Raw genomic sequence first — 116016 nt, 5'->3', positions numbered from 1 at the left:
ACATGTTATCTTTCACCGTCTGCATGGCGCAGGAGGGACATGCTGTTGAGACATGTCAGTTATCCGGGGGAGGGGGGGCAGCCAATCAGATTATTTCATGTTTTTTCCGCCTCTGCAGGTCTTTAACCCAGTTTAACTGTCAGACAGTAAAAAATAAACAGAAAACAGCAGACTGACTTTCCACTGCTTTTAATGAAATCATTCTTCAGGTTTTAATTCTGGATTGCCTTTTCTTTTTAGTTTTAAATTTACAAAGTAGCTTTTTTTTTCTCTCTGCAGCAATAATGGAACCAAGTTCCCTCCATAGTGGCCTCCTTCCTTCGGCTGAGCCTCTGTAAACCTGAAGGAGAACTGGGAGGTCTGCATCATGGAGGTCCTGCTTGGACCAGATAAAGGAAGAAGCTTCAAAATAAGAGTCAGTTTTATTTATTTACAGAAACGCTTTTTATGGATTCATTCTGAGCCAAGCACAGGGTTTTACCATCAAAAAATACAAGGCAGGTGCCTAGGGCCCCAAGTTACTGGGGGGCCCATAAAACTCCTTTAAGGTATATGGTTCATACAACTATTCCTTATTTGTGCACATTAATTATGTGTTTCTTAAATGTTTTTTTGCTAAAATGCCATCAGAACGCTGATAATATTAAAGGAATAGTACACCCAAAACATGATTAGCCTTCATTTTCTACTCACCCCCATGCGGCAGACCAAACCAGATGAAAGTGCGCATTCAGCTCGGCAAAGAACTCATGCTCTTCCTCAACACTGAAGTCCTCAGACGTTTTTCTTTCGTTGTTTCTTTCTTTGCACAGGTAAACAGCACATTTCTTCTTCTACGCTTGCATTATCGGCAGAGCAGACGCTGAATGCGCACTTTCATCTGGTTTGGTCAGCCGGCTTCCGTAGCGTCATGAACGCGCATGTGCGCGCTTTCAGGAAATCCTATACACTACTGTTTATGCTCTAAAAACATTCTAAATGACTTCGTTTCGAGTAAATTCTGGATGCTACCAACTCAGGACACTTGGAATACATTGGACGAGCAGTAAGGAGGAATATTGACACGTTTTTTTGTGGACTTTTATGGACCTTTCTGCCTCGGGCGCCATAGACCTCCATTATTTGAATGTCAGCAGACAGCAAGAAGCCTCCCAGATCTCCAGATGCATTTGAGATATCAAAAAAGTACTCCAGAGTGTTGTTCAGCATGGGGGTGAGTAGAAAATGAAGGCTAATCATGTTTTGGGTGTACTATTCCTTTAAGTGTGTCTCAGCCCCCCCCCCTTCAGTGTCCACCATATTGGATCAGTCCATTTGCTGCACATGTTCAGAAAGGTCCAAACAGACAGCAGCAAACCATTTGAAAACAAACCATGCAAAGAGCAGTGTTGCCAACTTAGCGCTTTAGTCGCTATATTTAGCCACTTTTCAGACCCCTCTAGCACTTTGATTTCTAAAAAGCTCCTAGCGCCAAATCTAGAGACTTTTTTCCGCTACTGGAGACTTTGGAGACAACATCTAAAAGCAGCGAACTCTGCTCTCCAGAGCGAGTAGATTGGTAACCCCGCCTCCTGCTCTCCTCTATCTTGTCTGCTGTCATGATTCATGCAGCTATTATTTCATCCAAATGAAAAATGGAGAACAGATAAGCAGATCATGGCTTGTCTACAGTGAAAAGAAGGACTGGGTTATTTACTTTGGCCTTTTTGGAAACACAGGAAGGAGCAATCAGCTAAGTGAGCTTAGTGCTTGGAAAAAATCTTTCATTCCTTTAGAGACAGCATGAAAAGTCAGCTGAGTACAAAACATAGAGAGGAAAACAAGAAGAAAAGGGACAAGAAGAGAGGGACACAACCTAGAACAGATAATGGATGTCTATTCTATTAACATTTCTATATCTGGAGAATGGGGCTGTTTATGTGTTGTCTTCTCCATTCAGAGGGCCTCACATTTCCTAAATCCGCTCCTGACTGGGAGGTCTGCATCATGGAGGTCCTGGTTGGACCAGATGAAGGAAGAAGCTTCAAAATAAAAGTCAGTTTTATTTATTTACAGGAAACGCTTTCTATGGCTCCTAACAGCAGAGGGTGGATCCTAAGTAATTTTTTCTTAAAATAAGTGCATTTGTTCTTTGATTGAGGACATTTTGCCAATGGAAGACAATTTATACTTAAAATAAGAAAACACAATTTTATTGTCTTATTTCAAGTTCATATCATCTAATTATCTTATTTTAAGAGTAAAAATACTCATTTCGTTTGCAAACTATCTCATTTAACTACTCAAATTAAGGATAAATGCACTTAATCTAAGAAAATTTTACTTGTTTCTGAATCGTTTTTCTACTGTGGTGCTCGCTGCTGGCTGGGGGGGGGCGGCGTCCTGCAGGTTCAGTCAGGAAGCAGCAGGTGTGTCCGTGCAGACGGAGGTCTGGGCTGAATTATTGATCAGCGGTGTGTGTGTGTGTGTGTGTGTGACTGATTAAAGATGGATGCTGATGGATCAGCAGAAACCTTCTGATGAGGCAGAGCTTCATCAGATAAGGAGAGATAAAGTGTTTTTAAAGTGTGGAGGCCAAAGGAGCTGCGGCCCGGTTCTGAGTCCTGTCCCAGTCCGGTGGATGGTTCTGAATTCACGAACAGCAGGACTAGAGCCTTAGAGGAGAACCTAGCAGGTGAAGCGTGGACCAATGAGAACCTTTACAACCTTGTTACCATGGTTACTGATTGGAATCATTTGGTTCATATTCAGAGTGTTTGATTTTAACAGCATCATTTCCATTTCACTTCCTGCAGGTTAAGGTTCAACCAAACCTTTTCAGGGAGGTTATTTAAGGCTTTATATGTGAGAAGGAGGATTTTAAATTCTATTCTGGATTTAACAGGAAGCCATTGAAGAGAAGCCAGGATAGGAGAGATATGATCTCTCTTTTTCATTTTCATCAGAACTCTGGCTGCAGCATTTTGGATCAGCTGAAGGCTTTTAACTACAGTTTGTGGACTTCCTGATAGGAAAGAATTACAATAGTCCAGCCTTGAAGTAACAAATGCATGGACTAGTTGATACTCAGGTTACTGCTTTCCAAAAAAGGTGAAAAAAACTATTCACTGGACTTTGTTTCCAAGTTTGAAGACATTTCTCTTCCCATCCAGGAAGCTTTTTCAATTCAAAATGTCAGAAATAGCGTTGAGTTCTATGCAGACTATTTACTTTTGGAGGTTTACTAAACAAAAACAAGGCCTCGTTGGGCTGCTGTTTAAAGCCTTCTAACATTTTGAATTAAAAAACTTTCCTGGATGGGAAGAGAAACGTCTTCAAACTTGTCCAGCGGATCGTTTTTTTTTTTTTACTTTTTATGAATGACTATGACCTGGATTGTTTTCAGCAAATTTCATTCGTGCCTCTCGATTCTTGATATGGGTAAATTAAGTTAAATGTGGGATTGTAAATGTCTTATTTACAGGCTATTTATCAATGTGTGACTTGGTCTCATAATATCATTTATGCCTATAAACTTGAGTTGCATCTCTCAGGTTAAAACAATCTTGTTTAACATTTATATATTAAGAACAAGAACATTTTGCAATCCTTATATTTATTTTCACTGACTTCCATTTAAAAAAATCATTCATCTAAGCATAAGGAGGGACCTGCTTGACTCTATGGAGTCCAGGTAAAGTTTGGTGGAAGGAAGATCATATAGTGGGGCTGTTTTACATGAGCTGCAGGCTCCTTGCTGTCCTTAATGTTCCGGTGAGACTTTCATTAAAACCTCAACTGGTTTCCAGAGAGTTCTGGGCAGAACCCCCAACAGAACCTCTTTGGGTTGAGTTAGAGCAGAGACGGTGAGGCCAGGTGGCGTGGGACAGATGGTCTGCTGCCGAGCGCGGCAAAGACAACCGTGGATCGTTTGCAGACCCAGTTAGCCAGTAGAACCCACACATCCACGTGGAGAAGTTAAAAACTTAGCTAAGATTTGGACCTTCTTCCTGTTCTGCTCCAGCAAGTTAACAAACTGGGGAAAAATGTTTCCATGGCGACACTGACATCAAACATGACAAGTCGGAAAACAAAGTTTTAGCTTCGAATAATTTACCGATTACAGCAGAACCAATCGGGCTGGAAAAAAAACAGAAACGGTTCGCGTTTAAACCCGGAAACGTATCCGAACAGAACTCTGTCTAAACGGGCCGGTCCAGATCGGGCAGAGAGAGGTTCTGTAGACTGGATCTGGTTTAGGAACCGGGTCCAGGTGAGGAAAGTGCCATGTTTGTCCAGGTTTGGGTTACATCTCATCCGCGTGTGCAGGTTTGCCCGTGTCGGGACCTCTCCTCTGATCCTTCACAGTCTGCCCGGCGACAGCAGCCGTCCCGTTCTCTGATTGGCTCCTTCCAGGGACCTCATCCTCAGCTGAGCTCTCCGGGGTTCTGATCCGCTCTAGGAGTGCAGCGGAAGGCCCTGATTGGCTGAGCTCAGCCAGAGGGGAAGAGGAGTCCGATCGTGAAGCAGGACCGTCGCCGTCGTCTGTTGGGCTGGAAAAGTTCGGGTCCGTCAGGATGTTTCTGGATAAAACTGCAGAAAAAAAAAGAAGAATAAATCCTCGACGTTCTGACCCGTCTGCTGGGGTCTCGTTTAGATCGACAAGGAACACGGACCTCCTGTGGTTCTGTAGTCGTCGTCGGCTGACAGGCGGCGGCTGAACGGACTGAAACTGGGCAGGATGATCAGACTGAGGGACACCAAGATGATCTGAGGAGACAAGAGGAACTCAATCCCTGAAGCTTCTCTCAAACCGACCCGCTAGAACCAGACCTTCCTGGTTTATCGTTACAGTAGAACCCAGAGGCTCCCAGTGCTCCTTACCAGTAAGCAGGTGCTGGTCTGGGCTCCTTTACTGGCCGTCTGCTTGATCAGCGAGCGGAGCTGCTGCAGCTGAGCCAGCAGGGACCTGAGGGAGGAACGGAGCGGTGATACCAGCTAAAGGTTCTGCAGGGTTCAGAACCACAGATCACAGTTCCTCCAGAGGAACCAGAGAAAACAGGATGAAACCGAACGTGTCGGATCATCAGCCTGCAGGCAGCAACCGTCGAACCGAGGCTCATGATCTCACATCGAGACGAAGACTCTTTACCAGGAAAGAGCCGAACATTCGATTATTCATCTTCTGTTCTGCTCTAAATAAAAGTAATGAATGCTGTGAATTCACTTCTGCTGTTAGCTCTAAGATGCAGACTTCTGTACGACGGTTTCTCTATGTTGCCTATGTCTACGTTTTCTGTCCCTTTCAAATAAACTAAATAAATAAACCATCTGCCAGTTGCAATTAAATCATCTTCTAGTTCTTCAAATCAAACTAAATTAGTGTTGGTAAATATTTGGAGTGAATTTAGTTTCATTATTGTTGCTAAAGGAAATGTTTGGTAAATGGAAATGAAAAAAAATGCAATCTGGAAACAAAACTTTATAAAAAAAAACTTCCTGATAAAAAAAAAAAAAAAAGGGGTAAATTAGCTAGGGATGCGCGATATAATTGGCCCCCTATCGGTATCGGCCTTAAAACGGAACATCGGACATCGGCCACCCCACCGATATTTAACCCGATATTTTATCAGCTTCTGAGTTTCTAAAGTCTAAAAAGAAAAAAAGAAAATACTACTTCTTCTTCCTCAAAAACTTCTTTTTTACAGACTTAAAAACTTCTAAAGACGAGGGAAAAAATATTGATACATTAAAATATCCCAATATCTTCCTATGCTGATATATTGCCATTTAAAAACACCATATCAATCTCTTTTACTAATGAAATATTGCTATATGTCATCGTTACGCTACGAAATCCCCCGAAAATCCACGAAATGTTGCCATATTTTTATATGTTGATATATTGACGCGGTATCGATCTATTTTACTAACAAAATCTCACAAGAATTTGCAAAATATCACGAAAGTTTGTAACTTTTCGTGAAATTTCACCAGATTTTGAAAGTAAAATAGATCGATACCGCGTTTTTAAAAATCTATTTGATATCAGCATATGAAAATATATTTGAGTTTATTATTTTTCAAAGTGTCAGAAATGGATAACAAAACTGCTATTTTCAATGACTACTTATTTTTGTCCAGCTTTAACATCGGTATCGATATCGGTTATCGGCTGCATGAGTTTTAAAATATCGGCATATCGGATATCGGCCAAAATCCCAATATCGTGCATCCCTAAAATTAGCTGTTTTCTTAGATTCTATTTGATCAAATTATTACAATATTTTTAATTCATATATTTCTAATATCTTTTTTTCCCTTTTAAATCCCTCTTTTTCGGGGTGCTACTGTGGCGTGGAGATGGAGGACATGATGTTGCAGCTTTGGGTCCCGGCGTTCTGTCAGACCAGCATACGCATACTCCTTTATCCCTTTAGTTTTATATAAAAAATAAACTTTAAACTACCTAAATGGGCGTGTATCCCTTTAATCATGTACAAAAAACTATTAAATTAGGTAGTGAAATAGTTTAAAGTTTATTTTGATACAAAACCAAAGAGATAAACACAAATCTGACGTCTTGCGTAATAACTATAGGTATGCTGGTCTGAAGGAACACCGGCCCGCCAAACTTTGCCAAATTTCCCTCCTTCTCTTTAATCCCACTTTTCTGAGTGGGTTCTGTCAAAAAAGGCCACATGTACAAAAAAAAACATGTAATAAATAAATAATAAATCTCTTTTTCAGATCGTTTTACAATTTTTTTTTTTTTTGGATTGGGCTTAAAGTGACTCTGAAAGAGTTAAAAATTGGTTAAATACGGTTGTCCTTTAATAACCAACGCCTTTTACAGTTGCTTTTTGTATCTATGCTTCTTTTTCTATGTCTGCTTCTGTCTCCTTGAACCCCAGTGGGCCTCAGCAGATGGCCGCTCACACTGAGCCTGGTTCTGCTGGAGGTTTCTTCCTGTTCAAAGGGAGTTTTTCCTCTCCACTGTCGCTACAAGCATGCTTAGTGTGAGGGATTGCTGAAGAGTCAATGAGTTGATGCAATCAGCTGGTTTTCCTTAGATAGAAAACTTTGAATCAATCTGACTGGATGATCTGGTGAACTGGAAAGTGACATGAGATGACATGATGTGAATTGGAGCTATAGAAATAAACTACATTGAAGTCAGTTTAACAGCAATGAATGTGTTCTGAATGCAGCAGCTCTATATAAATATATATATATATATATATATATAAATATATATATATATATATATATATATATATATATATATATATATATATATATATATATATATATATATATATATATATATATATATATATATATATATATATATATATATATATAACCTTAAATAACAATTCATTGTTCCCCATTAGGAAGCAATTTGTCAATAAAAACATCTGCAGTCTGGAATGCTAAAGACCTGCAGGTGAATATTTAAAACCTGTAGAAAACTGAAGGCTGCATCTTTCCCTTCGTATTTTTATGATGTACTGCTACTTTACAAAGAACCAAGGCATTTTAAATGAAAATACAACAGATCCAAACAGCAAAAGATTCATTGAATTTTGCCAAAGCTTTGCTGTTTTAATTTCCTCTGCTCAGCCTGTTATAAGATTCTGAGGTCAGAAAGGAAACCTCCTGTTTATGCCTTTACTAAAGGTCTGGCTGTGTATAAGTGGATGATTGTCTCCCTCTAGTGGTCAGGAGAACCTCCATTATGCGGCACGTTTTTTTTCCTTTGTATATGTTTGGGGTTTGTGTGTTAGGATTGCTTTTTGTGTTTGCTGATCTAATGTTTGACTTTGCAGGACCCTTTAAATTTGCTGTAAAATCAAATATTTACTCAACCTTTGCACTCCTGGGCCACCGTACCGTTTATCCGGAGGTGTCAAGTAAAGTACAAATGCTTTTTTCACTCACTTAAGTAGAAACATTAGCTATCTATGCTTTACTGGAGTAATCATTTTTTTAGACAACATTTTACTTCAACTCCTTACATTTAAAAAAAAAATAGATGAAAATTGTTAGTTTTGTTTTATTTAAAGGTATGTTGGAGGATTTTCGTGAATTTTTGAAAACATCCGCCCACTTCCTTTAAAAAAAAAAAAAATCAAATGCACAACCTATTCCCGCTCTCGGGAGGGAACGCCCATAAAAGTGCATGAGCCCATTTCTCCTCCAGGAGGTGCGGGACGCAATGATAAGATGGACGCTCCATTGGATCTCATCTCAATGGATCTCTTAATTATAATAAGTTTACCCGCACATAAGACTACTGTTACATTAAAAAAATCATGACCTGCTTGTATGTGTGTGTGTGTTTGTAGTCCAAGGGAAATGTGGGCATGTTTGTGGGGTAAATAAGGATCTGTGGCCACCGTATATCTACTAATGATGCAAATGACAAAATAAATAAACCTATTTTATACCAATATAGTGGTAGATAACTTTTACCAGCATTTCTCCAAATAACCTAATTTTAACTGTCGAGTAGAAACAATGGGAAGCCCGACCTGTGCTTTCAGTGCACGCCATCGCGTGAAAGAATCTACCAAAAACACTCTAGTCTTGTTTCTCTCTTCTTCTCTTATGACCTCCGTCCATTTTCAAAGAACTGTGGTGAGAAAGGTGAATTTCAGGCCCCGTCCACACGAAGTCAAACCCTGGCCTAAACGCACAAATTTTTCACCAAACCAGCCTCTCATCCATACGAAGCCGGCGTTTCGGGGGTCTGTAAACGATCTTTTTTTTATTAAGCCTTCAGAGTGGGAAGATTTTGAAACGCCGTTTTCGCGTTTCCATCTTTAAGCTCTAACCGCATTTTTTTTTTTTTACACGCATGCGTCATAGCGTCGCCTCTAAACACGCATGCGCGACACAGTATCACAACAACAATGGCGCCGTACTGTGTTGAATGGTTGCTGCTCATGCTACTCACCCTGCTGTCGGGCTTACAACAGAATCTTCTTCTTCTGGAATATCTCCAGGAAGAACAGAGCAATATCGACCACATAGTTCAGCACCTGAATTTGACTGAACCACCAAAATGGACCCGCAGGGCAACCATGTGTAAATATTAGTGCGCATGCCCAACATTTCGTCGCCTATTTTTGCTTTGGCACCACAGCGCCACTTACAGGCCTGGCATACATTTTGCAGCGTTTTCATGCATTCGTGTGGGCGATCACATTTATTTTTATGTCTCCGTCTTTACGGCAAACGTTTTGGAAAATATTAGCGTGTTCGTTTTGACTTTGTGTGGACGGGGCCTCAATGACCGTCTGAAACTGTAGCTTACCACATAAAAGTGCGCACGCGGAGAAAAAGATGTGTGGACGAGCACGTAGGACGGCCTTACGTACACCAGAATGATTGACAGGACTACTTATTTAGATGATCCACCCGGGAAAAGAACATCCTCCACTCTACCTTTAAAGTCGTAGGGAAGCGGCTAAAGTGAATGTGATTGGTTGATTATCAAGGGGGCGGGCTTGTTGTGGTGGAAGATGCGCAACCGTTTTGGTTGTGACCGGTTTGTCGGAAGCATCATGCTAACCAGTTAGCATCTTAGTGCTAGCAGGTTCCCAATGGGAAATTCCATTGGGACCAAGAAGCACTAAATTGGTGACTTAGAAACGACGCTGTCAAGGAACGCTATGGACAGCGGAAACATGCAAGAGGAGGAGAGTTTAGTGTCGGAGGTCGTGGATGAGTCTCCTCCGTCATCCATTTTTTATTTAGAGGAGGAAAGCGGGGACGAAGATGTTGTGGAAGAGGACGCCAGGGCGGCAGAAGCTTGGTTTGGTGTAGAAGGCTTCCAGCCGTACATGTTTGAGCCGTTGCCTCGCAACGCTGCCAGTTCTGTTAGCTCTACGCCTGCCGAAGACACAGACGTCCATCCCCGTGAACACTGGGACGCAACTCAATGGGAAAGGAAAGTATTCTGGTTTCAACCGTTAAATTAGCTGCGACACATGAATTAAAATGCTGTGACCGAAAACATTTGATTGACAGATGACCGTCGATATATGATTGGCCGAATTTAGGTGTTCAGGCTGACGTAGAACTAACTGGCCTGCAGAAGATAACGAAAAACACAGATTTTAAGACAGGATTTTTTTTCTCTAAATTTTGGGACAATATCATCTGATAAAGAGAACATTTATATACATGTTTAAGCCAGAATGATTTGAAATTTAAATATGATTTACCTACAACTTTAAGCTAATTTTCATTATTGCCTGTTGGTATTCAAAAAAAGAAAACATAAAAATAATTAATTTCATCAAAACAATTAATTTCTTTGTGGTTGGATTCGGTGCTGCCCCAACTTGTTTCTCACCACATACCAAAATAAATAGTTTTTCAAGATGATGCGAAGTTAAATGTGATGCTGTTACCATTAGTTATAAAACTAAGAAAATGACGTCTAAGGAAGTTATCATCCGGAATAGTAGAACGATGTTCCTTCAGTAGGGTAGTGCAGTAAAGCTGTTGGCCTTAACTGTTTTTTCCTGCATTAATTTTAATTTTATACTTCAAGTAGTTTTAAAAATTGTACTTTTACACTTTTACTGTAATAAGAAGCTGAAGTTGATCTTAAAACAGTAGGATTTCTACTTCTACTGGAGTAATAAACATGAAGACTTTTGAAACCTCTGATTTTATCCTGTTGTAACAAAAACATTGTTAGATATTATCTGAAACTGCAGGTTTCTAGAGGTGTTGAAAACAGCTTCTGGACTTGCAGATAATTCACAGACAGCGTGAGATGCAGATTAATCTGGATTATTTTAATTTCTGACAGGCGAGATGTTTTGATGCCCTGCATGCTTTGATCGCCTGGTCAGCCTGACTCCCCGTCACTAAGGGGTAGTCCTGTTTTTCAGTTCAATTTGCATGTTTTCTAAGCCATAACGAGGCGTATGTGGGGCTACTCTATAAACCTGGAACTCAATGCTAATCCAAACATTTTGAATTAAAAAAGCTTCCTGGATGGGAAGCAAAATGTCTTCAAACTTGGAAACAAAGTCTAGTTTTTGGATTGACTCTGACCGGGATGGTTGAGCGTCTTCACCAGCAGTGTGACAGAAAACTTCCAGTGATGATTAATCTTCCAAAGACGACCTGAGACTGATGCGTCTGTCTGCTGCAGGAGTTTCCCTGCTGATCCAGAAGCTGCTATGACCTTTATTCAAGGTCGTTTCCCACAACAGTAAAACCTTCAGCTGATATCTGCAACCGTTTGTCTGTTAAAATACGATAAAATCCTGTTGTTTACGTCTTTCTACGGGTCATTTATCGTGTTATTAAAGTGATTAACAGAGTGATCGTTCAGAGCGCTGAGATTAGCCTCAGCTACAGAGCATTAGATGCTGTTAGGATTGGTGTCATGAGTTTGATGTTGAAAAGCTTTGATCTCCAAAGTATTTCATATGCCCGTTTTTTTTTTTCTGTTTATTTATATTTTTTCTTCATTACTTTCATCCTCGCCAAGTATGTCCTCAAGAACATACTTTAGAACAACGTTAGCTCGCCTGCAGCAGCCGGGGCTAATGTAGCTCGCCTGCAGCAGCCAGCGCTAATGTTAGCCCATCTGCAGCAGCCAGGGCTAACGTTAGCTCGCCTGCAGCAGCCAGGGCTAACATTAGCTCGCCTGCAGCAGCCAGGGCTAACGTTAGCTCGCCTGCAGCAGCCAGGGCTAACGTTAGCTCGTCTGCAGCAGCCAGGGCTAACGTTAGCTCGCCTGCAGCAGCCAGGGCTAACATTAGCTCGCCTGCAGCAGCCAGGGCTAACATTAGCTCGCCTGCAGCAGCCAGGGCTAACTTTAGCTCGCCTGCAGCAGCCAGGGCTAACGTTAGCTCGCCTGCAGCAGCCAGGGATAACATTAGCTCGCCTGCAGCAGCCAGGGCTAACATTAGCTCGCCTGCAGCAGCCAGGGCTAACGTTAGCTCGCCTGCAGCAGCCAGGGCTAACGTTAGCTCGCCTGCAGCAGCCAGGGCTAACATTAGCTCGCCTGCAGCAGCCAGGGCTAACGTTAGCTCGCCTGCAGCAGCCTTCTCTCTGCATGGCCGTGTGTGAAGGCCCGCTGGCTCTGAGGGCTTTTTTTGTTCTATTTTGCGAAATTTTTATTTTATTCGTGTTTTATTCGTATTTTATTATTATCTAGAGACTATTAATAGGTGAAATACAGCTCCAGCCGAGCTGAGCGTGTGGTGATGTCATCAGTACGCTTCTGTTCCAATTGATCCAGATTTATTCTGCGTGCTCCCGTTCTCACCAAGTCCAGACTTTCCTGTGTTCTTATCAAGAACAGACTTGGCGAGGACAGGAGTCGGTACTCGCATTCTAGTGAATTGAGAAACGGCCACAGTCTCTCTTTGACGGCATCGTTGCCATAGTCACTTAGTTCTACTGAAACCTAGAAGGGTTCGCTCACATGTCTTGATTTTCCATCTCTGAGCTGTTTTTTTCTGGGTTCCTGTAAAGGTTCAGGCTCAGCGCGCTTTGGGTCACCGGGTCGAACGTGAGGAATGGATCAGAACCAGGTGAATAATCAGATTTCTTACATGTTGTGCTTCTCTAAGTGCTCCACGGTCCTCTGCAGCTCCTTGTTCTGGGCCGAGCACGCCGCCACCCTGAAGACACACAGATCCAGCTGAAATGACCCGGCCCACTGACACCGACTCACTGGGCTGATGACGTACTGGGTCAGGCCAGCAGGGGGCAGTGCTGTTCTACCTGCTCTCCAGGCCGTCAATGTACTCCTTCCTCCTCTTCCGGCTGTCCTGAGCCGACTGCTTGTTCCGGATCTTCCTGCGAACCTTCTTCAGGATCCGTTCCTCGGCCTGTGAGGAAAAGCGTTGGAGAATCAGGCGAAGCCGTCTGTGTTTTTGGCAGAAGGATCCGAACGCGGCGCGGTTTGACCTTAGTGAGAGGAAGGTTGCTGGGCAGAGAAACTCCCTCCTCCGTCAGCAGCTTCTGCTCCTCCTCCGTCAGCCGCAGGTTGGGAAACAGCTGCACCAAAACAGGAAGAGTGAGTCCAGGATCAGAGCTGCACCCCGATCCCCTTTACTCACAGGAAGGCGTACCTGGTGTCCACCTGAGAAGGGGGTGGAGCTTATGTTGGCGGAGCTGAGGCAGCCTGAGGATGACGACGATGATGAGAGCGCCGGCAGCTCGTTGACGACGCACGAGTCAGAAAACAGCAGCTGGGAGCTCCATTCATCTGGAACAGGAGGGGGGGGCAGGAGGACATCATCATCATCATCATCATCATCATCATCTGTTCAGAACCGCCTCTGACACACGACAGACTAACCCAGCTCTATGGAGATGATGTTCTCCTGGCCGGGTTCTGCCCTGGCTCCGCCCACAGAGCCGAGGTCATAGACCACCTGATAGACTGTTGCCGGTGCCGGCTGGCTGGTCGCCGTGGTTACAGCTGTCACTAGGGCAACGGGGGCCTCCTCTGAGATACCGCTGTCGCTCTCCGATGACGGGTCGGACGGCGCGTTGCAGAACACCTCGTTCGGGTCGACCGCTAGCATGACGTCTTCTGATTCGCTGTCGTTTCTGGTCACCTGACAGGAAACAGAGGAAATCATGTCCAACCCAGACCTGACGGTTCTTCAGTGCCGACCTGATCCAGGTAGAGACCACCTGATCTAAGGATGGTTACACCTGTCCTGACACTTACACAGTCCGGGTCCACAGCCCAGTTCTGCAGAACTTTCTCTGAGCCACCGAAGTCCAGTCCGGAGCAGCTTGGAGCGATGAGCTGCCATCCGGCCAGCGGCCCGGTTTCAGGAACCACCTCCCCGCTCTCAGCATCCATCAGCTGGGAAACACAACATAAAGAAATAAAATTTAGCAGATTTGGAGAATTCTGTTCAGCAGGGGGGGATTTACCACTAGCGTCCGCCATATTGGATCAGTCCATTTGCTGCACATGTTCAGAAAGGTCCAAACAGACAGCAGCAAACCATTTGAAAACAAACCATGCAAAGAGCAGTGTTGCCAACTTAGCGCTTTAGTCGCTATATTTAGCCACTTTTCAGACCCCTCTAGCACTTTGATTTCTAAAAAGCTCCTAGCGCCAAATCTAGAGACTTTTTTCTGCTACTGGAGACTTTGGAGACAACATCTAAAAGCAGCGAACTCTGCTCTCCAGAGCGAGTAGATTGGTAACCCCGCCTCCTGCTCTCCTCTATCTTGTCTGCTGTCATGATTCATGCAGCTATTATTTCATCCAAATGAAAAATGGAGAACAGATAAGCAGATCATGGCTTGTCTACAGTGAAAAGAAGGACTGGGTTATTTACTTTGGCCTTTTTGGAAACACAGGAAGGAGCAATCAGCTAAGTGAGCTTAGTGCTTGGAAAAAATCTTTCATTCCTTTAGAGACAGCATGAAAAGTCAGCTGAGTACAAAACATAGAGAGGAAAACAAGAAGAAAAGGGACAAGAAGAGAGGGACACAACCTAGAACAGATAATGGATGTCTATTCTATTAACATTTCTCTATCTGGATAATGGGTCTGTTTGATGTGTCTTCTTAATTCAGAGGGCCCCCTGCCTGTCTTTGCCTAGGGCCCCACATTTCCTAAATCCGCCCCTGCTAATCATCATCAGAATCAGAGAACGGGCGCCGCTCCTGATGCTGTTCTGTCGGTTTGGAAATGGCCACCAAACAGAATCAGGTGTCTGGAGCTGCTGTTGGCTGCAGGTGGAGGCGGGCCAGGTGAGCAAACGGATCCGATGACCTCAGCGCTCCAGGACATCCTGCTGAACACGCCCACAAACTCAAACAGTTCTTCCCGTTTTCCCATCCCGTCTGTGGAACCGGAAAGACCCGTTCTCTGCTGCATTCACAGCAACTGACAAACACTCTGCAGGAAGAACCAGCAGAACCTGCAGCCGCCGACTGAAGCTCCGCCTCTGAAAGGGGCTCCAAACTGGGAACGCTGGGTGGAGGTTCCTTCTTCCACAGACGACTGCACAAAAATCTAAAAACTCCGGCTTTAACCCTTTTTTAGGGCAAGTTACCGTTTTTCATCACTTGCATACTCTTTAAAATGGATCCCCACCCGTCCCTCAGTGAGAACTAGAAGCACTAGATCTATATCCATCCATTCAGCAGAGATCCTGCTACATGGCTGCACATCTGATTTTGACATTTAGCCAATTTGATGAGGCCTTCAATAATAGATTACCTGGAAATTAAGTTGGAAAAATATTTTAAGTCGAGAAGAAAAGATAAAAATCTGAATGAAAAGTTAAAAAGTTAATAAGTCTAGTTAACACTTATATTTAGGTTTTTTATTGGTTTATGTATGTACTTTTTGAAATCTTAATTTGAATTAATTTAAATCAATTTTATTTTTATTTTTATATATATATATATATTTTTGTTTTGTTTTATATACTAGTGTGCAATGAGGTTGACCGGCTTTTCATTATGCAAACAGTCAACATGTGTTTGTATGTTCTTATTGGAAATGAATAAAAACATTGTTCAAAAAAAAAAAACAGTTATATTTAGGTTTATAAACTAAATGATGTCAGAGCCAGTATCAGCATTAATGCCTCTAAAGTCATGTTAGACCAAAAAAAATGTGTTTATTTCGCTCCCAGAGAGTTTTTCATGAATTTCTTATAGAAGCTTTTTTGTTATTTTTCTTAATATATTCAGGAAAGTTGGCGTTTCTTGTTTTTACATTTATATTTATTTTTACCATCAAATTATATAATTATTTTTTTTTATGTTACCAATAAATACCATAAAACTCTGTTTCCATGTATGGTTAATACAACTATTCCTTATTATTTGTGCACATTAATTATTTTTTTGATACCAACAGTCCAACATGGAAAGAATTTTATTGGAAAATAATTGTTAGATATTTCAAAACTCCGTACATTATTTCCAAATTTGATCAAACTAAATCAAACTTGTGCTGGAGACACTAGTTGGAGATCAGACTCATGTCTTTTGGGATTGCCCAAAGATTAAGAAATTTAGGAAATTTCAAATATCTTGCATGCTGATATTGATTGGAATCCCCGGATCTTCGTTCTGGGAATTCCACCAAATAATTTAAGTAAAGAAGAGCAATAATTATTTGGTATCCTTGTTCTCGTAGCCAAAAAAACAATCACAATATGTTGGTATAAACCTTCACCCCCTACTGTGAATCGATGGAAAGAGAAACTAGTGAATAGGATGGAGAAAATAACAGCAAAGTTAAAAAGATGGAACCCTTTGAAGACATATTTCCAGTTATTACGGTAGTAAGATAAATGTAAACACACAGATACATATTTTATAGGCGTATTTAACATATATCTCTGTTATGATAAAAATAAAAGTCACTTGAGAAAGATCTTTCCTTTGTCTCATCCTCCAAGTAAAAAAAATTAAATAAAATAAAAAAATAAATAATAATGATAAAGAAGAAAAAGAAAAAGGAAAAAAAAACATGGATCTTCAGCTCGCCGACCTGTTTGGTTGTTGTTACCCATTTTTTTTTTATGGTTGTATTGAAATTGTTGTTTCTAATTGTAGGAATCATTGATATTAAATATTAATCTGATAAAATAAAGTCTTTGTTAAAAAAAAAAAAAAAACTTATGTTTTTGATAAAAATCCTTTCACTAAAATGCCATCAGAATATGAATGGTGTCTCAGTGTCTCCAAACTGGGTTCTGGGAGCAGGTCCAGTTCAGGACCAGAACCAGGATCAGTGAAGGTCTAACAGCTTCTTATCTCTCTGCTTTTTGTAGAGATAAACAGGATCTCAGTGTCAGCTGATCCATCAGAACCTTCTGAATCCTCCAGAAAAATCAGAAATCCCAGAACCGAACCGAAAGCAGCGAAAAGGTTCTGGATCTCAGAACCTTCCAGGCAGAACTCAGCAGAATAAATCCGGATCAGAGCATGCAGAAAAGTTTCACCCACCAGACCCAGACCCAGAACCAGAACCAGAAGCAGGCTGATACTCACACAGAACTTCTCTGTTCGGAGCTGATTCCGTTTTTTAATAAACTGGGTTCATCATCGGAACAATAAGGCACTTAAAGCCCACCGACTCTCTGCAGAGGATCCGCTCAGACTTCAGGAAACCAGCAGCTGCTACAGGCAGCTTTACAGCCTTCCGCCTCACTGGCTCCCCCTGCTGGTCGGAGTCGGCACCCGGTATGGCAGGACGTTTTACATTTATTGGCTTGACAGAATATGTAATCCAGATAAATGCACTTCTTCCTCGTCATCTATCTATCTATCTATCTATCTATCTATCTATCTATCTATCTATCTATCTATCTATATATATATATATATATATATATATATATATATATATATATATATATATATATATATATATATATATATATATATATATATATATATATATATATATATATATATATATATATATATATATATATATAAAGTATCCTCTGGGATTCTTAAAGTATGTCTGATTCTGAACTTCCAGATAATTCAATTCAGTTTTTTTCTATAGCTCATCTCAGGTCACTTTCCAGTTCACCAGATCATCCAGTCAGATTGATTCAAAGTTTTCTATCTAAGGAAAACCAGCTGATTGCATCGACTCATTGACTCTTCAACAATCCCTCACACTAAGCATGCTTGTAGCGACAGTGGAGAGGAAAAGCTCCCTTTGAACAGGAAGAAACCCATTTGACATCACTGCTGGTAAAAGTTATCTACCACTATATTGTAACTTTCCAGGAAAAATATGTTTATTTATTTTGTCACTTGCATCGTTAGTAGTATCTGGCCACAGATATTTATTTACCCCACAAACATGTCCAAATTTCCCTCCACAAACACACACACACACACAGGTCATGATTTTTTTAATGTAACAGTATTCTTATGTGTGGGTAAACTTATTATAATTAAGAGATCCATATAGATGATATCCAATGGAGCGTCCATCTTATCATTGCGTCCCGCACCTCCTGGAGGAGAAATGGGCTCATGCACTTTATATATATATATATATATATATATATATATATATATATATATATATATATATATATATATATATATATATATGTATACTTTACAGATTGATAAAATACTCTGTACTTTACAGATTGATTCAAAGTTTTCTATCTAAGGAAAACCAGCTGATTGCATCGACTCATTGACTCTTCAGCAATCCCTCACACTAAGCATGCTTCTAGCGACAGTGGAGAGGAAAAACTCCCTTTGAACAGGAAGAAACCTCCAGCAGAACCAGGCTCAGTGTGAGCGGCCATCTGCTGAGGCCCACTGGGGTTCAAGGAGACAGAAGCAGACATAGAAAAAGCAGCATAGATACAAAAGGCAACTGTCAACCAGCTCCACAGGCGGCCCCGTCCAGGAAACACACAGCCAGGCAGACGAGCTCCATCTACGTTTATTAAAAATAAGCAAATACAGTAGAAAAATATAGAGTTTAAAAAACGGTTGTTTGATCTAACACCATAATTTAAATAAAGTTTACAGTAAAATATCCTAAAATGAAATAACAAAAATAGGTCAATACAATTCTAAATACTGTAATTTGTTAAAATTTAATTTGCGACTCTGAAACTCCAAATATTTTTGGAATGAACAACGTATACAAAAATAATAAAAATAAAACGTAGGTAAATTTCATAGAAGAAAACGGAAGTTGATTTCGAATAAAAATAAATATAAAAATATGTGCAATAACCTGTTTCTCTATATCTGACCCCCAGTAAAATAACTATATATATAAACATCCATCTATATTAATACCCATGTAAAAACCCTGTAAAATAACCCTGTATAATGATCCTACTATAAAAATATTTTAAAAATCTGCCATATAGGGACGCACTGTATATTCTGTATATATCCCATGAAACTTTGTTCTTCCTTTGGCTCATTCTTTGTCTTCTTTGTAACGAGTACATCTCTCCGCTGTAATTTCCCTCTGGGATTATTAAAGTATGTCTGATTCTGATTCAATAAAGTCAGTCAATCAATGAAGAAATCAATTAATCAATCAAAAAATAGATTAAAACGAAAACCAGAACAGAATAAGGACACAAATTAATAAACTGCCTGTAATTAAAAATGACAAAAAATAAGAACTTTTCCGTTTTTATTCTGTATCCACAGATTAAAAAAAATAAATAAATAAAAAAAACTTCCCACACACTGTAATGCTTTATGTCAAGGATATAGCTGTGACCTTCATCAGATATGCATTATACGCTGAAATTAGCCGTCAAATTATTAGTGGCACAGAGGTTTAATCTAGAACATAAAAGTGCCCAAAGTCCAAATTACATATTTCATAAAGCCCTGAGGTTCAAAACCATTTGACATATTCACAATGAATTAATAATAAAAAACCAGAACAAGAGTTTAAACATACATTTTTTATAAATAAAAGTAAAATCTGTAAAGACTCTGAGATCAACGTGTAAAGTATTTATCCCACTTTAGTTTAAAAAACAACAATGGAAGAGGATTAGAGAAAAAATAACTGATTTTGTAATTTTATTTCAGTTTTTATCTAAGAATTTTGACTTTAATCTCAGAATTGTGCATCTTAATGTAGATGGGCATCATGAAGGCAGAGATGTGGAGCACTCAGCTTCACTGACAAACATGTGAGTTGTTTGGGAGAAACAGGAACACATTGGTGGAAAATGACGGAATTAGGCGACTTTTTACGTGCCTGAGGCTATTTCATTAATGGAAGAGCAGAGGGTGATTAAAACCATAGAGCTAGTTTACTTTCTACCGATATTAAACTGAAATAATATTTAGAAATCAGTTATTATTATTATTCTTTTTTTATCAGTGGCCCTAATCCTCCTCCGTAACAACAGTGAAAAAAATGTGTGGATTCTTTTTTCTTTTAAAAACAAAAAAAAATGTTGTAGCGTAAATTCCCCCCTAGATGGCAGTGCTGCGCGATAAACGAACTCCTGCCCACAGAAGAAGAAGAAGCACCAGAAGAACAGATCACCTGCGCCCCCTGCTGGATGCCAGCAGAGATGACAACGAAACGGAATAAATGGAGGCAACAAACTACACATGAGACGTTATTTTTGCGCAACTAAGTTGTCAACAGGTAACAGCAACTCACCTGTCCACACGCGACACGCCACTTCATCCGTGTAACTCGCCTAGGCGCGCGCCGGAACAAAGCTGACAGAGTTAGCAACAGTTGGTTTAGGCTGAGAGTAGCTGTTGTTAGCTCTGAGCTAGCAGAGTTCAAACGGCGGCTGTTAGCTGCTGCTAACAGTCTGTTCATTTTAAACGGTTGCCCATTAGCAGGGCTATCCGAGTGCAGCCTTCTGAAGCTGCAGCTCTCCGTTATGTCGAGCAGTCCTGATGGTCTCTGTGGGTCACTGGGTTCGGTTCGGTTCGTCTGCTCCTGTTTGGTAGCGGATTATAAGTCTGTGAGCCCCAAACAAAAACAAACCGAAACGATTAATTCTGACCCATATTCAGACCTGGATTAGTTTACCATTCAGAATAATGTGCAGAAGAACTCAAAGTTTTTTCTCTTTTCTCAGCCAACATCAGTGATTAAACCCGAAGCTAACGGTGAGCTAACAGCTAGCATTCCAGTCCAACATCCAGAACCGATCAGGTTCGGTTCTTTTCTTTAAGAAAATTCAGTTCAGAGCTCAGCTCCTCAATAACTAAATCGTACTCTACTTACATGAACAAGTTTTTACTTTATTTAAAACTAGTTTGAAGTGAAATAAGGTTGTAAATAGGTCATGACGTCATTATGTCGTGTTGATATGTTTAATAATGTATAATAATAACTGGCAACCGGCGCTTTGGAGCCGATTTGTTGTAACTGTGTCAGAGAGAAGAGCTGGGACTCTTCCGCTGCTGCTACTTCATCAATTATTTACTTGTTAATTTAAAAGCCAAATGAATTCACTTCTAACAGTCTGGGTGGTGTAAATATTTGCCTTTAAATAGGAAAATATGTGCTAATGATAATGATTTAAACTGAGGTGCAGGATGTTTCATAAAACATCTAGTTTTTGTTTAAAAAAGTTACAGAAATGGGAAACCTTAACCTGAGCTGCAGATTATTAAAGGAAGACACAACTTTCCTGACTCTTCAGACAAAGGACGCCTCAGACCGCAGCAACCTGTTGATTATTTATCCATTAATGTCTCAAATAGTTTTTAATTGATTGTAATAAACTAACATTTCTTAATAAACAAATATGTGCACTATAGAAAAAAAAATATGCATGAATTTTAATGAACTGCAACTGGAAAAGCCTAAAAATATACATAAGAAATAATTCAAAGCTATTATGCCTTTAATGCCCAAAGGGGGTATTTTATGTTAAAAAAATGTTTATATTTGAGTTTTATTTTCTAATGGCTTCTAGAAGTGCAATTAAATTCTATTCAGTTTATTTCTATAGCTCCAATTCACATCATGTCATCTCAGGTCAGTTTCCAGTTCACCAGATCATCCAGTCAGATTGATTCAAAGTTTTCTATCTAAGGAAAACCAGCTGATTGCATCGACTCATTGACTCTTCAGCAATCCCTCACACTAAGCATGCTTGTAGCGACAGTGGAGAGGAAAAAAATCCCGTTTAACAGGAAGAAACCTCCAGCAGAACCAGGCTCAGTGTGAGCGGCCATCTGCTGAGGCCCACTGGGGTTCATTCTTTAATTCTTTTAGTGAACGGCCTGTTTTAGAGACTGTATATTTTACTTTAGGTAACAATTCCATCCATCCATTATCTGTCACCCTTATCCCTATCTCCGGCTGTCTGCGGGCGAGAGGTGGGATCCATGATGGACAGGTTGCCAGTCCATCGCATGGCAACACAGATACAAACAGGACAAACATTCAAACACACACTAAGGAGGATTTATAGAAGCCAATTAACCTAATAGTCATGTTTTTGGACTGCTGGAGGAAGCCGGAGTACCCGGAGAGAACCCACACAGAAAGACTGTGAATCAAACCCGGAACCTTCTTGCTTGCTAGGCAACAGTGATACCCGCTGCTCCACCGAGCAGCCCCGTCTGCAGAGTTGAATCAGCTGCTAAATCAGTTGAGGACTGCTTCAATTATTGATTATTGTTTCAGTGTGAAGTAGAGTGATGGTTAATGAGGACTGGAAGCGTTTCACATGTTGCCAAACTGTATTGATGCTGTGTTGATCCTGTCTGACTGAATACTGACACCTGCTGGTCCTTTAAAGACACTACAGGCAGCTTATTTGACAGACTGAACTGAATTGATTTATTGACCTAATAGTGCAATGATGTGATTTAGGTTATATTTTATTATTTCATGTCTATATTTAAATTGAAAATATCTTATATATTTTTAGATGCAGCCAATAAATAATGTAAACATATAATGTGAACATTTAGGGGACAATGTGAATGAGGATGCTTGTGGACTAAATCCTATTTTTAAAATAATAAGTACAGTAATAACATTAAATAAACTAAGAGTAAATTTGAAATGATCTTTAATTCAGATCATAATCAAAGATCGTACCGCGTATGCGCGGCTTTAGAGCGATTAGCAGACATGCTTTGATATCATGTGATGTTTTGTTCGATTTGTTAATGTTTTTTGTTTTTGCTCATATTAAGACTCGTGTAATGATGATGTCACCACTGGCCTGAAAATATCCAGCATCGTTTGATCTCTATCGGGTAATCCTGCTCCCGCAGGCCTTCCTGGTGACCTGTATGACCTCTGGGCCGTGTTTCTCTGTTTCAGTGGCGGTGGGCGGAGCCTCTCAGCAGCCGTTATGGAGGACACACAGGAAGATCTTTCTCCCGCCCCCTCTGGCCAGAACAGCCCTTCCGTCTCCATCAGCTCGTCCCCTTCCCAGTCCCTTCCCTCCACCCCTTCCTCTTCATGTGGACCCCCCCAGACAGCCACGCCCCCTCTGTGCGTCATCAGCGAGGGCGTCAGCGAGCTGAGCCTGGTGATAGACCCTGAGGTGGCCCAGCGAGCGTGTCGGGAGGTCCTACAGAAGGTGAAGCTGGGGCAGGTGGACGCCGAGCCCGACCAGCGACAAAACGGGCCGGCGACGGACAAGGCCTCCCACGCTCCTCCCACGCCCGCCATCAAGACGCCACAGATCCGCGAGGAGGATGACGACCCGACGGGCCCAGCGCCCGGCTCGGTGAAGAGCGCGCGGCGTCGGCAGAGACACAACCCCTCCAAACAGTCGTGGCTGCTGCGCCTTTTCGAGTCTAAGCTGTTTGACGTTTCCATGGCGATCTCCTACCTGCACAGCTCCAAGGAGCCCGGCGTGCAGGCGTACATCGGGAACCGGCTCTTCAGCTTCCCGCACGAGGACGTGGACTTCTACCTGCCGCAGCTCCTCAACATGTACATCCACATGGACGAGGACGTCGGCGACGCCATCAAGCCTTACTTGGTGGGTGTGGCCTCCTGTTCTCTGTTTATGTCGGTTGCCATGGTGAAAACCACTGTAAGGTTATTGTAGAGGAGCAGGGAAACTTTTAGAACAGCTGAAGGTCGCCATCTAGTGGAGAGAAAGATGTCCATTTATCAGCATCAAGTCGTTTTGATTGAAGTTTCTCTCTGTGTTTGTGTGTGGGGGTTATTTCACCCTGCGTTTGGTTCTGCAGGTGCACCGCTGCAGGCAGAGCATCTCTTTCAGCCTGCAGTGCGCCTGGCTGCTGGGAGCGTACTCCTCCGACATGCACATCTCCACACAGCGCCACTCCAGAGGAACCAAACTCAGGAAGCTCATCCTGTCAGATGAACTCAAACCCTCCGGGCCCCGAGCCAGAAGGGAGCTGACTCTGACCCCGTTCTGCCCCGCGGCGTCCCCCGGGGGCCTTACGACGGAACACGCCCTGTCTCCGTCCAAACGGACCCATCAGCGCTCCAAATCTGACGCCACGGTCAGCATCAGTCTGAGCAGCAACCTAAAGAGGACGGCTAGCAACCCGAAGGTGGAGAGCAGCCAGGACGAGGTGAGACGTGATGTCACTGTCTGAGGCGACGTCATCCAATCAGCTTAGAGTCAAAGAAAGTTCACCTGGATCCCGTCTGCTGCTCACCTGGTTTTAGTTTAAGCTGCTTTTAATCAGGGAGGCTGTAGACGTCCCAGAGAACACGACAGAGCATTAAAGGAATAGTACACCCAAAACATGATTAGCCTTCATTTTCTACTCACCCCCATGCTGAACAACACTCTGGAGTACTTTTTTGATATCTCAAATGCATCTGGAGATCTGGGAGGCTTCTTGCTGTCTGCTGACATTCAAATAATGGAGGTCTATGGCGCCCGAGACAGAAAGGTCCATAAAAGTCCACAAAAACGTGTCAATATTCCTCCATACTGCTCGTCCAATGTAATCCAAGTGTCCTGAGTGGGTAGCATCCAGAATTTACTGGAAACGAAGTCATTTAGAATGTTTTTAGAGCCTAAACAGTAGTGTATAGGATTTCCTAATAGCGCCCCCATGCGCGCTCACGATTCTACGGAAGCCGGCAGACCAAACCGGATGAAAGTGCGCATTCAGCTCGGCAAAGAACTCATGCTCTTCCTCAACACTGAAGTCCTCAGACATTTTTCTTTCGTTGTTTCTTTCTTTGCACAGGTAAACAGCACATTTCTTCTTCTACGCTTGCATTATCGGCAGAGCTGACGCTGAATGCGCACTTTCTTCCGGTTTGGTCTGCCGGCTTCCGTAGAATCGTGAGCGCGCATGGGGGCGCTATTAGGAAATCCTATACACTACTGTTTAGGCTCTAAAACGTTCTAAATGACTTCGTTTCCAGTAAATTCTGGATGCTACCCACTCAGGACACTTGGATTACATTGGACGAGCAGTATGGAGGAATATTGACACGTTTTTGTGGACTTTTATGGACCTTTCTGCCTCGGGCGCCATAGACCTCCATTATTTGAATGTCAGCAGACAGCAAGAAGCCTCCCAGATCTCCAGATGCATTTGAGATATCAAAAAAGTACTCCAGAGTGTTGTTCAGCATGGGGGTGAGTAGAAAATGAAGGCTAATCATGTTTTGGGTGTACTATTCCTTTAAGATCTATCTGTAGATTTTATCCCTGCACGGCGTCTTGCAGGCTGTAATTCATCAATAGTGCAACTGATTTTCATACTGCTGACAGTTTTAATGATGAGCATCAGACAGGAAGTGATTCTTGCTGACAGGAAACTTAACTTCTTCATTCTGTTGGGTTTAAAAACAGAAAGTTTTCCGTTAGAATGAAGGAGAAACCTGCTGAGTCATCATTCATCCATCATTCATGAAAAAATGTTGCACGCATCAAAGGATCATTATTTACACCTGAAACTAAAACGTTTGCCGTGATTTAATGAATTTAGCGTTAACTAGTTAAGAAATAAAAGCAATTTTCGTCGCCATCACTGAGTCTGGGAGCGGCCATTTTTGCCCAAATATAGTAACCCCTCCCTCCTGCCATCTTCCAGCAGTGACGTCACGGTGCGGTAAGCCTAGCGCCATTCTCCCCGCTTTCCAAGCTAAATCAATGGGGACTACTAGACACATCTGCAATCAACAACAATTATTGAAGATTTCCAGAGGACTTCACCATTGAAATTCACCAGAGCTATAGTGAAACTGACAATGCCCACGTGCATGGCAGCTGGATGCTGGAATACATCGGGTAAAAGTGAAAAAAAGAGTTATTCCACCTTTCTGATTCCTGATCCTCCACGGACGGGTTGGTCGTTAGATCGCCAACTTGAAGAGGGAGGATTTGCCATCGAACTTCTGGCCAGAGAAAAAACCCGTAATATGTAGCCAACATTTGGAAGAAGAATGTTTTCAAGATGACTTGGATAATAGCGCGTTGTGACAAACACCAGATACAGCACTGGGACTTGATCAACAGCCGATACCGCACCGTGACAATGTCACTAACCAGTAGGTGGCAGTAGTGTTCTTTGACAAACATGGATGCCTCCAGTAAAGCACATTCACATGAAAATTACTCTGAATTAAAAACACTGATCATTTATTGAACAGGATGGAATCATTTCAGATTTAAAGAACTTTCAGAAGTTTGAATTCTGAATATGACCCGACTATTATTTTTATTTTGTTTATTGATTAACACTAAATCCATGAAATCACTGCAAACATACACTATATTGCCAAAAGTATTTGCTCACCTGCCTTGACTCACATATGAGCTTAAGTGACATCCCGTTCCTAATCCATAGGGTTCAATATGACGTCGGTCCACCCTTTGCAGCTAGAACAGCTTCAACTCTTCTGGGAAGGCTGTCCACAAGGTTTAGGAGTGTGTTTATGGGAATTTTGGACCATTCTTCCAGAAGCGCATTTGTGAGGTCGCACACTGATGTTGGACGAGAAGGCCTGGCTCTCAGTCTCCGCTCTAATTCATCCCAAAGGTGTTCTATCGGGTTGAGGTCAGGACTCTGTGCAGGCCAGTCAAGTTCATCCACACCAGACTCTGTCATCCATGTCTTTATGGACCTTGCTTTGTGCACTGGTGCACAGTCATGTTGGAAGAGGAAGGGGCCAGCTCCAAACTGTTCCCACAAAGTTGGGAGCATGGAATTGTCCAAAATGTCTTGGTATGCTGAAGCATTCAGAGTTCCTTTCACTGGAACTAAGGGGCCAAGCCCAGCTCCTGAAAAACAACCCCACACCATAATCCCCCCTCCACCAAACTTTACACTTGGCACAATGCAGTCAGACAAGTACCGTTCTCCTGGCAACCGCCAAACCCAGACCCGTCCATCAGATTGCCAGATGGAGAAGCGCGATTCGTCACTCCAGAGAACGCGTCTCCACTGCTCTAGAGTCCAGTGGCGGCGTGCTTTACACCACCGCATCCGACGCTTTGCATTGCACTTGGTGATGTATGGCTTGGATGCAGCTGCTCGACCATGGAAACCCATTCCATGAAGCTCTCTGCGCACTGTTCTTGAGCTAATCTGAAGGCCACATGAAGTTTGGAGGTCTGTAGTGATTGACTCTGCAGAAAGTTGGCGACCTCTTCGCACTATGCGCTTCAGCATCCGCTGACCCCGCTCCGTCAGTTTACGTGGCCTACCACTTCGTGGCTGAGTTGCTGTCGTTCCCAAACACTTCCATTTTCTTATAATACAGCTGACAGTTGACTGTGGAATATTTAGGAGCGAGGAAATTTCACGACTGGATTTGTTGCACAGGTGGCATCCTATCACAGTTCCACGCTGGAATTCACTGAGCTCCTGAGAGCGACCCATTCTTTCACAAATGTTTGTAAAAACAGTCTGCATGCCTAGGTGCTTGAATTTATACACCTGTGGCCATGGAAGTGATTGGAACACCTGATTCCAATAATTTGGATGGGTGAGCAAATACTTTTGGCAATATAGTGTATTAGTTTTAGGTATAAATAATGATACCTTCCTGACTATACTTATAAATCTGATTATAAATACCTTTCCTTATCATTCACTTTAAAAGTAAATAATGTTTCCATTATGGATGCACGATATAATCGGCCCCCTATCGGTATCGGCCTTAAAACTGAATATCGGACATCGGCCACCCCACCGATATTTAACCCGATATTTGATCAGCTTCTGAGTTTCTAAAGTCTCTTAAAAAAATTTAAAAAAATACTTCTTCTTCTTCCTCAAAAACTTCTTTTTTACAGACTTAAAAACTTCTAAAGACGAGGGAAAAAATATTGATACATTAAAATATCCCAATATCTTCATATGCTGATATATTGCCATTTAAAAACACCATATCAATCTCTTTTACTAATGAAATATTGCTATATGTCATCGTTATGCTACGAAATCCCCCAAAAATATTTTTATATGTTGATATATTGACGCGGTATCGATCTATTTTACTAACAAAATCTGACAAGAATTTGCAAAATATCACGAGAGTTTGTAACCGAACGATGAAATTTCACGAGATTTTGAAAGTAAAATAGATCGATACCGCGTTTATAAAAATCTATTTGATATCAGCATATGAAAATATATTTGAGTATATTATTTTTCAAAGTGTCAGAAATGGATAACAAAACTGCTATTTTCAATGACTACTTATTTTTGTCCAGCTTTAACATCGGTATCGATATCGGTTATCGGCTACATGAGTTTTAAAATATCGGCATATCGGCCAAAATCCCAATATCGTGCATTCCTAGTTTCCATTTCTGTTTTCTTTATACCCGACATTTAAATCTATCTTTAAGCATCATCTCTCCTCTCCATTCATTAACTGCTGCTTCTGTGTTTCCCTTTTTCGTTTAGTTTAGTGCGACTCTTGGTTTATAAGCTGTAGCTAAAATGTTTAGAAACTGTTAATAGGAGGAAACTTAACTGTAAATAAGCTGTTTGGTCGGTGATGAAAGTGAGAAAGTGAAAAGATTCTAAAAAATAAATAGAAATGTAAAAAATCTGACCCTTTTTATATGTGTGATAAGAAACGGTATTTATTATCAGATTAATAAATGGTGGCTTTTCAATCTGAATTTAACAATAAGCTTTGAGGATAATTTTGAATCAATTTGTAATATTTATTAGGGATGCAGGATATCGGGATTTTGGCCGATATCCGATATTTTAAAACTCATGTAGCCGATAACCGATATCGATACCGATGTTAAAGCTGGAAAAAAATAAGTAGTCATTGAAAATAGCAGTTTTATTTTCCATTTCTGACACTTTGAAAAATAATATACATATACTTGATATGGTGTTTTTAAATAGCAATATATCAGCATATGAAGATATTGGGATATTTTAATGTATCGATATTTTTTCCGTCGTCTTTAGAAGTTTTTAAGTCTGTAAAAAAGAAGTTTTTGAGGAAGAAGAAGAAGTATTTTTTTTTTTTTAGACTTTAGAAACTCAGAAGCTGATCAAATATCGGGTTAAATATCGGTGGGGGGGCCGCTGTCCGATATTCAGTTTTAAGGCCGATACCGATAGGGGGCCGATTATATCGTGCATCCATAATGGAAACATTATTTACTTTTAAAGTGAGTGATAATGAAAGGTATTTATAATCAGATTTATAAGTATAGTCAGGAAGGAATCATTATTTATACCTAAAACTAATATGTTTGCAGTGATTTCATGGATTTAGTGTTAATCAATAAACAAAATAAAAATGTCTGGTCATATTCAGAATCCAAACTTCTTGAAGTTCTTTAAATCTGAAATGATTCCATCCTGTTCAATAAATGATCAGTGTTTTTAATTGAGAGTAATTTTCATGTGAATGTGCTTTACTGGAGGCATCCATGTTTGTCAAAGAACACTACTGCCACCTACTGGTTAGTGACATTGTCACGGTGCGGTATCGGCTGTTGATCAAGTCCCAGTGCTGTATCTGGTGTTTGTCACAACGCGCTATTATCCAAGTCATCTTGAAAACATTCTTCTTCCAAATGTTGGCTACATATTACGGGTTTTTTCTCTGGCCAGAAGTTCGATGGCAAATCCTCCCTCTTCAAGTTGGCGATCCAACGACCAACCCGTCCGTGGAGGATCAGGAATCAGAAAGGTGGAATAACTCTTTTTTTCATTTTTACCCGATGTATTCCAGCATCCAGCTGCCATGCACGTGGGCATTGTCAGTTTCACTATAGCTCTGGTGAATTTCAATGGTGAAGTCCTCTGGAAATCTTCAATAATTGTTGTTGATTGCAGATGTGTCTAGTAGTTCCCATTGATTTAGCTTGGAAAGCGGGGAGAATGGCGCTAGGCTTACCGCACCGTGACGTCACTGCTGGAAGATGGCAGGAGGGAGGGGCTACTATATTTGGGGGAAAATGGCCGCTCCCAGACTCTGTGATCACCCCGAAAATTGCTTTTATTATCGGGTTAAATATCGGTGGGGTGGCCAATGTCCGATATTCAGTTTTAAGGCCGATACCGATAGGGGGCCGATTATATCGTGCATCCCTAATATTTAATAATTAATTTATATTAAAACATCCAATTACAAAAGGCTTTTCTAACCGTTAGATTTAAACGTTTAATCTGAAGCTGCTCTGGTCGTCTTTACGTTGTGTTTCCCGTAGGAATGGTACAGTCTGCGACTTTTATCGGTTTATTTGTCGCGTTCTTGATCAACATCCGACCTCTGGTCACTTTGGTTTACTGTTGGTAAATAAACAAAGCGATGCTTTTATTGACAAATGGAGCGAAATAAATGATAAAACAGAGAAATAAGCCAAGAGGGACTGATTAGTGAAGTAGGTAACTTTAGAACCCGGAACATTGCTGGAACTTTCTGCGTGTTTAAACGTCTAACCTGACAGGAACCAATCAGCAGCTTCTTCCTCTGACCCTCAGGACAGCGCTTCCAGCTCCGACAGTCTGGAGTTGGATTCTGGTCCCGTAAGTTCAGCCCGTACGTCTTCCAAACTCAAAGGGAATTGTGGGAAATGAGTTCTGTCGTGGAGTCTGGGCTGCTGGTTCTGGTCCGGTCCATAGAAGTTTAGCTGCTCCTCTGTGGACTCGGACGGTGTGATTGTCTTTCTGTCGTCTGTTGAAGGTTTTGGGTTAACCAATCAGAATTGGACCTGTCTTTATGTCTGCTCCTGCTGATCGGTTCTGGGTCTGTGTGTCAGGTTTCCTCCCTGGTTCTGATCCAGATAGTTCAGCTGATGGCTGTCAGGACATCAGCTCTAACATTTAAACCTGACCCACAGACAGCAGCCGCTCTGTTCCGTCTGTCCTGACCCCTCCCGGCCCAGGCTCCGCCCCCCTGTGTCACCTGATCTCCTTTGCTTCCTGCAGCCGGTGCGCCTGGCTCCTCAGAGGGAGTTCATGAAATCCCTGATGGGGATCGGGAAGCGGCTGGCCACGCTGCCCACCAAAGAGCAGAAGACCCAGCGGCTGATCTCCGAGCTGTCGCTGCTCAACCACAAGCTCCCGGCTCGGGTCTGGCTGCCCACCGCCGCCTTCGACCACCACGTGGTCCGGGTGCCGCACACGCAGGCCGTCGTGCTCAACTCCAAAGACAAGGTGAGACGACCCGTCCTCCGCTCGCTGCCATTGGGCCTGGTGAGTCTAATCCGTTCCTGCTCTCTGCTCAGGCTCCGTACCTGATCTACGTGGAGGTTCTGGAATGTGAGAACTTCGAGACGTCCAACGTTCCGATGAGGATCCCGGAGAACCGGATCAGGAGCACGCGTTCAGTGGAGAACCTGCCGGACTGCGGCATGATGGTGGAGCAGCGAGCCGGAAGCCTCTCTGTCGTCCCGAACTACGACAACAACGACGAAGCCTGGTCTGTGGACGACATCGGAGAGCTCCAGGTGGAGGTAAGACTCCACCCTCACAGGAAGTGATGTCACGTTTATGTCACAAAGCAGCGACTGTCGCAGGACGAACAGTAAACGTTTGATCCTGTCAGGACCAGAATATTTCAGTTCTGGACCCAAAAAAGAAGTTTTTTTTTAACTGAAATAAAAGCGCGTGGGCCGAGGACACAGCCCTGAGGGCGCCATGCGTCCAGCTCTGGTTTAACAGACATGTTGCCCCCACCCCCAGCTCCCAGAGGGCCACGCCAACAGCTGCGACAACATCAGCCAGTTCTCAGTGGACAGCATCACCAGCCTCGACAGCAAGGAGCCCGTCTTCATCGCCGCTGGAGACATCAGGTACCACGGAAACCAGAACCGAGGTTCAGATCGGAAGCAGCCGCTTGGTCCGACTTCCTCCTGTGTCTTCATTCCAGGCGCCGTCTGTCCGAGCAGCTGGCCCAGGCCCCCACCACCTTCAAACGGGACCCGGAGGACCCGTCAGCTGTGGCCCTGAAGGAGCCTTGGGAGGAGAAGGTCCGGTAGGTAACATCTCTGCAGCTTCTTCTCTTCACCAGGCCTCGCAGACAGACGGAGCTCTTGCGAAGTTCAGGAGAAACTGAGAAAATTTTCAAATTTATTTAACGTCCTCAGACGGAGAGATGGGGCTCTGACTGGGCAAAGCTCAGTACAAACATTTATACAACAACTCCCAATAAACACACTCTCCCTGGAACTATCCCACCCCTACATAAAGAACTTTCTCACCACGAACATTTGAAGGAAAAACAACTTGAGTTCATCATGGCCGCTCCCAGATGGATCTTTTCAAAACAACAGTCCTCCCCTTCATACCATGAAGGAGACTTTGTGACTCATTCTTGTCTCTCATGACCTTCGTTTGGAGCCTGTGATCCTAATGCTACGTTCACACCGGACGCAGCAAAAGCAGCAAAATCGCGTCTGCTGCTTAAGTTTTGCTGCTTGTACCAGTTTAGTTCTGACGCACAGCTGAAGCAGCTTTGCTGCTCTGGCTGCGCGGTGCAAAAGTGTGTCTGAAACTCGTTGGGCGGAGCTACTCTCTCCTTTCTTTGCCTTGCAGCTATATTTGCTGTGATCAGTGGGAATAAAGTAGTTTTAATATGTTTTTAAGTGAGAAAATCCACCTGAAAACTTAATCATTGCAGTCAGTTCATCCAGATTATCATCCTGCCTTCCAATATTATTTCTGTCGGAGCCGCTCAGACCCCCACATACCAGCAGTGCTGTCAGTAGGAATCCCTTCAACAGCAGCCTCTGGCCGGGTCGCCTCCTCACGGTTCACAGCGGCGGCTGGAAGGTGGTTTTCATCTAAATAATCCAAACTGCAGGCAGCAGGATAATAAAAGCCAACATATTCTGCCGGCAGATTTCTGCATTTTAAGTTACCGTATTTTCACGACTATAAGGCGCACTTAAACGTCTTTTTTTTCCCTCAAAATGTGCGGTGCGCCCTTTGGTGCGGTGCGCCCTATGTGTGTTGTAACTGCGACTTTTGAGACCACCTCATTGAGGAGATGATGAAAGAGTGGCTGAATGTAAGGAGACCAGGTGTTTTTTTTCCACCCCTCACCATCGCTGTTAATATGTAACTCCATGCGTGCCCATCTCACAGCTGATGTGAAAAACATGGGGAAACAAATTAACGCTGTGCTCGCTGTTCAACCGCTCGACATCGGTGTGAACCGGACCCAGCAGGTGCAGCAGAAGCAGCGAGTTTACATGCAAAGTCAATGGTTGACGCGCGTATAGGTGCAGCAAAAGGTCATGCAGCGCGTTTTGGTGCAGCAGGCGCAGCCCGTCGCGCTGCTGCTGCTCAAGATGGAAAAGTTGAAGTTTTGCTGCTGGACGCGCCGCATCAACCAATCAGAGAAGCTGATCTGGGAGCTGACAGCGAGACAGACACAGCGCTCTGATGACATATGATATTAACGCAAATGAAAAAGGCTGGATGAATGAGGAGATGATGCAGGCAGGTGTATGTGAGGAGACCAGGTGTTTTTTTCCACGCATCACCATCGCTGCGTGCCCATCTCACAGCCGATGTGAAAAAAAGGTGAATCAAATGAACGCTGTGCTCGCCGTTATCCCGGGGGGTCTGACAAAGGAACTTCAACCGCTCGACATCGGTGTGAAGCGGCCGTTCAAAGTAAGGCTGCGAGCGGCGTGGGAGCGATGGGTGACAGACGGCATTATTTCTGAGGAGCTGCGCTGCACGGAAAGTGACTCTGACAGCGAAGAAGGGGAAATTGGCATGTCTGATTTAGCGCAGCTGTTTTATTCAGAAACAGAGGATGATGACTTTGATGGGTTTGATTAATACCTTGTAATAAATACATGAATAAAGCACAAACATCCTCAGGTTTGCTCCCGCTCTATTTTTCTACCTGAAAACTTAATTCAACAGCAGCCTCTGGGCGCGTCTCCTCCTCTTCAGCGCGGTGGCTGGCAGGTGTTTTTCCATCTAAATAATCTAAATCTTGCAGCTATATTTGCTGTGATCAGTGGGAATAAAGTAGTTTTAATATGTTTTTAAGTGAGAAAGTCCACCTGAAAACTTAATAATTGCAGTCAGTTCATCCAGATTATCTATTTCTGTCGGAGGCGCTCAGACCCCCACATACCAGCGGTGCACCGACAGTAAATCCCTTCAACAGCAGCCTCACCGCGGCTGCTGGCAGGTGTTTTTCATCTAAATAATTTTAACTGCAGGCACCAGGATACCGGCAATAAAAGCGAACATATTCCGTCGGCAGGTTTCAGGATTTTAAGTTAATTTAGGAGTGATCACAGCGCTGTGTCATCTGCGATGTGTCTGTCTCACGGCCAGCTGCCAGGTTTGATTAATACTTTGTAATAAATACATGAATAAAGCACAGTCATACTCAGTTTTGCCCCCGCTGTATTTTTAAATACGCAGTAGAGGTATTTAAAGGTAGTAGAGGACATGTACCTGTATATAAAAAACGCGCCCTATAGTCCGGTGCGCCTTATGTGTGTGTTAAATACAGAAATGGGACACATAACTGAGAGTGCGCCTTTTAGTATGGTGTGCCTTATGGTCGTGAAAGTACGGTAATTTAGGCGTTAATAAACTTTCAGAGGAGCGAACACAGCGCTCTGTATCATCAGCCATGTGTCTCTCTCCCTGTCAACTCCCAGATCAGCTTCTCTGATTGGTTGACGCGCGTCAAGCAGCAAAAGTTCAATTTTTCCATCACGAGCAGCAGCGCGTCACGCGCGTCAGATGCTTAAACGCTCCCGATGCGCTGCTTCAGCTGCTCAGAGGCCCTGCGCCTGCTGCTCAAAACGCTTTTGCTGCGCCTTGACGCGCGTCAACCATTGACTTTGCCTGTAAACTCGCTGCTTCTGCTGCGTCCGGTGTGAACGCAGCATTAGAACAGACATACCTCAGCATTTTTTTTTCCTCCACACTCTTGTTAAAGAAAGGCTCAATGTCTGCACCTTCACTCTCTATCTCGGTTCTTTTTCCTGGAAAGAGATCACTCAGGACAAACTCTCTTTAAATAAAAACATCATAACTTATATGTATTAAATAACCAGGAGATGTGACACAATATTCTGATAGAAATTGTAATCTTACTCAGATCAGAGAAATTTCTGAATATACAGAAGGCAGCTGCTCCCTTCTGGGCAGTTAAAAAGGTATTTTATCCATCTCCAGTCTGCATCATCATCTTATTTTACATCAGACACATTAGCAGATGATTAGACATCCATGGCTCCAGCCTTATCAAAATATTACACTTCGTTCTTAGCTGAAGGATCTCATTCCATTTCCTAATCTTTGCCACGTACAGAGTGAAGGTTATAACTGCATATCCAGACAGAGGAACTGTCCTGATCAGTTCAGACACGCAGCAGGCAGCCAGGGAGCCATAAACTCACACATCTTCAATGATAATTATCAGCAATTCCCCCTGAAACCTGACATTCTCAATGTCACCTTTAAGCAAACTTATTGTTTGCTAATGACCAAGATATTAATCATAGAAGAAACTTTAAGTGCTGTTTCTTTTAACATCATAGAAACATGGAATAAATTAATCAGGGATCAAAGGTAATGACAATCAAAACTTCACAGACCAAATGTTTGATGATTATCTTAACTCTTCTTCTGTCTTCATCCCTCAGGAGGATCAGGGAAGGTTCTCCTTATGGTCACCTACCAAACTGGAGGCTTCTGTCGGTCATTGTGAAGTGCGGCGATGACCTGAGGCAGGAGCTGCTCGCCTACCAGGTGCTGCAGCAGCTGAAGGTACGTCGGGTCTTTGGCGCCGCCTCTCTTAGCTTCTGTTTCTCTGAGTCCTCATGCCTTCCCGCTCCTCCTCCCTGCAGTCCATCTGGGAGCAGGAGCGCATTCCTCTCTGGATCAAGCCCTATAAGATCCTGGTCCTGTCCCACGACAGTGGGATGATCGAGCCCGTAGTGAACGCCGTGTCCATCCACCAGGTGAAGAAGCAGAGCCAGCTGTCTCTGCTCGACTACTTCCTGCAGGAACACGGCGCTCAGACCACGGAGGAGTTCCTCACTGCTCAGAGGAACTTCGTCCAAAGCTGCGCCGGTTACAGCCTCATCTGCTACCTGCTGCAGGTCAAAGACAGGTGAGGGCCGCTCGCCGTTCACGCCGCTCGCTGCCTTCGGAAACCCAGCTGCAGATTCTGTGCTCTGTCCTCTCAGGCACAACGGGAACATCCTGCTGGACGCCGAAGGACACATCATCCACATCGACTTCGGCTTCATCCTGTCCAGCTCTCCCAGGAACCTCGGCTTCGAGACGTCCGCCTTCAAACTGACGGCGGAGTTTGTGGATGTGAGTCGGATCAGACCTGAAGGTTCTGTCTGCAGGAGGCGGACGAGTAGACAGAGAAAAGGTTGAGGAACATCTCCCAGATTAGAGCGCTGCTGCTTCTGAACAAAGTAAACCCTCAGTAACGTCTCTCAGGCAGCAGTTTCCATCGTCTCCTCCCTGTCAAGTGAATTTAAACCCTCATCTTTGTCTAACAGGAATGGTTTGGTTCCTTTTGAATGCGAACGATTCCGATTCCTTGTTTCCATTACAAGTCCTATCGATTAAGAATCATAAAATCGTGATAAATTAGTTCTATCTGGGTGAATTAGTCTGAACTTCTGGATGTAATTTAATTCCTTGAAACATCTAATTTTGTGTGAACTTTACTAAAAATAGTATTTTCTACCAGTATATTAATATGCAAACTACTAACTCTAACAGTTTTATTTACATTTTCATAAACAGGGTTCCAGCGGGTCCTTAAAAAGCCTTAAAAGGCATTGAATCCTTCAAAATAAAACTAAGGCCTTAATTGGTATTAAAATGTCTTAAATTAGTCTTTCGTAGGTCTTAATTTTTAAAACATCATAAGTAGGATTATTTTTATTATTTTTGTAATCTAAATAAAACGAAAAAAGTGACACATTTTTTTTCTTTTTAGAAAAAAAAAAAAATAGCGGCTCTCCATTATTGGTTCCGTCCCGATAGCGGAACCAATAAAGCGTTGTTGCGGCCGGGACATTTGGGAGATGCACCATTAACTTTTTGTCTGGAAAATATGAGCAAGTGTAAATGTAACCAAAATTGTCTCCAGCCAAGAGTTTCCTCCATGGCTAAAACCAGGGAACATACATGAGGCTCAGTGGATTTAGTGCAAGAAGTCATTAAAGCTCAGAACGACGGGAATTAAAGGAATAGTACACCCAAAACATGATTAGCCTTCATTTTCTACTCACCCCCCTGCTGAACAACACTCTGGAGTACTTTTTTGATATCTCAAATGCATCTGGAGATCTGGGAGGCTTCTTGCTGTCTGCTGACATTCAAATAATGGAGGTCTATGGCGCCCGAGGCAGAAAGGTCCATAAAAGTCCACAAAAAACGTGTCAATATTCCTCCATACTGCTCGTCCAATGTATTCCAAGTGTCCTGAGTGGGTAGCGTCCAGAATTTACTCGAAACGAAGTCATTTAGAATGTTTTTAGAGCATAAACAGTAGTGTATAGGATTTCCTAGAAGCGCGTTCACGAGTCTACGGAAACCGCGGCAGACCAAACCAGATGAAAGTGCGCATTCAGCTCGGCAAAGAACTCATGCTCTTCCTCAACACTGAAGTCCTCAGACATTTTTCTTTCGTTGTTTCTTTCTTTGCACAGGTAAACAGCAAATTTCTTCTTCTACGCTTGCATTATCGGCAGAGCAGACGCTGAATGCGCACTTTCATCTGGTTTGGTCTGCCGGCTTCCGTAGCGTCGTGATCGCGCATGTGCGCGCTTTCAGGAAATCCTATACACTACTGTTTATGCTCTAAAAACATTCTAAATGACTTCGTTTCGAGTAAATTCTGGACGCTACCCACTCAGGACACTTGGAATACATTGGACGAGCAGTATGGAGGAATATTGACACGTTTTTTGTGGACTTTTATGGACCTTTCTGCCTCGGGCGCCATAGACCTCCATTATTTGAATGTCAGCAGACAGCAAGAAGCCTCCCAGATCTCCAGATGCATTTGAGATATCAAAAAAGTACTCCAGAGTGTTGTTCAGCATGGGGGTGAGTAGAAAATGAAGGCTAATCATGTTTTGGGTGTACTATTCCTTTAAGGCAGTGGAGTCGCACATGCGAAGCACGAAACACAAAGCGTCAAAATGGAGTTACAGAGAAACAGCCGGTATTTCTCAGTTTAGTTCCACCCTTGTCTCTGCAACGCCTCCACTTATCACCAAATCAAACATACTAATAAAACCATTCAAAGAAAAATAGCTGCAAAAAAGACTTAGCACTGGTTATGTTGGGGCTGGTTGACAGTTGCCTTTTGTATCTATGCTTCTTTTTCTATGTCTGCTTCTGTCTCCTTGAACCCCAGTGGGCCTCAGCAGATGGCCGCTCACACTGAGCCTGGTTCTGCTGGAGGTTTCTTCCTGTTCAAAGGGAGTTTTTCCTCTCCACTGTCGCTACAAGTATGCTTAGTGTGAGGGATTGCTGAAGAGTCAATGAGTCGATGCAATCAGCTGGTTTTCCTTAGATAGAAAACTTTGAATGATGTGTTGTGAATCGGCGCTATAGAAATAAAGTGAATTGAATTAAACCCTCGGTCTTGTCTTGCAGGTGATGGGCGGCCCAGATGGAGACATGTTTAACTACTACAAGATGCTGATGCTGCAGGGGCTGATTGCAGCCAGGAAGCACATGGACCGAGTGCTGCAGATTGTAGAGATCATGCAGCAAGGTGAGCAAACAGGGCGTCCCACTACGCCCCTGTTCCCGTACCGCCGCCCACCTCAGCTTTCTCTGTGGTTTTTCCTTCAGGCTCCCAGCTGCCTTGCTTCCACGGCTCCAGCACCATGCGAGGCCTGAAGGAGCGTTTCCACATGTCCCTCACTGAGGAGCAGCTGCAACTACTGATCGACCAGCTGGTGGACGGATCCATGAGGTCCCTCACCACCAAACTGTACGACGGCTTCCAGTATCTCACCAACGGCATCATGTGACCTCCGCCACACGTTCTGGGAATTCTCCGCGCTTTTAGAAACTCTTCTTCTTTAATTCCAGCTTTGTGTTTGTTGTCCTTTTCCTTTAGTTTCTTCTTCCTAATTTTTTAAATCTCCGTCTTCCTCCTCTTATGCTTTGTTGTTCTGAACTGGGTGGAGGCTTCTGATTGGCTGATCAGGAGGACTTCTGGCCAATCGGAGAGCAGCCCAGTTTTAGTTGAACTGTGAACAGTGAGCAGGACGTTTGAACGGACCTCTGTGTGTTTTCCATGACTGACGTCTGTGAATGTTTGAGCCATTAAAACCAGCCAGTGTCCACCTGCAGAGTGTCGTCTGTCCCTGTTTACCTGGTGGACCCCCCCCCCCCCCCCGAGCGAGCTCTGCTGGGGCCTCGTGCATAATAGTGAGCAGCTTTCGTACTAAAAATGGCCGGAAGCACCTGCTGCTTACAGGTATCACCTTTCCTGAATACTTCCTGATTCTGCAGCATCTGCAGACTCTACCTGGACCGCCCCGTCGTTGCCATGGATACATAATATGCACTGGTATCAATTAGGCTCACGTATTATAGGACATCGTCCGGTGTCAGGAAAACATTTTATAAGGAAGAAGTCGTTGAGAAAAAGCTTTTACGCATCGGGAATAAACTCAGGAAACGATTGAGTTCGATTTTTTTTTTTTTTCTTTTTTGTAATGAAATCTTCTCCATCTTAGCAGATGTTTGAGTTCAGCAAAGCTACATTCCTGCCAAAAAAATATCTTCAAGAAATATTTTGGGTTTGTATACCGATCATTTCACAGGAAAGTAATGAAGGTCGTCACATTTCCGCTTTATTTTGTTTTTCATATCCCGTATTTCTCCAAAGGAAGCGAATGAACGCTTCAGGATTGTCCTTCATGGCCACCGTAGGATCGAATTATTGAAGCTTTGACAGCAATGGCTGATGATGGTGATGAGAAGTTTGTTCTATTCACTCCCTACTAACCGCAGCGCTACGGTCCTCTGGGATTCATAGAACCGTAGTTACAATCGTAACTTTCTTTTAACCAAAATAAACTTTTAAGATGTTTTAAGAAAAGAATCAATCTTTGTAAAACTTCATTTAACAAAAGGGCTTCATGCTGAGTCTTCAGATCCGAGAATGCACCCGTATCCTCGTAACCATGGCAACCCTGTCTCCACAGGGTTGTTTTTTTTTCTGTGGACTAAGAGCTTCTTGGCCGACATCAGCGACTCGAATTTGCTGAAATAAAAAGAAAAACTGGCTTATGAGGGTTGTTTGTAAAGTTAAGCAGTCAAAAATTAGGATATTAGATTAATAATTATATTAATATAGTATTTAATTTGTAAGAGAAAAAATTAGGGGGTTATTTTTTCACTCTGTGATTCATTAATTTTTAAATCAAATCCCAAACTAAATGTTTAGATTGTCAGTTATAAAAATTGTCAGGAAGTTAAATATTTATTTTCTAAACTAAATATTTAGTTTGTCAGGAAAATGTTTAGTTTGAAGCTAAATCTTTTTATAACAAGCTGAATATTTAACAAATATTTTGTTTGAAATTTTTATTTTTTATAAATTACATATTGAAAAAATTACTTCGGAAAAATTTGTCTGCAAGTAAATATTTAATTTCCAAACCATATATAATTTTAACGAAATCATTTTTTAACACACTAAATACTTAGTTTGTTAAATATGTAGTTTGCAAATTAGGTGTTTTGTTTTTTAAATATTTAGCTCCAAACTGTATTTAATTAATAAACTAAATATTTAATTTTCAAACTTTAGATGGCTTGCTGCTAGCTAAATATTTAATTTGTTAGATAAACATCTAGCTAAATATCTATTTAACAATAAATTGTTTGATTCACACTCGTGAATCTGTGATTAGTACACTTAGATTTGTAATACTTTCTCCTAAATTTGTGATTTGTACCCTTAATTTATTCTGTTCTACTGATCTTTGATTTATACACAATTCTATTTAGTTTATTTCTATACCGCCAATTCACATCATGTCATCTCAGGTCACTTTCCAGTTCACCAGATCATCCAGTCAGATTGGTTCAAAGTTTTCTATCTAAGGAAAACCAGCTGATTGCATCGACTCATTGACTCTTCAGCAATCCCTCACACTAAGCATGCTTGTAGCGACAGTGGAGAGGAAAAACTCCCTTTGAACAGGAAGAAACCTCCAGCAGAACCAGGCTCAGTGTGAGCGGCCATCTGCTGAGGCCCACTGGGGTTCAAGGAGACAGAAGCAGACATAGAAAAAGAAGCATAGATACAAAAGGCAACTGTCAACCAGCTCCACAGGCGGCCCCGTCCAGGAAACACACAGCCAGGCAGACGAGCTCCGAGCCAGCTCCCATGTCAGAGGATGAAGAGAGCACATCCAGTTAGTCACAGTCAGAGAAACAGGACTACACTGGAAAACAGGCCAAGCTCCAACATCTATAAACAAAGGTGTTGATGGCAGCAGCACAGCTGATATTTCTCTCCAGGATGGAGTCACAGCCAAACAGGAACAGACCAGATGAAGCTACTATGAGAAAAAGCAGAGAGAGCAGAACGTTAGAGATTGAACTAACAGATTCTGCAGAGTGGGAGAATAGAGATAGAATGAAGCAGAATGATGAAAAAAGGGGTCCCTATGTCCTCCAGCAGTCTAAGCCTATAGCAGCAGAACTATAGTTGTTGGCCTTTTAAGCGAACCCAACAATGACTCTAATCACTCCCCAATTCAGAGGCATGGGCCAGTTTCGAGTTAATTTCCATGCTAACAAAGACCTGAATGACTCCCCTTTACAAAGGTTGGACCTGTTTTTCGTTTCAATGTGCAGGTTTTCAAAGCCATAACAAGGCTTAGTTGGGCTGCTCTATAAAGCCTGGAACTCAACGCTACTCCAGACATTTTAAATTGAAAAAGCTTCCGGGATGTGAAGCTAAATGTCTTCAAACTTGGTAAACAAGTTTTTTTTTTGCCATAACTAGAGGAATTGCCCTTTCTATATATCAGGGGTGGGCAATTCCAGTTCCTAGGGGCCAGTATCCTGCAACTTTTAGATCCACCCTTGGTCAAACACACCTGAATCAAATAGTGGAGTTTCCTCCTCAGCATGCAGTCAGTTCATTATCATTATCTAATTATTTGATTCAGGTGTGTTGAACTAAAGGCGCATCTAAAAATGGCAGGAAACTGGCCCTGTTATATATTGTAATGTAATTTGATGTTTTGTATATTTGTAAATTTGAGAGTTGTACTGTTAGATTATTTATTCAGATTTATACATTACTCATTGGTACTTGAATGTTTAAGGTTTTTCCTTGTAAATGTTTACTAGATTCTAAGTTCTTTTTTAAATAGTTTTCTTATAAATTTAACATCTCATTCCACATCTATATATGAGTTGAGAAGAAAATAATCTTTAATTTGTTCACAGCGACTTACATTTACAAATTCAGACAATGACGTACGGTTTTAATACCCCATGCTAGTATTTATTCAGTTTATGTTTTTTATTCTTTTTTTTTTCTTTTTAACCACAGCTGAAAATGCTTCCTGTTGTCTGCAGTTTAGGTTCTGACCACAGGGTGGCAGCAGAGTTCAACTAGGCAGCTCTAAGACTCGGTTACCCAGAGTTCCAGGGGCTTGAGGAGGGGGGAGGGGCGTACCTGTCCACACCTGCAGAGAGTTTAGAGTCTGAAGAAAATAGAGAGGTGTCTGTCGGTCAGGGAGAGAAGGGGGGAATGTTGAGAGGTCAGTGAACCGAAGCTGAGGGCTGAGATCCGGACTGAGCAGGTCCAGGTTCTGCCTTATTCCACCTGGATAAATCTGGATCCACCTGGATCCAGATTTCTCAACTCTGACTTGAAGCAGGAAGTGAAGAAGCAGCAAACATGGTGAGTTAATGTTCTTTTAAAATAAACAGAACAGAACCCCCCCAGGAGCAGAAGGAGCTTCTGCTTCTGGTTCCACTTCTAAAGACTCCAGTTGTCTGAATCTGATTTCTGGAATTATTTTAACTTTAAAAAATAAAAATATAATAAACCTCCCTTAAGAGAGAGATTTATCTTTTGATTCTGGAAGTTTCAGAAATCTGAGATAAACCTGAAAAATGTTAAAAATCAATAATAAGGAAACTATAGAAGCAAATAAATAAATTTGATCAAAGGTTTAGTTAGATAAAAAAAAAAATAATGATTCACATCAAATGTTTTTCTGTCCAGATTAGAGCTGAGATTGAGTTTTTGATTAAATCTAAACTCTTGCTGGTGTTTAAAATTTAAACAGGTTTTGTTTCCAGGTTCAGATTAAAACCGACCAATCAGAAACAAGCTGTGGGCGTCGGCTTGTCATTTGGCTTCATTTAAGTCAAATGTTTTCCACTGCTAAATGGTTATCTCTGGAAACATATTTATTTACCCAGAAGAGAAAACAGAGCCAGCCCGGCGCTCCATTGGGTCCCTTGGGTCCTCGTGTCATTTTATTTAGTTTTCTTTATCTTTGTCTAACCTTTAAATCTCAGGGTTACTTTGTAAAATCAGTTTTATTTGCAAATGAATCTTACTGTGATTTTACTGAAGGGTAATCACATGTAGTGAGGCCCATACATTGACTTCCATTGAGTTTTTTACATTTATTTTGCCATTTTTAACACTTTCTATGTCTTTATCCTGACAATAACCCTAACCTAACTTTAACCTAAACTTAATTTACACCTAACTTCTTAACCTAATTGTTTGCAAATCAGGAAGAGAACTTAATTTGATGGTGAGATGTGAGTATTGGTCCTCACTCTGCTGCCATAACAGGAGCGCACACACTCTGCCGTTCTGCAGCACTACATGTCTTCACAGGACTCTGGAATGCTGGAATTCAGTAGATGAGGCAGCAAATGGAGCCACCGGGAACATTTCAGAGGGCCCACTGCCTTGGGTGGGTCAAGGAAGGGTGGGGCTGATGACATCACGCTATGGTTAGAGACGGAGCAGCTGATTAGAGAATAAAAACTCTTTCCCGCTGAAATTTAGCGGGTTAACGCAGGTTTTTCAAACACCGGCTAAAAATTAACATTTGGTTCCCTTCCCATTGCCCAAAAGATCCTGGGTCTGTCCCCCGCTGCTGTGTGTCTGGTGACATCGTCATGCTGGGTTAGCGTTGATGATGTCACCAGGGCAACAGGCTGTGTCTGAACGTCCACCCTTACCCCCTCAATCACTACACAGAGCCGGTTCTATAGTAGACTTTATAATGAACTCAGATAACTGACCGTTCGGACAGATGATCATTGCTTTTCGCTCCCCGTTGGTCACATGACTCTAACCTGACTCCGCCAGATGGATTTGCTCCGCATATCCATCTGGAAACCTTCCATTGAAGTAATTTTGGGAAGGGGTGAAAATACTGGTTAGCTGATTGGCCTATGTTGGTGATAGACGGGCCAAATAAACCAATCAGATCAACGAAGCATATGACGTACTAACAGAGCGACGACGAAGAGGAGCCAATTGATAGATCAAACTCTTGCCGAAACCAGTCTGGAGAAGAGCAAAAACATCTTTTCCTCTGAGAAAAGCCTCCAGAGCAGTGTTTTGCTCTTCTTTCAGTGAAGAAATGCTCTGTAATTCCGATAAAACTTGCTCGATAGCCACGCTAACGCTAGTTTCGTCGGCTGAAGCCGCCATGTTCTTTAGACTGAACTGTCGCGCATCTCGTTGCGTCACACCTCAACCCGCCTCAAAGCCAACGCTGATTGGACGTTCGTTTGGTGAACGGCTCCAAATTTTCTTTAACGGAGAGTCTCCAGACTGATCTGCGAATGAAACCTTGAAAGCTTGCGAGATCAGGATGGTCTCACGAGCAAGTGTTGTATATTGCTTTAGCTCTTTTATCTCTACAAATCCCTCTTACTAGCTCTGTGCCATGTTTGTCAAATAGCAGAATTGTTTCGGCTTGTTAGATCAGACGTGACAGGCGCAGCGTGTTGACGTCCATACATTTCGCTCATTGCTGTCACGTAAATTATCGGTTCTACCCAAGTCTGATGTTCCCCTGCATGTCAACCAGAGCCAAGGCGCTTTTAACCCTGGTCGCTTTCCGAGTCTTTTGTTCCAGTTAGACAGGCGTCAGTGAGCTGCTCCCACTGCCACTAAAAGCCAATTGTTCCTGGGTTTAAACTGGGTCTGGGAAACGGTGTTTTAGTATGTTTCCATGGAACCGTGTCATAAAATATGCTCCCAATGAACAGAAACCTGGAACCGAATTTTAACTTCAGATTTGGCCTACAGCCAAAACAGCTGTGAGGGTTAAATATAAGATCGCCAATGCAATTAGTTACTGATGGACTGTGTTCTGACCCACAGGGCAGCAAGGAACGGTACCACTGGCAAGCCCAGAATGTGAAAGTGAGTGGGGTGGACGACATGGTTCTACTGTCCAAGATCAACGAGGACGCCATCACAGACAACCTGAAGAAGAGATACATGGATGACTACATCTTCGTATCCTTCTTCCACACACACCTCTGACCTGAGGGGTTTATACAGGCTCCAGTAATCAGTTTCCAGCTTGTCTAACAGAGGAAATCTGCTGTCCCCTCAGTATAACTCAACAAAGCTATTAATGTCTAAACTGGATGGAACAAATATGATCAGAACCCTGAGTGAAATTAGATGTTTTCCTCCAAAGTATTGTGAAAAGTTGGCTTTATAGGGTCTCTGGTGTAGACCCCAGTGGGCCTCAGCAGATGGCCGCTCACACTGAGCCTGGTTCTGCTGGAGGTTTCTTCCTGTTCAAAGGGAGTTTTTCCTCTCCACTGTTGCTACAAGCATGCTTAGTGTGGGGGATTGCTGAAGAGTCAATGAGTTGATGCAATCAGCTGGTTTTCCTTAGATAGAAAACTTTGAATCAATTTGACTGGATGATCTGGTTGAACTGGAAAGTGCCTCGAGATGACATGTGTTATGAACTGGTGCTATAGAAATAAACTGAATTGAATCAAATGGATAAGGATTAGGTGGGTTGAATATGGGGTTATCGCTCTTGCACTCTCTCACTGGAATTTAAAGCAGCACAACATAGCAGAGAATCCCTTAGCATCTAAAAAAGAAGAGTTGCTGACCTACATAAAGATGGCAGAGGTTGCCAAAGTGAGCTGCAACGCTGTACCCAAGCCCACACAGCAGGTCAGTGGTACTGGTTCTAACAGAAAGGGCCCGGCCACGATCAACAAAACGGGAAAAAAAGGCATGACAACATCTTATGAAAAGGTTATCTTATGAAAGTTAGTGTAGGAATTCTGCCAGGATTGCTGCAGAAGTCTAAGGGGTGGGTCAGAACAGACGTGCTGCATCAAACTGGTCTTAATGGTTGTCTTTCCAGAGAGAAGTTGCCTTCTATTCATCATGCACCAGATAAACCCCAAAGAGTTTGCTAAAGATCAGCAGACTGAGGACATGAATGGGTTAACCAGTGTCCTTAGGTCTGATGAGTCCCTGATACACCTGGTTCAGATTGTGTCTCTGGCTGAAACCAAGTGAGGAGTGCAAAGACTCCAAAAAAGTCTAGTATGGTGGTGGAAGTGTCTTGTCATTGGCTGTTGGGTGAGACTGTACATTTTGGGAACCCAACCCTGGTCCCCAGAGACCCCTGCCCTGCATGCTTTAGATAAATCTCTGTTCCAGAACACCTGATTCAAATTAGTGCGGCTCCTCTGCAATTCATTAGCTACAGAAACCTATCGATCCATTCTTTCCTGGTGTGATGCAACAAGGAAACATCCAAAACATGCAGGAGCAGGGTCTCTGAGGAGCAGCACTGGGAACCACTGATTTAAACCAAGCAGAGCTTTAGGGACGTGGTATTTCAGCATCTCATTGTGGGCATAGTTTATTTATTGCCATCAGTCATTGTAACCCACCATCATTGAGGAGTAAACAAGGACTCCAGCTATCTGGGAACCTCTAGTTAACTCCGTCTGACTTAAGGCAGAACTTTATGGTTTGGCCACATTATTTACAGGGAAACAGAAGCCCTCGCCTATTCAGCCAGGCCAACAATACCCTTTAATGACCCCCCTTTCAGAGACATAGACAGGTATGGGGCATTGCAGGCTAACAAAGAAGCCAAACGACCCCCATTCCAAAGAGGTGGACCTGTTCATTCGTTTCAACTTGCATGTTTTCTAATCAAAAACCAGGCTTTGTTGGACTACCGTATTAAAATCTGGAACTCAACACAGTTTGAATTGAAAAAGCTTCCTGGATGGGAAGAGAAATGTCTTTAAACTTGGAAAGAAAGTCCAGTGGATTGTTTTTCTTTTTTTACTTTTTTTGGAACCACATTATGGAAATTCTTACAAATGTTTACTACTTTTACCACTTCCTTTAGTGGTTTAGACGTTAATATCTGAGTTTTCTGAGAGTACAGCAGATTTACCCTGACTAATGTCTCAAAGTGTCATATTCTCTATGTATTCTCATCTAAAGATGAACTACGATATTTAAAGAGACGTGAAGGGTATGCACACAAACCTGTCAACTGGAAATACTGTTGAACAGAGAACATTCTGATACTGTTCCTTGACCCAGCATGTCAGACCTATATTGGCCCGGTTCTGATCTCGGTCAACCCATTTAAACAGCTGCCATACTTCACTGACAGAGAGGTGGAGCTGTACCAGGGAGCGGTAAGAGCCACACACACAATAAGACTGACGGATGGACAGAAGGTGAAGAGACAGAAAGAGGGGTAGCGACAGGGATGGAAAGACTGATGGTGAAATCAATGACCAGGCAGGAAGACAGATGGACCGATAGGAGAGTCAGACAGAACGTTGGAAAGAAGGATAGAGGAGTGGATAAAGAAGGATATGAAAAGGAGAGAGAGGATTACATAGGTGGGCAGATTACATCCAGACATGGACGGGGAGACAAGAACCTAGAGAAGAAGAGAAGGATGGATTGAGAAACTGACAATTTGTGAGACTGATACAGCGGTGGAGAGCAGGATGGACAAAGAGACATGGACCATTGGCATTAACTCTTCCCCTCCTCCCAGGCTTCATACGAGAACCCTCCCCACATCTACGCTCTGGCCGACAACATGTACCGGAACATGATGATTGACAGCGAGAACCAGTGCGTCATCATCAGGTGGGCAGAACTTCAGTCAAACCTGAGACCCTCAAGGAGTTTGAAACCGTTTGGAGTCCAGAAGTTTTTGAGTTTCCCAGATTTAAATGCATCAACAATTGGAAAATATGTATTACATGTTATGTGTCAAAATATATATATATATGAACATTATTAAAGCATTTGTTTTAAATCCATGTGACATCAGCGGTGAAAGTGGAGCTGGAAAAACTGTCGCCGCCAAATACATCATGAGTTACGTGTCTAAAGTGTCCGGAGGAGGAGAACGAGTGCAGGTGCGTACTGGCAGCCCTTCTCTTAGTAATGGACTCGGCTGCTGTACAACTGTCACCATGGCAACTGTCATTTTGAGCTCATACTACTTGTTAGGACCAAAGTTTGTGATTGGATTACGATAAATGCTGTAACCAAGGAACCACCTCTGCTCACGCCTCTGCAGCACGTTAAAGACATCATCTTGCAGTCCAACCCCCTGCTGGAGGCCTTCGGAAACGCTAAGACTGTCCGTAACAACAACTCCAGCAGATTTGTGAGTAGAAACACACACTGGTACTAACGACCAACTGCACAGAGTGTATACAAAACGAAATCTTGTTGCATACAGCTTACAACAATCATATTGCAGTTGGAGTAGATAAACATTACCAATATAAAGTGCAGCAGTGATCACAATGTAAACGATGTAGGAGAAAAAAAGAACCCAGTTTAAAATAATGTTGCAAAAGGGCATTATTATGAAAAAGTTTATCACGCTTATCCCAAGCTGGTGGCGAGGGGTGCTGGTGTCTTATCTCCAGCTGTCTACGGGTGAGAGGCGGGGTCCACCCTGGACAGGTCACCAGTCCATCACAGGGCAACACAAAGACAAACAGGACAAACAACCATTCACCCACACTCACACCTAAGGTGGTAGGTGTGAATGGAGCGGGAGATGGATCGGTGCGGCCGCTGCTATAAAATCTGGATCATGACTAGGAGAATATACAAACTCCATGCAGAAAAAACCTGGCCGGGAATGAAACCCGGAACCTTCTTGCTGCAAGGCAGCAGTGCTACCCGCTACTCGACCGAGTAGCCCATGAAAACGTTGAGCCCAGTGCAAAACTATATATGGTGCAAAATGCAGTAGAAACATTGAGTTGTGTCTTATTTCAAAGGATTATAAAAATTCAGCAACATTGGTAGTGTAAACTAATGTGATGCAGAGTCCAGTGTAGAGTTCAGCAGTTCAACAGTCTGATGGCAGCAGCGAAAAAAGCTGTTGCAGAACCTGCTGGACCTGCAGCAGGTGCTACAAAGTCTCTTGCCAGAGGGCAGCAGGGAGAACAGTCCGTGGTGGGGGTGTGAGCGGTCACTGATGTTACGGGCTCGGGACACGCAGCGCTGGGATGAAATGTCCTATGGGGATTGTTGGCCTAGTGGTTAGAGCAGTGCGCTTAGGCTCTGAGAAGTTTGCAACTCGGTTCGATCCTCACAGGCTGCACTCTGGGTCCCTGAGCAAGACCCTTACCTCCAAACCGCTCCTCGGGCACTGCACAGTGATGGCCCACTGCTCCCTAAGGGGATGGGTTAAATGCAGAGTTGAATTTCTCCAATGAGAGATCAATAAAGCTCAGTTATTATTAAAGTCGTAGGGACGTCATGTTTAAATGTCAAATCATTCTGGCTTAAACGTGTATATAAATGGACTCTTTATCAGACCATATTGTCCCAAAAGTTTCTATTTTTAAAAATTTTTTAATTTCTATTTAAAAAAAAAAAATCCTGTCTTAAAATCTGTGGTGGTTTTTTCCCCATTACCTTCTGCAGGCCAGTTAGTTCTACGTCAGCCTGAACACCTAAATTCGGCCAATCATATATCAACGGTCATCTGTCAATCTAATTTTTTTGGTCATAGCATCTTGATTCATATGTCGCAGCTAATATACACTGCAATATACGGTATAATAAATCAGAATCCTTTCCCATTGAGTTGCGTCCCAGTGTTCACGGGGATGGACGTCTGTGTCTTCGGCAGGCGTAGAGCTAACAGAACTGGCAGCGTTGCGAGGCAAGGGCTCAAACATGGACGGCTGGAAGCCTTCTACACCAAACCAAGCTTCTGCCGCCCTGGCATGCTTTAGATAAATCTCTGTTCCAGAACACATCCGTGACCTCCGACACTAAACTCTCCTCCTCTTGCATGTTTCCTCTGTCCATAGCGTTCCTTGACAGTGTCGTTTCTAAGTCACCAATTTAGTGCTACTTGGTCCCAATGGAATTTCCCATTGGGGGCCTACTAGGGGTGTAAATAATAATCGTTTTGTATCGATGCATCGATCCAAAAGCCGACGATCCGATGCATCGATACGTCTGCAAGATAATCGATTCATGTTTTTTTTTTCCTCCGGTCTATTTTTATCCATTTGCTCCTGGGCGTAATTCTCCCTCCCGTGCTGCGGTGCCGCTAAACCTATTTTGCCCTCCTACCGCGCTTCCTGGTTATACTCTTACAGCAGTTTGTTGCAGCAAGCTTCACACAGACATTTTTAAATTATGCTCAGTATTGAAGTGTGGTCTGAGCTACACACTGTGGGTCTAGATACGGCCGAGGCGGTGAGGAAGTGGGGACGAGTTTAGTCCAACGACGGAGGGACATGAGGGCAAAAAGAGCGGAGATTCAGCTGGAAAAAGGGTCCCAGCGTTCTCGCGCACCTCGCTCTTCTAGCGGGTCAAACTTCACGAGTTGTTTTCCGCAATTTCGGTCATAAAAACAAAACAAGCCGGCCTCCTGTCTGGTGCACTGTTTGCGGTCAGCTACAATCTGGGAGAGGAGCAGCGGAGCGTCTCTCAAGGGGGCGGTGACGTCAACACTCTGAAGCCTTCTTCTTCTTCTTTTTTTTAATGGCGGTTGACAAACAACTTATAGGTGCATTACCTCCACCTTCCAGAATGGAGTATGGACCAGACAAACTATTATATTCTCCCTAAAATACCCGTTCTTCTTAGAAAATTAAAAATACTACCAAAAACTACATCCCCAAATGACCTTTGAAACAATTCCCTTATATGTAGTTTATTTTTATTCCTGTCTAACTCTCTAAGCAACATCTCTCTTTCCTGAGTATATTTATTACATTCTAAAAAAATATGTTGGACAGTTTCTCTGGAGCCGAGGTATTGCATTGAACTCATTACAGTGATATTCTGCAGTATTTTTGCAGTATTTTTTGATGCAACTTTTCTACTTCTGTTATTTGCTGTTGTTTCTAAAGAAAATGCATAATGATATTACAGCTTTCATTGATTTATTTCAAACTTGAAACTTTGTTTAGCCTGTAAGGTGTAAAAAAATAAATAAATAAAAAAAAAAAAAATAAATAATCGATTAATCGAATCGTGGTGTATTCTTGAGTATCGAAAATAATCGAATCGTTGGGTCAGGAAATCGATACTGAATCGAATCGCCATGATGGATGTGATTTACACCCCTAGGGCCTACTAGCACTAAGTTGCTAACTGGTTAGCAAGATGCTTCCGACAAACCCGTCCTCTTGATAAACAACCAATCACTTTCACTTTGTTCACTTGTGCAAAGTCGGGCACCACTCGGGAGAATTCGGAAATGCAACGGTTGGAACAGCCGCTTCCCTACGACTTTAATGAAGGAAAGAGGAACCCAGATGATCCTCTCTGCTGTTCTTACCACTCTCCTTACGTTCTTCTAGTCTTAGGCACTGCAGCCTCCACAACACACTGAGACAGCTGGACACCAGTGCTGCCATTAAGTACTATAGACATCTATTAATGTACACACCAATACTACCCACTGGTAATACAGAACACTCTTAAATTCCACTACTACACACCAGTGCTACAGTTCTGTACTATCCACCAGTACTATGCTCTGGTATTCCAAATGAGTCCTACAGACATATTTACTACAAACTGGTATTTCACCAGTAGTATGCACTGGTACTATGCTCCAGTTTTACAATCTAGAACTGGAATCTATAAAAGTCTTCCTCCACCCTCTACAAAACCCCAGGACTACAACTTGGTTGTAAGAAATGGTTTTAGTAGTATTTATATCCCAGTGCTACACACCAGTAATGAAATTCCCCTACTACATACCATTACTACACAGTGGGACAAAAACCTGGTACTAAAGACCATTACTATGAAGCAGTACTTCACTCTAGTACTTCTATGTTCAAACAAACCTCTGTGTTTCCCTCCCAGGGAAAATACTTTGAGATACAGTTCAGCCGAGGAGGAGCACCTGATGGAGGAAAGATCTCTAACTTCCTTCTTGAGAAAAGCCGAGTCGTCTCCCAGAACCCCGGAGAAAGAAACTTCCACATCTACTACCAGGTAATGCTCTGTGAAATACTGCTTGGCTCTAGGACAAAGTGAGTGGAGATGTTGGTGTGAAGATTGTGTCTTGATACCAATTGTCTTCACCTGTGTGATGTCAGCTCCTGAACGGAGCCAGCAGGGAGCAGAGGGAGAACCTTGGGGTCACAACCCCCGACTACTACTACTACCTGAACCAGTCTGGAACCTACACTGTGGAGGACGTCAACGACAAGAAGGAATTTGCCGACACCATGGTGCTCACCTGTCTGCCTACCTGTCTCCACCTGTCTCTGTCTCCAGCGGAGTGTAACCCTCTTTGTCTCTCTCAGGCTGCGATGTCAGTGGTGGGCCTCTCTTTGGACGAGCAGGATTCGGTTCTCCAGCTTGTTGCTGCAATTCTTCATCTGGGAAATATCGGCTTCAGAGAGGAGAACAATTATGCTGCGGTGGAGAGCCAGGACTGTATGGGAACCTCTACAGAACACACAGCTGGCAACATAATGTTCCTCTGCAGATCAAGGAACAGCTCCTGCAGGAGCTGCTCTCATGAGGAGGAATATTGTGTCCTCTGGCAGGTCCTCAAGGCCACTGTCTGCATGTTTTAGATGGATCTGCTTCAGCACACCTGAATCAAATGAGCACATTCGGTTCTCAGTAGCCTCCAAGAGCTGGATAGGTCTGTTAATCTCAAATTTGTTTAAGTCAGGTGTGTGGAGGTAGGGAAGCACCTAAAAGATGCTGGACAGTGGCCCCTGAGTACCAGGGCTGAAGATAGCTGGTCCTTATGATGTTCATGCAGTAGTGGTTGTTGTGAAGCTGAGACTTTATGTCCCTCTCTCCTCTAGTCCTGGCCTTCCCGGCCTACCTGCTGGGGATACCTCAGGACGGTCTCTGCAGCAAACTCACCAGTCGGGTCATGGACAGTAAGTGGGGCGGGAAGACGGAGTCCATCGCTGTCACTCTAAACATGGAGCAGGCCTGTTTCTCCAGAGATGCGCTGTCCAAAGCACTGTACACCCGGCTATTTGACTACCTGGTGGATGTGAGTCCCGACAGCAGTCTCCTCGGTTTTCCCTCTGTCCTTCTGTGGTTTTTCTGCTCACCTGGTGTCTCCTGTGTTTCAGTGCGTTAATAAAGCCATGCAGAAGAAGACGGAGGAGCTCAACATCGGGGTCCTCGACATCTACGGCTTTGAGATCTTCCAGGTAAACCCTTCTTGGGAATTGATCTTCAAAATTTCCTGAAGATTAGCTGAAGGTTCTCTGTGTGGAAACCTTTCCGATGAAACATCTTCTCAAGTCAAGGGTGAACAGAACCACTAGTGATGAGACCAAAATCACCAGACTGGTTTGGAGCCTTATGCTGCGTTCACACCGGACGCAGCAGGAGCAGCAAAATCGCGTCTTTTGCTTCATTTTTGCTGCTTGTACCAGTTAGTTCTGACGTGCGGCTGAAGCAGCTTTGCTGCTCTGGCTGCAAAAGTGTGTCTGACGCGCGTTGGGCGGAGCTACTCTATCCTTTCTTTGCCTTGCAGCTATATTTGCTGTGATCGGTGGGAATCAAGTAGTTTTAATGTTTTTAAGTGAGAAAATCCACCTGAAAACTTAATCAGTGCAGTCAGTTCATTCAGATTACCATCCTGCCTTCCAATGTTATTTCTGTCGGAGGCGCTCAGCCCCCCCATACAGCGGTGCGCTGTCAGTAGGATCCCATTCAACAGCAGCCTATGGCCGGGTCGCCTCCTCACGGTTCACCGCGGCGGCTGGTAGGTGTTTTTCATCTAAATAATTCAAACTGCAGGCGGCAGGATAATAAAAGCGAACATATTCTGTTGGCAGGTTTCAGCATTTTAAGTTAATTTAGGCGTCAATAAACTGTTTAAGAGGAGTCATCACAGCGCTCTGTATCATCAGATGTGTCTTTCTCTCGGCCAGCTCCCAGATCAGCTTCTCTGATTGGTTGACGCGGCGCGTCGAGCAGCAAAAGTTAATTTTTCCATCTTGAGCAGCAGCGCGTTTGCGGCGCGTCAGATGCTTAAACGCTCCCGAAGCGCTGCTTCAGCTGCTCAGACGCGCTGCGCCTGCTGCTCAAAACGCGCTGCGGGACCTTTTGCTGCGCCTTGACGCGCGTCAACCATTGACTTTGCATGTAAACTCACTGCTTCTGCCGCGCCTGCTGCGTCCGGTGTGAACGCAGCATTAGAGTCTGCTTCAGGGAATCTGATCAGATAAACATCTTCAGGAAAGGAGTAGCAACAGCTCTAGTCTGTTTTCCTCTAATGTACTGGCCCCGGCCCCCACAGAGGAAGCTCATTTTAGCTCCTAGTATACAGTCTATGTTTCTTTTAATCGTGATCCACGTGTATGATGAGCATTTTAGGACTCAAGTCTTAGGAAATACGTTATCTGGTCTTAGGGAAAAAAAGCTATTGGGTCTCAGGTTTCACGAAGTAAAGGGAGAAGAATTGACAATCTTTGTTATGAAATGGTATGGTCAAATTTAGCCTGGTTTACTTTGCCAGAAACTCTCCTTACACTTGAAATCTAATTTTGATGAGATTTCTGCCTCAGATAGACGGAACAGGCCAAACTCTGCCATCTAAAGGTGAAAGTAGATATTGCACATTATCTGAAAAACGGAACGGTTTCTCTTCTTTGTTTCAGCGAAACGGCTTTGAGCAGTTCTGCATCAACTTTGTGAACGAGAAGCTTCAGCAGATTTTCATTGAGCTCACCCTGAAGGCCGAACAGGTACCTTTTCTTAGACGACATTCTGTTTTATGAAGATGTTCTTACAGGATCCTTGGGTCACATGTCCATATTGTCTTTTAAGGGTCTTTGTTTGTATTGGTTCTGATTCTGGTGTTTGGTTTCTGCAGGAGGAATATGTTCAGGAAGGGATCAAATGGACTCCAATTGAGTATTTTAACAACAAAGTGGTCTGTGACCTTATAGAGTCTAAACTGGTGAGTTGAACAATCACAGAGCATGACTCTGTTAGTGGGCAGAGCTTTCATCACATATCTCCTCTATCTCTCTGATTTCCCAGAATCCTCCTGGAATCATGAGCATCCTGGATGATGTTTGCGCTACGATGCACGCCAAAGGTGAGGGGGCGGATCAGACGTTGCTACAGAAGCTGCAGGGACAAATTGGATCGCACGAGCACTTCAGCAGCTGGAACAAAGGCTTCATTGTCCACCACTATGCTGGCAAGGTCCTTTCCTGCACATCATTCCTGTCCACCACCACACCATTCCACTGTCCCCCACATCCACACCTTTCACCCCCCACACCTGTCCACCACTTGTCTGAGTTAATGGCAGCACTTTTCTCTACTCCTCAGGTGTCATATGATGTTGGCGGGTTTTGTGAGCGGAACAGAGATGTTCTTTTCAATGACATCATCGAGTTGATGCAGAGCAGCGAGTTGTGAGTACCGGGGTTGTTCTGATTTGGGGACTAAACCATCTTGACAGGGTATAAAATCTGATGTCTACCAGAATGGGCACAGACGTACTAAATACTGATATGATCAGTTCCATTTAATCCCTGCTGACCGCCAGAAGGCAGGGCTGAAAGCATGGAATATATTGCCTTAGCGTATGCACAGTTCTGGTAGTTATATATGATTGGTGTCAAACCTGTGTTTTTGCACTCCCCTTCGCAGTATAACTGACACTGTGGTCTGTTTTTGTGATTAAGCTGCCCATTTTTTTACCATTTGGATTTGCTACCTGGTGACAGCAGAGGTTTCCCGCCCCCTCTCCCAGCATAACAGACAGGTTAGCTGCCATCTTGCCTAGTTGCCTCGTTATAGTTACTATCTGTTGGACGTTTTTCCATTTGCCTGTTCGGTTTTAATCATTGATGCTAGCATCCCCCCCCCCCCTCTCGATTTGAGCCTATTTCCTATTCGCCCCACTCAAGCGTTCAAAGTACTGTGGTGAAACCACCTTCTCTGCACCCCCTCTAGTAGAAAGAGAGCCTAACCTGACTACTGCCTGGCGTCGAGGGTTAAGAAATTATCGACAGGGTTGGCGGAGATTAAGTTGCTGTTGCAGGCACGTCAGTCTGATGCCTCACTCTCAGCGACTGGGCTGTCCTCCCCTCCCATGCCTGATTTGTCTGTAGAGGAGGGTGTTTTGTCTCTTGCTACATCTGCCTCTCACTTTAGAGATGACAAGAATTATGTGGAGGGGCCTTTGAGACTGGCTCTTTTTCATTCTGGAGCACAGTTGGCAAACTTCAGAGAAGTACCTTAGGGAGTTGTATTGGTGCGAACCAAGGGCGTTTTCACGTCTGTCCACTGATGGTTGGTTGTTGGCTGCCATGCACTAGCTCATCCCTTGTCTCAGGTTCTCCTGTACACTTTCACATCCCTCTTGCTGATTAGGCCTCCTCTACAGAGGGTTCTTGAGAAAGGCCACAAACTGCTGCTCGTGGCTCCGTCATGGCCAGTGCAAACGTGTTTTTTCGCTGCTTCAGAGTCTGTGTCACAGGGTCCTGTGGCGTCCTCCAGCCAGGAGGGATCTGCTGTCTAAGTGGAGGGAGGGATATGGGTATGGTTACTGGGAGGCTGACTTACTGTTTGTGCTAGGGCACCCTCCACTGCAGAGCAATACAACGATAGCTTCCATTTTCTAGGTGGTGCTCTGCCCACAATGAGGACTTTCCTTCCTAGGGCCTGCTGTTCTGGAGTTTCTGCAGTCTCTACTTGATAAGGGTTGTTCTCCTTTAACTCTTAAGGGGCATAGGGCAGCAATCTCATGTCATAATGCATTTGTTGATAACCGTCCGGTGGGGGGCAATGGTCTGGTCTGTTTTTCTGCACAGTGTTTGTAGGTTTTGCCCACTGATTGCCTGATTGAGATCTACCTTTGGTTCTCAACGTTTTGTGTTGTTCCCCTTTCGAGCCCTTGTGCAAGCGGACCTCAAGTGGCTCTCCTGTAAGACTGCCTTTTTGTTGGCCATTGTTTCACCCAAGGTGATTGGTGAGTTACATGCCCTTTCTATCAGTCTGTTATGTCTCCGATAGGAACCAAGTTTTTCTGGCATTACCGTTTAGACCAACACTGCGTTGTTACCAGCCATTGAGGTTGGCCCAATCTGGTACAACTGAGGAGGGGTCTGAGTTGTTGTGCCCTGTACGGGTTCTGGAGGCATATATCGTCGTCTCTACAACTGTAAGGTGCCAAAACCAGGTTTTTCTTTGCTATGGAGGTTCCAAGTGAGGCTATCCTCTTTCTAGATGTCTCTCCTACTGGATTGTGGATGTCATCTACAATGCCTAGAGTGCAGGGCACCACCTGTGGTCGCTCAGTGTGAAGGCCCATTCTAGCAGGAGTGTCTCAACTTCCTGGGCTGCTATGGGGGCCATTATACTGGAGGTCACATGTGCTGCAACATCGTGGATTTCTCCAAGCACAGGGTTCTACAATGTCAGCGTGTCAGCCCCTCTTCCTCTTGGCCAGGTTCTTTTATGAGGTTCGACTGGGCCCTCTCAGCATACAGTATGTGCTAAGGATTCCTTGTGACATGGTTAGTATTAGTCTTTCAGTGCTTTCAGCACAGGCAGTCAGTAGAGATGAAATGGAACAAAGTTGCATATGTACCTACCCACTCAGAGCGTCTGAGTGGTCAATCAGGGTGTCACAGCTGTGACTCTGTTGGTATAATTGCTCGAGCAGGAGTGTCTCTGCTTCCTGGGCTGCTATGGGGGCCATGATGCTTTTAGCACCAACCCTTGGGGGTCATCCGGGATTCATAGAACCATAGTAACAGACATAACTTTCCATTTATTCAAAACAAATAAATTTACATTACTAGCCCTAACTAGCAAGAAAACGGTATTGTCTCAAGAGATTGAATTTCCTGAAAAATAGCCAATCACATCGCAGTTAATTTTTTCAGTCTGGCTCCTAACCTTTGTAATGAAGGTGGTCGGGGACACTCTAATGGTGGTAGCTGATGGACCTACAGTTACTCCACTCAGTTTGAGCCTTCCAAAAATATATATATTTTATTGCATGTTGCACATTCCTGTAAATCTGTTTCATCTTTAAATCTGCAGCTCTCCCTACTTCTCTCTGTGCTCTGTTTAAAAAGATTTTGGAACCTCTGCCAGAAACAAAATTTCAAGATAGCAGGCTTTAAAGCTTATTGGCTTTTAAAACCTGCTTATAAATTATTTGTTATGCTTTTAAAAGTTTAACAAAAGAAACCAAACCTCTTTTTCTTTCTCTTATGATGTACTGCCTTATTCCAGGTGGGGTGGTTAGAAAAAAAAAAAGATTTGATCATTTTCAAGTAAAAAAAAAAAAAAAAAAAATAGATTACTGCCTAAACCTCCACTGGTTGTTCAGCTTTATTTTTTTTTTTTCTTAGTTCAGAGAGCAAAACTTAAAGAATTGACCCTTCAAAGTAAGGTGTCATGGTGAAAACAGATCGATGCAGCCATGTTTAATTTGACTTAATCTCATTTGTAATGTGTATTTTGGTCAGTCCGTTCATCAAAGCTTTGTTTCCGGAGAACCTGGAGGCTGAGAAACGAGGACGACCAAGCACTGCCAGCAGCAAGATCAAGGTGAGACCAGCAATCAGGTCCTGATCCAAAGTTCAGAGGAAGCATTTAACCAGCAAACATCATGCTGCTGGAATATCAGATGGGTATGTGTGGTCCAGGGGCATAAACATTTGCCTTTAACCTTCCAGAAACAAGCCAATAGTCTGGTCCAGACCCTGATGAAGTGCACCCCCCACTACATCCGCTGCATCAAACCCAACGAGACCAAACGACCCCGAGACTGGGAAGAGAACCGAGTCAGGCATCAGGTGGAGTACCTGGGGCTCCGGGAGAATATCAGAGTCCGTCGAGCTGGATATGCCTACCGACGAGTCTTCAACAAGTTTCTGCACAGGTCCCACATCAAACACAGCAGAAACCAGAACCCTTTCCTGTTTCCAGTGTGCTAACTGGGCCCGATGTTCTGCAGGTACGCCATCTTGACCAAAGAGACCTGGCCTGAATGGAGGGGTGAGCAGCGGCAGGGAGTTCTGCACCTTCTCCACTCAGTCCATATGGACCAGGATCAGTTCCAGCTGGGAAAGGCTAAAGTTTTCATCAAAGCTCCAGAGTCTGTAAGCAGCACAACGGTTCAGGGGTTCCGAAGGTTCTGTTCTTGTTGTTCATTAATGGGTGTTTTTCTTGGCAGCTTTTCCTGTTGGAGGAAATGCGGGAGAGGAAGTATAATGGTTACGCTCGTGTCATTCAGAAGGCTTGGCGCAAACACATTGCTGTCCGCAAATACGTCAAAATGAGGGAGGAAGGTCTGTCTTGCTCAAACAAAATGATGGAAGAGTCTTAGCCCACTTGGAAGATTGACTGATTTCTACTTTTCAGCCTCTGATGTCCTCCTGAACAAGAAGGAACGCCGCAGAAACAGCATCAACAGGAACTTTGTGGGCGACTACATCGGTACCGACAACCATCCTGAGATCCGACAGTTCGTGGGTCGGAGAGAGAGGATCGACTTTGCAGACGTGGTGGTGAAATTTGACCGGAGATTTAAGGTAAAAACGGCCGACACACTCCCAACAACTTCTTCTTATGTCCCGTTCTCTCCAACATAGACATGACTGGGGGCTACACTCCTGGGACATCGGACTGCGGTCAGATTTTTTTCTTCCTGTATATAATCCTTCTCTCCATTGAGTGATGGACTCCAGATGTTAGAGACAGCCTTGAAATCCCTCTAGGTGGATGGGCTGCCTGTCTGAGGTCGTTGTGGATGTGGCATTGTGGTCACTCATACCTGGATTCACTTTACTGGTCATTCAGGGTTGGATTTCCACCCAGAACCACCCCACCAAACTAAGCTAAAAGTTAGCCAACCAAACCTGGAAAAAATATATTTCTTTTTCTCCAAAGTGGGATTAAATCTAGAGGGGTGAATGTGAACTTGTCTTTTGGTCCAAGGATGTATGACTAACCACTTGAGCCACCCAGCTGACTATTCTAAACGGGGGAACTGTTTGATTTCACAGTGCGGTGGCCTTTAGGAGGGCTAAACCAGGAAGTTACAGGTCTAGCTCCTCCGTCACTGAAGATTTGTGTAATTTTAAGACTGGGTGTCTTAAAATGCGCTGGTTTTCCATAGAGGCCACTGGTTTCGCAAGTGGAACCTGACATTCTCCAAAATGTTCCTCTTCCACAGACAGTGAAACGGGACCTCATCCTGACCCCAAAGTTCCTGTATTTGATTGGCCGAGAGAAGGTGAAGCAGGGTCCCGATAAAGGCCAGATTCAAGAGGTTCTAAAGAGGAAGATTGAACTGAACAGGATCCAGTCAGTTTCTCTCAGGTAGGCCACCAGAACCTCAGATGATCAATCATAACTGGAACTGGGAAACCATCTGCCTCCAAGCTAGTAATGAAAGTATGGGTTATTTCTTCCACATGGGGTTCTGATGTTTCCTTGATCCACCCGTCTCTGCCAGCACTCTGCAAGATGACCTCTTCATCATACACGAGGATGAGTACGACAGCGTTCTTCAGAGCGTCTTTAAGACAGAGTTCCTCAGTCTGTTGGTGAAACGCTATCAGGAGAAAACCGACAAGAAGCTGTCACTGAAGTTTAATAACCTGTAAGTACCACCCCTCTGACCCGGCCTGTGTATCTTTATAAGTTGATCTCAAACTCCGGTCTTCAAAGGTCAATTTATTTTCCCCCAAACATTCAGTTCTGTTCCATCCCTAATCTGGGATTTCACCTAAAGATTTGTTCCTACAAAAACTTCTTGCCAATTGCAAGAATTCTGTGAGATAGAAGACAAAGCCGTCAACCATAGTTGTATACGTAACTGGATGCGTCTCTTTCCCCTCACACCTGAACCAAACTGTCTCCTTAGCAGCAGTCTGGTTGGACAGAGGTTTAGGCCACTGCTTTTAAAGTTGTAGGAAAACGGCCATTCCAACCGTTTCATTACCGAACTTTACAACTGTGAATAAAGTGAATGCGATTGGTGGTTTATCAACAGGGCGGGATTGTTGTGCCGGAAGCTTGGCAAGCAAGTTTGATTGTGGCCGGTTTCTCTGAAGCATCTTGCCAACCAGTTAGCAACTTAGTGCTAGTAGGTTCCCAATGGGAAATTCCATTGGGACCAAGTAGCACTAAATTGGTGACTTAGAAACAACGCTGTCAAGGAACGCTATGGACAGCGGAAACATGCAAGAGGAGGAGAGTTTAGTGTCGGAGGTCGTGGATGAGTCTCCTCCGTCATCCATTTTTTATTTAGAGGAGGAAAGCGGGGACGAAGATGTTGTGGAAGAGGACGCCAGGGCGGCAGAAGCTTGGTTTGATGCACTTTAAAGTTCATCAGGTCATCCAGTCAAATTAATTCAAAGTTTTCTATCTAAGGAAAACCAGGTGATTGCATCGACTCATTGACTCGAATGCAATCTGTAAAATGCGGCCTGGTCCAGGAAACACTGAGCCAGCTCCCATGTCAGAGGATGAAGAGAGCACATCCAGTTAGTCACAGTCAGAGAAACAGGACTGCACTGAAAAACAGGCCGACCTCTAACATCTAGAAACAAAGGTGTTGATGGCAGCAGCACAGCTGATGTTTCTCTCCAGGATGGAGTCACAGCCAAACAGGAACAGACCAGATGAAGCTACTATGAGAAAAAGCAGAGAGAGCAGAATGTTAGAGATTGAACTAACAGATTCTGCAGAGTGGGAGAATAGAGATAGAATGAAGCAGAATGATGAAAAAGGGGTCCCTATGTCCTCCAGCAGTCTAAGCCTATAGCAGCATAACTATAGAGATAGCTCAGGATAACCTGAGCCACTCTAACTAGAAGCTTTATCAAAAAGGAAAGTTTTAAGCCTAGCCTTAAAAGTAGACAGGGTGTCTGCCTCACGGACTAAAACTGGTAGTTGGTTCCACAGGAGAGGAGCCTGAGAACTAAAAGATCTGCCTCCCATTCTACTTTTAGAAATTCTAGGAACCACTAGTAAACCTGCAGATTGAGAGCGAAGTGCTCTGTTAGGAACATAAGGAACAATCAGATCTCTGATATCAGATGGAGCTTGGCCATTTAAGGCTTTATATGTGAGAAGGAGGATTTTAAATTCTATTCTGGATTTAACAGGAAGCCAATGAAGAGAAGCCAGGATAGGAGAGATATGATCTCTCTTTTTCATTTTCATCAGAACTCTGGCTGCAGCATTTTGGATCAGCTGAAGGCTTTTAACTACAGCTTGTGGACTTCCTGATAGTAAAGAATTACAATAGTCCAGCCTTGAAGTAACAAATGCATGGACTAGTTTCTCAGCATCACCCCTGGACAGGAGATTTCTCATTTTTGCAATATTCCTCAAATGAAAGAAGGAAATTCTAGAAACCTCTTTGATATTACGACAAAACCCCCACAGATTTTAAGACAGGATTTCTTTTAAATAGAAAATTTCTAAATTTTGGGACAATTTTGTCTGATAAAGAGCACATTTAAATACACTTTTAATCCAGAATGATTTGACATTTAAATGACTTCCCTACAACTTTAAAGAACTTGTCATATTCTTCTGTGGCTGGAAGTCCTGTTTTGATGGCAGACATGTTTGCCATTCTTTTTTTTAATTAGAAATAGGACAGACGTTCTAACCCTTAAAACTGTTCCTGATCCACCTTTTTTCTCTCTATCTAACCAGTCTGGAGTTTAAGGTGAAGAAGGGACGCCATATTTTTAGCTCGTCAGGCTCCAGGCAGATCCAGTTCCAGGTGGGTCAGGGAGATGAGGCGGTGCTGAAACCCAGCGGGAAGGTTTTGCAGGTCTCCATTGGACCGGGTCTCCCTAAAAATTCCAGTAAGCTTAAACCGAGTTTGTTGAGGCATCTGTGGCCAAACTGTGTTTGCTTTACTTGCCGTTCTGTGTTTGATCTCCAGGACCGACAAGGAAAGACAAGCGCAAGAGCCGGTACATGGGGAACCAGTCCACCCCCGCCAACCAGAACACCTCAGGTACCAACAGGCTTTCTTCTGGACCCAGATCATCTTAAGATTTTCTTTTCATCCTTTGTTGGTTTGCTCTTCCTTTAGTGTCTCACAGCAGGGGTGGCGGAGCACCTAGAGGCCACGCCCCCATCTCAAGAGGGTCCACTCTGAGGACTCAGTCCAGTATGGAGCAGCCCACCCTGCCTCGCCTCCACAACCAGAACCGTCCCGGTAACCAGCTTCCCCAGAACCAGGACATGGGCTTCATGAATGTCCCAGATCAGGGCGCTGCAGGGTGAGATGCCACTGGATCCTGCACTCTAATGTCAAAGGTCAAGTAATGATGCTTTTTTTGCCTCACAGTGGTGACTTTAATCCCTTCTCCTTACTGCAGGCTCCACAGGCGCCTTTCAAAGGAGGTGAAACCAGTTCCAGGAGCGGGCCGACCCAAACCGAAGCCCCGGTCTCCTCAATGCAAAGCTCTGTACGCGTATGATGCCCAGGATACGGACGAGCTCAGCTTCAACACCGACGATATCATAGAGATACTGACCGAAGGTACCGCTGATGCTCTGATAGCCTAGAATGACCGTAAAAACTTCAGAGATTAGCCTTGTGCCCAGGGTCCAAAATTAACACTCGCCACTCCCCAAAATGCGACAAAATTTTTCATTTGGCGAGTTAATGCACTGTCTGGGGTCAGTTACAATTGGGAGAGGTGCAGCGGAGTGTCTGCGGAGGGGGTGGGGACGGCTTTTTGTTCACTGCGACACCTACGCAGAGGACTTGGTTTCGAAGTATAAATCGGCCTTTAATGCTAGAACACGATTAGCCACAAGGCTAGCAAATATTTGAACCACAGATGCGTTTCAGTCACATCCTTTTAGCTTTTATACTGACAAATGTACAGAAAGCACAATTCAATTCAGTTTATTTACACAACACTCCGTCAATTACCAACAACTCTGCCGCTAGCTGGCTAAGTTGGAGCAACCAAGCCTTCTAAAAGGCAATATGCAGATGAGGAGTGAGGATCTACAGCCCCCTAACCTGACTCCGCCAGATGGATTTGCTGTATTTGCTCCACATATCCCTCTGGAAACCTTCCATTGAAGTAATTTTGGGAAGGGGTGAAAATACTGGTTAGCTGATTGGCCTATGTTGGTGATAGACGGGCCAAATAAACCAATCAGATCAACAAAGCATATGACGTACTAACAGAGCGACGACGAAGAGGAGCCAATTGATAGATCAAACTCTTGCTGAAACCAGTCGGGAGAAGAGCAAAAACATCTTTTCCTCTGAGAAAAGCCTCCAGAGCAGTGTTTTGCTCTTCTTTCAGTGAAGAAATACTCTGTAATTCCGATAAAACTTGCTCGATAGCTACGCTAACGCTAGTTTCATCGGCTGAAGCCGCCATGTTCTTTAGACTGAACTGTCGCGCTTCTCGTTGCGTCGCACCTAAACTCGCCTCAAAGCCAACGCTGATTGGACGTTCGTTTGATGAACGGCTCCAAATTTTCTTCAACGGAGAGTCTCCAGACTGATTAGTGAGTGAAAACTTGAAAGCTCGCGAGATCAGGATGGTCTCACGAGGCTAACAACCCCCAGGGCGAAGAGAAAGTTTGTTGAAAAATGGCACTTGTAGGAAGACTGTTTTGTGTTATTTATGACTCTGCTAAGCTAATGAGCTGCCCAGTATGCAGCAAATATGCAAAAGAGAACAAACACGATCAATTCTTCGCTGGCTGTCAGTCTATGAAATTAGTGAGAATCTGTTTAAACAAACTCAGTAAATCCCACATTCTGTGGATGTTCGTGTCTCAGGCTCAGTCAAAACAACTCAGGCTACAGCAGCTGTGAGAGTCCTGATGGATATATATACACCATATCAACACAAAGATAATATTGTTCTGCACTCCCCATGCCACTGGAAGAAAGGCTTCAGTTTTTATGGACAAAAAAAACCCCAGAAGGTTATTTTCATTTGTCATATTAATGGTTTTACTCTATCAGATGAAAAATGTAGAACTTTTTTAAAGAAATCTAATGAAATTCCAAATTACAACTTTTTTTAATGAAAGTACATTACCTATTACTGTCATTTTGTTTGCATTTAACATAATGCTCTAAGGTAGGGTGACCAGATCTGGGTTTCTGAAAAGGAGGAAACTTTTATGCTCAACATTGAAGCATGGTCTGCGCTATGTTATTCCACGCCACAACGCCAGAGGGCCAATCAGGAACTAGCTGTGGGTCTAGATACGGCCGCGGTGGTGAGGAAGTGGGGGCAAGTTTGTGCGACAACAGAGGGACATGAGGGCCAAAAAGAGCGGAGATCCAGGTGGAAAAAGGGTCCCAGCGTTCTCGCGCACCTCGCTCTGCTAGCTGCTCCATCTTCACCAGTTGTTTTCCACAATGGCGGTCATAGAAACAAAACAAACCGGTAAGGAACCAAACAGGAAATCCGCATAGAGTAGAGCGGATGTAGATTTGACCAATCAGAGGCCTCCTGTCTGCGCTCACCTACAATTACGCAGTCGGGGGACGACTCCATTTGTAAGGCATGTGATCAAAAATGCTAACTTGCCCTATAAAGGGTTAATGGGTCCAGAAGTTGATGTGTTTCAGGAGAACATCCACACTTTGCAACAGAGGTCCCAAAAATATTGCAGTACTGCGGTATCCAGTAGAAATGGGTCTGGGAAACCATGACTCTACCTGAATAGACCCAACAGTTTACCGTAGTCTGTTCTCCTTTGGCGTTGATCGGTAAAGGACGCAGGTTACGGCGGTTCCTTACGGACTGTTACAGGGGTGGTGGTTGTTCTCTGGTGACCTCCAGGCTCCCCAGCTCTGTTTCCTCCAGGCGGAGCAGCTGGAGATGCAACTTCAACCATAAAACTATCAGAGTGACTGTTTCGGAAGATCTATTGCTTTGGTTCTCAATGATGGTCCTCAACTACTGCTGTCCTGCATGTTTTGGGTGTTTCCTTGGTTGTAACAACCCTGACTTATCTGAAGGGATGATTAACAGGGTTGTGCAGCACTTGCTGGCTGCTGAGGAGCTCATGCAATCATCTAAAGTAGATGTGCTTCAACGGAGAGACATCTAAAACCGCAGTTCTAGTATGGCAGGCCGTTTTTGACGTTTGTTAGAAGCTCTGTCCTCTCTGTTGTTCCATTTGTTTATCTGTAAAATAGGATTCTTCCTGGTCAAAACTACATTCACACTAGCTAATAATGTACATACAGATGTCCTAAATTACATTTTTGCTTGCAAAAATTACTTTTCAGGATGCCAAAAAGGATGCAGTGTGTATTATCCAACCGTGGTGTTTGTTTATGGACCCCTGGTTCTGGAGGAGCTGAAGAACTCTAATTGCCGTCTTCTTGTTTCTGCAGATCCATCAGGTTGGTGGTTTGGTCGGCTGCGGGGCAAAGAGGGAATGTTCCCTGGAAACTATGTGGAGAAGATCTAGATCTCCAAGTTTCAGGGACTCTGAGGTTCTGATCCTGCAGCTGTGGATCGGGTCAGAGGTCGCTGACAAAAAATTTAGATCCCTGGACACTCGAGAAACAAACAGATGCATGTTCCCTCAGTCATTCACCCAGAGTTTTATCATCCTCGGAGGTCAGGGGTAGGTCCTGGTCCAGCCGGTTCCGGAGTATTCCTGGAAAAAGCCTCAGAGTCTGAATAAATGTTTCCGGCTCTCTGATCACCTCAGGTACTTTTAAAGGAGCGGTCCAATCAATGTTTACATCAGAATAACCACAGACCTACAGAGCTCAGGCCCCATTGTGTGTGTTTTTTTTTTTTTTATAAATCGTAAAATTATAACTACAGAAACTGCTCATCCAATGAGTTTACTTTTAAAAATTATTTTAAATGTAAACTGGTTCAGGATCAGTTTAGATCATTTTAGAAAACTAAACCAGTATTATTAATTTTCTAATTTTTTTTCCCCCCTCGTTATCAAAACCACATTTATTGAGCTGGTATTTTAACAATTCATCATTACATTATTTTCAGCCTTTGATACAGCTGAAGGCTTGTATCTCTATATAAACAAACCTCTTAGTACTACATTACCCAGAGTTCCTACAGGAAGAGGAGCTGCCTTCAAGTGTTGTTCGAAATTAGACTTCTGATCAATCCACGATTCTATACACTAATTGTTTCAAATTAGCTCTTATGCTCTAAATTAAACTTTTAAAAACTGTAAATGAATAAAATGCTGATTCTGTATTACAAACAAATAAAAATAATTTTTGAAAGCTGATGTACTCATCTGAAACTACGGCTACTGGACTGGGGAAATTATTTCACCTCATGTACTGTTTGGGTGTAAGTACGGCTCTGAGCAATCGTATCTAATCCCTGGATGCTGCCTGCTGGAGAAGTTCCTTCTGAATGTATCGAATTTTTCCTTTCCAGGGTAGGAAGGGAAACCTGACTACTGTGCTGAACCTGGACAGTTACTGTGCAAAAGACATGCACACGGATGATGCTGGTCAAATCGTGGAGCAGCCTTCTGGGAAATGACTACAAAAATCAAAAGTTACACAGATTTAGGGAAAGGCTGAAAGTCGTCTTTACAAAAACCGAAACACTTTGAAGATGTGTGCATCAGCATGTGTCCCACAGCCTGGCGCCCCCTTTTGAGCACCGTTATGTTCAAGCTGCTGCTGGTTAAATAAAATAAACCTGTTAATTGCTTTTATAGTTAAAAGCAGGATGTAACAAACAGGCTGCTGCTTCTGAACAAAGTAAACCCTCAGTAACGTCTCTCAGGCAGCAGTTTCAATCGTCTCTTCCCTTTCAAGTGAATTTAAACCCTCATCTTTGCCTAACAGGAATAGTACGGTTTCTTTTGAATGCGAACGATTCCGATTCCTTGTTTCGATTCCAAGTCCTATCGATTAAGAATCATAAAATCGTAATAAATTAGTTCTATCTGGGTGAATTAGTCTGAACTTCTGGATGTAATTTAATTCCTTAAAACATCTAGTTTTGTGTGAACTTTACTAAAAATAGTATTTTCTACCAGTATATTAATATGCCAACTACTAACTCTAACAGTTTTATTTACATTTTCATAAACAGGGTTCCCACGGGTCCTTAAAAAGTCTTAAAAGAAATTGATTTCTTCAAAATAAAACTAAGGCCTTAATTGGTATTAAAATGTCTTAAATCAGTCTTTCGTAGGTCTTAATTTTTAAAACCTCATAAAAAGGATAATTTTCATCATGATTTATTTTTGTAATCTAAATAAAACATTAAAATTGACCTTTTTTTTTTTTTTTTCCAAAAAAAATAATGGCTCGCCATTATTGGTTCCGTCCCGATAGCGGAACCAATAAAAGCGGCCGGGACATTTGGGAGATGCTGCAAAAAAAAGACTTAGCACTGGTTATGTTGTGGCTTTAAAACTGATTTGTTTTGTTCCCTGCTAAAGCAAAGTTTGTGAATTCAGTTAAATAATTGTTCAAATATATCTGTCATTTCTGTGTTTTTAGCTTTCTTCCTGTATGGGAAGCTTTTCAAAATTTAAAGCATTAGTGCAGTGGTTTATGTTAGAATAAACCTTTGGGTTAAGTTGTCGCAAGCAGGTTTTTCTTGTGTGAATTTGGTCTTAAATTTTTATTTCAAGTGGCATTAAAAAGTCTTGAATTTAACTTGCCTTATGCTGTAGGAACCCTGAACAAAGTAAAGGACAACTTGTATATTAAAGTTCCAGAAAATGTATGAAACTATATAAACCTTGAAGGTGCAAAACAAATATGAAAGTAGCAATGAGCCAATATACTTTGACTTTAGGTAAAATTCAGTCAAGGAAACGGTCTGAATCACGGCTCCTTCTATTTTACTACGTCACTAGATTGAATACTGAGTACTTTATAATCCCGTCACTTGGTGTTCTCACTACTTTCCATTTATTTTAAAATTAGACTTTTGATCAAGAGTATTAATTTTGCACCTTGTTTTGGGAATAATCGATAAGTATATCTGGGAGATTAACCTTTAGTGTTTAAAACTTATTTAGTTTTATATGGATTCTGACGTATGATTATGTTTCATTTGATGTCATGATTAAACTCATTGGGTGAAGTGACTCCTGGTTTAAACTGTTCAAAGCAGCTCAGGGGAAAACTGAAAAAAAGGTTCCTGAGGAAGAGGATTAGGGACACTGAAAAAAAAATTAAAAGTTAACTGATTTTTAATTTGTATTTGTTTAATGTGGGGAAAAAGTCACAATTCTGACTTTCATTGGCCCTTTTTACATTTATGGATATAAAATTTGGCCAACAGAAGCAAAATATTACATAAAAAGAAATGGCCAGAGTCCTTTTCTATATTCTGTAATTCCACATAAAACATCCTTAAAATAAAGTTCAAATTTGTCATAAATATTGTCCAGAATGAAGCGATGAATAACTTCCTATAGCTGCCTGTAGGACTCAGAGTAACAAAGTGCAGTTAAATCATCCAAAATGATTTAACTGGATAACAGCTGTGAATAATCTTAAAGGAAATCTCTTTAACATTGTTAACTAGAAAATACTTATTGACTAGCGACCATGTTTTGTTCCAACATACAGGGGGAAATTATTTCTGTTTTCCGAGCTACCAGTGAATGCCTCCTCTTGACCTTTCACCCCGTTCCGTACCAACAGTCCCCTTCAGCTGCGGGCCGTTTACCCGCTTAGGTTCTGGCTCGGACGTGTTACCCGCTGAGCCCCCGGTACCCGCTAACGGTTCGGTTCGGTCCCTTTAACAGAACCGGAGCCAAACCGCCCAGAAGCTAACGGCTAGCTACCGCAGATGGAGGAGTTTCTGCGGGCCTGCCGGCGGACCTTGCAGGTACCGATAACCTCCAACGTTCGGTCCAACTAAGTTAAAGCAGCCGACTGCAAATAATGGACAACAGCAACCGATGTGATCTCAATTTGATTTATTACTATTTGATGGGATAAGCTAGCAAAAAATAGCACCGTTATATGGCCATTTTTCAAAGTGTATTTCCGGTCATCTTTTCAAATTAAGAGCATCGAAGAGTTTCAAATGAATTTCTAGTTAAAGAATCATTTTCTGCATTGCATGAGGTTTTTTAAATGCGATACAATAAAAATTTGTTTATTTTATAATTTTTATTCCATTTCATTTGTAATTAGCACTGTCTCGTGTTGTGCGTCTTCAGTTTTCATTTATTTTCTCTTCATCAATTCTAGGTTGACACATCTATGCTTCACTGTGCATCCACATCCGATTACTACCAGACCAGAAGAAGGGAAGAAATTACTTAAATAGATGTTGTCTGACATGAGGCAGATTTAGAGGCATCAGCTTGCCAGAGATCATTTCCTGATCTAAAGAAATTCAACAACAGATGAAAAGCAAAGTCTTTGGTAGCAGCATTACTCCACATGTTCATCAGAGACAAAGAACACAAAGGTTTAAAGTACATTTAACACAAAATAAAACGATTCTCAAGATTTGAAGAAAAGTGTGACTTTATGTCTGGAGTAAATCTAGTAGAATATCAGATACAGAGCATCATACTTTACAGTAAAGCACGGTGGGGGTGGTGTGATGGTCTGGGACTGCTACAGCTCTAAACAGACCAAACTAATCCTTCTGTTACTGTGGAAACAAGTATGAGAAAGGAAAAAGGGGGCAATAAGTGACACGAGTGCTCCTAACGGACCTGGAATCTAGTAAATTTGTTTCTACGTTCATTCCGGTTTTAAAGGAAAAGTTCGGTCAGCAATGAATAATCAATGGATCATCATCATTTAACCCTAAAACTAATATGTTCTCAGTGATTTAATGAATTTAGTGTTAATCAGTAAAAAAAAAATAATTTTTGTCTCAATCACTGAGTCTGGGAGCGGCCATTTTTGCCCAAATATAGTAACCCCTCCCTCCTGCCATCTTCCAGCAGTGACGTCACGGTGCGGTAAGCCTAGCGCCATTCTCCCCGCTTTCCAAGCTAAATCAATGGGAACTACTAGACACATCTGCAATCAACAACAATTATTGAAGATTTCCAGAGGACTTCACCATTGAAATTCACCAGAGCTATAGTGAAACTGACAATGCCCACGTGCATGGCAGCTGGATGCTGGAATACATCGGGGAAAAGTGAAAAAAAGAGTTATTCCACCTTTCTGATTCCTGATCCTCCACGGACGGGTTGGTCGTTGGATCGCCAACTTGAAGAGGGAGGATTTGCCATCGAACTTCTGGCCAGAGAAAAAACCCGTAATATGTAGCCAACATTTGGAAGAAGAATGTTTTCAAGATGACTTGGATAATAGCGCGTTACCGCAGCGTGACGTCACTAACCAGTAGGTGGCAGTAGTGTTCTTTGACAAACATGGATGCCTCCAGTAAAACACATTCACATGAAAATTGCTCTGAATAAAAAACACTGATCATTTATTGAACAGGATGGAATCATTTCAGATTTAAAGAACTTTCAGAAGTTTGAATTCTGAACATCATCTTTGTTTGACGCTGTAAGGGAGTTCCAATATGGCGGCTGGTGACTTCACAGCACCATGTAATACCAACAGCCAATCAGATCCAGTTATAATATAAAAATCAGACCTTTGAAGCCAGACAACAACAAGAAAACAAAATAATCCCAAAATAACGGAAGATGGTTCTCAGGTGCGGCCATATTTGTTTTATTATCTGCTCACATTGTTTCTAAGCTCTACATGTTTTGTCATGTTTACATCATCAGGACGCTCTCCGGTTTACAGTAGAACCCACTGGGTTCTCAAACAGGAAGTGAACAGGTGTCCTTCAGCTCCACCTGGCTATCAGGTTCTGACTGCTTCCGTCGTCTAACTGCCCTGTCTTGGTTGTCCAGGAAAACGTGGGTCCGGCCGGTCCTGGTGTCCATGTGGTTTTAGGGAATGAAGCCTGTGATGTGGACTCTATGGTGTCCGCCCTCGCCTTCGCCTACTTCCTGTTCAGGGTGAGATGCTGCCCAATCAGCCGCCAGCTCTCTTCGGAGCCCCATGTTTAGGTCTCTGTGTGTGTCAGACTGCAGGTGGCGACCCGCCGGTTCTGCCCCTGCTCAACATCCGACAGTCGGAACTGGTGCTGCGATCAGACAACCTGTTCCTGCTGCGGCGGACGGGTCTGTCTCCAGACCTGCTGCTGTTCAGGGACCAGCTGGACCTCAGAGCTCTGCACACAGCAGGCCGCCTCCGGCTGACCCTGGTGGACCACAACGTCCTGCCGAGGTGAGACACCAACCTCACACAGCTGCCGGGTAATCTGTAGAAAGGCCTTAGTTTACCTGAAAACGTCTGAGTGCTGACATTTCACAACACGTGTACTCGTGCGTTCTCATGTGCTCGGAAAACATCATCAGCCTCAACCCTACTATGGTTCCAATTCACAAGAACAAAAAGAAAGAGAACGGACAAAGCCCCAGGATGTTGTTCTGGCCCCTCCCTCTTTACCCAGCATGCATCAGAGCAGACTTATCCGTTCTTGAGATTGACAGCTGTCCCAGCATGCACTGCAGCAGCAGCAGCTTCCAGGTTAGCGCTCACAGAGCTCAGCGTTAAGTTAAAAGTTCTCTTTTCTGTTGCTGTTGTTCAATAAAAGTACGTTTTAGGATCATTTGAGCCAAGAGTATTATACTTTAAGCCTCGCTATAAGGCCCATTTCCTGATTTAGTGCATGATTAAAAAAATAAAAGTTCTGATGTTGAGAGACCACAGCAACCAGCAGAGCTCCAAGGCTAACCGCAGTGTCACTACCCGATCCGTCCCGGAAGCACAACGCATTTTACTCATGCATCATCAGCTCAATTAGGCATGCAGATATACATCCGGGTCGCCCTCGATTTTATTTTGTTAAAAAGACCTAAATGAAGTTTTTCCCTCCCCAAAAATAGTAATCTATTAAATAAATGCTTTAAAATCCTTTCTGTTTTATCACTCATCTGTTCCCGATCTGCACCGGAAATGTAATCCTACGCTACTTCCAGTGGCTAACATTTTTGGCTTTGGATTTAAACATAAATCTAGTCTTTTTGAGTTTTATGGTATATAGTATATATTTACCTTATGGTATATAGTGTGTAACCTAAAGAAAGAAACAACTGAAATGCAGATAGACTCTTATTTTGCACTGAGAGTGTCCCATGATGACGTCAGAGAAGCTGTTTAACAAAGAAAAAGTGAAAAGCATCAAAATTGTCTCACAAAAGTCATAAAACATTTTTTAAAGATGCGTAATATTATTCTTTAGTGAGTTAAGGAAAGAAATAAGTAATTTTATAACCATCATTACATTATTTATCAACTCCCAGATGTATATCTGTTCGTGCTTCGGTCATGAATTCGGTAGTGACACGCAGCCAAGGCTAACATTAGCCCGTCTGCAGCAGCCAGCGATAACGTTAGCCCGTCTTTAGCAGCCAGGGTTAAGGTTAGTCCGTCTTTAGCAGCCAGGGCTAACGTTAGCCCGTCTGCAGCAGCCAGCGATAACGTTAGCCCGTCTTTAGCAGCCAGGGTTAAAGGGATAGTTCGGTATTTTTGACATGAATCTGTATGGCATCCCCATCACCAGTGGCATGCAATCACACTGACTTACCCCTGGCAGCGTCCTGTGAGCAGAGTTATCGTCCAGTTTTGGTCAAGCCGAAAGTAGTCCGGCAGGTTTTTAGGAACAGCGAAATAAAACGTTTCTCTTCCCAAAACATTATGTGTTCAAAAGAGCGATATTTTTGCATCCCAAAAACATTGTAGTGGAAAAAGTAACACGTCGTTATCACTTGGTCCTATTTTCTCTCTGTTCGTATCAGTGCGCGCCGACGTGTTACTTTTTCCACTACAATGTTTTTGGGATGCAAAAATATCGCTCTTTTGAACACATAATGTTTTGGGAAGAGAAACGTTTTATTTCGCTGTTCCTAAAAACCTGCCGGACTACTTTCGGCTTGACCAAAACTGGACGATAACTCTGCTCACAGGACGCTGCCAGGGGTAAGTCAGTGTGATTGCATGCCACTGGTGATGGGGATGCCATACAGATTCATGTCAAAAATACCGAACTATCCCTTTAAGGTTAGTCCGTCTTTAGCAGCCAGGGCTAACGTTAGCCCATCTGCAGCAGCCAGCAATAACGTTAGCCCGTCTTTAGCAGCCAGCGATAACGTTAGCCCGTCTGCAGCAGCCAGCGATAACGTAAGCCCGTCTTTAGCAGCCAGGGCTAACGTTAGCCCATCTGCAGCAGCCAGCGATAACGTTAGCCCGTCTTTAGCAGCCAGGGCTAACGTTAGCCCGTCTTTAGCAGCCAGGGCTAACGTTAGCCCGTCTTTAGCAGACAGGGCTAACGTTAGCCCGTCTTTAGCAGCCAGGGCTAACGTTAGCCCATCTGCAGCAGCCAGCGATAACGTTAGCCCGTCTTTAGCAGCCAGGGCTAACGTTAGCCCGTCTTTAGCAGCCAGGGCTAACGTTAGCCCGTCTTTAGCAGCCAGCGCTAACGTTAGCCCGTCTGCAGCAGCCAGCGATAACGTAAGCCCGTCTTTAGCAGCCAGGGTTAAGGTTAGTCCGTCTTTAGCAGCTAGCGCTAACGTTAGCCCGTCTGCAGCAGCCAGCGATAACGTAAGCCCGTCTTTAGCAGCCAGGGTTAAGGTTAGTCCATCTTTAGCAGCCAGGGTTAAGGTTAGTCCGTCTTTAGCAGCCAGGGCTAACGTTAGTGCGTCTGCAGCAGCCAGCGATAACTTTAGCTCGTCTGCAGCATCCAGGGCTAGCGTTAGTCCGTCTGCAGCAGCCAGGGCTAACGTTAGCCTGTCTTCATCAGCCCTCTCTCATGCGTCTGTTCCAATTGACCCATATTTATGTGCTGCCATTTTCCCAGAGTCCATACTTCCCTGTTTTCTTCTCAAGAACATACTTGGCGAGGAAACGAGTCCGTACTCGTGTTCTCGCAAATTGAGAAATGGCATTAGACTTTACCTGCTGATAAATCTGCCAGGTGTCTCTGTTATAAAAACTCTCTGCTGCAGTTCAGACGCTGACCTGGAGGGGGCAGTGGTGGAGGTACTCGACCATCATCAGCTTGAGAGAAAAGCTTCCCCCAGCTGCCCGGTTACCGTGGAGATGGTGGGATCCTGTGCCACCTTGGTAACCGAACGCATCATCCAAAAAGCTCCACAGATCCTGGACCAGCAGCTCGCCCAGCTGCTCTACGGTACGGCCTGTGACAAACACACACACCTGGATGAACGCGCTGATCCGGTCCACGGTTTGCAGATTACCGATCATGCTGACTTGCAGGTTTATGACGAACGACCGTTTGCGGTTATTGTGTGTGTGCGTGTTTGTGAGCAGCAGCGATGGTGCTGGACTGCGTCAACATGGCTCCTGCTGCAGGTAAAGTGACGCCTAAAGACAGTCAGTATGCTGCTGCGCTGGAGACACGGTTCCCTGCTCTGCCACCGAGGGGCGCTCTGTTCCAGGAGCTGCAGGAGGCAAAGTTTGACGTCTCAGGTGAGTTCATGAGTTCCTGTTCCAGCGTCTGACGCCTGTGGCATCGTGCGACAACTCAGTATGCGAACTTTACCAGACAGTGGAGCGTAGTGTAGTAGTCAGTATCACCATCCACTAGGATGAATGTTTCTACTGATCACAGCTCCATCATTCAGCTGTTAGAATAAGGAGCTGCTAGAGTAGATGACATCTGGTAGCTCTAACAGTGTCTCTTAGTTGGAACCATTGTTATTAGAGTAGACCCGCATCCACAGCTTTCGTCTCCGGGCGCTGAAGTGATTTGGTGGCGCCATCTTAGGGCGGTCGACAGCTCCCCTCAGTGCGATGTGTCGAACAGACAGAATCAATTTTAATCAACTTTAACTCTTTGAATATTGAACTAAATTTCATGTTTGTTTGTTTTTTTTTGCTGAAAACAATAGTTTCAGTGCGTTTAAATATTCTTAGTGGGATTAAGAGTAATAGAGTATTCTGATTGGATGGATGCATGTTGCAAAGCTTAGCCACTCATACATTTATAGATATTTTTTATTACTATATACACAAACATTTATACAGGTATACACAAATATATATCTGTCACACATCTCTCTTTCATATATATATATATATATATATATATTTAAAACACTGTAAAGTACAGTATTTTATTTCTTATACTTTTAACTCTGTCATTTATTCTGTTATTTTTATACATTTTTTTAGGGTCAAATTTTCCCATTGAGGGACAATAAAGGGATTTTCTATTCTATGTCTATATATGCTGTTTATTCAGTAATGTCTTACAAAGCTCCAATTGCTGCACAAAGTTATCCCTCTTGTCGTCCATCAGTTCAATTCTATTCAGTTTATTTCTATAGCTCCAATTCCCATCATGTCATCTCAGGTCACTTTCCAGTTCACCAGATCATCCAGTCAGATTGGTTCAAAGTTTTCTATCTATGGAAAATCAGCTGATTGCATCGACTCATTGACTCTTCAGCAATCCCTCACACTAAGCATGCTTGTAGTGACAGTGGAGAGGAAAAACTCCCTTTGAACAGGAAGAAACCTCCAGCAGAACCAGGCTCAGTGTGGGCGGCCATCTGCTGAGGCCCACTGGGGTTTCAAACCAAAACATGCCGCAAAGTGATGAGGCATCCTTTGTTCTGGTTAAACCAGCTGGTTAGGGGAGCAGGTCGACCTCCCCAAGATGGCTCCTGTAATTCCTGAGCTGCGACACTCAATGCTATGGTTCTAACAGTATGCTGTGGTTCTGGTTCTAAGTGTTGTGTTTGGTCCTCAGGTCTGAACGTGGAGCAGATGTTGTTAAAAGACATGAAAGCCGTTTCAGGAAGTCTCAACATTGCTGTTCCTGTTCTGTACATTACCTTGGAGGTAACACAGTTATAGACTGTACCCTAAACTGAACACAGACATACGCAAACATCAGCCAAAGTAGCGCCTGTCTGCCAGTAGGGGGCCACCTAGCAGCGGGTTTCCCCTGAGTTTTCTTTCACAGGCAGAGCTTCCTCTTGTCTTCCAGGAGTTCCTGCAGAGGCCTGACCTTGAAGCAGAGCTTTCAGCTTTCTGTCACAAGTTTGGATACGATTTGCTGATCATGATGACAATCTCCTTCACTGAGAGCAAAGAGCCAATCAGAGAGCTCGGTGTGTTCAGCCACAGCACCACCTGCAGGGAGCAGGTACCTCATTAACAACACACAGATCTGACTCAATAGTTCTGATAGTTTCCTGATGCAAATAAATAAGTACTGCAAAAGTTACCTGGTAGCATGTGATAGAAGCCTCCATGCAGGTGTCAGTCTCTGTTACCATAACAACCAGTGTTGTGCCTATTCACAGAGTATAATGAGGGACGCACACACAGCTCACCTTTGTTTGCTTATAATGTCAGTGTTATGGCCATTTATAATAACACTAATAATAATAATTTATGCTAAATTTTATCAATTTGTTATTTCTACCAATTTAGTTTTCTTCTTTTGGTATGGAAAATATATTTAAGTTAATTTAGAACCAATATTTGTAATTTATTTTTTATATTTGGAATTGTTGTTAATTGTCAGACCCTCCCATTAATTTGAGTAATTAAAGTTGTAGGTAAATAATATTTAAATCTCAAATCATTCTGGCTTAAACGTGTATATAAATGTACTCTTTATCAGATGATGTCACAAAATTTAGAAAATTTCTATTTAAAAAAAAAAAAAATCCTGTCTTAAAATCTGTGTTTTTTTCCATTATCTTCTGCAGGCCAGTTAGTTCTACATCAGCCTGAACACCTAAATTCGGCCAATCATATATCAATGGTCATCTGTCAATCAAATTTTTTCGGTCATAGCATTTTAGCTAATATATGCAACGGTTGAAACCAGAATCCTTTCCTTTCCCATTGAGTTGCGTCCCAGTGTTCACGGGGATGGACGTCTGTGTCTTCTGCAGGCGTAGAGCTAACAGAACTGGCAGCGTTGCGAGGCAAGGGCTCAAACATGTACGGCTGGAAGCCTTCTACACCAAACCAAGCTTCTGCCGCCCTGGCGTCCTCTTCCACAACATCTTCGTCCCCGCTTTCCTCCTCTAAATAAAAAATGGATGACGGAGGAGACTCATCCACGACCTCCGACACTAAACTCTCCTCCTCTTGCATGTTTCCGCTGTCCATAGCGTTCCTTGACAGCATCGTTTCTAAGTCACCAATTTAGTGCTACTTGGTCCCAATGGAATTTCCCATTGGGAACCTGCTAGCACTAAGATGCTAACTGGTTAGCAAGATGCTTCCGACAAACCAGCCACAACCAAACTTGCTTGAGAACCTTCCACCACAACAATCCTGACCCCTTGATAATCGACCAATCACATTCACTTTATTCACGCGTGTAAAGTCGGGCACCACTCGGGAGAATTCGGAAATGCGATGGTTGGAACGGCCGCTTCCTACGACTTTAATAATAAATAACATGGATTTAGGCCCAACTCAACTAAGGTCAATTGAACATTAACTTAAACTAAAACTGACCTACTGAAAAAGAACAGAGGCTGCATAAGTTGGGGTGGAAAGACCTAAACTTGCCACATGAGGGCGGCACAATATAACAGAAAAGCAATAAATAAATAAAAATCCATACAAAACTAAAACACATTAAACAACTCTTTAACTTAGCATAAATAATAAGTGAATATTAAGGTGATAAAATGACTTAAGGTTAACTTAAACAAAATCCCTCCCTCTTTGAGACAGTGGTTTGTTCCCAGCTTCCACCTCCAGCTGATCTGCATTTATAGAACCTCAAAGCAAATAAACCATTCAGACATGGTAACTAAAGTGTGCACCCATTAGAAAATAGACATGTAAATGGAGTAAACTAAATCTGGAACTAAATAGGAATTATAAAACTATACAAACACTTTGTGGTGGAGGTAGAAGGATCCACACCACACGTTCTTTTCAGATTTAAAGCCACGCATGGAGTTAAAGGATCCAAGCTTTCTTGGGAAATATCTGCTGCTGAGTGAAGAATGGAAGAAATCATTTTGGATCCAGATCTTTTTTAGCAGAACCTGATTGCTCCCGAATGTTTCTGAAATTCTGTGTAATTCTGTTAAATAGAGGCTTCACTGCACATCCAGTAGACATTGACTCCATCCAGTATTTTCCATTTCTCTCTATATATTATGCTCAAACATTTAAAGGATTAAAAATGAGGTTCTATTGTGGAGGATTGTGGCTTCATTTACCAAATCAACTTCAACTAGTTCATTTATAGGTTTGTGAACTTCATTAATTTTTTCAATAAGTGAAGTATGAACGTTAGCTAGCTAGTTTTCGACTGTTTGAACTAGCTTCTTTAACTATGAACTGAACCAACATGGATAACAACCTTGATGTTCTCCTTTAGGTAAGCAAGTTCCTTGAACAGGCCCGCACCCTGGACCTCAACCTCCATCCAGTCAGCTCCTCCCACCCTCACATCTCAGCCTATCACCAAGGTGGGATTTCTACCTGGCTCTCCAGGTGAGCGGGAAGCTTCTGTCTGTTCAATCAAAAGTCTCATTTCGTCTAACAGGGAACAAGCTGGCTTCCAGGAAGAAGCTCCTCCCCATCGTGAAGGACTTCCTGAGGGAGTGCGATGGAGACTGTTGCCTTGGAGACGCCGAGGAGGAGTCTTTGGTCCCCCCCACCCCCATGAACAGTCTGGTTGAGGGCTGTCCTCTGGATGAAGGCCTGCCGAAGATCACTGCTGAAGACCTGCAGGACAAATTCCGCCAAATGGACTCCGCTGACCTCTGACCTTCTTTCTGTCAGTTTCAGGGCATCCCTGGTCTCCTCCCAGCATCCCTGTTGCCGCAGCAGCGTCTAAGGACGGCGATGGAGGGGCAGAACATCGGTACTTTTGACAATAAACCTTTTCAATCCCAGAGATCCAGGTGGAATAAAGCTGGTGCTACAGAACCAGACCAACAGAACTGGGCTTTTCTCAGTGAAATACGGTGTTACAGCAGATTCTCAACAGAGCCAGCGTTGAAGGAGCCCAACTGGATCGTCCCGCAGTCAGTTCAGGATGTGTTTTCTAATTTAGATCAAAAGGACAATCTAAGCAACCAAAGAGTAGCTGAGGTACGTTCTGTTGGAAACCGTTAAAACTAAAGGCTTGATTTCACCTTTTTTATAACCTTTGTGTTGTTTAGAGAGTTTCCACTCGTTTGTGAGATCCCACCAAGAAAGATAAGAAAACAGTATTATTGAATATGCTTAAGCGATCAAACCTCAACACACCAATCACCTCTGCTTACGTTAACAATTGCATGTCAGTTTTATCCTCAATAAACTGCAAACGTAAAAGTCTGTCTGAACAGTTCCTTCACAGCAAGTCTGTATGAATCCCTTCAGAATAAAAGTCTGTCTTAGAAGTTCCTTCACAGCAAGTCTGTATGAATCCCTTCAGAATAAAAGTCTGTCTTAGAAGTTCCTTCACAGTAAATCAGTATGAGTTCCTTCAGAATAAAAGTGTCTTGGCAGTACCTTCACAGTACATCTGTATAAGTTCCTTCAAAATAAGTGTCTGAGCAGTTCCTTCACAGTAAATCAGTATGAGTTCCTTCAGAATAAAAGTGTCTGGGCAGTTCCTTCACAGTAAATCTGTATAAGTTCCTTCAAAATAACAATCTGAAGTTGATTCACAGCAAATCTGTATGAGTTCCTTCAGAATAAAAGTGTCTGGGGAGTACCTTCACAGTAAATCTGTATAAGTTCCTTCAAAATAAGTGTCTGAGCAGTTCCTTCACAGTAAATCTGTATAGGTTGCTTCAAAATAACAATCTGAATTTCATTCACAGCAAATCTGTATGAGTTCCTTCAGAATAAAAGTGTCTGGGGAGTACCTTCACAGTAAATCTGTATAAGTTCCTTCAGAATAAGTGTCTGAGCAGTTCCTTCACAGTAAATCTGTATAAGTTCCTTCAAAATAACAATCTGAATTTCATTCACAGCAAATCTGTATGAGTTCCTTCAGAATAAAAGTGAAGTTCCTTCAAATCTGTATGAGTTCCTTCAGAATAAAATTGTCTGGGCGGTTCCTTCACAGCGAGTCTGCATGAGTTCCTTTAGAATAAAAGTGAGCATTTCCTTCATATTAAGTCAATATGAGTTCTTCAGAATAAAAGTGTCTGAGCGGTTCCTTCACAGTAAAGGCTGATTTATACTCAGAAACCAGATCATCTGCGTGTGTGTCGCAGATATGCCCCCACCCCTTCCGCAGAGGCTCTGCTGCACCTCTCCAAAATTGTAGGTGACCGCAGACAGGAGGCCTCTGATTGGTCAAATCCACATTTGCTCTACACTATACGTATTTCCTGTTTGGTGCCTTACTGGCTTGTTTGTATGACCGCCATTGTGGAAAACAACTCGTGAAGATGGATCAGCTAGAAGAGGGAGGTGTACGGGAGCGCTGGGACCCTTCTTTCACTTGGATCCCCACTCTTTTGGTAATTTATCATGGGTCGTATGCGCTAACCACTGCGCCATCGAAGCACGCCCCTGATATGGTCAGTTTGATGCAGAGTCTGTGACATGATGTAGTTTTTTCAATATTCATCAGTCTGATAGCGGTGGGGAAGAAGCTATTGCAGAAACTGCTGGTCCTGCATTGAATGCTGTGAAGCCTCTTCCCAGAGGGCAGCAGGGAGAATAGTCCATGGTGGAGGGGTGAGGGGTCATTGATGATGTCATGGGCTCGGGACACGCAGCGCTGGGATGAAATGTCTTTAATGGAGGGAAGAGGAGCCCCCATGATCCTCTCTGCTCTTCTCACCTTCTTCCAGTATGAGGCGCTGCAGCCTCCACACCACACAGTGAGCAGCAATTCTGCAGATTGGCAAGCATACAAAATCACTCTGGAATAAAGTCCAAAATTAACAGGCAAAAGGAAAAAAAAAACCTACTATCAAATGAAATTTAGAGAATATGATAAGAGTAAAGAGACATGGAGGCTAAGACATTAAATTATGGTACGGAAGCTGAATAAAATACCTTCCTTTATTGAGGTGGATAGATTATTTATTACCAAACCTTTGGCCATTGCAAACTACCAAAACACTGCCTGGCTGAGCAGAATTGATAGTAAATATTTTGTAGGTATTGCACTTATGTACTTTAGTGCAGCCTTTGATCTTGTTGATCATTGACGGTTACTTGAGAAGTTATCTGCATATGGATTCAAAGGTCATGCATTATGTTTCATGAGTCTGCCTGGCTGTGTGTTTCTTGGACGGGGCCGCCTTTTCCTGTTGCCTTTGTGTCTCTTCTTCTGTCTCCTTGAACCCCAGTGGGCCTCAGCAGATGGCCGCTCACACTGAGCCTGTTTCTGCTGGAGGTTTCTTCCTGTTCAAAGGGATTCTTTCCTCTCCACTGTCGCTACAAGGATGCTTAGTGTGAGGGATTGCTGAAGAGTCAATGAGTCGATGCAATCAGCGGGTTTTCCTTAGATAGAAAACTTTGAATCAATCTGACCGGATGATCCTCCACGGAGGTAATTGCCAAGTGCCTTGTTGCCATCTTTCTCTTCCTTAAAATGAAGCCAAACTTTCGATCGGTTTACCCAATGGGACACCATTTTTTTGTTTTGCTTTAATAGACTTACGCCTGGTCACATCCTACTTGTTTACTGAATGCTGTGTGCATTACTTGCGCAAAAAACGTGACGTAAGTCGTGCTGCCTAGAGCCCGCTAGGCCCTGGTGCTGGCTGGAATTGATTAGAGAATCGTTAAGCGAGCTGCCAAATGGTGCCATGGAATTGGAACACACGCAACCGGTTCTGAACAGGAACCGGTTTTCGATTCCCATCCCTATTGGGACGGGTGCGCTGACATCAGCTACCTTCTGGAGATGGGGGTGGACAGTGCCGGGCCCCCCCTTTGGTACTCCCAGTTTTGATTACACCTGAGAACAATACGCAACAACACAACATTTGAGCGGGTGCAGGGAGGATCGGGGTCTTTTTCCCACCCCGGTTCTCCGGTTGCCGCCTGGAGTCTTTGGCCTGGAGGAAGAGCGGACCTCCTGGTCCGGGGTCTTGGGAAGGAGGTTGTTGCGGGGCTTGGACTCCGCATTGCGCAGCAAGACTGGCTCTGGGCTGTACATTTCGAACTGATGTTGCTGTCTTGCATCAGAGACGTTCATGGATGAAAGTCAAAGATAGATTGGGTTGTTGTTCTTTGGCGTCTGTGCATAAAATCTTAACATCACACAAACCCCTCAGCCTGTTGTCTATACTAGAGCCCACTTACAGCAGACAGGATCAATACAAGATCAGCTGTTAATCTGACCTTTACTCTGCCTACTCTCATAGAGACCAATGGAGATCCTTAAATAAATATATACAAAAACATGTATGTCAGTTATTGATGCTTTTGAATCAGCAGCTCGGCTTTCAGCTGTGGAGGCCAGGAGAGAAATTAAAGGAAAAGCTACAGTGAAGCTGCACTCTGATCTACAGTCTTGCAGTATGAACACTGTGGCACTGCAACAGAATCTGTTGCATTCAGGGCGGACTTAGAGGAGGGCCCCCTAAAGTTTGCCTGGGGTCCCTATATAGCCATTAGGGTGGACGTTCAGACACAGCCAAAGTGTTTCTAAGGCACTGGGTCCACAGCAGGAACCATGATCTGCTCACAGAGAAACTGTTACTGTTACGCGTGGTGTAACGGTAACAGCATTCAGCAAAGTATGTTGATCGTATTTACAGTTAAACATTATAGTAGTTGTGTAATGGGCTTGGCCAGGGGTCTGCAACGTTTTCCAGGCCAAGGACCCCCAAACTGATGGTGAGATGGAGTAGGTACCCCTAATTATATATTGTATGAAATTGTGTTATATCAAACTGGTCCTATAGTCACTATGTTACAGATGGAGTAATGGAACCAAAGTAATTTCGCCCTGGGATTATTAAAGTATTTTCACTGTTACTTGAGATCCCATGCAGTACCTCCGTGGACCCCTAGGAGTCGCAGACCCCCTGTTGAAGACCTCCGGTCTGGGCTGTTTTGATGCGTTAGACCCTCTAGAACGCAACGTAATGCTCTCTATTATATTTAATGTTTGTGACCTTTAGCTCAAGCTATTTGCGGGACAATGTTCCAAAGAATAAATAAAAAATTTAAAAAAGATTATAAGAGGCCTGGTTAAAGCCTGAACTTCAGCTTTGATATGGCTCTGAATATTTGCTTTGAAATCAATCATTTTAGCTCCATTTTAAACATTTAAATAAAGAAACTTATTTATTTGTTGCTTTCTTTCTGTCTTCTCTTTGTTACACAGCAACAGGAAGTGCTTTTTCAGTTTAGCTCATGACGTCATAGATTCTGACCCGCCCCCTCAAAAACTGAATCCAAAATGGAGGACTGCCCTGTATGTGTTTTCCAGTTTTGTCGCCGCCAGGGCGACATTCTGGCACTGGTTGCTGTTTATTTGTGTGTAAACGGTAATGTACTGCAGCCCTACAGGTCACAGAGTTTACTCCGGTCGAACAAAACCGGGGAATCTTTGAAAATCTGAAAACCCGCAGCACAGTTTAGTTCCTCCACAAAAATTCCCCCCAGCCAATCAAAGCCAAGGCTGCGTGATGTGGGAAGTAACGTGTGCCACAGGGAGCCAATCAACGACCCTCAGACAAACGCTGAGGCGGAAGACCCGCCCCCCCTGCGATCGAACTGCATCGCATGTGAAGAAGAAAGAGTAGAATCACCCGAATCGGTCCAGACCCACTGCCGATCTGAGCTCCCGGCTGCAGGTAGGAGCAGTTCGGTTGGATCCGGAGGGTTAGAAATGCTAGCCGTGGGTCTGCGGGGGAGGCGGGGCTCGGTGCATAGCTGCTGGATGAACGGGGAGGGGGGGGGCGGACAGAGGCAGAAGAACTGCGGTTCTGGACGGACCCGGTCCGACCTTAGATCTAGAATGAACCGCAGCCTCCTTTATCAGGTCCCGTTGCGGTCTGGTCCGGTGCGGGACTCGGAAGTTTGTTCCTGCCGGAACAGAGACCCTACAGGAGGAATCAAAAGAACAGATAGGAGCTGAGGGGTGGGTGAGCGCCCCATGCGGCCGCGGCTGGTACTGCATTGACGCGGACCAGAAAACAAGCCGAGGCTCAGGTTCATTCTATCAGGAAAACTACTTAATCTGTCATTTTTAACACATTTATGCATTTAGAGAAATACAATAAGCCGCAGATCATCACTATAAGCTGATCCTCATCATCATGTTGGAAGTTCATGAAGCAAAGGGCTGCTAAGAAAAACTGTTGGCTCATTATTTCAGATGTCCACCTTTCAATCTGCTTTCTAACAACACATTTGGCTCAGTGCTGGCGCCCTCTGTCCACTGTCCAGGCATCAGGGGACATTAGTCCCTGACTAAGGAGGGTTAGGACAGAGGAGGGGACAAGGTGAGGATGGAAAAAAGAAAAAAAACAATATTTATCTGTTTTTTTTATAGTATAACTGTAATACAGCCACATTCAGGGGCGGATTTAGAAAATTTGGGGCCCTCTGAATGGAGAAGACAACACATAAAACAGCCCCATTCTACAGATAGATAAATGTTAATAGAATAGACATCCATTATCTGTTCTAGGTTGTGTCCCTCTCTTCTTGTCCCTTTTCTTCTTGTTTTCCTCTCTATGTTTTGTACTCAGCTGACTTTTCATGCTGTCTCTAAAGGAATGAAAGATTTTTTCCAAGCACTAAGCTCACTTAGCTGATTGCTCCTTCCTGTGTTTCCAAAAAGGCCAAAGTAAATAACCCAGTCCTTCTTTTCACTGTAGACAAGCCATGATCTGCTTATCTGTTCTCCATTTTTCATTTGGATGAAATAATAGCTGCATGAATCATGACAGCAGACAAGATAGAGGAGAGCAGGAGGCGGGGTTACCAATCTACTCGCTCTGGAGAGCAGAGTTCGCTGCTTTTAGATGTTGTCTCCAAAGTCTCCAGTAGCAGAAAAAAGTCTCTAGATTTGGCGCTAGGAGCTTTTTAGAAATCAAAGTGCTAGAGGGGTCTGAAAAGTGGCTAAATATAGCGACTAAAGCGCTAAGTTGGCAACACTGCTCTTTGCATGGTTTGTTTTCAAATGGTTTGCTGCTGTCTAGTGATGTTATGAGATGAGTTGAGGCCTCAAGGCGCGTATCAAGGCGTGATTCATTTGGGGGAGGAGCCAAAATGGATGACGTCCGAAGCCCCGCTACCCGCAATACCATATGATCGTTTCAGGAAGTGGTTCAGCTCGCCTGGAACCGGGCGTTTAAACAGCCTCAGTATTCAGTCAAGGTGTTGGAGTTTGTAGGAGAGCTGGTTAGAGTTTGGATATGTTCTAAGAATAGATTGATTGTTTTTCCAACCAATCTAGTTGATAAAAACTAGTTTGGTTTGATCACAGTTAATATTTTAAGCGTTCTGATGGAATTTTAGGGAATGGATTTTTATAAAACAATGTGCTTAATGTGCTGTATTAACTATACATGGAAACAGTTTTTTTGGGGCCTGCGACCCGATCGAAAAGTCTCGCACGACTGGAGAATCGGCCCCAAAAGGGCAAAAAATCGTACAGTGTACGCCCGGCTTAATGATACGGAGAATAGACCATACCCGTCCTTCAAAACAGGTGGAAATAAGGTCGCATTTGGCCGCATAGTGAGGAGTCTTCCAATCAGAACAGACGTGGCGCCGCGTTATGACGTAAGCAGGCGAGGAATCTGGCCTTTGGAGGACGCTGAGTTAAAATTCAACAAATGTTTCTCACTGCGGTTCTCTGCTGTCCGAAGAGTAAAATATCTGATTATGCAGGTCAAACGTGTGATTTCTTGGTAGAGGACAGGTGTGGCAGTAATCAGGCCCATGGAGAGGGGAGGGGTCGCTCCATGCAGGCCATAAAGGATTGGAACCTTTTCTTCACTAACAATAAAAACCTGCAATTAATTTTTTTGTCTCATCTTTGACTTATATATAGATCAGGTTTAACTTCATGTTTAGCCTGTAAAGCTGCCTCCACTGCTAACCGGGCATTGATGGTTTCTTTCCTAGTCTCCATAGCAACATGGACACCGAGCTGTTTATGGAGTGCGAGGAGGAGGAGCTGGAGCCGTGGCAACAGGTGGACGACAGCGTGGAGGAAGATGACATGGAGATCATGGACAACTATGGAGAGCCAGGTAGGACAATAACCCGCATTCCTAAAGGTCCAATCGGAGCTTTAGAACCGGACCGTGCTACGCAGCTTCAGATACGATGAAACGTTCTGCGGGCCTCAAGGAGAACCCGCTCCGTTTGGTTCCGATTCCGTGGAACTGAGCAGAATCTGAACCACAAAGATGTTCTGAGCGACTTTCGCTGAGCAGCCGACCGGTTTTGTCCGGATTCTGGCCAGAATATTCTAGGTCAGAGGTCTTCAACGGGGGGTCTGTGACCCCTAGGGGTCCACGGAGGTACTGCATGGGGGTCGCCAGTTTTGGTTGATTAGACTTTTTTTGTTATATTCCTCCCTGAAATTTTTTCCACCAATTGAAATGTCTTTAAATCCACATGAACATGAATCCAACAGACTGTAATAAACAGATAAATGGAGGCAGAAGATGTCTCTCAGTCATCAATGCTCACATTCAGCGACACACAGGAGCTCTTTCAAGCTGGGCACCGTTTCATTCACAACACCTGTCCCATCAACCAGGAATCAGAAATACTTTAATAATCCCAGGGAGGGATTACTTTAGTTACATTACTCCATCTGTAATAGAGTGACTATAGGAGCAGTTTGATAGAACACTATTTCATACAATATATATATAATTAGGGCCCCCGCTCCATCTCGCCATCAGTTTGAGGTCCTTTGCCTGGAAAACGTTGAAGACCCCTGCTATAGACTTTCTGTCCAAATGCAGTTTGATTTATTTATTTATTTATTTATTTATGTTTGCAGACCATGAATCGTTGATTATAAACGATGTTACAAGATGTAAAAAATGAAATATTTCACAGTCTCTCTAAAATCTACGGTTTAGTCGGAAAAGGTCTGATGTGTTTTGATGACAGGAACTGCTATTTTTCTTTCTCTTTTAGTTTTATTAAGTTGTAATAATTTTCTTGTTTCTCTAGAATTAGTTTGTATGAAAAATTATTAAGGCCACTGAAAAAAAAAAAGAAGTTAACTGATTTTTACATTTTATTTAAGTTTAGTATGGGAAAAAAGTCAGAATTCTGACTTTTTTCTCAGAATTCTGACTTTAATCTCAAAATTTTGACTTTTTTTCTCAGAATTGTGACTTTTTTCTCAGAATTTTGACTTTTTTCTCGGCATTCTGACTTTAATCTCAAAATTTTGACTTTTTCTCAGAATTTTGACTTTTTTCTCAGAATTCTGAATTTAATCTAAAAATTTTGACTTTTTCTCTCAGAATTCTGACTTTAATATCGACTTTAATCTCAAAATTTTGACTTTTTCTCTCAGAATTGTGACTTTAATCTCAAAATTTTGACTTTTTCTCTCAGAATTCTGACTTTAATCTCGACTTTAATCTCAAAATTTTGACTTTTTTTCTCAGAATTGTGACTTTTTTCTCAGAATTTTGACTTTTTTCTCAGCATTCTGACTTTAATCTCAAAATTTTGACTTTTTCTCAGAATTTTGACTTTTTTCTCAGAATTCTGACTTTAATCTAAAAATTTTGACTTTTTCTCTCAGAATTGTGACTTTTTCCTCAGAATTCTGAATTTAATCTAAAAATTTTGACTTTTTCTCTCAGAATTCTGACTTTAATATCGACTTTAATCTCAAAATTTTGACTTTTTCTCTCAGAATTGTGACTTTAATCTCAAAATTTTGACTTTTTCTCTCAGAATTCTGACTTTAATCTCGACTTTAATCTCAAAATTTTGACTTTTTTTCTCAGAATTGTGACTTTTTTCTCAGAATTTTGACTTTTTTCTCAGCATTCTGACTTTAATCTCAAAATTTTGACTTTTTCTCAGAATTTTGACTTTTTTCTCAGAATTCTGACTTTAATCTAAAAATTTTGACTTTTTCTCTCAGAATTGTGACTTTTTCCTCAGAATTCTGAATTTAATCTAAAAATTCTGACTTTTTTCTCAGAATTGTGACTTTTTTCTCAGAATTCTGACTTTAATCTCAAAATTTTGACTTTTTTTCTCAGAATTGTGACTTTAATCTCGACTTTAATCTCAAAATTTTGACTTTTTTTCTCAGAATTGTGACTTTTTTCTCAGAATTTTGACTTTTTTCTCAGCATTCTGACTTTAATCTCAAAATTTTGACTTTTTCTCAGAATTTTGACTTTTTTCTCAGAATTCTGACTTTAATCTAAAAATTTTGACTTTTTCTCTCAGAATTGTGACTTTTTCCTCAGAATTCTGAATTTAATCTAAAAATTCTGACTTTTTTCTCAGAATTGTGACTTTTTCCTCAGAATTCTGACTTTAATCTCAAAATTTTGACTTTTTCTCTCAGAATTGTGACTTTTTCCTCAGAATTCTGAATTTAATCTAAAAATTCTGACTTTTTTCTCAGAATTGTGACTTTTTCCTCAGAATTCTGACTTTAATCTCAAAATTTTGACTTTTTCTCTCAGAATTCTGACTTTAATATCGACTTTAATCTCAAAATTTTGACTTTTTCTCTCAGAATTGTGACATTTTTCTCAGAATTCTGACTTTAATCTCGACTTTAATCTCAAAATTTTGACTTTTTTCTCAGAATTCTGACTTTTTTCTCAGAATTCTGACTTTAATCTCAAAATTTTGACTTTTTTCTCAGAATTCTGACTTTAATCTCGACTTTAATCTCAAAATTTTGACTTTTTTCTCAGAATTCTGACTTTAATCTCGACTTTAATCTCAAAATTTTGACTTTTTCTCTCAGAATTGTGACTTTTTTCTCAGAATTCTGACTTTAATCTCGACTTTAATCTCAAAATTTTGACTTTTTTCTCAGAATTCTGACTTTAATCTCGACTTTAATCTTAAAATTTTGACTTTTTTCTCAGAATTCTGACATTTTTTTCCATACTAAACTGAAATAAAATTTAAAAATTAGTTTCCTTTTTTTTTCAGTGGCTCTAATCCTCTTCCATAAGTTTGCTAGTTTTTATAAGTAACTTAAATAATGCTTGGCTTTACTTTAGCTTTCATCCGTTCTATCAGCAGATTTAGTTTTTCCATAATTTAGTTCATTTTTAAAAGCAGAATCCATAAAAGTTCAGGGAGAACTGATTGGTTGGCCGGCTAATTCTAGAAGATGAGGTTAAACTGATCCTCCAATGCCTAATATTTCGACAAAGATTTGAAAATCGGTTTCTGTCAATCCTCTGAGATTCATATTTACATCGGAGAGCAGTACCAAATGAGCAGGTCAACCAGTTTTTATCATATTCAATGATTTTCAGTAGGATAAGAGTGGAATATCGATGGTTTCTTAATGCAGGTTTTTGAAAGGTCGTTGTACCTTTAGTTGTGGTGTATTTGGGAAATTGGGTCCCTAAGTTTTAAAAAACAACAAAAAAAACTAGTTCAATTAAAGCTTTTCCTGTCTTGATAAACAATAAATCCATCATTAAAGGATAAAACCACAGGATAAGTTTTAAAAAGCTCATTAATTAAAGTTTGAATGTTGTTTTTTTGTCTCTTTCTGTTCAAAAAGTCTGACAAAAGGTTTTATTCTTGAATGTTTTTTGAATATTTTTAAATTTCTTATATTCAGAAACATATTTTTTTTTTACCTTATTTCTTCAGATTTTATGTTTGTAAATTTCCCTGTTTCAGATTTTATTTTTATTAATGAATTGTAATGTTTTCCAAACATGTCTCAGATCACATTGACCAGTACTCCAATACAAAAACACTCTAACCAATAAAAACGTTGTTACTAACGTCCAGCCGACCAATAGAAAAGTGTTTTCACTCCTCACTCCAGAGAAAGGCCCGCCCCCACATGTGAAAACAGGATTTAAGAAGATCGCTATCCATAAAACTCAATCTTCAAAAAATAAAATCTGAAAAATTTATTGAAATTTTGCAATATTTGAAAAGCAAAGTTTCTCTCCAAAACCTTTTTTGATTAAGAACTTTTTTTAAAATTTGCATTTAAGAAATGTGTTCTTTGCAACTTTAATTGAACAAAAAAGAGAAGCGAGGCAGAGAAATGCTTGAGATGAAAAAATAAAAACTAATGCCCCAGCAGCAGAGTAGAAGAACTGTGGAGTGAAACTAAACATCCGGGGAAAAAACAGGCCTTTCACATCATGCAGGGCTAAAGAAATGGATAAACATTTGTTTTTACTTAACTGAGGTTTTTATTTATTTCAGTCCCAAATAGATTTTCTTAATTTCTGTTTGCTAGTTGTTGGATGGGATGTTGCAGACACCGTCTCCAGCCACTAGAGGGCGCTGCAGGAATACTGATCCAGATCAATTAATCTTTCAATAATTTTTTTATTTATCGATTAATAATCGGAAAGCCAAAAGTTCCTTTAAAGAAGATTTTTTTACTACCATAAATGAAACAAGGGGAAACTAAAACTTTTCTGCTTGTTCTGGATGGAGCGTATTAACAAACTGAAATGTTTTGGTTTTTTTCCCAATATTTTTTTAAATCTTGGTATGATTCCTGCCCTAAGTGGGTTTTTCTGTCAGTTAAATGCATATTTTAAAGTCTCTATATTCCAGTTAACGATTTATCAATTACTAAATTATTTCAATAACAGCTTAATCGGATTATTAATCTGATAATTTCAGCCTTAGATCAGCAGCTGCTGAAAGTTTTTGGTGAATTTGACGTGATGTTTTTGTCTCCAGTGGAGGATCTGTCGTCTTCCCCCCCTACCTCTGTCAGTCGGTCGCCCAGTCCTCCTCCGTCCAGCGCACCTGTCCCAGCAGGTGAGTGTATCTTCCAGCAGGTGACCTGGGGTCTCGGGTTTTTTTTTTTTTTTGGTGAACCTTTCTCTATTTTTCCTCCTCAGCGGCACTGGCTCCACCTCCACCTCCTCCGTCCATCATAACCACCTCCTCCACGCTCTGCCTCACCACCACGTCCAAGCCGGCCGCCTCGGCCCCGCCCCTCAGGGCTCAGGGTCCGCCCCTCATCCTGACGCAGACGGCGGGCGGAACGTTTCTCCTCCCGGCGGCTCCGGGGGCCGGCGGCACCCAGCCCATCATCCTGACCGCGCAGGTACCGGACAATCCGCCACGCCTGGCTAAGATTTGCAGCGCGTTTCCATGGCAACAAAGAGGCTGTGCTTCTCGTTGCAGGGCTTCCAGGTACCCACCATGATGAACCCGGGGGCTCCGCTGGTTTTGAACCTGCACCCGGGTCAGACGATGCAGCCGCTCACTCTGATCCAGTGTAGGTCCAATCGATCCCGTCTCTGCTCTGAACGCCGCTCGCTGGTGACTAATCCACTGGGTGTCCTGTCTCTACAGCGCCCTCTCTGGGCCAGCTGGTCCAGTCCGGGGTGGGCTTGTCCACAGTGGTCTCACAGAAACAGGTAGCACCAGGCCCCTCCCACCCGGGCTCCACCTTCACCAGCGTGCAGCTGCCCACCACCCTGACCATCCGAAGCGGCGCTCCAGGATCTGGTTAGCGTGTTGGAAACGCTGGGAGGGGTTCTCTGCTGAACTGGTTGGGTCGGTGCTCTAACTGGTCTGTCGCTGTTTTCCAGTGAACCTGCAGGTGTCGCGGGTCAGCAGCAGCAGCTCCCTGAAGCTAGCAGCCTCTCCTGCCGCTTTGTGTGCCTCCACGAACGGAGTCCTGAAGGCCACGCCCCTCAGCAGCACCAAAGGTCAGACGACCTTCAATCCGCTCTCCTTGGGTCTGAAGTTAATGCAGATTGGACGGTTCTGTCCAGCTTCTGTCCAGCGGCATGTCTATCTGCTACAGGAACATTTGTTAATTGGTTCTCTGTATCTTGTCCCTTAGCTTCTGGCCCCACCCTCTCCGTCGTCTCCACGGCGACAGCCTCTGAACCACCCCGGGTGGTGATGAGTGTCGAGGAGTTTTACTACGGCAGATTCGGTGGAGACATCAGTCTGAGGAAAGCTCCGCCCCCTGGAACCTGCGGCTCCTCCTTCACCTGCAGCATCTGCTCCTTCAGGGCGGAGAACAACCTGAGGTGGGTCCACGGGTCGCCCAGACGCGCCTGAACCTGGACGGCCCGCCCGCCCGCCTCACCCGTTTATGTGTGCGCAGGTTGATGCAGCACTCGCTGATCCATTCGGAGCTGGTCGTAGACCGCAAAGACCAGCAGTGCTGCCGCTTCTGTTACCGACTCTTCTCATCGGTGGCTCAGCTGAAGGACCACCAGGACCAGGTTCACGGCCCCACCCAGTCTTCCTGTAAGAACCTCAACTGTAGACTTCTGAGGTGTCGTCCTGATTTATGTTTTGCACTCAGACTTAATGCTGCGTTCACACCGGGCGCGTTCTGGGGGTCAAAGCGTCTGGTTCACATGCAAAATCTACAGGGGACGGCGTCAAGAGGTCCATTGGTGCATTTCGAGCGTTCTGGCATCCAAGCGTCAGACGCTGCATGCTGGAGCGTCAACCGATTAGAAAAAGCTAATCCAGGAGTTTTTTTGGGGGAGACAGACGCTACCTGCAAGCTGTCATCGCTTCTGCAGACATTCTGCGTATAAAAATAAATAAATATCAATGGAGTAAAACTGCAAAAGTAAAAAAAAGCCATGAGAATGGATTGTTATGTAGAAGGAAAAGAGAGCGAGCTCTAATCATTATGGCTGCACTAAAACATTATACTATTGAAAAATGTTCGATTGTGTGATCTGGTACTTGCAGTTTTTAACCCAAAACCTTAAAGGAAAATTCTGGTCAGGAAGGAATAATCAATGGATCAATATTTATATCTAAAATTAATCTGTTCCATGTGATTTAATTGATTTAGCATCACTGAGTCTGGGAGCGGCCATTTTTGCCCAAACATAGTAGCCCCTCCCTCCTGCCATCTTCCAGCAGTGACGTCACGGTGCGGTAAGCCTAGCGCCATTCTCCCCGCTTTCCAAGCTAAATCAATGGGAACTACTAGACACATCTGCAATCAACAACAATTATTGAAGATTTCCAGAGGACTTCACCATTGAAATTCACCAGAGCTATAGTGAAACTGACAATGCCCACGTGCATGGCAGCTGGATGCTGGAATACATCGGGTAAAAGTGAAAAAAAAGAGTTATTCCACCTTTCTGATTCCTGATCCTCCACGGACGGGTTGGTCGTTGGCTCGCCAACTTGAAGAGGGAGGATTTGCCATCGAACTTCTGGCCAGAGAAAAAACCCGTAATATGTAGCCAACATTTGGAAGAAGAATGTTTTCAAGATGACTTGGATAATAGCGCGTTGTGACAAACACCAGATACAGCACTGGGACTTGATCAACAGCCGATACCGCACCGTGACGTCACTAACCAGTAGGTGGCAGTAGTGTTCTTTGACAAACATGGATGCCTCCAGTAAAGCACATTCACATGAAAATTACTCTGAATTAAAAACACTGATCATTTATTGAACAGGATGGAATCATTTCAGATTTAAAGAACTTTCAGAAGTTTGAATTCTGAATATGAGCGACTTTTCTGGTTCTTTCTGTTCGCTTCCAGACGCTACAAACGGTAGCAGAGAGGTTTCAGTGGGGATTTCCAGCGCTCCCTCCCTGCGGAGCGCTTCGTAAACAAGACCTGCATATTTTAGTGGGATAATAATCCTGATAAACTGATGGTTGGAGGTGGAATTTTTCCCCATCTAAATAAAGCCAAGCTGCTCCCAACTTGAAGCTACAGAATAGAGCAGTGCCGAGCATCCAGAGCGGTAAAGCAACCTAACCACAGATTGATCCAGCATCTGACCCAGCGTCCAAACTTCTGCGTTTGCGTGTTCGTGATGCCTTTGGAGTGAACGCAGTATAACGGTCCCCCCTGTTCGATTCAGAATCAGCAGCTATGACGTTCTTGTTCTGACTCTCTGGCAGTTCTAAAGGGTTGGTTATCCTCTCGCAGCCGTGTGTCACAGTTAGCTTTTTCTTTTTTGTGTCGGTTTTAATGAGCTTGTTCGCCGTCTACAACCCCTCATCGAACGCCGGATGACACACAGTTCACCAGTGAGTGTTCCCCAAAGACTGGCCGTGGCGCTGCATGTTTTGGCTTTGGGTGCAAACCAACAGACCGTCGCACAGAGATACAAAACCTGAGTGAAGTTGGCCCCCCCACCTTCTTCAAATCAGACAACATTGGTGTCAAACGTTTGTGCAGCAAAAATTTTCGTTTGTGCCGCTGTCGTTTTAAAGGTATAAAGAAATATTTCTAGAGGTCATCAAAGGTCAACCAGCCCCTCCCACCTCATTCAAATCAGACGAAATAGGTGTCAATTAACTCAGCTCTGTTTGTGCTGCAAAAATTTTCGTTTGTGCTGCTTTGGATTTGAAGATTTGAAGAAAGTGGGGGGGCTGGTTGACCTTTGATGACCTCTAGAAACATCTCTTTATATCTTTAAAACGATATCGGCACAAACGAAAATTTTTGCTACACAAACGTTTGACACTCATTTTGTCTGATTTAAAGAAGGTCGGGGGGGCCAACTTCACTCAGGTAGCTACAAACTAGCGTCCTGCACGGCGTCTGGGGTGTCAGAGGTGTGCCAGGCGCTGTAGATGGCACTATAGCCACAGTTTCTGCCATTAGGAACCAAACAGGAAATATGCATAGTTTAGAGCGGATGTAGAATTGACCAATCAGAGGCCTCCTGTCTGCGTTCACCAACAATTTCGTAGAGGTGCACCAGAGTGTCCGTTAACTGCGACACACGGCCATCTTTAATCTCTGTGTTAACCCAAGTCCGTCTGTGTGCTGCCGCCAGGTCTGTGTCGGATCTGTGAGTGGGCCTTCGACAACGAGCCGGCCTTCCTCAACCACATGAAGTCCAACCACAAGCCAGGCGAAATGCCGTACATCTGCCAGGTGGGTGCACCCCCCTGCCCTCCCCCACCAGTTCTCCTCCCCACCGTCTGACCCCCGGCCGTGTTTGCAGGTCTGCTCGTTCCGCTCGTCCTTCTACTCGGACGTCCTGCAACACTTTGCCACCTTCCACAAAGAGACGCTGTTCCTGCTCTGTGTCTTCTGCCTGAAAGTGAACAAAAGCCCGACCAACTACCAGCAGCACCTGTACCGCCACAAGGTGACCACTCTACGTTCACACTGCAAGCCTTAATGCTCTATTAACATATTTTTTTTGCGTTGCCATTCACATTTCCAAATATATGCCACTCGTATCTGATCTCCTGTGTGAACTGCATTCATACGAGCGTCCCACATGCGCAGTAGAGGACGTAATGATGTCACAAGACAGCGTGCTCCGCGTTTACCGAAGTAAACATGGATGGTAGCGCCGGAGTAACCTGACTCCGCCAGATGGATTTGCTCCGCATATCCATCTGGAAACCTTCCGTTGAAGTAATTTTGGGAAGGGGCGAAAATACTGGTTAGCTGATTGGCCTATGTTGGTGATAGACGGGCCAAATAAACCAATCAGATCAACGAAGTATATGACGTACTAACAGAGCGACGACGAAGAGGAGCCAATTGATAGATCAAACTCTTGCCGAAACCAGTCGGGAGAAGAGCAAAAACATCTTTTCCTCTCAGAAAAGCCTCCAGAGCAGTGTTTTGCTCTTCTTTCAGTGAAGAAATACTCTGTAATTCCGATAAAACTTGCTCGATAGCCACGCTAACGCTAGTTTCATTGGCTGAAGCCGCCATGTTCTTTAGACTGAACTGTCGCGCTTCTCGTTGCGTCACACCTCAACCCGCCTCAAAGCCAACGCTGATTGGACATTCATTTGGTGAACGGCTCCAAATTTTCTTTAACGTAGAGTCTCCAGACTGATCTGCGAGTGAAACCTTGAAAGCTCGCGAGATCAGGATGGTCTCACGAGGCTAGCGCCAGAGGGCATCTAGCGATCTTTCACAACCTTAAAAACAATCCTTTCAGTATAAAGACTGCTCTCTGCATCATCGTCCGCCATGGTTGCTGTTTTTCTTCATAGCAAAACGCAGAGTAGTGACCTTTGTCGGGTGTTAATGGCGTTCAGGTTGGATGAATGCGACCTGGCTTTGGAAAAGATCAGATTCGTATCGGATTTGTATTGAGTGGAAAAAAAATCGTATCTGAGGTGTTCAGACATCTATGAAAAGATCAGATCCAGGTAACGTATGGGCAGAAAAATCGGATTTGGGTTACTTCAGGCTGCTGTGTGAACGTAGCCTCTTAGCGCGCCTCTTTCATGACGCATCAGGATGAAACCGTTCAAACAGCCTTGTCTTCCTGTTCCAGCTGAGCCAGGCCTTCCACTGCAACAGGTGTCGCCTTCAGTTCATCTTCCTCAAGGAGAAGATGCAGCACAAGGCGGAGAACCATCGCAGCTTCCGCAGGCCGTCGCAGCTGGACGGGCTGCCGCCGGGGTCCAAGGTGAGGATAGATCCAGCCCACTTTGGGTCCCAGCTCTTCCTACGTCCACTGATTGCTCCGTCTGCCTCCAGGTGACAATCAGGACCTACGGGAAGCTCAAACCTGCAGCGGCATCAAACTCCATTTTCCAGCCTAACAAGATCAAGACGGAGCAGCTAAAGTCTCCGATCCAGAAGAACCCCACGCTGTTCAAAGCTCCTAAATCTCCGACCAGGAGAGTTCCGGGCCGCAGGAACCACTGCAGGTGAGGCGTTTGTCCTGAAGGTGGCAGCAGAGGACAGTCAGGGCTCCAGAGTGGTCAGGAAAAGTCTAGGAAGTTCAGGAATTCTCCTGATTTAAAAAATCTTTCTAAAGGAAAGAAAGGAATGCGGTACATTTATTTACTGAAGCCGGTCGCTCTTTACCGTGGAACTAAACCCGATCCAAGAGATCTAATGCTGACATTATTAGCCATAAATAGGAAGAAAACAGTACTGTTTTTACAATTCAATTTAATGCAGTTTATTTCTACAGCGCCAATTCACATCTCAAGGCACTTTACAATTCAACCAGATCATCCAGTCAACAGACATATCTGTTGACTGAATGTGATGTTTTTTATATTTTAGGGCTAAAATAATCACAATTATTGAAATTATTGTGACAAATTTAGTAGTTGAATGCTAAAACATGCCTTTAGCCAACTAAAGGCATTCAATAAGATCCATAAACGTTAGATTATTTGATTCACCGATAGTTGTAATAGTGACTTTAGTGGCTGTAAATGGAGAAGATGAGCTGGAACCCAGCTCCTCTGAGAATACAGCACACAGCTCAAGGTTATGGAGAAAAAACAAAAACCATTAAACCCAGTTACATTTATACAACGGAGTATCAGGGCCAGGGTAGATTTTTTTTTTCATTACATTAAATTACGAAAAAAAATCTTTAACATTACGAGAATAAAGTTGCAACGTGAATATTCATGAAATGACAAGAATAAAGACGTAACATTATGAGAATAAAGTCGTAAAATTACGAGAATAAAGTTGCAACGAGAATATTCATAAAATGACAAGAATAAACTCGTAAAATTACCAGAATTAGGTCATAAAATTACGAGAATAAAGTTGCAACGAGTATATTCATAAAATGACCAGAATAAAGTCGTAAAATTACGAGAATAAATTCGTAAAATTACGAGAATAAAGTCGTAAAATTACGAGAATAAAGTCGTAAAATTACGAGAATAAAGTCATAAAATTACGAGAATAAAGTGGTAAATTACGAGAATAAAGTCGTAAAATTACGAGAATAAAGTTGTAAAATTACGAGAATAAAGTTGCAACGAGAATATTCATAAAATGACAAGAATAAAGTCGTAAAATTATGAGAATGAAGTCGTAAAATTACGAGAATAAAGTTGCAACGAGTATATTCATAAAATGACTAGAATAAAGTTGTACAATTACGAGAATAAAGTCGTAAAATTATGAGAATAAAGTGGTAAATTACAAGAATAAAGTCGTAAAATTACGAGACTAAAGTTGTAAAATTACGAGAATAAAGTTGCAATGAGAATATTCATAAAATGACAAGAATAAAGTCGTAAAATTACGAGAATAAAGTTGTAAAATTACGAGAATAAAGTTGCAACGAGAATATTCATAAAATGACAAGAATAAAGTCGTAAAATTACCAGAATAAAGTTGCAACGAGTATATTCATAAAATGACAAGAATAAAGTCGTAAAATTACCAGACTAAAGTTGCAACGAGTATATTCATAAAATAACAAGAATAAAGTCGTAAAATTATGAGAATAGAGTCGTAAAATTACGAGAATAAAGTTGCAACGAGAATATTCATAAAATGACAAGAATAAAGTCGTAAAATTACCAGAATTAGGTCGTAAAATTACGAGAATAAAGTTGCAATGAGTATATTCATAAAATTACGAGAATAAAGTCGTAAAATTACGAGAATAAAGTCGTAAAATTATGAGAATAAAGTGGTAAATTACAAGAATAAAGTCGTAAAATTACGAGACTAAAGTTGTAAAATTACGAGAATAAAGTTGCAATGAGAATATTCATAAAATGACAAGAATAAAGTCGTAAAATTACGAGAATAAAGTTGTAAAATTACGAGAATAAAGTTGCAACGAGAATATTCATAAAATGACAAGAATAAAGTCGTAAAATTACCAGAATAAAGTTGCAACGAGTATATTCATAAAATGACAAGAATAAAGTCGTAAAATTACGAGAATAAAGTCGTAAAATTACGAAACTAAAGTTGCGACGAGAATATTCATAAAATGACAAGAATAAAGTTGTAAAATTACGAGAATAAAGTCGTAACATTACGAGACTAAAGTTGCAACGAGAATATTCATAAAATGACAAGAATAAAGTCGTAACATTACGAAAATAAAGTCGTAAAATTATGAAAGTAAAGTTGCAACGAGAATATTCATAAAATGACAAGAATAAAGTCGTAAAATTACGAGAATAAAGTCATCGTACAACAACATGTTTCAGAAAGAAAGCTTGGAGCTCCGCCCAGCAGATGACGGCCGACCAGCTCCACCAATCAGCAACCAGAGTCCACTTTGACATCCTGCCCAATAAATTTAAGATTTAGTTTACAAACATTTTGACCCCTTTCTGACTCCATACTTAAGGGCTCAGTTTCACAGAGAAAGTGGAGAGACTTTAAATGAGACCCGTGTTCCGGTTCGGTTCACTGTTAAAAAAACGGATGTTTGTTTTCCTACGTCACCCTCAGTGATCTGGTTTTAAACACACCGACCCGTGAGTTTGGATTAGTAATCCACAAACTTCACTGTCAAACTTCCTGATAAAATCTAAAACTTTGTGAGTTCAAAAAAAAAAAAAAAGCTGAAATGAAAATGTGAGAACCCTTAAGATCAGAACTCCAGGATGTTCCTCAGTCCACCTGTCTCCTGCAGGCTGTCCTCAGAGGACCGGTTGCTGTGCTTGGAGTGCAGAACCGACGCGTCGGACCTGACTGCTCACTACCCGACCTACGTCCACTGCCTGCTATGTCCCTACAGCAGCTGCTGCTCCCGGGCCTACGCCACCCACATGATCAGGTACGCCTCACAGAACACTACATCACATTACTACTGAATACTATACAGAATACTTCTCCAAATACTGGTCATAGTATTATAATGGTACTTAGTTTTAGAGGATAGTACACAACATATGACAGAGAACCACTGGTTCTGACTGGTTCTGATGTCTTTCAGCCACCATGTTCGCGGCTCCAAGGATAAGGTGCTCCCCGTGCAGAAGGCCCCTCCCCCCTGGTGAGGATCAGTCTGAACAATCAGCGATCTCCTCCTCGCTTCCCGACGTGTCGCTTTAACCTGATGCTTCTCCTCCTGCAGCGCCTTCCAGCTGCGCTGTGCAGAATGCGACTTCCATCCTCGCTCCGCTGATCAGATGGCCGAACATTTGCTGAGGAACCCGGAGCACGATGGCGCCATCTGCTGCTCCCGCAGTAAGCCTGCACACTGCACACAGACCTACAGCTGATCACCTGCAGAGTCCAGCTGCTGCAGCTGGATAAAAAAAAGTCCCGAACCGTTACCTTCTCAATCCTTTGGCGATTCCTCTATCAGCGTTTAGTTTTTTTCCCTCCATCCGGTCAGACCTGGAATTGTAGTTTGCAGCTGCGGCTGGACTACAAACCCATAATGCTGTGCTGCACAGAGGGGTCATTGCTGCTGCTCATGTTAACCAGCTGAGGTTCTGCAGCTCGGCCGTCTTAAAGCTTAGACGCCGTTGGAGGCGTGTAATTCCTGAGTTATGAAGTTTAGATCAGATTGTTGAAGCTGGAAAGCTTCCCGTCACGTCCCCCTCCCCAAACCGCAGCGTTTCCTGACGGCGTCCAGCTGTGACCAGTCAACCCATCTGACCCGGGGTCAGACTGCAGCCGGCTGGACGCCATGGTGACAGGGAGACGGAGGAGCAGTAAACAAACTGATGCTTTGGAAGCTAGCGTCATGCGGTTCGATCCAGTTCCGACCGGAAGACGTCCTCAGCCTGTTGGAACATCTGCAGGGAGGTTTTCTTTCACTCAGGACCTCATTCCAAGTGGAACTACATGGTTCTGGTTCTGTTGATAACAGCCTGGATTAAAACATCTGGGGTACTTTTTTTAGGAACCAGAGTAGAAAAGGAAGGTTTAAGTGCAGCTTGAAATCTGAAGCATTGTGGGAGTTTCCTGTTTTTATTGGAAGAGAGAAACATGTCAGAACGTTTATCAGAACAAATCTAAAACACAGAATCTGATACAAAACATCTGTACAGAGCAACCAGCGGTTATCTGGTTAATATGAGAGAAAGCCAGAGGAGAAGAACATCTGTTTTTAGCATTTTTGGTCGGAGCCACATTTCTACAGCAGAACCTGCAATGCTGGGAACGTTGTAAGATGACCCAGATGTCCAGAACCAGGTCCAGTTTTACCAAAGTAGACATAAAGGCAGAAGCAGTTTCCAGCTGTGGAGACTTAGACTTAAAGTTGCAGGAAAGTCATATTTAAATTTCAAATCATTCTGACTTAAACATATGTATATAAATGTACACTTTATCAGACCATATTGTCCCAAAAGATAGAGAATTTCTATTTATGAATAAATCCTGTCTTAAAATCTGTTTTTTTTTCCATTATCTTCTGCAGGCCAGTTAGTTCTACATCAGCCTGAACACCTAAATTCGGCCAATTATATATCAATGGTGTAGCGACTATCGACCACCTTTCAGTCGCTTATGGGTGCGTGGAATCTTGTACCCCATTTACACTACCCTTGAAAAACCATGCCAAGACCGGTCCGAGCTCAGTAACTGAGATAACTTATCGTGTTTAAATTTAAAGCAAACTGAACTGAACCGAGCTAGACACAACCGGGCCGAGCTAACTGCAGACCAGTTCCAGAGGTGGGCTCGGCTCGGTTTTTCCCTGGCTCGGTTCTCTGATAACAAGAGCGCATGAGCAGAAAGCGTCATCTCCGTTTGGCTGCACATCCCGATCCACACTCAATTCTAGTTGGCGGTAATGCCTGACCGTCCGCAAACACCGAAGTACAACAATAATAATCAAGCAAAACTTTCTGAATGTGACGGGCGCCGCCATTTTGATTTGCTTGATTCCCTCCTTCTTCGTCGTCGTCTTCTTGTGTTTTATGGCGGTTGGCAAACAACTTTTGGTGCATTACCGCCACCAACTGCTTGATTTCCTCCTTCAATACTGGCAGTAATACCGCAGATCGTCACTAGGAGGCGAGGAGTCGAGGAACCAAGATAGCGTGATGTGTAAAGGGTCGTCAGAACCGAGCTCGGCCTGGTTAACCGATCCGACCTTGGACCGGTCTTGGCATGGATCGGTTTTTTAAGGGTACTGTAAATGGGGTATTTGTATTAACGCAAATTATGTCCAGACCGGAAGATAAGTTATGGGCTTTCCCATTTATTGAAGTCAGTTTGTGCATGAACAAACTATCTGAGTGGTGGTCTTGTACATCAGTTGAGATGGACAGGTAGCTATGGAGAGTGGGGATATGACACAGGCTATTGTGTGCCAAAGAAAGCAGTAAAAACCGTATGACTTCCCGTCACCCAAACCCTCTCTGCCCTCTCACCTTTATAGCTTTCCCCTCCACACCACCAGTAGTGGCAGAGCAAAACATGTGTCAACCTAAACATCACCACCCAAACCAAAGAAACCAGAATCAAACCATATCTTAAACACCAACAACTATCAATGGCTCCTACAAACGGTCATCTGTCAATCTAAGTTTTTTCTGTCATAGCCTTCTACACCAAACCAAGCTTCTGCCGCCCTTGAGGCAGATGCTTAGATCGGCCCACAGATTAATCGGTCGGGCTCTATCAAGGGGTTTAAGGTGACACTAAATGAAGCTTCTCTCTTCTTCTCCTCAGATTATGTTGAGCCGGACATCCAGTTGTGCCTCAGTGCACAGCAGAGAGCTTCAGAGGAACCAAACCAGAACCAGGACTTGCCAGAACCATTCTGGAAGCTGGCAGATAGTTGGAAACCTGCAGATGAGAGCTACAGGACCCCTATCCTGCCCTTCACTCACCCCTGTGGACCGAACCAGTACCTGTCTAAGAACTGTGATGCCATCGACTTCTTCAACCTGCTCTTCCCATTTGAGCTCATCGAGCTAATAACCAAGGAGACCAACGCCTACGCCAGGGCCTGCCGTGTCTTAGGTTTCTCCCCACCAGACTGGGAGCCTGTCACCACCCACGAGATCAAAGGATTCATTGGTCTTGTGATTTTGATTGGGATCCATAACCTGCCTGACCTGTCCCACTACTGGTCCTTCAATCACTTCGACAACAGCTACACCTTCTACCGGGCCATGAGCATCAAACGCTTCCAGCAGATCGCCGCCCACATCCGGATGGGGAGCTTCATCAAGGAGGTCCAGGGATCTGGCCCCTCCAGCGACCCGCTGCATGTCTTCAGGCCCATGCTGAGCATCTTAAGCGGCGCCATGTGGGATGCCTACAAGCCGAACTGCTGCCTGGCCATAGACCGCGCTCTGCTGCCCAGTCTGGAGGATGAGGAATGCTCCAGCACCCAGGGGAACCAAAAAGCCAGCCTCAGGTGTGGCTGCTCTGTGATTCCAAGTCAGGCTACTGTCACCGCTTCCTGATCCAGATCGGGGAGAAGTCAGGCCAGGACCTGGGCTTCAGTGTAGTACCGGAGCTGGCTAAGGACTTGAACGACAAGCATCACCAGCTCTTTCTGGCCAACTCCCTCATATCCATCCCACTCATGCAGAAGCTGCTGGATCAGAACATCTATGTCTGCAGCTCATTTCCTCCACCAAACCCGATCCTGCCCAGAGAGCTGTGGAAGGACGGTGAGCTGGAGAAACCCGGAGACTTCCTACAGAGGCGGTGTGGCCCTTTTCTAGCTACCCGCTGGAGGGACACCAAAGAAATGGGCTGCCTTTCAACAAATGCAGCGGCAGGTCAGGCAGATGCCGTTTGGAGGAGATCCCCCACCAAGGCGGGGGCGCTGGTCACCATCGACCGCCCCATGGCCTTCCGCCTCTTGCAGGAAAACATGCGAGGGGTTGATATTTGCAAGCAGCTGCTGGCGTGCAACCCGCTGGGAGGGATCCCCCAGGACCGCCACTGGCGCAACCTGTTCTGGTTTCTTGTCAACCTGAGCATCGTCAACGCCTTCATCGTGCTGCGCGAGACACGCAAAGAAAACCCGCCAGCCTGGGTGCAGGACGGCCTGTTCAGCCAGGTCAACTTCCGCAAGCGCTTGGGCAACCAGCTTGCCAAGTGCGCCCAGAAGTACTTTGAGACCCTGGAGATGTCCAGCCCCCAAGGAGGGAAGAGCGATGGTCCACAGGAACCAGTCAAACAGCGTCACAGAATGGTGAAGATCAGCAGCATCTCCAAGAGGTGCAAGAACTGCAACATGAAGAACCTTCGCCATGAGAGCGTATACGGCTGCGTCATCTGCAAAGCCAACCTTTGCAAACAACCCAGCTGCTTCTGGGAGTTCCATGGCCTGTCGCCTCTCAACAAAGGTGAGTCTGGTGCCAGGTACTCAATCTGAAGGCCTTTTGTTTGGAACTGGTGGTAATGGACATCTGGTTTGTGTTCCTGCAGGATCAACAAAGCTTGGATTCCTCAAGGACAGGGTCAGGTAAGACTTGCTAAGTACTGGACTCTTCCTGCATTCATGTTGTGTGTAAAAATGTATCGTTTTCTTTAATCATTTAATATTCATCTCGCCACAGCGGAGTGATCGACGTTGACGAGGTCAAAGATAATGTAGATGAGACCATGGGCCCGGTTGAGGACCTGGACTTCTCTGATGATGAGAAACTGGACGATTCTGAGGACGACAGAGAGGCGGGAACACAAAGAAAGGACCTGTCAAGTGAAGGTCCGTGGTCTCAGCCGCCACCAGAGATGAACAGACAAATTCAGCCAGAACCGCCATTATCGGGGCCTGTGAAGCAAGATGATTCCCTTTCGGTCCGTCAGCTCAGGATCATCCTGTTTGCGCTCTGTGAAGGTCTGCGGCAGGCATCTAGAGTTTTCTCAACCGACCCACAACATATCCGGTCTTGGCTAAAGGAGGCCAGGAAGCGTTTGAAGCAGGCAGAGCTGGACGAGAAGCTTAATGCTGACGGCGCCGAGCGTATGGTGGCCTGGGCACTGTCCATGCGAGAGCAGCAGCTTCAAATCACTGAGAGCAACCTGTTCAACAAAGCCTCAATCCTTAAGAAGAAGAGGGTGTTCAGTGACTCCTTCCGCATCTCTTATGACTGGGCTGTGAGCTTCATGCTGCGACACCGGCTTGGTGTATGCAGGGTCGGCAGGGCCGCTTCTCTAGCCCGCGTTTCACCGCCTTCCCTGGAGCTCAAGGTCCGGTCTTTCATGGAGTTCACTCAGAAGGTGGTCCGGGTTAACCAGCTGACGGAGCGCTCAGTGGCTGCGATGGACGAACTAAGTCTCTTTGTGGACTTACGGTTAGTTCAGGACAAATCCAGATGGTCTGAGGCCCTGCAGCTCTCTGGCTCCACACCTCTGGTGACAGTTTACCTGACGATTCTGGCCGACGGCACCATCCTGCCGGCGCTGGTTCTGCCCAGCAAGCAGATTAAGGAGAAAGTCCTGCCTGACTTTATCCTGCTGGAGGCCGGTCCAAATGGTCTGACCGTAGAGGAGGCCTTGGATCTCTGGAACACCAAAGTTTGGCTGCGACATCTGTCCAATTCAAGTCACCCCAGAAAGTCCCTGCTGGTCCTGGACCGGCACCGGGAACACCTAGGAGACCAGTTTCTGACCTCCCTCAGCACGTCCCAGACTCTCCCGGCAGTGATACCTGCAGGCTGCTCCTTCTGTCTGCAGCCTCTAGATGTTTGCCTGAAGCCAGTCCTGCAGCGCTTCTTACTGTCCCGCTGGTTAGACTATACTGCCAGAAATCCTCCAGAACTGGAAGATACACCTTCTCACAAGCTTCAGGAAACCATGACTCAGCTGCTGCTGGACTGGCTGCTTGAAGCCCTAACACGCCTTCAGGAACTACAAGAGCTCTGGAGGACATCTTTTATCCTGACAAGCACCCTGCAGGCGTTATCTGGGGACGAAGCCGGTCAGAACCCAGAGGACAGACAGACAGAACTCTTTAGAATCCTGACTGAGATCCTACTGGGACCTGAAGAAAAAGAGACAGATCTATTAGAACTTCAGGAGCTGGAGGACAGAGATGACAAGATGGAGGTTGAAGAATCAGGGAAGGAAACAAAGGACGGGCAAGAGACTGAGGGTAAAGAGGTAGAAATGATGGAGACGGAGGACAATGGAGAGAAGACAGAGAAGGAAGAGAAGGCAACAAACTGTGAGGACACAAGGGAGGAGGAAAAGACAGCAAATGGGGACAGGGAAGACACGGAAAAGGAGACGGTAAAAGAGAACACTACAGACGATATGGAAGAAGAAGAAAGACCCAAAGACGGTATGGGGACAGAAAAAGAGGCAGACCAAGAGAACAAAGACATCGAGACTAAAGACAAGGAAGAAAGTCCTACCCCAGAGGAGGACAGTGAGGAGGAGGGAAAGACGAAGGAGGAGGACACGAAGGAGGCGAGCAAAGAAAGACGGGAGACCAGGATCGTGATCGGAGAGGAGGTCGGGGATGAGTGGAAGATCACAATGAAGACCCGGTGTGAAGGTGCCAGAGCCGAGGAAGAGGACAGCTGAGTGGATCCACTTCTGCTGGGACATTTGGACCTGCTGTACTGAGGCTAAAGAACTCCACCTTCTGTTCCTACGGTGGACTCAGAGTTCTGAACCACAACCATGGCGGATTACTGGGCTTTCTCTAAAACTGTTGTAACTTGATCTTAATCCAGTGGCCGGCAGAGGAAATGCATCTGCCTTCTGGTCGGTTGGACTTTTAATAATAAACTTGTATTTAAAAAAAAAATCATGTCTTTCTATACCTGATGACGTCACAGCCCTGCTTCCATGCCAGCCAATCAGGGTCCAGTTTCTAATGCCACGAAGCCGGGTTTTTTAGCATTGGTCTGCAATGAAAGGTTGATGATGATAATGTGTTCCTTCCCTGATGTTTACAGTCTAAGATGCTCTTAGACGGGTCCTCACACTGTGGGTCTAAGGGTGGGGGGGGGGTGCGGGGGTCAGTGGGTGAAAGAGTTTTCGTCTGTGTTACAGAGGATAAGATGAATCCTCTTCTTTGCCTTTAGCAGGATGAAGAGCGTTCCTACAACAGGAAGTGCTCTCAGTTTTCCTCTTTTGTCATAGTGAATTTTCGAAGCTGATTGGCTGGTTGGTTTAGCTTTACAGGCAGATGGTCCTGATAATACATAGACATTTGTTTTTTAATTGTAACATGTTTGTGAGTCCTGCTGCTGTGCAGAAACCTTCATATGATGTTCCTTTAGAAATAAAACAAGTGTTTTCAGAAACCTGTCTGAACTATGAGGTCTGTGAACTGAATGTGGTTTCATTATTGTCGCAAGCTAAGAATAGGTGTAAAGCGAATAAAAAACAAAACAATTTGCAATCTAGCTCTCACACTTCAGAGAGGGGTCAACTGGTCCCTGTCGCGGTAGGAGTAGGGGTCTGCCCTCACGCACTCTACTTAGAGGGGAAGTAGAAACAACACTTTGAGTCGAGTTCTTATTGGTTTGGTGTTATCAGTTCGGTCTGTGACTCGATTGAGAGTTTTTTCAACAGTTCAGCAGTCCGACGGCAGCGGGGAAAAAGCTTGTCGCGAGACCTTCCGCTGCAAAGCCTCTTCCCGGAGGGAGGCGGGGAAAACGGTCCGTGGCGAGGGGGCTGCAATGACATTGCGGGCTTGGGATGTGCGGTGCCAGGAAGAAACGTCTTTGAAGTTCAAATAGAAAGCACATACTCATAGTTTCTCATTTGATTGTATATACAAAATTAAATACATCACAAGTGAAAAAATGTCCAGCATTTTGTTGTTTACAGCATAAAGTAATTCACCAAGGTAGCAGACGACGCCAAATTCCTCATTCCGTTACGTGAGGCACTGTAGGATGCCATGACGTCAGTTTAGTCAGGAAGTAGTCATTTTACATAGCAAGTCAATATCACCTTTGTGATTGAGTTTTATCCTTTAATGAGGACGAATACAGAACAATCAGAGTCTTATTGGTATTATTAATGCTTGCTGGTTTAACCACTGCTGCTAAATGCCGTTCAAAGTTTATCTTTCAGAACATTTTCCAGATGGTGCGTTATTTTAACTAGTTTAAATCATAGTATAGCCTTTTGTTAGAAGAGGGGATCACAGGATTTGGATGGTTCTCTGGTGGCTGTGTTCGGTTTGGTTGGCAGCATGCTGCTGCGGCCTTGCGTGAAGGCTGGCGGTCAGTGTTGGAGCCTTGTGTCCGTGCTGGCAGTTCTGGATAGCAGGCTGTGCTCCGCTACTGTGCCTTGATGGGGAAATCCGATCACAGCGAGTTTTCATTCAAAGTTTTCTATCTGAGGAAAACCAGCTCATTGCATCGACTCATTGACTCTTCAGCAATCCCTCACACTAAGCATGCTTGTAGCGACAGTGGAGAGGAAAAACTCCCTTTGAACAGGAAGAAACCTCCAGCAGAACCAGGCTCAGTGTGAGCGGCCATCTGCTGAGGCCCACTGGGGTTCAAGGAGACAGAAGCAGACATAGAAAAAGAAGCATAGATACAAAAGGCAGCTGTAAACCAGCTCCACAGGCGGCCCCGTCCAGGAAACACACAGCCAGGCAGACAAGCTCCGAGCCAGCTCCCATGTCAGAGGATGAAGAGAGCACATCCAGTTAGTCACAGTCAGAGAAACAGGACTACAGTGGAAAACAGGCCAAGCTCCAACATCTAGAAACAAAGGTGTTGATGGCAGCAGCACAGCTGATATTTCTCTCCAGGATGGAGTCACAGCCAAACAGGAACAGACCAGATGAAGCTGCTATGAGAAAAAGCAGAGAGAGCAGAACGTTAGAGAAGCAGTAGAAATAAAAATGTCTGCACTGCTGTAAAAGCCAAAAGGATCTCTGTTGAGCATTTTAAAGAAATGCTGGTCAAACAATAAAATCATGATTTTAACAAAAGATCATCAGAGGAGAAAACTGAAATGTCCAGAGAGGATCTGCTTTTCATGAACATTGTTAATAACTCAACAAAACTCGTTAGGGGTCATTATCATATTAACTTACCTTTCAGGAGTGAAAGTCCTAGCTTGCCAAATAACATGTCTGTTGCAGAGCAGCACCTCAAGAGCCTCAGAAGGAAATTTGAAAAGGATGCTCAGTAGAAGGATGAATACACTGCATGTGTAAACAACATGCAACAACGACATGCTGATGCTGTTCCAGCAGATGAGCTACAGAAAGGTGATTCCTCATCATTGAGTGCATAATCCCACAAAAGGCAGATGGCCGCTCACACTGAGCCTGGTTCTGCTGGAGGTTTCTTCCTGTTCAAAGGGAGTTTTTCCTCTCCACTGTCGCTACAAGCATGCTTAGTGTGAGGGATTGCTGAAGAGTCGATGAGTCGATGCAATCAGCTGGTTTTCCTTAGATAGAAAACTTTGAATCAATCAGACTGGATGATCTGGTGAACTGGAAAGTGACCTGAGATGACATGATGTGAATTGGTCCTATAGAAATAAACTGAACTGAATGTTTCACTAGGTTTACGTCTCTGGAAAAAAATGTCAACTTTCTCAGTGGTAGCATGATGGTGACACCTCGGATGAAGAGAGCCAGCAGGGGCGTCTCGCCACCACCGGTCCTTCTCATCCGCATCCACCAGCCCCTAGGCAAGTGTCCCAAAACACTGGTTGTCTTCATCGATTGCCCGTCTTCGCGGTCACCATGCTGCTCAAGTGTTTCTACATCCTCTACTCTCTGGTGAGGTTCAACGACCGGAGCACTCGGGCGGCGAAGGGGCGCACCAGGGACAAGCTGGGGGACTTCAGGAAAATGTGGGACGCCTGTCCTTCCTGCTCCCTATGATGTACGTGCCAGAACTGGAGGTCACATGGACGAGCGTACGGTGCCCTCCAGAGGTGTCTTGTTGATGTTGTCTTCGTTGTTATTATCATTAATAATAACACTAACGTTATTTGCTTTGCACTCCCCACACCCACAGCTTCTCTCACGCTCCCACCCAACACCCCCCCGGGTGGTGCTCAAGGCCATGTGGGGGCTCGTCAAGCGCATCACGTGCAACAATTTTTTCAGCTCGCCGAGCGGCTCCTGCTCCCATCTGTGTCCTATCAGCGCGGCCTCCGCCTGGTGGGCACTGTTCGCCAGAACAAGTCCAAGCCTGGAGCCCCTCCTTACCCACTGCGCTAACACAGACTGCCCGGCCCTCGTCTCCTACGTCGGGGTGGTGGTGGACGCCTGGGGTCAGGGCTGCAAGCCTGAGGTGCTGCTCTGCTACAACGGCAACAAGGGGGGCGTCAACAAGCTCAACAATCTCCTAACCGCTGACAGCTGGATGATGCGCCGCTGGACAGCAGCTCTGTTTCATAACCTGCTCGACGTGTCTGTGTATAACGCCTTCGTCCACTGGCAGCAGACCCACCTTGAGCGCCTGCCTCGCTCTGTTCCAAGAGGGCCTCGGTGGGGCCCTGGTCTCCCCAATGGTGGAGCCACTGAACAAACAGAACAACCCAAAACATGTTTAAATTTTCTGTTTCTAAATAAAGTATAATTATATATACAAGCCAACCAAACAGCTTACCTAACGATCTGACTGACAGGACAGAAAGTGGGATTAAACAAAATGCAGCTCCGCCTTACAAACACAGCCTGACCATAGTTTACTTTAGGAAAACAGAGGGCATTCAAACCGGTACAAACAAACGAAGGCTGTACAGCAGCCAAAAGACCCAGAACAGCCGCTACTATTAATGGATCGGTGATTGGCTGGGAATCAATGACTCCAGGTAATCAGCTGGTTCTCCTTAGAAAACTTTTAACCAATCTGAATGATCTGATTAAACTGTCTCTATAAAGATCCTTGAAAAGTTAAATTGAAACCTGATTTTCAAAGTTTAGGAGAGCAGATCAGTGACACAGAGATCGCTCTGACCCGCTGATTATTGTCTGTAGAACAGAACCTAGAACTGTTCAAATCCATATGGTGAGAGAGGTTCCCTAACAGAACCACATACATTAACTTCTCACCCAGAAGCCTCTGACAATCCCTCATGATATGTTGATAAAAATCTAAACCAGGATGTTGTTTTTATTGTTCACTATTCAGTCAATAAATTAGTTTAGCATAAGGGTGTCATTTAACATTCTTTTAACACCTATATGTGCTTTGTACCAAATAATAATGATAAAGAAAATATTTGACTTCACAATTTACATTTAGTTTTACATTTTTATATCTGTACATACGGGGTTAATAAATAATAATGGAATAAAATGATGGTTCCACTTGAAGAGATTGGAAATAATGTGACCAAATGGACATGTTCGATCAAGGTGTGTCCACTAGTCAGCATCACAGGTCACTGTGCTGTTTGGTGACATGGTGTGTACCACACTCAACACGGACCAGAAGACGCAAAAGAGTTTTCTCAGGAGATTAGAAGGAAAATAATAGACCAGCATGTTGAAGGTAAAGACTATCAGACCATCTCCAAGCAGCTCGATGTTCCTGTGACTCCATCTGAACATATTATTTAGGAATTTAGGATCCATGGACTGTAGCCTGCCTCCCTGGAGGAAAACCAACGACAAATCAAAGAGACGGATAATAGGAATGGAAACAAAAGAACCCAGAAAAACTAAAGAGAATAAAGATAAACTTCAAGCTGAAGGAACATCAGTGTCTGATCGCAGCATCCACCATTGTTTGAGCAAAAAAAATGACCTAATGAGAGACGACCAAGGAGGAACCATTGATGGAAACAAATCATGAAAAGTAAAACTGGAATTAACTAAACTACATGTTGACAAACAGAGAAACATCAGCTCTATGTTCAAGAAAAGATCACCGTCCCTGCTGTGAAACACGGAGGAGGCTGTGTTATGCTCTGGGCTGATTTGCTTCATCTGAATCTACACTGCAAAAACAAGCTAGAAATAAGTACAAATTTCTTAAATTAAGTGTATTCACCCTTAATTTGAGTAGGTAAATTAGATAGTTTGCCAATGGAATGAGTATTTTTACTCTTAAAATAAGATAATTAGATAATATGCACTTGAAATAAGAGAATTCAACTGTGTTTTCTTATTTTAAGTGTAAATTGTCTTGTTCCATTGGCAGAATGTATGTTTTTACCTACCCAATGCAAGAACAAATGCACTTATTTTAAGAAAAAATTACTTATCTAGATTTAGATTTTTTTGCAGCGTATGCAGGGTCCGATGAAATCTCCAGACTATCAGGGATCGTAGAGAGAAACGTGCTGCAGTGTCGGAAAGCTTGGTCTCAGCAGCAGCTCCTGGGTTTTCAACAGGATCAGGAGCCGAAACACCCAGACAGAAACAGCCGACAACAGCTGAGAGGAAAACATTGGACTGTTCTGAAGGGGCCCCTAGGAGCCCCGACCTCAATCCTACTGAGCATCTTTGGAAGGAGCAGAAACAGGCTGAGACGCTTGGAGCAGTTTGCTGATGAGGAGCAGAGGTCTGACTGACAGGAACAGGAACCATTGATTGCAGAAAGCTAATTATTAAGCGAAGGGAATCATCATTTCATTCCAGGAGAGTTTATGAGTTTAGTTTTTCAAATAATTCTACTAAAGCCTGATTTAAAAGAAATGTCTGGATTTATTTTCTGCATTTTATTAGAATTTTATTAATTACTTTTGTCAGATTGAGGCCCCACTGGCCCCCCTTGGGGCGGCCCTGACTTTGAAAAGCACCGTTTAGCAGATTATTGACTACAGGGAACATGCAGAAAAATCAGCCTGGTTCCGGCCGCCTCAGCTGTTTACTGCTGTGCTAAAACAGAACTTCGGACCTCAGTTTGATCTGATGTTCTTCCAGTCACTTTCAACATCCATCTTCAGGAACAATATAAGAATAAGCAGCAGCCTTTATGACTAAGACATATGAAACACTATCTGTTATAATATTTAACAGCACGTAACCTCATTAATGTTAATAGTTAACTTGTATTTTTTAAATAAATATTCCTGAACCAAATTTAAGCATCAGGGGATCAAATACACCTATTTTATGATTATTATGTTTGAAACATAACATAACAATTTTAAAAAATGTCCTACTGTAAATGTACTTTTATAAAAATAAATAAATACCTGTAGTACTTTGATGCAAATACTTCCACACAAGATAAATGTGTTTTAGCTGTAATGCAGGAAGAATAACTAAGAGAACAGATTTTAAAAGGAAACAGAGTTGAATAAAGGAAAATCATAATGGTAACCAGGGGCGGATTTATCATTAGGAAATACTAGGCAGGTGCCTAGGGCCCCAAGTTCCTGGGGGCCCCATAAAACTCTGTTTACATGTATGGTTAATACAACTATTACTTATTTGTGCACATCAGAGATGGCAAAAGTACTCACTTTCCGTACTTGAGTAAAAGTACAGATACTTTTGTTAAAAAATACTCTGGTAAAAGTGGAAGTACTGATTAAACTTCTTTACTCAAGTAAAAGTAACAAAGTACAGGCTTGTAAATTTACTTAAAGTCTAAAAGTAAAAGTAGAAACCACTTTTTTCATGCCGTTGCCTACATTTTAAATGGATGTCTGCCAATAGGACTAGATCTCCGTTGTGTTCATTTTCAATCATCTCGTCGTCCATGCTACTATGCTAACGCCACCGCCACCAAGCTGCAATGATTTGCCGCCAATGAATACCGCCGAATCTGTCGATTCATCTTGTAGTGGTGCGTCAAATGCAACGTAGATTCCCATCCAATTAGATTGAATTTGGTATTGATGACGTGAAAAATAATAACGGTAACTCCATTGAAATGATTCAAAACTAAAGTAACGAGCCAATTTTTTAAAATGTAAGGAGTAGAAAGTACAGATATTTGTGTAAAAATGTAAGGAGCAGAAGTAAAAAGTCGCCATAAAAATAAGTAGTAAAGTAAAGTAAAAATATCAGAAAAATCTACTTAAGTACAGTAACGAAGTATTTGTACTTCGTTACTTCCCATCTCAGGTGCACATTAATTATGTTTTTGATAAAAATCCTTTGGCTAAAATGCCATCAGAACGCTGATAATATTAAGTGTGTCTCAGCCCCCCCCTTCAGTGTCCACCATATTGGATCAGTCCATTTGCTGCACATGTTCAGAAAGGTCCAAACAGACAGCAGCAAACCATTTGAAAACAAACCATGCAAAGAGCAGTGTTGCCAACTTAGCGCTTTAGTCGCTATATTTAGCCACTTTTCAGACCCCTCTAGCACTTTGATTTCTAAAAAGCTCCTAGCGCCAAATCTAGAGACTTTTTTCTGCTACTGGAGACTTTGGAGACAACATCTAAAAGCAGCGAACTCTGCTCTCCAGAGCGAGTAGATTGGTAACCCCGCCTCCTGCTCTCCTCTATCTTGTCTGCTGTCATGATTCATGCAGCTATTATTTCATCCAAATGAAAAATGGAGAACAGATAAGCAGATCATGGCTTGTCTACAGTGAAAAGAAGGACTGGGTTATTTACTTTGGCCTTTTTGGAAACACAGGAAGGAGCAATCAGCTAAGTGAGCTTAGTGCTTGGAAAAATCTTTCATTCCTTTAGAGACAGTATGAAAAGTCAGCTGAGTACAAAACATGGAGAGGAAAACAAGAAGAAAAGGGACAAGAAGAGAGGGACACAACCTAGAACAGATAATGGAGGTCTATTCTATTAACATTTCTACATCTGGAGAAGGGCTCTGTTTGATGTGTTGTCTTCTCCATTCAGAGGGGCCCATGCCTGTCTTTGCATAGGGCCCCACATTTCCTAAATCCATCCCTGATGTCAACAACATCCTCAAAGTCTGCAGATCTTCAACATATTAATCCTGCTTTTCAGGCGAA

General features: G+C 43.4%; 5 protein-coding genes across 5 annotated transcripts; 4 read left to right on the top strand and 1 right to left on the bottom strand.

The window, feature by feature from the left end:
- Window positions 1-3911: 3911 nt before the first annotated feature.
- On the bottom strand, window positions 3912-17161 carry creb3l4 (cAMP responsive element binding protein 3-like 4). Its single transcript, XM_038281175.1, has 10 exons — window positions 17008-17161; window positions 13703-13843; window positions 13325-13586; window positions 13095-13231; window positions 12931-13020; window positions 12745-12851; window positions 12573-12641; window positions 4864-4948; window positions 4656-4749; window positions 3912-4572 (listed from the first exon to the last, which is right to left on the bottom strand). The coding sequence occupies exons 2-10, from the start codon at window positions 13838-13840 to the stop codon at window positions 4286-4288; spliced, it is 1269 nt and encodes a 422-aa protein (XP_038137103.1). The 5' UTR covers window positions 13841-13843; window positions 17008-17161; the 3' UTR covers window positions 3912-4285.
- Window positions 17162-22823: 5662 nt separating this feature from the next.
- Window positions 22824-39230, top strand: pi4kb (phosphatidylinositol 4-kinase, catalytic, beta). Its single transcript, XM_038281167.1, is given in 12 exon segments — window positions 22824-23462; window positions 23677-24027; window positions 30388-30432; window positions 30835-31062; window positions 31134-31361; window positions 31591-31700; window positions 31778-31882; window positions 35535-35658; window positions 35739-36004; window positions 36081-36213; window positions 38524-38719; window positions 38722-39230. Coding segments are annotated over 12 exon segments (2610 nt in total). The 3' UTR covers window positions 38907-39230.
- A 3352-nt stretch (window positions 39231-42582) lies between these two features.
- On the top strand, window positions 42583-67184 carry myo1eb (myosin IEb). Its single transcript, XM_038281164.1, has 27 exons — window positions 42583-42814; window positions 45278-45415; window positions 47512-47601; window positions 47973-48067; window positions 48255-48342; window positions 48507-48596; window positions 52289-52420; window positions 52525-52659; window positions 52735-52867; window positions 53251-53447; window positions 53530-53610; window positions 55069-55155; window positions 55284-55370; window positions 55454-55621; window positions 55751-55836; window positions 58909-58990; window positions 59119-59324; window positions 59400-59544; window positions 59619-59733; window positions 59807-59976; window positions 60621-60766; window positions 60903-61049; window positions 63119-63273; window positions 63354-63428; window positions 63507-63696; window positions 63796-63959; window positions 66807-67184. The coding sequence occupies exons 1-27, from the start codon at window positions 42812-42814 to the stop codon at window positions 66881-66883; spliced, it is 3282 nt and encodes a 1093-aa protein (XP_038137092.1). The 5' UTR covers window positions 42583-42811; the 3' UTR covers window positions 66884-67184.
- Window positions 67185-70041: 2857 nt separating this feature from the next.
- prune (prune exopolyphosphatase) lies at window positions 70042-81159 on the top strand. Its single transcript, XM_038281176.1, has 9 exons — window positions 70042-70266; window positions 72284-72391; window positions 72460-72662; window positions 75443-75627; window positions 75768-75926; window positions 77212-77303; window positions 77452-77610; window positions 79825-79915; window positions 79993-81159. The coding sequence occupies exons 1-9, from the start codon at window positions 70228-70230 to the stop codon at window positions 80214-80216; spliced, it is 1260 nt and encodes a 419-aa protein (XP_038137104.1). The 5' UTR covers window positions 70042-70227; the 3' UTR covers window positions 80217-81159.
- A 3659-nt stretch (window positions 81160-84818) lies between these two features.
- Window positions 84819-108450, top strand: pogzb (pogo transposable element derived with ZNF domain b). The gene is given in 20 exon segments (XM_038281161.1): window positions 84819-85213; window positions 87498-87625; window positions 92277-92357; window positions 92441-92649; window positions 92730-92823; window positions 92901-93056; window positions 93140-93259; window positions 93397-93589; window positions 93667-93812; window positions 96342-96442; window positions 96513-96659; window positions 97815-97949; window positions 98021-98193; window positions 100902-101045; window positions 101205-101264; window positions 101346-101458; window positions 103901-104580; window positions 104583-105537; window positions 105620-105656; window positions 105751-108450. Coding segments are annotated over 19 exon segments (5631 nt in total). The 5' UTR covers window positions 84819-85213; window positions 87498-87510; the 3' UTR covers window positions 107723-108450.
- The last annotated feature ends 7566 nt before the right edge of the window (window positions 108451-116016 follow it).

The sequence above is a fragment of the Cyprinodon tularosa genome, unplaced genomic scaffold (genome assembly GCF_016077235.1).
Source record: "Cyprinodon tularosa strain WSP-4 unplaced genomic scaffold, ASM1607723v1 ctg168, whole genome shotgun sequence".
Classification (NCBI taxonomy): domain Eukaryota; kingdom Metazoa; phylum Chordata; class Actinopteri; order Cyprinodontiformes; family Cyprinodontidae; genus Cyprinodon; species Cyprinodon tularosa.
The sequence above is the reverse complement of the archived record's forward strand: the minus strand, read 5'-3'. Positions and strand labels throughout refer to the sequence as shown.

Coding starts and splice junctions, on each gene's coding strand:
- creb3l4 (XM_038281175.1), bottom strand. CDS start 13,840: ATGGATGCTGAGAGCGGGGAGGTGGTTCCTGAAACCGGGCCGCTGGCC. Junction 4,949..12,572: donor CACTTAGAGAAGCACAACAT/GTAAGAAATCTG, acceptor TTCCTCCCTCAG/GTCCCTGCTGGCTCAGCTGC. Junction 4,573..4,655: donor CGACTACAGAACCACAGGAG/GTCCGTGTTCCT, acceptor TTTTTTCTGCAG/TTTTATCCAGAAACATCCTG.
- myo1eb (XM_038281164.1), top strand. Junction 58,991..59,118: donor CTGCCAGCAGCAAGATCAAG/GTGAGACCAGCA, acceptor TTAACCTTCCAG/AAACAAGCCAATAGTCTGGT. Junction 59,977..60,620: donor AATTTGACCGGAGATTTAAG/GTAAAAACGGCC, acceptor CCTCTTCCACAG/ACAGTGAAACGGGACCTCAT.
- prune (XM_038281176.1), top strand. CDS start 70,228: ATGGAGGAGTTTCTGCGGGCCTGCCGGCGGACCTTGCAG. Junction 70,267..72,283: donor CCTGCCGGCGGACCTTGCAG/GTACCGATAACC, acceptor TTGGTTGTCCAG/GAAAACGTGGGTCCGGCCGG. Junction 75,628..75,767: donor GCTCGCCCAGCTGCTCTACG/GTACGGCCTGTG, acceptor GTTTGTGAGCAG/CAGCGATGGTGCTGGACTGC.